The 134,762-nt window shown below is 58.1% G+C and overlaps 11 protein-coding genes and 2 non-coding genes across 32 annotated transcripts in view; 6 read left to right on the top strand and 7 right to left on the bottom strand.

Moving 5' to 3' along the window:
• LMF1 (lipase maturation factor 1) overlaps positions 1-20,706 on the top strand; it is a 90,972-nt gene extending 70,266 nt beyond the window's left edge. For 2 of the 8 annotated variants that reach the window (XM_029220293.1, XM_029220297.1), the window contains exons 4-10: positions 812-921; positions 3,715-3,882; positions 16,499-16,682; positions 17,003-17,156; positions 17,308-17,491; positions 18,147-18,259; positions 18,577-20,706. In XM_029220293.1, the coding sequence (XP_029076126.1) occupies positions 812-921; positions 3,715-3,882; positions 16,499-16,682; positions 17,003-17,156; positions 17,308-17,491; positions 18,147-18,259; positions 18,577-18,751 (1,088 nt within the window). In that variant the 3' untranslated portion in view covers positions 18,752-20,706. Of the gene's footprint in view, positions 1-782; positions 2,910-3,714; positions 3,883-16,498; positions 16,683-17,002; positions 17,157-17,307; positions 17,492-18,146; positions 18,260-18,576 lie in introns of those variants that run through there. The other 6 variants (XM_029220300.1, XM_029220299.1, XM_029220298.1 and 3 more) reach the window with 5 other exon arrangements.
• Positions 20,707-30,362: 9,656 nt separating this feature from the next.
• Positions 30,363-30,435, bottom strand: TRNAD-GUC. The gene has a single exon. It is a non-coding gene; the product is annotated as a tRNA-Asp (tRNA).
• Positions 30,436-48,928: 18,493 nt separating this feature from the next.
• LOC114895118 lies at positions 48,929-49,032 on the bottom strand. Its single transcript, XR_003793425.1, has one exon. It is a non-coding gene; the product is annotated as a U6 spliceosomal RNA (small nuclear RNA).
• Positions 49,033-63,819: 14,787 nt separating this feature from the next.
• GNG13 (G protein subunit gamma 13) lies at positions 63,820-64,268 on the top strand. Its single transcript, XM_029222360.1, has 2 exons — positions 63,820-63,944; positions 64,129-64,268. Exons 1-2 carry the CDS (start codon positions 63,847-63,849, stop codon positions 64,232-64,234), a joined length of 204 nt encoding a protein of 67 aa, XP_029078193.1. The 5' UTR covers positions 63,820-63,846; the 3' UTR covers positions 64,235-64,268.
• A 27-nt stretch (positions 64,269-64,295) lies between these two features.
• Positions 64,296-73,052, bottom strand: CHTF18 (chromosome transmission fidelity factor 18). Its single transcript, XM_029222129.1, has 23 exons — positions 72,903-73,052; positions 72,640-72,777; positions 72,229-72,423; positions 71,996-72,146; positions 71,662-71,830; positions 71,210-71,302; positions 71,063-71,115; positions 70,786-70,930; positions 70,255-70,464; positions 69,655-69,752; positions 69,254-69,377; positions 69,023-69,174; positions 68,801-68,894; positions 68,460-68,558; positions 68,195-68,325; positions 67,781-67,952; positions 66,726-66,950; positions 66,495-66,644; positions 66,272-66,402; positions 65,479-65,623; positions 65,262-65,375; positions 64,794-64,851; positions 64,296-64,718 (listed from the first exon to the last, which is right to left on the bottom strand). The coding sequence occupies exons 1-23, from the start codon at positions 72,937-72,939 to the stop codon at positions 64,582-64,584; spliced, it is 3,021 nt and encodes a 1,006-aa protein (XP_029077962.1). The 5' UTR covers positions 72,940-73,052; the 3' UTR covers positions 64,296-64,581.
• Positions 72,999-76,206, top strand: RPUSD1 (RNA pseudouridine synthase domain containing 1). Of its 2 annotated transcripts, XM_029222132.1 has the most exons (6): positions 72,999-73,148; positions 73,683-73,869; positions 73,943-74,066; positions 74,198-74,300; positions 74,454-74,555; positions 74,989-76,206. In XM_029222132.1, exons 2-6 carry the CDS (start codon positions 73,688-73,690, stop codon positions 75,414-75,416), a joined length of 939 nt encoding a protein of 312 aa, XP_029077965.1. In that variant the 5' UTR covers positions 72,999-73,148; positions 73,683-73,687; the 3' UTR covers positions 75,417-76,206. The 2 variants fall into 2 exon arrangements, with proteins under 2 accessions (XP_029077965.1, XP_029077964.1); XM_029222131.1 differs by lacking the exon at positions 72,999-73,148 and having other exon boundaries at positions 73,319-73,869.
• On the top strand, positions 75,438-88,067 carry LOC114894294 (mesothelin-like protein). The gene is given in 23 exon segments (XM_029220829.1): positions 75,438-75,473; positions 77,142-77,200; positions 77,759-77,775; positions 78,279-78,358; positions 78,531-78,645; positions 80,677-80,806; positions 81,004-81,064; positions 81,170-81,255; positions 82,017-82,136; positions 83,158-83,278; positions 84,259-84,344; positions 84,470-84,596; positions 84,680-84,858; positions 85,139-85,229; positions 85,438-85,472; positions 85,474-85,574; positions 85,908-86,095; positions 86,173-86,328; positions 86,401-86,528; positions 87,142-87,251; positions 87,328-87,452; positions 87,764-87,927; positions 88,010-88,067. Coding segments are annotated over 23 exon segments (2,373 nt in total).
• Positions 88,068-88,535: 468 nt separating this feature from the next.
• Positions 88,536-98,010, bottom strand: MSLN (mesothelin). The gene is made up of 11 exons (XM_029220828.1): positions 97,903-98,010; positions 91,666-91,750; positions 91,028-91,071; positions 90,824-90,923; positions 90,388-90,566; positions 90,141-90,296; positions 89,823-89,965; positions 89,617-89,744; positions 89,201-89,295; positions 88,817-89,003; positions 88,536-88,741 (listed from the first exon to the last, which is right to left on the bottom strand). The coding sequence occupies exons 1-11, from the start codon at positions 98,008-98,010 to the stop codon at positions 88,647-88,649; spliced, it is 1,320 nt and encodes a 439-aa protein (XP_029076661.1). The 3' UTR covers positions 88,536-88,646.
• Positions 98,011-101,158: 3,148 nt separating this feature from the next.
• Positions 101,159-108,583, top strand: CIAO3 (cytosolic iron-sulfur assembly component 3). 2 transcript variants are annotated; one of them, XM_029220191.1, is made up of 11 exons: positions 101,159-101,233; positions 102,241-102,336; positions 103,816-103,959; positions 104,256-104,388; positions 104,951-105,085; positions 105,356-105,474; positions 105,627-105,756; positions 106,192-106,264; positions 106,750-106,887; positions 107,316-107,409; positions 107,562-108,583. In XM_029220191.1, exons 1-11 carry the CDS (start codon positions 101,168-101,170, stop codon positions 107,568-107,570), a joined length of 1,137 nt encoding a protein of 378 aa, XP_029076024.1. In that variant the 5' UTR covers positions 101,159-101,167; the 3' UTR covers positions 107,571-108,583. The 2 variants fall into 2 exon arrangements, with proteins under 2 accessions (XP_029076024.1, XP_029076023.1); XM_029220190.1 differs by having other exon boundaries at positions 107,316-107,473.
• A 27-nt stretch (positions 108,584-108,610) lies between these two features.
• On the bottom strand, positions 108,611-112,911 carry HAGHL (hydroxyacylglutathione hydrolase like). Of its 10 annotated transcripts, none has more exons than XM_029220193.1 (9): positions 111,668-112,911; positions 111,052-111,235; positions 110,605-110,768; positions 110,399-110,516; positions 110,211-110,319; positions 110,031-110,134; positions 109,712-109,813; positions 109,336-109,415; positions 108,694-109,016 (listed from the first exon to the last, which is right to left on the bottom strand). In XM_029220193.1, exons 2-9 carry the CDS (start codon positions 111,154-111,156, stop codon positions 108,848-108,850), a joined length of 951 nt encoding a protein of 316 aa, XP_029076026.1. In that variant the 5' UTR covers positions 111,157-111,235; positions 111,668-112,911; the 3' UTR covers positions 108,694-108,847. The 10 variants fall into 10 exon arrangements, 8 of the variants coding, with proteins under 8 accessions (XP_029076029.1, XP_029076026.1, XP_029076028.1 ...); XM_029220195.1 differs by having other exon boundaries at positions 109,712-109,810; XR_003793090.1 differs by having other exon boundaries at positions 108,846-109,016; positions 109,336-109,506.
• Positions 112,067-116,503, top strand: CCDC78 (coiled-coil domain containing 78). Its single transcript, XM_029220204.1, has 13 exons — positions 112,067-112,350; positions 112,824-112,943; positions 113,031-113,117; positions 113,313-113,465; positions 113,546-113,602; positions 113,727-113,794; positions 113,920-113,998; positions 114,086-114,211; positions 114,426-114,613; positions 114,680-114,851; positions 114,973-115,016; positions 115,738-115,980; positions 116,089-116,503. The coding sequence occupies exons 1-13, from the start codon at positions 112,126-112,128 to the stop codon at positions 116,213-116,215; spliced, it is 1,689 nt and encodes a 562-aa protein (XP_029076037.1). The 5' UTR covers positions 112,067-112,125; the 3' UTR covers positions 116,216-116,503.
• Positions 116,504-116,531: 28 nt separating this feature from the next.
• On the bottom strand, positions 116,532-121,279 carry FAM173A (family with sequence similarity 173 member A). Of its 2 annotated transcripts, XM_029220202.1 has the most exons (6): positions 118,062-121,279; positions 117,748-117,911; positions 117,423-117,527; positions 117,183-117,323; positions 116,913-116,963; positions 116,532-116,783 (listed from the first exon to the last, which is right to left on the bottom strand). In XM_029220202.1, the coding sequence occupies exons 2-6, from the start codon at positions 117,907-117,909 to the stop codon at positions 116,562-116,564; spliced, it is 681 nt and encodes a 226-aa protein (XP_029076035.1). In that variant the 5' UTR covers positions 117,910-117,911; positions 118,062-121,279; the 3' UTR covers positions 116,532-116,561. The 2 variants fall into 2 exon arrangements, with proteins under 2 accessions (XP_029076035.1, XP_029076036.1); XM_029220203.1 differs by having other exon boundaries at positions 117,748-118,081.
• A 203-nt stretch (positions 121,280-121,482) lies between these two features.
• On the bottom strand, positions 121,483-124,861 carry METRN (meteorin, glial cell differentiation regulator). Its single transcript, XM_029220192.1, has 4 exons — positions 123,656-124,861; positions 122,965-123,365; positions 121,991-122,050; positions 121,483-121,914 (listed from the first exon to the last, which is right to left on the bottom strand). Exons 1-4 carry the CDS (start codon positions 124,252-124,254, stop codon positions 121,598-121,600), a joined length of 1,377 nt encoding a protein of 458 aa, XP_029076025.1. The 5' UTR covers positions 124,255-124,861; the 3' UTR covers positions 121,483-121,597.
• Positions 124,862-134,762: the final 9,901 nt, after the last annotated feature.

Below are 134,762 nucleotides of genomic sequence, written 5' to 3'. Positions count from 1 at the left end.
ACGTGCTGTGGCCTGAGCACAGGGTCTCCTGCATGCTGTGGCCTGAGTACCGGGTTCTCCCTTGTACTGTGGCCTACGCACAGGGTCTCCTGCATGCTGTGGTGGGTGGATATTCTCACCGAGGCCACCAGAGCTCCTGAATCGTCATCACCTTAGCAGTTGGGACATCGTCCCTCCCACGTCTTCCTTGGCGTCTAAGTCAGGTTATGCTCATATGCTTTGTGAATTTGCCCTTTTCTAAAGCCTCACAGGTGCATTACTATGGTGATGCTCAGAGTCTAAAAACTGGGTTTTAAAGAAACACAGGAGGAACTGATTTTATAAAAAGGAAAGAGTGGGATTTCCCTGGTGGCGCAGTGATTAAGAATCCGCCTGCCAATGCAGGGGGACACGGGTTCGAGCCCTGGTCCAGGAAGATCCCACATGCCACAGAGCAACTAAGCCCGTGCACCACAGCTACTGAGCCTGCGCTCTAGAGCCCGCAAGCCACAGCTACTGAGCCCACGTGCCACAACTACTGAAGCCCACGCACCTAGAGCCTGTTCTCCGCAACAAGAGAAGCCGCTACAATGAGAAGCCCGCGCACCACAATGAAGAGTAGCCCCTGCTCGCCACAACTAGAGAAAGCCCGCTCGCAGCAACAAAGGCCCAACACAGCCAAAAATAAATAATTTATTTTTAAAGCGTTTCTTTTTCCCTGTGTTTGCTACTTTTAGTCCTCAGAAGCCCTAAACATGTCTTTCCTGGACTTTGTTCAGATTTTCCCTTTCATGTCGCTTCAGGCATCACATGAGGTCCGTCACTCCCGCAGGTCCATCCGGAGGTGGCTCACATTCCTCTCTGTCTCCTCGGCAGGGCCTGATCAAGATCCGGGGGGACCAGTGCTGGCGGGACCTCACCTGCATGGACTTCCACTACGAGGTGAGCGGCGCGGCTGTGCGGCGATGTGGGGGCACAGGTGCAGGCTGGGATTGTTTCCCTGTGAATCACCCCGAGGGTGTTTGGCGGCGTGGTGTCAGCTCATCCACATTTGCCCCGCGTGCCTGTCACTACCTGTTTTCCTCACGTGGGGCCCTGCGTTCCTGCTGGGTCTGGGGCGCCACCTGTCAAGCAGGATGTCTTCCTCGTTTCCTTCCCCGGGGCAGCGGGCAGCAGTCTCCTCCCTCCTGGGATCCCACTTGGGCTCCTGGAGAGGCCCTGCGGGAAGGAGGGCCCCTTGCAGACACTTCTCTCCTGCCTGTGTCCTGAACCCACCGGGAGCCGGAGCGAGGAGGCCAACGCTGCACCCTGACAACTGCCTCAGCCGCCCCGTCAATCAGCACCAGGGAGCCCTGCCCCTTGCCTGCCTCATCCACTTGCCTGTGTCGGCCACTTCTGGGTCAAGGGTGGAGGTCTGGGGACTCAGCCCAGCAGAAATCCCAGGAGGGACAAAACAAGGGCCAAAGGTCTCATGGGCAGGAGACCCCACCCATCCCTGGCCACTGGGGTCCCAACCCACTGGTGCCTGGCTCTCCCGCCTGGGCGTCTCCAGGACTGGGGGTCGGTGGGGGGGCAGGGGGACGAACAGGAGAGCCTTCAGGAGTGCTTCAGCTCTGAGTCTGCGTTCCCTGCTGGCTGCCAGCCAGGCCCTCTCAGCCCCAGGGGAGCGAAGAAGGTCCCCTGGTGGGTGGGGAACCTCAGCTGGTCTGTGAAGGGGTGGGAACAGAGAAGGAAGGTCTAGCTGGCTCGCCTCCCACCTGGAACGGCTGGTGGGCATGCAGTGGATGCAGTGGGCACACATCCCGCCTGCCTCTGGGGAGCGGGCAGTGCAGGGGATCCCAGGCTCCCCTTTCCCTCTGTCTGGTGGGTGTAACCTGTGTTGATGAGAGGCAACGTCGGGGGCGGGCGGGGGTGGCTCCCCTTGAGGCCTCGCTCCCCCCAGCTGCCTGTGGCTGTGGGTAACGTGGGGCCTTCAGCCCTGAAGAGCGTGCAGGGTCACATGTCCCTCTGCTGCCCGAGGCTGGGCCGCCTCCTGAGCTGGGTCCTGAGATGTGGCAGAGGGGCTGCTCCTGTGCTCAGTCACTGTTCCCAGTGCTGCCCACGGTGTGGCCCGTGCACAGCACGCACCTGTCCAGGGGCCACGGCGCCTTCTGGCAGCCTCGCTCTCACGTGCACACATCCACATACACTCGCATACACATGCATGTACACACCGTATCCAGGAAACGCTCTGTTGTTTAAAAAAGCTGAAACATTTGGAACTGATTTGATGCTGCCTTTTTGTGTTGTTAGTGAAATTGCTGCTAACCACCAGAATATCTCCAGTTTTAGGACCATGGTGGTTTCATTCCACTCAGGCGTTAACCGTCATGTGGTGAATCTGGCGTCAGGAAACGCAGGCCTTTGAGCAGAAAGGGCCCCAACAGTTCTGCTCCCCCAACCCCGTGTCTCCCCAGGGTCCTGCCCACACTGAGCCCCCCACCCCCCAGCCCTGCACACCCTTCCCCAAAGGGGCTGCCTCTCTGTGTCTGATCCGCCCTCCACGTTTACAAGGTGGGAACCTCTGCAGCCAAGACAGAGTGAGAAAACAGTTAAACGCAGTTTTATGAGCCAGGCCAGCAGGGATGCGGGGCAGGGAGACAGCAATGCCCAGACCGGGTTTCTAACACCCGTCTCCACCTAGAGGGACCAGGCTCCTGGAGAAGCGGCTGCCCCCAGGCTGGAGCAGGAAGGGGCTCAGGTGACCCTGAGCATCTTTAGAGCCGGATAACAGGGAGACACTCAGGGTGGTTACAGCCCAGCGAGTACGACAGCCCACGTGTCCACACCTACGTGGGTGCGAGTGGAAAGGAGCGACCCTGTCCTCACAGCAGACGCGGCGCCCTTCACGGACTCACTCTCCACAGACGGCAGAGGCACAGTTAGCCTTATGGTGGGTGCTGCGGGTCCACCGGGTCTGGGGCTGCCGCGCCCTGGTGTCCCACCCCAGCCAGCTCAGCATGGAGGGCCACCTGCACACAGTACCCATCACCGATGCTGGATGTCCACACCGGGGCCACCCCAACCCCACACAGTGTCAGCACAGCTGGCCTTTTGAGCATGGACGGCCACATGAGCGGGGAGGACAGGGCCTGTGGTTGGAGGCGCAGGGCCCATCAGCTGGGCCCTAGGCGGCCAGCACCACGGCTGAGTCAACACGTGGGCCTCGGGGACCTGCTGTGCCCTCCCACCCCGCACACGTGTGGAGGCTGTTCCCAGGAACACACACGTGGGGCCAGGACCCGCTCCCCCAGCCTCCACTGTCCTCCAAGAGGAAATCCACCATGTGTGAGCGTCCCACGGTCCTGCCTCTGCACCTGTGCCCCGTCCCCTCGTGGGGGGCTTGCCGGTGCCCATGCTGCTCAGGGCTCTGACCACAGACTCTTCCCCAGCATCTGAGGTCCTGCGTTACCAGGGCCCTCAGGGTCCCCTTGAAGGGGTCAGTGTCAGAATTACAGGAAGCCAGGCGAATAGAGAAGGTCGGGACCCACGGCCCCCCACCATTGCCCATTCTGGTGACGTGTGAGCTGCTGGAGGGTGGGCCACGCCGCTGGTCTTCCCCGCACCTCTCCCGGCCAGGGCGGCCCCATGCACCCCCCTTCCCCAAAAGGCCACCAGCGGGCACCACAGAGCAGGGCCAGGGAGGGCAGGTCCCCACCTCCAGGCGCAGCTCATGGGCCTCCTTTCATCTCACAGACGCAGCCGGTGCCCAACCCCGTGGCCTACTTCTTGCACCACTCCCCATGGTGGTTCCACCGCTTCGAGACCCTCAGCAACCACTTCCTGGAGCTCGTGGTGCCCTTCTTCGTCTTCCTCGGACGGCAGATGTGCATCCTCCATGGGGCCCTACAGATCCTGTTCCAGGTGAGCAGCCGCTTGTCAGTTCCCAAGGAAAACCTGAAATTTTCACGTCCTGTTCACCTCGTTTATGGAGGTTTGACCTACAGCGTATTCGTTGCTCTGCTAGTTTTGCCTCCATCTTTCTGTTCCTCGGTGTCCGGGGGCCCGTGTGCTGTGCCGCCCCAGATGATGGGTGCGGCAGCAGCAGAAGTGGGGCATCCCACACCTGGGGGAGCCACCTGTGGCTTGCTTGGTTGGTCGTTTATTGTGGCCATATCTACCAAGTTCTCTTGTTTCTTCTTTACTAGGAAGTTCTATGGGTTTTGTTTGGGGTATTTTTAGTCATGAATGGGTGTTGAAGTTTAGCAAATGGTTTTTTCTCCACCAGTTGTGAGAAGATCACTTTTTTGCCCTTAATTTGTTAGCGTGAATTACATTACCACTGCTAAAATGGAACCAATTTTACCTTGCTAGGATAAATCAACTCAGTCGTGCTGTGTATATTGTAACATGTTAATGGGTGTAATTCGGTACCATTTCGTTTGGGTTTTTCGTGTTGTCAGTGAGTGAAGTTTGTGGTTTTCCATCCACACTGGCCTTGTCTGATTCTGCTCCAGGTTTTACTCTCACCCTCGTAGACAAGACAGGGTTGGTTCTCCTACATCACTGCCTGGCCCAGGGGGAGGGGGGGTGGTCTTTGTGGCCACTGACAACCCTTTTGTGGCTGCCAGACAGGCAGGGTCTCTGTTTTTTTCTGGAGGCAGTTGTGTTTTGTTTTGTTTAATATTTATTTATTTGTTTATTTTGGCTGTACCAGGTCTTAGTTGCAGCATGCGGGATCTTTTAGTTGTGGCATGCAGGCTTCTAAGTCGTGGCATGCGGACTTCTTAGTTGTGGCTTGTGGACTCTTAGTTGTGGCATGCGGACTCTTAATTGTGGCACGCGGACTTCTTAGTTGCGGCTTGCAGACTCTTAGTTGCGGCTTGTGGACTCTTAGTTGTGGCTTGCGGACTTAGTTGCGGCATGCATGCAGGATCTAGTTCCCCGACCAGGGATCGAACCTGGGCCCCATGCATTGGGAGTGCAGAGTCTTACCCACTGGACCACCAGAGAAGTCCCTGGAGGCAATTTTAATGGCAGACATTTTCCTGGGAATTTGTCCATTTCATCAGTTTTCAAATGTGTTGGCCAAGGATCAAGTCATAGTAATCTCCTGTTTTGCAGAGTCTGGATTTGTGTCCTGTTCTTCGGTGTTGCCTCTGTGACAGCACGGAGCAGGATTCTTTTTCCAAAGAGGCTCATGCTCTTTAAGTATCACGTATCTCAGCTGGTACATTTGCATTTTATTTCCACATCTTTGTGTATTCTTTTTGCCCTTTTTAAAAAGCTTTCTTTTGAGGTTTTTCTCGTTCCATTATTCCCCCTTTCCTAATTAGCAAGTTATACACTCTGTTTCTTTCAGGCAAGTACACAGTTAACTAACTGAAAGTCTAAATTTAATCCCCGTCCTTGCCGCCCCTATGGCCCTGTGGCCTCGAAATGCTTTGATTGTCTCCCCCTACCTGCTCACCTGCTTTTTTTCTTTTGCGGTACGCGGGCCTCACTGTTGTGGCCTCTCCCGTTGCGGAGCACAGGCTCTGGACGCGCAGGCTCAGCGGCCATGGCTCACGGGCCCAGCCGCTCCATGGCATGTGGGATCTTCCTGGACCGGGGCACGAACCCGTGTCTCCTGCAACGGCAGGCGGACTCTCAACCACTGCGCCACCAGGGAAGCCCTGCTCACCTGCTTTTGCCGCCAGTATTTTAAGTTGTATTTTGTTTTGTTTTTAATTAATAGATTTTTAAAGAACAATTTTAGATTCACAGAAAAACTGAGCAGAGAGAGTATAGAGTTCCCATATCCACCCACCCCCACAGTTTCCCCATCAGGAACATCTTGCATTAGTTCGTGTGATACATATCACAACTAAGGAACCAATATTGATACTTTATTGTTAACTAAAGTCCACAGCTTACACTGGGGTTCACTCTTGGTGTTGTGCATTCTATGGGTTTGGACAAATGTAAAATGACATGTATCCATCATAATATCATACAGATTCATTTCACTACTCTAAAAATCCTCTGTGCTCCCTGGATTCATCCTTTTCCCGCCCCTAACCCCTGGCAACCACTGATCCTTTCACTGTCTCCATAGTTTTGCCTTTTCCAGAACGTCATATAGTTGGAATCATCCAGGATATAGCCTTTTCAGACTGGCTTTTTTCCTTAGTAATATGCATTTGAGGTTCCTCGTGTCGTTCCGTGGGTTGAGAGCGCGTTTTTTATTGCTGAATGATATTCCACTGTCTGGATGCACCACAGTTTATCCGTAAACTATCCGGACTTGGCTGGAGGACAAAATCCTGGCTGGTGGGTGACCCTTGCTCCCAACAGTCTCCAGTGAGGGACACCCCCAGGAGGCCAGGAGTGCTCTGCACTGTCCCTTCCCTGTGCATACTTCAGCCCAGTGGCTCCATCATCCTGAGCTGCAGGAGGAGGCTCCAAAACAGAGGCTCAAGCATCCTTGTGAGTGTCCACCAGCATGGACACTGCCTCATGCTGGACCTTCCTCCGTTGTCAAAGGATGCCCAGCCATAGGCTCCCACCTTGCTCTGCTGATGGAGAACATGGGTCCAGTCCCCAAGGCAACTTGGAGGACCTGCCTGGCACACAGTCTCAGCAGGAATCTGGGTCTGCTTCGGCTGTGTGGTCACCACGGTGACCAAGAATCACTCTCAAGGCTGCAGTGTGTTAATTAGTTGCTGCTTCAGCCACTTTTACAAGCCTGGGACCACTGGGACCCTTTCAGGGCTGTAAACTCTACTGAGCCTATAGGGACCCTCCAGACATCCCTCAGGCTGTACTGACCACCTACCACTTTCTGTCCAAATAATCTGAAGCCCACCTTTGGCAAGCAGTGAAGAAAAGCAAATTGTCATATCACTTAAAAAACACATTTGAAGGAAGTTTGATTTACTAGTGCAGGTGAAAGGGTTCAGCTCCTTGAAAAGAGGATTTGGGAAGATACTTACATTGACCTTTGACCCAGCAGCGTCGAAATGTTCTTGTTTATTCACTTGGCATGAGTCTTGTGGTGCTTCAGGATGAGGACCCGCTAACTGGACCCAGCCCAGCTGAGTCTGTGTCCCAGCCTGGGGCACCAGCGCCTCCGCCATGGGGGACTGTGCAGACCGGGGGCGGGTGGGGGGGACTCAGGTATAGACGGCTCCCAGCAGCTCAGGCCACATGACTGAGTCTCCACCTGATTCTGGGTCTGGTGCCCGGGTGGACAGCGGTGGCACAGGGACACTGGGCGGGGTATGGCCAGAACAGGACCTTGAAAGGCCTTGCTGCCAACCTGCAGCCCTGGACGTTATTCCCAAAGGCAGGCCATGCACTCGCCTTCTGTCCCCCAAGGCCTTGGGAGCCTCAGTCCAGGTGTGTCCCGAGCATCATCCTCCCCCACCCACACCATGCCCAGGACAAGGTGGGACATGGCCCAGGGCTGTGGCTCTTCTCTGAGGCCTGGTCTGATGCCCCCCAGGGGCCGGGCCTCAGCTGTCCAGAGCAAAGAAGACAAATGGCCCCCTGGCCCAGCTGCACGTGTCCAGCCTCGCAGGCAGCGTGGGGTGTGCAGGGCAGTCTCATGGGGGCGCATGGCCCTCTGCAGGCCACAGCGCTGGCCACCCCTGGACTTGAACGTTGCTCCCGTCTCCGCGCCCGCGATCCCGAGGGTCCCTGGTTCTGTTTGTTTCCGTTCGTTCCCCGGGAGAGGGTTGAGGATGTGAGCACACACGCACCTCCTCCCACGCTCAGTTTGCACAGCTGTTCCGGAAGGTTCTGCAAGGCCTCCAGAGACAGCCTGTTGTCTACTTGGAGAGGCGCACCACCCCCGCCTCAGACCCCCACTCTAATGCCAAAGAGAGATGCTGGAGGGGCAGTGCTCGGCTTCCACTGTGGGCCAGGCTGGACCTCCCATCCTGGCGTGGAGCGGGCACTCACCAGGCTAGTGGCTCCTAGTCAGTGCAAAGACGCATCTCAGATCCCAGACTCTCCTCCCCAACCTCCCACCATGTCCTGCTCTTTCTAATCTCTGTAACGTCGGCCACAGACCAGGGGACATCACTGTGGGGACATCACTACGGCTTTGGGCGCAGAGAGCTGCCCCCACCGGCCCCTGAGTGACCCACCTGGAGCTGGGGTCACAGCATAACTGTCCCGGGGCTCCTGGCTGCAGAACATCATCTGCGAGCACACATGTCCTCTGCTAGGCCCTGGGACCCCAGAGCCCAACAGGGGAGTCCCAGACACCCGGCCCCTTCCTTCAGGGGCGTCTCCTGGGCCCGGGGTCCCACTTCCCAGCTCGTCTTCCCACCCGGCCCCCACCATGGGGTCACAGCCAGTGTGTGCCAGACAAGGGCACGAAGACGGCATTATGAATCCTCAGGCCTCCTGCTGCTTTATTAGAAACAGGGTTCCATCTCCAAAACTGCTCTGGTGAACCCTAGTCTCTGAGTCAGAGCCCCCTAGCTGGTCTCGGGGTGGAGTGACTGGGGAGGGGTGTCTTTGGGCCCCAATGGACCAGGGTGGTGGAGGGAAGCCGGGCATCACTCAGAGGTCATAAGGACCCCACGGCCACTTGGTGGCCTTTAGACAAAGGCTCCTGAGTTCTCACCGGGATAGAGAATCCTGTTGTACCAGAACATTCCGGGTCATGGCGTGTGGACCAGGCATCAGGGGCTTCAGCCCCATCCCAACGTGAGCTCTTCCTGCCACATGCAGGGGGTCAGGGCCGCTCGCGTGGCCGTGCCAGGAGGATGCGTCCTCAGCTCGAAAGTGGGGGAGCCCGAGCCAGGAGCTAGAGAACAGTGCCAAGGGCATCCTGGCTAGACGCTGACCCGCAGTGGGGGCAGCTCGTGAGCCTGGCCCTCCTGTAGCTGTTTGGAGAAATGATTTTCCCTGGGGCTGCTCCTGCACCTGAATCTGCAGCCAGGGCTGAAGGTCACTGGGGTCACTGGGCAGAAGGCTGAGGCCGCACCAGCACAGCCTCCTCAGGAAGCAGAACTCAAAGCCCCCGCCCGCCAAAGTCACTGTGCCAAGTGGACAGCATCGCACCCGACCTCAGAAGGTTGACTCAGGCTGTGCCGTGTCCTCGCTCACGTGGCCCCAGGGCTACAGGGTGATGGTCTCTCTCCGGTGCTCACACACGGGGGGGCGGGTGCTGCTTTTTCCAGTTTTCCTTTACAGAGGTGGGGACGCTGCCCTCTCAGGAAGGCACAGGTCCCTGAGCTGACTGCGCAGCCCTGACAGTGCCGAGCCGCTGGGCTCCTCCCCTGGGGCTCTTCCTCGGCCCCCAGTGGCCCCATCAGGTCTGCCGCCCCATTCGCTGTGGGTGGGTAGGCGGGATTGTGGTCCACCAGGGGTGGCCTGGGCATCTGTCCCTCCAGGAGGGCTTGGACTACAGCCAGCAGGACGACAGGGTCCCAAACCAATGCCAGGGGAAGCCTGTGCAGCATCACTGCCGTGGGAGCCATGCTGGCCGAGGCCTTGCACCCGCACCCCTGGGGTGTGGCCCTCACGGGTCCAGAGGCACCAAGAGTCCCCCCAATGGCACTCATTTTGAATGGAAAATAACTATGGTTTGGAACAGAAACAAGGGAAGGAAAGGACCCCCATGGGTCCCTGCTGGTCACATGTGGGGTCTTCCCTCCACAAGAGCGTGTGCCCAGCCACAACCACGTATTCTCACTCACTGTTAAATCTTTGCAGCCATCATTCCAACAATTGCAACCACGACGTGTGACTTTTCATTTCAACAGCTGGTTGTCTGTGTTTAACAATCGCCCACGGGCTTACAGTTTCCAGCCCCCTGCCCTCCTGTGTGTGCAACCCGGTCATTTTTCTTCTGCCTGAGGGATGTTTCATTTGGTTTTCTAACATTTCTTAGCAGAGGCTGCTGGTGGATGTCTTCCCTTCAGCTGTCCATGGTCTCTGCCCGCAGCGTCTCTGCTGGGGAGTCTGCGGGACCCTTAGCCCCACTCCTCTGTCTGCGACTTTTCCCCTCTGACTGCTTCTACGATTTTTCCCTTTTTCACAGTTTTTCAACAATTTGGTTTGATGTGCCTTAGGTGTGGCTTTCTTTGAGTTTATCCTCTTTGAGATTTCTTAGGCTTCTGTGACCTGTGCGTTTATAGTTCTCTTCAATGAGAATTTTCTTCATGTTGTGTCTGCCCCCTTCCCTTCCTGGGGCTTAAATCACACGTCTGTCAGGCCAGTGGGTGCTGTCCCCTAGGCCCTGAGGGGCTGCGCAGGCTCTGCTCAGCTTTGCTTCTCCTTGTGCTTCACTTTGCAAAGTTCCTGTTGTTCTGGGCTCATATTCACTGACTTTTTCCTTTACAGTGTCAGTTTTGTCAAAATCCTATCCAGTAAATTATCTGTTTTGTATTCAGTAAGTCCCCTACATACGAACAAGTTCCGTTTTAGGAGCACGTTCATAAGTCCAATTTGTAAGTCCAACAAAGTTAGCCTAGGTACCCAACTACCACAATCGGCTATATAGTACTGTACTCTAATAGGTTTATAATACTTTTCACACAAATAATACTTAAAAAACAAACACAAAAAATAAAACAATTTTAATCTTACGGTACCTTGAAAAGTACAGTAGTCCAGTACAACAGCTGGCACACAGGGGCTGGCATCGAGTGAACAGGCAAGAAGAGTTACTGACTGGAGGAGGGAGAGGGGGTGGGAGATGGTAGAGCTGAAGGATCATCAGCAATAGGAGACGAGGGCAAGCTGCAGTTTCACTCTCGCCTGACGTTGATGGCACAGGTTCTGGTTCCTGGCTGGATTCAATTCTATCTACCCTCTTGAAAAAACGATCCAGTGATGTCTGGGTAGTAGCTCTTTTTTTCTCATCATAGGTGACATGGTAGCACTGGATTGCATTCTGAACGGCTGCTGCAACCTTCATATACCATTCTACATTCAGGTCCTGTGCCTCAAAAACTAACAGTGCCTCCTCAAATAAAGAAAATCCCCTTGCCATTTTCTGCATCGTCCGTGAATCTCTTCGGTTCTTCAGTTACTTCTTCTTCCTCTTGTCTCTCTTCATCCTTTCTTGGCGCTTGGTGCTTCTTAGCAGTACCAGCTACATCAACACTTTTACGCTTGCTTCCAGACATCCTGGGCTTGAAATAAAGCTACTGTAATACTGTACTCTCTACAGCACTGTACAGTACACAGAAGCACACCACCTGTAGAGGATGCACGCACATGACAGTGTATGCCAGACACGTGAACTAACTTATGTGATTGGACTTGTGAATACATGTTCACATCTTTGAAAGTTCACAACTTGAACGTTCATATGTAGGGGACTGACTGTATTACCTTTTTTTTTTTTTTTTTAGCTGCGTTGGGTCTTCGTTGCTGCACGCGGGCTTTCTCTAGTTACAGTGAGCAGGGGCCATTCTTTGTTGCGGTGCACGGGCTTCTCATTGCAGTGGCTACTCGTTGCGAAGCATGGGCTCTACAGGCACGGGCTTCAGTAGTTGCAGCACATGGGCTCAGTAGTTGAGGCATATGAGCCCTAGAGTGCGCAGGCTCCAGTAGTTGTGGCTCTTGGGCTCTAAGAGTGCAGGCTCAGTAGTTGTGGCACACAGACTTAGTTGCTCCATGGCATGTGGGATCTTCCCAGACCCTGGATCGAACCTGTATCCCAGGCATTGGCAGGTGGATTCTTAACCACTGCACCACCAGGGAAGTCCCCGTATTACCTTTTAAACTCTCAAATTATCATCTGGTTATTCTTTGGCATTTTCATATTTCTCTTATGACTATGTTTTCTTTTAAACCCCTTAATTTTTGTTTTTTTTTTTGTTTTGCGGTATGCGGGCCTCTCACTGTTGTGGCCTCTCCCGTTGCGGAGCACAGGCTCCAGACGCGCAGGCTCAGCGGCCATGGCTCACGGGCCCAGCCGCTCTGCGGCATGTGGGATCTTCCCGGACCGGGGCACGAACCCGTGTCTCCTGCATCGGCAGGCGGACTCTCACCACTGCGCCACCAGGGAAGCCCTAAACCCCTTAATTTTTGACAGTAGCTGTTTTCACATTCTTATCTACTGGCTTCAGGCCATCTCTGGTTTCTGACTCTGCTCCCAGCCTGTTTTGTCTCTGCTAGTGCCTTGCAGGCTACTAACTACCAACTTGGAGTCTGTTAACTTTTGATTGGGTGCTGGACACTGGTGTTGATTCTCTCCTGACAGCAGCTAATTGACTTGCAAATCAGTTTCAGAGCCTCCTGGGCAAGTCTGAATGTGCCTTCCCTGTAGGGCCAGCCTAGTTCCGCAGGACAGGGCCTCGGCCTGGCTCTCCACGTCTCTCCACACGGGTTCGCAGGACTGGAAGGTCCTCTAGACCCACATGAGCTCAGTGATGGCAATAGCCTTGGTCGTGTGCTTCCCTTGTCCTCACGGAGTCTCCACCCTGCGAGCTCAGCAGCCGCGGGGACCCAGGCAGGACCCACAGCTCCTGGCTGCTGCGTCCATGTGGCATGTGGCAAGCCAGCCCCTCGAGCTCCCCCGGCTTCAGGCTCTGCCCCCTGCCCTGCCCTCCCTCAGTGCCCAGGCCTGCATCTCAGACAGTCGCTTTGAGGGTCCAGCACCGCTACCTCCCTTTTGGCCTGAAGCAGGAGTCGCTGGTGGAGTTTTAGCCTTGAAGTCAACATGAGGCCACTGAGCGATGAGGCAGGACGGACGTGGACCTGGGTTCCAAGGGGTAGCCCTGCTTCTCCAGGGTAAAGGAGGCGGCCGTGGGGGCAGCTTGGGCCTTGGGAAACTCAGCTCAGTGGAGCAAGAGGAAGTGCACGCCTGGGAGGGGGAGACGCAGGAGGAAATGGACGGCTGGCAGGTTGTCCTTGGGCCTCGTCCTCAGTCAGGGCAGTGGGTCCTAGCGTGACACCGGGCCTTGTGCTCAGCTCTCAGTTGGGGCCAGGCCCAGCAGCTGCATTCTGGTCGTCCTTTATGTTCCCACTGCTGCCCGCCTACTTCTCTTGTTCATGGAGGTGAGTGGTGACTACTTCAAGGGTCCCACCTCCTTGGGCCACCTTCCTCACTTTTCTTTCCTTTTCTTCTCATTGTTTATATTTTTCAGTCTAAATGCTTATACTGTTTCACTTATGATTCATCCTTGGAAACGAGAAATGGCCAGAATATGTGTGGGCCCAGGTCCTGCTCCGGTAACTGGTCCTGCACCCCTCATCCCCCGAGGCCCAGGCCTCCTTCCGCCTCGAGAGTGCCGAGTCTATTTTTACATCATTCTCATCCGGGAAAGTCAATTGTGTAGCCGTTGACTCTGCTGAATCTGTAGTTTCCCTCAAAGGTTCTCCCATTTCTGCACCACATTCTGGAAGGATTTCTCAAATTAATCTTCTAAATCACTAATTCAGACTTCAGCATCATTCATTCTGCTTTTCACCTGTTAGGGTTTTAACGTTGTGCGTGTTACACGTGAGGGTGTAGACGAATAGATGCCGTTTACTGATCGCGGTCCTTCAAATTAGCAGTGTCTTGTCTGGGTTTCTCTGGACGCCTCTGGGGTCTCGGGAGCCCCGAGTGGCCACAAAGCGAGGCTGTGCCTCAGCGAGGGTGTAGGCTGCACCAGCTACACCTGGAGAGGTTGGTGAGTAGGCCGTCTGGGGTGAACTCGGGCAGGTAGGCCCCCCAGGAAGCCCGCGGCTGCCCTGCTTTGCAGCGTTATGGTGGCCATGTTTCCCAGCAGTTTGAGTGTCAGTGGAGAGGTGGGTGCTGATGGCTTGGGCTGGTGGCTGCAGAGGACACAGCTGCCCATCAGTTGCCTGCCAGGTTTGAGTGTGGACCAGCCCTGAGGGGCGGTGTGATGGGCGAACAAGGCGGGCTGTTCCCCGCATGCCTTCCCAAGGGCCGTGGGACATAGGCAGGAGCCCCCAGGCCAGGTGCGGAGGTGTCTTCTAGCTGGAGGCTGCCACGCGCCGGGTGCTTCTCCCAGCTTTGGCCGCCGTCTCATCCGAGAATTAGGCAGTAGAGGGCTCGTCACCCATGTGGCCCCGACAGCTGCACCAGGATGGCAGGCCCTCGGGGAAGCGGCCTGTTCTCACCCTTGATCACCACTCCTGGTGGCCTTAGCTGCACAGCTGAGCCATGGAGAAAAGGGGACCCCCATGCAGCTGACCATCCCACCCCAAAGCAAAACGCATTTGTTAGGAGGTGTCAGGAGGGGCACAGGGACCGTTCCCCTTAAGCCCCTTGCTGACGCAGTGGAGGAGCTAGTGGAGCATCTGAGGTCTTGCTGGTCTGGGAGATGAGAATTGAAGGTCGGGCCCCCCCAGTGCTGTCCACGGGGAAGCTGGGCCCAGGCCACGGGACCCCCGCTGTCCCCCGCAGTGGAAGAGGGCCTGGCGGCACCACAAACCCAGACTGTCGGGAGCCAGCAGTTTTCAGGAAACTCCAGGGCGAAGCCCAGTCGGCCCGAAGCAGCTCGAGACCAGAGGCCCAGGGACCCCGACGGGCCAGGCAGGGCTGCAGGAGAGACCACCAGCCCAGGGCGGGCACATTTTGGGCACAGGGCTTTGTTAACATCCTAGACAGTGAAGAATAAGAAATAGTTTGGGCCTCAGAACCAGGAAAACTCGTTTTCCAAATTAATCCAGGAAGAGCTGTGAATCCACACCATCTCCTGCCACACACTGTAAGACCCTATCGTGATCCATAAAACTGACCTATTGAAAGCCTAGCTCTTCTCTCTCCAGACCCTTTTGAGGCCGGCATCTGTGACCTCACGTTCTCCCCAGTCACTAGGATCAAGACCCAGCTTTAATTACAAATCAGAAATTGAGGAGCTGGGTGTCAGCTGAGTCTCATCCGGCTGTGGGGCCCCTGGCCTGGGTCTTTGGTCTCACCTCCTTCCTCGATGCCCCCACGTGGCTCCGACCCGTCGGCTCCTGTGCAGGGAGGCCCGCAGGGCCCCAGCAGATGCGCGTGAGTGACCTGGACAGGGACATGGCCGTTCTGCTACTCAGGGGCTGTCTGCTCATTCAGGTCTTATTTTTTGCAGAAATGTGTCCATTTGGTTGGACAATTGAAAATCTCCTTATTTCTCTTGTCACTGTGGCGACTGTACCATTTTCATTGTGGGTTTATTTGCTGGTGGTGCTGGTCCCCATTTCCTTCTACTTTGCTGACCTGTGGCTCCTAGTGTCTTGTTTCCCCTTTTCTGAGGCACGTGCTTGAGGCAGTTTGTCTCCCTTTAGACACGTCCGCCGTGGACCCGTGTGCTCTCACCTCCCAGCACCTAACACCCCGGTCATCCCAGAGGCCCTGGTCCCTCCCAAGTCTTACCCTCCCCGCTCCCCAGCCAGGGGCAGAGCCTGGACCAGAGCAGAGCCGGCTGGTGTGAACCTTACATCACACCTTTCATAAAAAACTAATTCGAAATGGATCCGAGACCTAAACATAATAGCCAGACCTGTAAAACTTTTAGAAGATCTTTACATCTTTGAAGGAGGAAAAGATTTCTTAGATGGGACACAAAAAGCAGAATTGTAAAGTTTTTTTAAATTGATAACTTGGACTTCCTAAAAACGTAAACTTCGCCTCTTTGAAAACTGTGTAATGAAAAGGCCGCAGCTGGCCGTCATACATCTGATGGAGGACTGGCTCCGGGTTCTGCTAGGACTTCCAGCTTAGGGAGGCATGGGGGTGTCCTGGGCTGTGCCCCAGAAGCCCTCGGCTCTGCCTCTTTGCCCTCCCCAGCCTCCAGCCTACCCTCCCACTGTGGTCACCTGGAATCTCCTCACCCGCGTTTGTGCAGCCCACAGGAAGCTCTGCGTGCAGCTGGCACTGGGGTCCCTGGGGCTCCACAATCAGAGGCGTCTGCCTGGGGGGCTGCTCTGTTCCACCTTTGCTCTAGGAGAGCCTGGCACCTGGTAGGGAGGGTGGGATGTGAACCCTGCAGCCTCTCCTCCCCTCAACTGAAGACCACCCACTCCCTATTCCTGCCCGCATCCTTGACAACAGGGTCAAAATCAGGCAGGAAGGTGCCATTTTCAAGTCACTAAAACAACTTACAAGCCTGTCCTAAGCACCCCCCACCCCTGTGAGGGGCATGTACCACAGGTGCCGTGGGGCTGGTCCTGGCCCCGACACCTGGGTGGACCACTGAGCAGCCAGCTGGAGTCCTGGGGCTACCCAGGGCCTGTTGATTAACAGTCACGGTGACAGTTGCCACAAACACAAACTTGTCACCTCCCAGTTGTGTAACTTCAGTGGCCTCCAAGCAGGGTCAGAGGCCGGAATCACAGTGTTGACAGGTGGGGTCCTCCCCAGAGGCACTGGGTAGCGTCCGCCTCTGAGATCATTTAGGATGTAGACATTGTGGGGTTGGTCTGAGGGAGGCGGGGCAAGTGGCCTGTCGGGGGGCTTGGGGCCTGGGCCTCCGGGGGTCAGCACAGGCTGCTGGGAAGGATGGGACCCCCAGCCCCCATGCCTCTGGTGTGGACTCCATGCATCACCATGGAGCACATGAAATGCAGTGGCTGGAGGGATCTCTCCCCCCCGCAGATGGTCCTCATCATCAGTGGGAATCTGAGCTTCCTGAACTGGCTGACCATCGTGCCCAGCCTCGCCTGCTTCGATGATGCCACTCTGGGCTTCCTGTTTCCCTCGGGGCCCGGCTGCCTCAAGGACCAAGTCCTGAGGATGCAGGAGGAGGAAGCTCGAGGGGCCAGGGCCCCACGGACACACGGTGGGTGACACCTGAAGGCGGATGTGGCTGGGCAGCCCGGGTGGTCTCGAGTTGATGGCACCCAGCCCTGTGCCCACACCAGTGCCCTGGGAGACAGGGCAGCATCTCCATGCCTGGACAGGGTCACTCCTGTCTGCTTGGTATGGACAGTGTGTCCTGGTCCTCAGGAAGGGAGGCCCAGTGACCTCAGCTGGGGGGCCTAAGAGGGAGCTGCTGTGGTGGGGGCAGCAGCACCTCCCTCGGCTTCTGTGGGCCCAAGGGGCCGAACAGAGGCCAGGCCTGGGGGCAGGAGCCCCACCCACTATTCCCCCTCCCGGCAGGCAGCGTGGCACGGCACACAGTCAACCTGGCGCTGGGCGTCCTGGTCGCCTGGCTCAGCGTCCCTGTGGTCCTCAACTTGCTGAGCCCCCGGCAGGTCATGAACAGCTCCTTCAACCCTCTCCGGATCGTCAACACATATGGGGCCTTTGGCAGGTACCTCGGGGCCACCATGAGCCCAGGGGGGAGACGTGAGGGTGAGGCCAGCCCCGACCTGCAGCCCCCCAGCCTTGCCCTGGTCTGCTCAGGTCAGGGGTTGGGGTCAGGGTGGGGAGGTGCAGCCCTGACTGGTCTCCCCCCCACCCAGCATAACCAAGGAACGCACGGAGGTCATCCTGCAGGGCACCGCCAGCCCCAATGCCAGCGCGCCAGACGCCAAGTGGGAGGACTACGAGTTCAAGTGCAAGCCCGGTGACCTGAAGCGGCGGCCATGCCTCATCTCCCCGTACCACCACCGCCTGGACTGGCTTATGTGGTTCGCTGCCTTCCAGGTGAGGCCCTCGGTGGGGAGGCCCCGCCGACACGGCGAGGCCCGGGAATCCTGTGCTGGGGCACAGCCCGTGGGGAACCTTCCCAGGCTCCTGGCACGGCCCTTGCACGAGGATCTGTGGGTGCCCAGGACTGGGCCTCACAGCCGGCTTCTCAGAGCTCTTCCACCAGAGGGGCCGAGGCATGCGTGGCCAACGCTGGGGCAGCCAGTGTCCACAGAGGCTGCAGCACTGTTGCCATCCCTTCTTGCCCAGGAAGATAGCCTCCGGCGGGCTCGGTCACTTGCCCGAAATCCCTGGCCCGGCAGGTGACAAAGCTGACAGGTGAACTGGGAACAGCCCCGCTCCATCCAGGTCCCTGCGGACAGCACAGTGGCGGCGGCGCCCAGGAGAGCAAGCAGGACCGGGGGCCCTGCAAGAACAGGAACGAGGTGGTCCCAAACCAAGGAACTGCAGCATAGGCCCCCAGGGCAGCGCCCCCTCAAGAGAGGCTGGCCGCCAGCCACACTGGAATCAGGTGCCCCCAGGACAACAGACTGAAGGCCGGGTGACCGTCAAGAGGGAGGGGGTGGAAAGCACACATCCACGGGGCTCTCCAAGGGCCCGGTGGCAGTGCAGGCACCCAGCTATCTGCGCCCTGTCCTCTTCTCACCCCCAGACCTACGAGCACAACGAGTGGATCATCCACCTGGCAGGCAAGCTCCTGGCCAATGACGCCCAGGCCCTATCCCTGCTGGCCCTTAACCCCTTCGCAGGCAGGGCACCGCCCAGGTAAGATTCCCCTCCCAGACAGGAACACACACCCCACCCCACCCCTGCCAACTGCAGCTGCCTTTCAGGGCTTCTCCCCAAATGCAGGGGTCTGCTCCGGGGGCTGGGCCCACCTGCTGAAAGGATGCAGGGCTTGGCCCGATTGGCTCTGAGCACTCGGCCCTCCCGGTTCCAGAGCCCCGCCATCATCTGGTCAGGGGCCTGGTTGTGCCAGGGGCTCCTTGGGGCTCTCTGGCTTCCCCTGGGTGGCCTCTCCCTCTGAGGACTCCAGGCCTGTCTTGGGGGCGGAGGCTGACTGTGCTGCCCTTGCTCTGCAGGTGGGTCCGGGGAGAGCACTACAGGTACAAGTTCAGCCGCCCTGGGGGCACACACGCCGCTGAGGGCAAGTGGTGGATCCGGAAGAGGCTCGGCCCCTACTTCCCCCCGCTCAGCTTTCAGGACCTGAAGGGTTACTTCAGGTCACGGGAGTGGCCGTACCCCAAACCCGAATAGAGGTGGCCCAGGGCTTGTGCCCCAAGAAATAAAGTGGGAAGACCGCGGGCTGGCTGCTCTGAGTGGGGTCTCCACAAGGACATCCAGGGAAGCTGACCCGGAGAGGAGGGGCTGCCAGGGTGGTCGTCTGTGCTTTCCTATCTCCCCACAGTCAGTCCCTGTGGTTCCCAAGTCTCTTCACTTTGGGTTCGTCAGAGGAATCCCCAGAAAGCCCCCAGCCCCGCTCCACCCAGATCGCGCCCCTTGTCACCAGGCACCCCCCCTGCCCAGACACCAGCATCCCGATGTTGCACCCAGCTCTGGTCTGTCCCAGGACCACCTGCCCATGCGGCCAAGAAGAAAGCCTGCCTCTCCTCTCTGCTCCCCCAAGCGGGTCCCCACCACGTCCAGGAGGGTCTTGCACGAGGAAGTAGTCAGGGCTCCCTCTCAGAACCCACATGCGCCCACATATGCTCTTCTCCACAGTGACCAGCACCCGAAGGTGTGGACAGAGGGCCTCTGTCCTCCTTGGGTGGGCCACCCCCACCAGCCCTGAGTGAGGCGCCTCCTCCCCTCCTTTGTGACCACGTTGCCCAGTCTCACACCTGGAGCCTCCTGCTCCCTGACCTAGGGTGGGAGGACGGGACAGCAGGGTGGTCAGCCCCAGCCTGGGCGCTGGGGTCCCCAGGGCAGCGATTCTGAGGCCCAGTCACTGCAGGTTGAACTGGATTAATGGTGTGTTGCTTGGCAACCCTACTGGGCTGTGGCCCAGAACCTCTACAGCCTGATGTCAGCAGTGAGTGGACACCCACCTGCCCCCCACCATCCGGGGCGCCTGCCGCGCTGTGGAGGGTCCCAGCGGGAATGAGGTGGTTCAGGCTAGGAGGCCAGGCTGAGGTGGGCACAAGTGTGGATCTGTGTGGAGGCCTCCCGCCTGCCTGGGGGCCTGGCCGGCCCAGGTGCCAACAAGAGAGGCTGTGTTCCTGCTCGCAGGCAAACAGGCGCCCTGTGTCTATCGCAGGACAGACAGGGCCTCAGACAAGGAGCCTGGAGCCAGCGAGTCTGCCTGCAGCAGCCGCGTAAAACTACCACCAGCCTGCTGGAATGGGCAGCCCTTACCGGGGGGCTGTCCTTGGGACCCTGGCAATGGGTAGGAGCACCAGGGGTGCCCCTGTGGGGCCCGGGGTGGGTAGGGGGCCTGAGGAGATGCTGTGTCTTGGCTCGGGGTGGCCCTGCAGCCCCAGAACCACAGGTGGCCTCCCTGCCAGGAGCCATGGTGGGTGCCTGCTCTGCCAGCCCTTCCCACCACACTCTGGGCTCGCAGCCACCCAGGGCTCAGGCAGGGGAGGCCCCCAGCACTCCTTGGTGTGGGCTCCTCTCTGAGCCTTGGTCCAGCTGTGCCCCCCAAGGCTCCTGGGACAGCCCCCCAGACATACACAGGAGGCTGTGCTTAGACCTGTGGGCTGGGTGGGGCCGGGGCTGGAGCCGGTGGCAGGAGTGACACAGGAAGCCCTGAGCCCATCCGGGGGGCGGTGGGGGGGGTGGCAGGAACTAAGAGGCCCCACCCCTCCTGGGACAGGGCAGCATCCTCTCACCCCGGGGGACGTCCCAGGTGATCCCTGGTCAGGGTGGGCACATGGCCCTCTAACAAACCAAAGACTCTGCCAGACCTGCACACCCCTCCAGAGGCTCTGGTCCCCCAGGGCCCACCCATCTGCCAGAAAGGGTGCCAGCCCCACCTTCAGAGCCTGTCCTGAGACCACACCCTCCCATCAAGGACAGCCAGACTGCACCTCTCCTCCACTCAGAGCCCTCCCAGGGCCCCTACCTCACTGAGCATGAACCTGGGGTCCCTGCCTATCACCTCCGCCCACTCCCCTGCATCCTCTCCATCCCGCATGCCCACCAGCCGTGTTGGGCCCCAGGGCCTTTGCACTGGTAGCTCGTGGTGCTCACCTCTCCCAGGGCCTCCTCTCCTGCCTCTGCTGGACTCCAGGCTGCTCCTGGTCACACACGGGTTGGCGGGGGGCTCCTCCTGGCCCCCCAGTGCTGGATACACTGTTGACCTGGTGAAAGAGAAAGGCCCAGTCACTTAACGTCTGCTCCACCTGATGCTGCCTCAGTCCAGCTTCAGGACAGTCAGCTGTTTCGGGGACAGGGGGCGGGGGGGGGGTGGCGCAAGTGCAGGGCAGGGACACAAGGTGGGGCCTTGGCTCGCCCCTCCTGGCACCTGTGTCCCCATGAATCATCCACCTGGCAGCAGGGGATGCTTGCAGGTGAGGGTCCACCTTATTCAACAAGAGGCTCAGATGCATGTTGGAAACTGAATTTCACCTTCTAAAACCAGGAGTCAGCCTGAGGCTCCTGGGGAGGTGGCAGCAGAAGTCTTCTCAGACCACAGGAGGGGCGGCCTGCTTGCAGAAGGGGCTGCCCTGGAGAGGGGTGAGCAGGGCATGACCAGGGCACCCTGACTTCCAGAGGGACTGGGAATTTCAGATCTGTTCTTCCCACCTGCTCTCTTGAGCCGACGCCCCCTGGAAACCACTGCCTGACAAGCTGGCCCTCGCTGAGACCCCCACCCAATCTGAGGGTGTCTCCCCCTGCAGAGCACTCTGCCCCATGGCTCTCACATCTGAATGGGGTCTGTCCGGTGCTGGCAGCAACACCCAGGCCCAGCCGGGACCCCATAGGCTGCAGAGTGTGCCCAGCCCCCCACCCCCCACCCCCAGCTCTCCAACTGGAGGGCGCTGTGCTCAGCCCTCTTGCTCCAGGATGGGACGTGGGACTCAGGACTCCAGTCACAGGGCAGTGGCTGAGCTCAGGTGATCCACTGAACCTGGCTGTCGGCCCATCCAAAGCTGTGGGCTCAGCAAGTGGCCTGTCTCAGGGAGGACCCACTGTCTCCCTCTTGCTCCAGGACAGGGCGAGGGGTTCGGGTGCAGGCCCCGTCCCCACGAGGAGGGTGTGTACCAGCCTCCCTCTGTCAGAGGGCCTCTGGGCATCTTCCCCTTCACCAAGAGGTTTTCACTCAGAGGTGATCAGTGCATCTTGGGTGCCTGCTGAGGCCAAGCCCACCCTCTGTGCAGCCTAGTTCAGATCAGAGCCCTCCCATGGGGCGTCCCTGGTCAGGGTTCACAAGCCCTCCTCTCCCTGGGCTTCTGCATCTGCACGGGCATGGCCTGACACTTTGCGCTCTTAGGCCACCAGCTCTGCAGGGACAGGGTCAGCAAACTCCCAGCCTGGTGGCTTTGTGGGAGCAGGAAGATCTCCACATCAATGCGTGTTGAGTTCAAGCATGTTACCAGTTATTAGAACGGGCCCGTGAAGACGCAGAAAACCTGAGCTGTCGTGGAGCGCTTCGCTGCCTTCCTCCATTGTCCCCAGCGTCCCCCACCACCTCTGGGCCCCACCGTGGAGTGAGGCTTCTCCCTCCTGATGTTCATCCAGGGCTTCTCTCTTGTCTCCTCGTCATTCTCACAGCTCCAGCTTTGGCTTCTTCAGTCAACTGTCCTCTTCCACTTAATGTTTCACATACATACGTTGTTATTTCCTTCCACCTTTTTCAGGTTTGCCTTCCGTCGTCTCCTCGAGTTGCAGACTTTATTTCTTTCTGTCCCTCCTTCTGATTTCTAGGAAACACAGCTAAGGACCCCACACACACAAGTGGCTGCACCCACAGGCTCTGTTGACCACTGTGGGCTTTGTGAATTCTAGAGACTGTGATGTCCTCTTAACACATCAAATAATAGAGGTGGGGATTTAAATGTTCAAACGAATGGATTTGGGAGGCAGTCTTTTACCTTGGATTTTATCACCGTGTTTGCCACTCCCAGCACCCCTCACCCCCCCATGCCTCCAGCACCCTGGATTAATGCCCCTTTCACAAGTGAACAAATTCTGGTAGAAAGGATACCTCCAATTCTGAGACAGCTACTTGCATCCCTCTGCTGAGGGGTTCCCTAGTTCAGTTAGCATCATGACAACCTGTCCCCTGGATCCATCCCTGCCCTGTATCCCACAGCCTGAGGATACCATGGACCTTTGTCCCCAGGGATTCAGTTCCAAAGCCACTGGGTAAGGTGGAACTCACATGTCAGCAAACTGACCTTTAAAGCTCCTAAAGTAATCAGCAAAATTGACAGAACTGTAGCTTGACTGACAAAAAGAAGATACAAATAACTAAAATCAAAGTTAAGTGGGGACATTACTACCAACATTACAGACATAAAAAGGATTACAAGAGAACAGTATGAACAACTGTAGCCAACAAATCAGGTAACCTAGACAGTGGACAAATTTCTAAAGACACACAAAATGCTAGAAGTGACTCAGGAAGAAATAGGAAATTTGAAGAGATCTATAGCAAGTAAGGAGATTGAATCAGTAATCAAAACCTCCAGCAGAGAAAATTACTGCATCAGATGGCTTTGTTACTGAATTCTCCCAAGAATTAAAGAAAAATTAACACCAATCCTTCCAAAACTTTTTCCAAAGAATTAGAAAAGGAGGTAGGACTTCCCTGGTGGTGCAGTAGTTAAGAATCCACCTGCCAATGCAGGGGACACAGGTTTGAGCCCTGGTCCAGGAAGATCCACATGCCTCAGAGCAACTAAGCTTATGTGCCACAACTACTGAGCCTGCGCTTCAGAGCCCAGAAGCCACAACTACTGAAGCCCATGCTCCGCAACAAGAGAAGCCACCGCAACGAGAAGCCCATGCACTGCAGCAAAAGATAGACCCCGCTCGCCGCAACTAGAGAAAGCCCAGGCACAGCAACGAAGACCCAACACCACCAAAATTTAATTAATTAATTAATTTTAAAAGAGGCGGGAACACTTCCTAACATCCTGTAGAGGCCAGTATGACCCCGGTAACAAGGCCAGACAAAGACACCAGTATCCTTCGTGAATAGAGATACAAAAATGCTCAACAAAATACTAGCAAAACAAACCTATCAGCATATTAAGAGGATTATATGCCATGACCAAGTGGTATTTATCCTAGGAATGCCAGAGTGGTTCAACATAAGAAAATTAATCAAAGTAATACACCACATTAACAGAATACAGGGGCAGAAAGAAAAACATGATCATCTCAACTGATGCAGAAAAATCATTTGAAAAAAATCCAACACACTTTCATGATACAAACCACTCAGGGGCTTCCCTGGTGGCGCAGTGGTTGAGGGTCCGCCTGCCGATGCAGGGGACACAGGTTCGTGCCCCGGTCCGGGAAGATCCCACATGCCGCGAAGCAGCTGGGCCCATGAGCCATGGCCACTGAGCCTGCGCATCCGGAGCCTATGCTCCGCAACGGGAGAGGCCACAACAGTGAGAGGCCCGCGTACTGCAAGAAAAAAAAAAAAAAAGAAAACTAGGAATAGAAGGGAACTTCCTCAACGTAATAAAAGGCATGTATGAAAACTCCACAGCTAATATCATACTCAATGGTGAAAGACTGAAAACTTTCCCTCTATGACCAAGACCAAGACAAGGATGCCCCTTTTCACCACTATTCAACACTGTACTGGAGGTCTAGCCAGAGCAATTAGTCAAGAAAAATAATTAAAAGGCTTTGAATTGGAGAGGAAGAAGTAAAACTATATTAACAGATGATATAATCCTATAATATAGAAAATTCCAGCAATCCACAAAAATATTATGGGAGCTAATAAACTAATTCAGCAAAGTTGCAGGGTATAAGATCAACACACAAAAATCAGATGTGTTTCTATACCTGCAATGAACAGTCTGAAAAAGAAACTAAGGAAACAATACCACTTATAATAGCATCCAAAAGAATAAAATACCCAAGAATAAATTTAACCAAGGAGGTAAATGACTTGTACACTGAAAAGTACAAAACATTGCTGAAAGAAATCAAGGAAAACATAAATGCAGTGAAAGGCATCCATATCCATGGATTTGATGACCTAATATTGTTAAGATGACAATACTAACAAAGTGTCTACAGAGTTGAAAAAATTCCAATGGCCTTTTTTATAAAAATATAAAGACCAATCCTCGAATCCATATGGAATTGTAAGAGGCCCTAAATAATGAAAACAATCTTGAAAAAGAAGAATAAAGCTGACAAACTCACACTTCTGATTTTAAAACAGTACAAAGTAATCAAAACTGGTCATGGCACAAGGACAGACACACAGACCAACAGAATAGAATGCTGAGCCTAGAGAAAAACCCTTGTGTGTATGGCCAAACGGCCTTTGACAAGGGTGCCAAGACCATTCAATGGAAAAAGGATAGTCTTTTCAACTGATGCTGGGAAAAATGGATCTACATGCTAAAGAGTGAGCTTGCGTCCTTACCTCACACCATATTCAAAAATTAACTCAAAATGGATGAAATACCTAAATGTAAGAGCTAACACTATTACAACTCTTGAAAGAAAACATGGTTACTCTTCACGACCTTGGATTTGGCAGTGGATTCTTAGGTATGATGCCAAAAGCAAGAGCAACAATAACCCAAGATAAATTGGACTTCATCAAATTTAAAACTTTTATGCATCTAAAGACACTATCAAGATGTGGGACATATATACAATGGAATATTATTCAGCCATAAATAGAAACGAAATTGAGCTTTTGTAGTGAGGTAGGTGGACCTAGAGTCTGTCATACAGAGTAAAGTAAGTCAGAAAGAGAAAAACAAATACCGTATGCCACCAAATATATATGGAATCTTCTAAAAATAATGGTTATGAAGAACCTAGGGGCTGGACGGGAATAAAGACACAGACCTACTAGAGAATGGACTTGAGGACACAGGGAGGGGGAAGGGTAAGCTGGGACAAAGAGAGTGGCATGGACATATATACACTACCAAATGTAAAATAGATAGCTAGTGGGAAGCAGCCTCAGCACAGGGAGATCAGCTCGGTGCTCTGTGACCACCTAGAGGGGTGGGATAGGGAGGGTGGGAGGGAAGGAGACGCAAGAGGGAAGAGATCTGGGGATATATGTATATGTATAGCTGATTTGTTATAAAGCAGAAACCAACACACCATTGTAAAGCAATTATACTCCAATAAAGATATTTAAAAAATAAAGACACTATCAAGTTTGGGGTTAGCAGATGCAAACTATTACATATAGAATGGATAAACAATAAAGTCCTTCTGTATGGCACAGGGAACTATTTTCAATATCCTGAGATAAACCATAATGGAAAAGAATATAAAAAAAGAACATATGTATAAATGAATCACTTTGCTGTACAGCAGAAACACAGCATTGTAAATCAACTATACTTCAATTAAAAAAAATAAAAACAAAGACGCCATAGAGTGAAAAGATGACCCACAGAAAGAGAGAAAATATTTTCAAGTCGTATATCTCATAAGACTCTACTATCCAGAATATATAAATAACTCTTACAACTAAGCAACAAAAAGACAAATATCCCAATTCAAAATTATTTGAATGGACATTTCTCCAAGGAAGACATACAAATGGCCAACAAGCACATGAAAAGATGCTCAAAATCCTTAATCATAGAAATGCACATGAAAATGCACACAATGAGATACCACTTCACACCCATGAGGATGGCTATGATTTTTTTTAATGGAAAAAAACAAGTGTTGGCAAGGATGTAGAAAAATTGGAAACTTCGTACATTGCAATTGGTAATGCAAAATGGTGCAGCTGCTATGGAAAAATCTAACAGTTCCTCAAAAAGTTAAACGTTGGGTCAATTACCATACGAACCAGCAATTCTACTTCTAGGTATATATCCAAAAGAACTGAAATCAGGGACTCAAACAGATACTTGTATGCCAATGTTCACAGCATCATTATCCACAATAGCCAAAAGGTGGAAACAACACAAATGTCCACCAACAGATGAATGGATAAACAAAGCATACAAGGGAATACTATTCAGCCACAAAAAGGAATAAAGTATCAGCACACACTACAGTGTGGATAAATCTTGAAAACATTATGCCCAGTAAAATAAGCCAGACACAAAAGGTCACCTGTAATATGATTCCATTTATAGAAATATCTAAAACAGGTAAATCTATAAAAATAGAGAGCTGACTAGTGGTTGCCAGAGGCTGGGGGGAGGGGAGAATGGGGAGTGACTGCTAATGGTACAGGGTTTCCTTTTGAGATGATAAAATATTTTGGAACTAGATAGAGGTGATAATTGCACAACACTGATATATTACATGCCACTGACTGTTTACTGTAAAATGGTTAATGTCAATTTCTTCTCAGTTTTTAAAAATAAGCCTTCTGAGTGTCCTGAGACCCTGCCCCAGGGGGCTGGGAGACCTCACACTGCCAAGATCTAGTGAGAACAGTTGGGGTGGGGGAGGGGCGGTGAGACAGATAAAGTGCTTCATCCCTTTTTTGCTAAGCGCATAGGGCTGGATTCACTTAAGGCTAAAACATGAGGCTCTGATTAGCCAGTGGGATGGAAGGTGGGCTTCCAGAGCCAGCATGTGACACATGGGCACTCTTTTAACTGATGGTCTTGGAAAGACAGTCACACATGCAACTACCAATCAGACGAGGAAAACTCGAGCAAGTGAAAGGACAGCCGCGGCTACATGATGTGGGTGATTCTTTTTTTTTTTTTTTGCGGTACGCAGGCGTCTCACTGTTGTGGCCTCTCCTGTTGCGGAGCACAGGCTCTGGACGCGCAGGCTCAGCAGCCATGGCTCACGGGCCCAGCCGCTCCGCAGCACGTGGGATCTTCCCGGACCAGGGCACGAACCTGTGTCCCCTGCATCGACAGGCGGACTCTCAACCACTGTGCCAGCAGGGAAGCCCAATGTGGGTGATTCTTAAACCTACATCTGGAGGGCTTTCTGCTGAGGCTGCCTGCCCCACCCTCACCCAGATCAGCTTCTTAGCAAGGCCCTGGGACATAGCTGGGGTCCTGACCCCTCTCCCCACAGGTGTGCGACCACCTCATCCACCAGGACTGACCTCACTGGGTGGACAGCAGCTGACCCTGCCTCTGGGCAGTGTGGCTTACTGTTCTAGGGGTCATACCTGTCTAGCTGTTCCGCATGGTCCACACTGTTATAGCTTTATCATCGATCCCGGTACCTCACGGTCTCAGCCCCCACTTCTCTTAACTGCCTTGACTATCTCTGGCCCATTGCTCACAACAAGCTGAAGTTTCTTGTTAGTTCTAATACAGGCAGACCTCATTTTATTGCACTTCACAGAAATCAGTGTTTTTTACAAATTGAAGCAACCCTGCATCAAGTCTGTGGGTGCCATTTTTCAACAGCATTTTCTAACTTCAGGTCTCTGTGTCACATTTTAGTAATTCTCTTAAAAATAATGAAAATGTTTGAAATATTGCATTTGTGATGGTGCTATGTGATCAGTGATCTTTGATGCCACTATTGTAATTGTTTTGGGCACCATGAACTGTACCCATGTAAGACCATGAACTGAATGGATAAATGTGTATGTTCTGACTGCTCTACCAACCAGCCGTTCCCCCCATCTGTCTCCCTCTCCTCAGGCCTCCCTGTTCCCTAAGACACAGCAAGATTGAAATTAGGCCAATTAATAACCCTACAGTGGCCTCTAAGTGTTCAAGTGAAAGGAAGAGTTGCATGTCTCTCACTTTAAAAGCTGGAGATGATTAAATTTAGTGAGGAAGGCATGTCAAAAGTCAAGGTAGGCCAAAAGCCAGGCCTCTTGCACCAAACAGCCAAGCTGTGAATGCAAAGGAAAAGTTCTTGAAAGAAATTAAAAGTGCTACTCCAGTGAACACATGAATGATGAAGTGAAACAGCCTTATTGCTGATATGGAGAAAGTTTTAGTCTAGATTGAAGATCTAACTAGCCACAACATTCCCTTAAACCAAAGTCTAATTCAGAACAAGGCTAACTCTCTTTAATTCTGTGAAGGCTGAGAGAGACAAGGAAGCTGCAGAAGAAAAGCCTGAAGCTGGCAGAGGTTGGTTCGTGAGGCTGAAGGAAAGAAGCCATCTCCATAAAATAAAAGTTCAAGGTGAAGCAGCAAATGCTGATGTAGAAGCTGCAGCAAGTTATCCAGAAGATCTAGCTGAGATCATTAATGAAGATGGCTGCACCAAACAACATATTCAATGTAGACGAGACAGCCTTCTATCAGAACAAGAGGCCATCTAGCACTTTCAGAGCTAGAGAGGAGAAGTCAGTGCCTGGCTTCAAAGCATCAAAGGACAAGCTGACTCTTTTGTTAGGGGCTAATGCAGCTGGTGACTTTAAGTTGAAGCCAATGCTTATTTACCATTCTGAAAATCCTAGAGTCCTTAAGAATTATGTTAAATCTACTCTCCTATGCTCAATAAATGGAAACACAAAACCTGGATGACACATCTGTTTACAACGTGGTTTACTGAATATTATAAGCCCACTGTTGACACCTACTGCTCAGAAAAAAAAAAAGATTCAAAATATCACTACTCATTGACAATGCACCTGGTCACCCAAGAGGTCTGGTGGAGGTGTACAATGAGATTAATGCTATTTCCCTGTCTGCTAGCACAGCATCCATTCTGTAGCCCACGGATCAAAGAGTAATTTTTGATTTTGAAGCCTTATTATTTAAGAAATGCATATCATAAGGCTATGGCTGCCATAGATAGTGGTTCCTCTGATGGATCTGGGCGATGTCAACTGAAAATCTTCTGAAAAGGATTCACCATCCTAGATGCCATTATGAACTTTTATGATTCATGGGAAGAGGTCAAATTATCAACATTAACAGGAGTTTGGAAGAAGTTGACTCAAACCTTCATGGATGACTTTGAGGGGTTCAAGACTTCAGTGGAGGAAGTAATTGCAGATGTGGTAGAAATAGCAAGAGAACTAGAATTAGAAGTGAGCCTAAAGATGTAACTGAGTTGCTTCAATCTCATGACAAAACTTTTAATGAATGAGGAGTTGCCTCTCACGGATGAGCAATAAAGTGGTTTCTTGAGATGGAATCAACTCCAGTGAAGATGCTGTGAAGACTGTTGAAATGGCAACAAAGAATTTTAAATATTACATGAACTTAGTTGATAAAGCAGCAGCAGGTTTTGAGAGGATTGACTCCAATTTTGAAAGAAGTTCTACTATGGGTACAATGCTATCAAACAGCATTGCATGCTACAGAGAAATCATTCATGAAAGGAAGAGTCAATCAATGTGTCGAACTTCATTATCTTATTTTAAGAAATTGTCACAGCCACCTCAACCTTCAGTAACCACCACCCTGATCAGTTAGCAGATACCAACATCAAGGCAGGACTCTACCAGGAAAAGACTACAACTCACTAAGGCTCAGATGATGACTAGCATTTTTAAATTAAGGTAGGTGTGTAACATTACTCTTTTAGACATAATGCTATTGTGCACTTAATAGACAACACTACAGTGTAAAGGTAACTTTTATATGCTCTGGGAAACCAAAACATCATGTGATTTGCTTTATTGTGATGTTCTGGAACCAAAACCCATGGCATCTCCGAGTTGTGCCTGTAGTTTATGTGCAAATAGTGGACGGTATCGTTTCTCTTCTTCCTACCTGAGGCTCTCTGCCTTTTTGGTTTTTTGGGGGTTTGGGTTTTTTTTTTTTTCGGCCACACCACATGGCTTGCAGGATTTTAGTTCCCTGACCAGGGATCGAACCTGGGCCCTCAGCAGTGACAGCACGGAATCCTAACCACTGGACCACCAAGGAATTCCCTCTTTCTTGTCTTCTTGTGCTAGCTTCCAGGTTGAGGCCCACCATCTCTTACGACGTCTTGTCTTTTTTCTAACCTAGAAGTTGTCCCTTTAAAAAATCTCACCACAGTGAGCTAGTCTACTGCAAAAACCCTTTGGCTGAAACCATGTAAAAATGCTGGGGAAAAAAATAAATTTTGTTTCTGAACTCACAAAAAATATATAATGCAGTGCAAGAAGAGAAGCTGAAAGCCAGAACAGTGTACCGCAGCCTGCAGGGAAGAGGCACCTTGTCCTGATGACATGGGGACTCCCAACAAAGACCTTTCCATAAAACTAGAACCCTTTCAGGGCCAAAACATTAGACAACAAAATCAATGAAACCCAATTTGGTTCTTTGAAAATATCAGTAAAAGGGATAAACTTCTAGCTACAATGATCAAACAAAAAGGAGACAGAACACAAATTACAACATCAAGAAGGAAAAAGGGGACATCACTACAGATCCTATAGACATTGAAAGGACAATAAGAGAATATTGTGGACATTATTCTAATAGACTTGACATCCTAGTTGAAGTGAAAAAGAATTCCATGAAATATACACATTACTAAAAGTGACTCACAAAGAAAGAGAAAACCCAAACAGCCCCATCACAATTAAAGAAATTGAATTCATAATTTAAAATCTCACAAAGAAAACTTCAGACCGAGATGGCCTGATTGGTAAGTTCTATCAACATTTAATGAAGAAATGATGTCATTCTATACAAACTTTCAGAAAATAGAGGAGGAGGAAACGCACACTACTGATCAGAATATAAAAAGGTATGGGACTTCCCTGGTGGCTCAGTGGATAAGACTCCGTGCTCCCAATGCAAGGGGGCCAGGTTCAATCCCTGGTCAGGGGGCTAGATCCCACATGCATGCTGCAACTAAGAGTTCGCATGCCACAACTAAGGAGCCAGCGAGCTGCAACTAAGGAGCCCACGTCCCACAACTAAGGAACTAGCGCAACCAAAGAAAGAAAGACTATAAAAAGGTACAATCACATGAAAAACAGTTTGGCATTTTGAAAACATTAAACATGTACTACCATATGACCCAGCCATTCCTCTCCTAGGTATGAAAACACAGAGACCTTTAAGCACTGTTCTTAGCCGACTTATTCATAATAACCAAAGAGCTGGGAGCAGCCCAGGGGTCCATCAGTAGGCAAGTGGATGAACCCATTGTGTTGTAAACATGTATGTAAACATGCAAATATTTGCATGTAAACATGCAAATAATTCTTAGCAATAAACAGATCAAATTATTGCTACATATTTGAACCTCAAAAACATGCTGAGCTAACAAATCCAGGAACAAAAGAATATACACCATATGATTCCATTTATATAGGACTCTAGGGAGGAAAAAAGTCCCAGTCAATCCCTCCGCAACTCTGCCCCGGCTAACCATTGACCTGTTCTCTGTCCCTGGGAAGTGGAACAAGGGAATATCTGCGGGGGCTGGAAATGTTCCATATATTAATTGTGTGGTAGGTACCTCAGTGTACACATTTGTCAAAAACCATCAAGCTGTACACTTAAAATAGGTGCATTTTGTTTCATGTAAAGTACGACTGACTCTCTGCATAAAGCCCTGATTTGTAGTACTTTTTAATTTCCATGATCTAGACACTCCCACCACATCACTCAGCACAGAGCTGGGAAGGGGTGTGCATGGTCAGTCTTGTGCGGCAGTACAAGCCAGCTCTGGCACAATACCACTTGTCCCTCAGTCAAGTTGTTCTTGAAAAGAAAACAAAGAAACCCTGAAATATCATTACGGCAGGCTAAAATAAATAAGACTTTCAATGCCAAGTGTTGATGAAGACACAGAGCAGTGGAAATGCTGGTAAAAGCATAGAGTGGCGATATCTATTAAAAGTTGACGCTTGGGAAAAAAAAAAAAAAAAAAGTTGACGCTTGGGCTTCCCTGGTGGCGCAGTGGTTGAGAGTCCGCCTGCCGATGCAGGGGACACGGGTTCGTGCCCTGGTCTGGGAAGATCCCACATGCCGCGGAGCGGCTGGGCCCGTGAGCCATGGCCGCTGAGCCTGCGCGTCCGGAGCCTGTGCTCCGCAACGGGAGAGGCCCCAACAGTGAGAGGCCCACGTACAGAAAAAAAAAAAAAGTTGACGCTGTACATACCCAGGACCCAGCTGCGCCATGCCTGGGGCGTCCACAACAGAAGCGTGTACTACAGGTCACAGCAGCACTGTTCACTAAAGACCAAACACCCATCAGGAGTGAAGAGGCGGACGAGGGTCGTGCACTCACACAACGGGACACTTTACCGCACTCGGATACACGCCTCGTGACTTCACTGACAATACGACGCTCACAGGCAAGCGGTGCTAAGTGCAGGGTTGTGGTCACGTTGGGGGACACCGACCTTCAGCCTCTGAACATTTTCTGAGCTCACATTTTGTGGACTTTTGTATGTGTTCCAATCCACAATTAAAACATTTTTGACAGAAAAATCTGTTTACATCGTTGAGTGTCAGACCCTTTACACTGTATTTATTATATGAGCCCAGAGCTGGGTGTTTGTCTTTTCATAGACACACGTAAGAAGGTGCTGTGCCCACTTGACTCCGGGTGGGGTTCCTGCGCAGCTTGTCTTGCGCTGTGACTGACACACTTTCCCTTTGCTGGTTGCCCATCGTGGAAGGGCTTTCTGTTCCCTGAGTTTGTAAACCTGCTGGGTGAGACTCAAAAGACTCAGACAGCCCTCCCTCCCGCCCAGGGCAGTTTGGTTCTTTTCTAAAGTCAACGCTTGAACGCTGAGGGACCAGAGCAAGTTCACAAAGCCTCCCGAGATAGAGCTGGCGGCGCCCGGTTGGCCCACGTCTACCTGCAAGGACACCTTGCTCTGGGGCTGAAAGTCAGGAAAGCGGTGACGTGAAGCCGGCAGAACCAGATGACTCCTCTTACCTGCCTTTCCTCCTGCACGGGGTCCACGGTTCCATTTGTCCTGGGAGGGTCATCTGCGTCGCTGCCCCCGCTGGCGCTGGCTCGGTAGGGCTGCACCTGGGGCGAGGGCCTCAGCGCCAGCCAGCAGCTGCACTCCCCGCGGGCACACATTTGCATCTCAATAACCGGGGCTGAAGCTGAAGGAGCCAGCTGTCAGAGCCTCGGCAGAAACGCGCCTTGTTCCTTTAAGGGGTGGGCTCAAGGCTCTTCATCAAGTGGCCTCCATCTCCCCGCTGGTCTTCACACTCACACAATTCTTCTAGACGAAAAAAATATGAAGCACCATTAGCGAGCGCGTTATCAGGGGCCAACTGTGTCCCCATCAATGCCCCTCAGTCCATTGTGGCCATCGTGCAGCTGCAGGGCTGGCGCCGAGCAAGCCGCCGGCTGGGCTGTCCCTCCATCCCGTCTGACCATCCCCACTGGGCACTGAGGCCATCAAGCCCTTTCACTGTCGTGTCCAGTGGAAGTGGATGGCACGTTCAGAGCTCATGCACTGTCCTGGGGGGACCAGGCCCAGCCAACGCCCCCCAGACGATGGCTCAGCCCCAGTGGATCCCATCCTCCCCTCACCCGCCGACTGTTCTTGTCGACCCAGTGCCATGAGCCCACCCCTTGCTGACCAACGCCCCTGGCTGCCCACTGACCCAGGGTCTCGGCACACATGTCTGCCCCAGAGGCCTTCCCTGGCCCACCCCAACGCGTCCCTCACTAGGAGTCTCGGAACAGGTGTCCCTGGGCCTGGTGTTCCATACTCCTCAGTCCCCACACAAGGGCATCACCTCCACCAGTGAGAGCCTGCAGGTCAGCGGTGGTGGGTTGAATAGTGTCCCCCAAAGTTCACATCCACCCAGAACCGCAGAACATGACCTTAGAAATAGGGTCTTTACAGATGTGATCAGTTAAGAGGAGGTGATGCTGGGTTAGGCTGGGACTAAACCAATGTCCAGCGTCCTCACACCAGGAAGAGACACAGACACAGGGGAGGCCATGTGACCACAGAGGCAGAGACAGTGATGCGGCCACAACCCAGGGATGCCAGAGCCCCCAGAAGCAGGACGAGGCGGGAAGGATCTTCCCCTGGAGCCTCGGATTTCTGGCCTCAGACCGGGAGATGGGACATTCCTTTCTTCCTAAAGCCCCCAGGTTATGCCCCTGTGCTGCGAGGACCCCCAGAGACCCACACACTGGAGGAGGAGGCAGCGCCTCTGGACTGAGGAGAGCCTCGCATGCCCAGATCTGGCTGTGCAGAGCATGGGGCCCAGGGTGGCCCCCACAGCCACCCTCCTCGATGACCTGGGGGCAGGTGGGCAACCACCTCCCGGGGTAGCAGCCCCACCCAAAAGGGTCCGGGATGCAGGGCAGTGAGACGGACAGTTCTGCTCTGGGGACTGGCTCCACCCCATCAGCTCATGCAGGGGCCCCCACGCATCTGTGCCCTTGACCCCACCTGCCCCTCTGAGCCCTTCGCACCCAGCCAGGAGCCACTGGGACCCCTCGCCCCTGCCCAGGGGGCACACTGCCCTGGATACAGGCAAATTTTGGTATGAGTCCCTAGGGGAGCGGGACACTGGGCATTCACGGGCAACACCTAGGGAGGACAGGGGCCAAATTCCTCCCTAGATGGTGAGGCAGGTGCCCAGGTGGCCATGCTGGGAGGTACCAGCAGGCCCGCAGCCCAGGGCGGGGCTCTTTGAGCTCCTCCTGCCCAACGCAGAGGGGAGGCGCTGTGGGTGGCACCCACTTTCCATCACTAGCAGCTCCAGGCAGGAATACACTGGGAACTGACATAACAGGCACCATGGAACCACAGGCCCCTTGCTGGGAGGAAGAACCATAAGGACAGGCCAGGGGGAAACAGACCAATAGGCTCCCTTCTGCTCTGAAGGGGAAGAGCCCCAGCTGGGAGGGGACCCACCCCAACGCTCTGCCCTTCCCTAAGGGTGCCAACCTTGTCTGTCACCCTCCCCTGGGGTGCTGGATGGGCCAACCCCATGAGGAGCCGAGGACACGGGTCACCTGGTCCCTCATCTGTGACCCTCAGGGCCAGCTTGGGGGTTCAGAGGGAATCAGGTGCGGCCACAGGGCCTGAACAGTCTAGGCATCAACATCAACACTCCAGGTTTCCACAGGGACCGGGAGAACCAGACAGAAACAGGGCAGGCAGACCGACCGCAGGTTATTGCCAAACATCTAAGAGACATTTGGGGTTTGGAATCGCTGATCAGGGCTGTGGGCGGCATCCTATTCCATAGACTTTTCTGGGGAGGAGAGACTCGCACCCTAAGAGAGAAAGAGGGGCCAGCAGAGTCGGCAAGGCCTACCTCAGATGCTGGTGGAGCCCCCGCACACGTGTGCACACAGGCAGGACCACATATGTACACGTGCAGGCACACAGGCACAGGGGTGTATCTTAAGTACACAGTTGTGTATATGACATTTCATACTAATATCACAGTTACGTAAACTGTGTGACTAGCTAGATATTTTGGAAATAGGACCTGACCCTCCACCCAGTGGGCCACAGCGGAGGCGGCCACGCTGGGCCTGCCTGGACTGACCTCCAAGCAGGTGGAAATAAGCTCCTGGCAAGCGCAGAACACACGGGTTCAGATGCCTCTTCCAAAGGAAGGTCCAGCATCCCGGGGGTGGGGGCACCTCGGCTGTTTGGCGCCCACACGTGCGGTCTCGCTTGCCTGTCCCCACCCCCTCCCCGAGGACACCCAGCAGCACGGCTGCTCTGAGGAGCCAAGATGGCACCAGGAGGACACCATCTGGCTGCAGGACCCCCGGACCCCTGCCCAGAGCTGTGGCGGGTCCTGCCGGAGCCCCCAGCCCAGTCTGGGGCTGCACTGACTGACCCACCCAGGGTAGCTGTGGCAGCAATGAGCCAGGGTACGAGCCCCCAGTGCACACAGCCAACCAGCTCCTTCCACGTTTGCTGGTGTCACAGGGTCTTGGCTGGTGGGACACAGTTATCAAGGGGGTTCCCTTCTATCATCCCTGAGTGCTGGGGCAGGAATGGCTGCAAAGCCCGGGGGGGGGATTCCAGGTGGAGGCAGAAGCTAGAGGCCCTGACGCGGCTCTGCCCGCTGACCCCACCGAGACTCAGCACCTAATTACTCCTGCTCCCGTCCCAGGGCTGGCAGAGGATGCCCTGGAGGGGCTGCCAGCCAGGCCATGCCCTAAGGGTCAGGGGGACAGCTGCCCGGAGAGGAGGGGATGACACCTGAGACCACAGGCACCTCCTCTGCCTCAAAAAGGAAGACGCCAGGATCCCTGGACATAGAGGCATCTGTCTTCCCCGGGTCAGGTTAGCAGGGAGATGGCAGAGCCAGGAAAACCCGGCACGCAGCCGCCTCTCAGGGTGAGAGGGGCCATGCCCCACCCGAGGCTGGGGGGACAGCTGGCCCGCCACTGTTGGGGCTCAGGCACCACAGCTGCACAGGCAGCCGAACCCCACTCAGACCCAGGAAGCAGAGCGCACACTGCCCGGAACTTCTATCTGTGCCGCGCAGCTGGCAAGGGCCAGAGGCAGCTCACGGCGGGGGGGTTGGGGCTGGCATCGTCCACCCTTCGTCAGGGTGCCCACAGGTCCCTAAACAAGGTGGGGCGCTGAGCCCAGGTCCCTGCAAGCAGCACAGGGTACAGCGGCCCATCCCTTCCCGGACGGGCGCCCAGGGCCAGTGCTGAGCCATCCTTACCAGCCTGCAAGGTAGGAACCCACATGCACCTCACAGCTCAGGGACAGAAGCCGAAGGGCTTTGTGGAAAGACTTGCCCACCCTGATGATCCCGCAGCCCCAGCCTCTGAGCTGAAACCGGCGAGTCTCTCGCAGCCTTCTCAGGACCAGTGGGTCCAAGCTGGGGCCAGGAAAGGAAGGCACCCCTCCATCGACAGGAGCGGGGCACACCCCACACCTGGGGCCACACCAGAGAGCAGCCCACAGGGCCGGGCAGCAGGGGAGGCTGCTGCCAGGGCCCCATCATCCTGCCTTACCGGGATAGGCCCCAAATCCAATGACAGTGTCCTTACAGGAGACAGAAGAGGACAGACACAGACTGAGAAGAAGTCACGTGAAGATGGAGATGGGAGCCCCCAGAAGCTGGAAGAGGCTGGAAGGATCCTCCCATGGAGCCTCTGTCTTGGTCTGACTTCTGGCCTCCAGACTGTGAGAGGATGAGGGTCTGCTGTTCTCACCACCCAGGTTGTGGTGATCTGATCTGGCAGCCCCAGGACACTGGCACACCCACCATCCCGCTCTAGTGTGGGTGTGATGGGGGCGGCCCCCTCCCCAGGCTTCTTCCGACTTCTCTGGTCAGCCCTGGGGGCACACCCTTGGCCCTGGCTTCAATGGACACACCCAAGTCAGAAGCAGAAACACCCCTCCTTTGATAACTTAGATGAAATGGACCAATTCCCCCAAAATCACAAACAACCAAACTCACCCAAAATGTAATAGATACTGAATAGTACTATAATTGTCAAAGACGTTGAATTTTCAGTTAAAACTATGGAAGAGAAATGTCCAGAACCAGGTGGTTTTACTGGTGAATTCTACCAAACATTTAAAGAAAAAGTAACACCAATTCTACCCGATCCCTTCCAGAAAGTAGAAAAGGAGGGAACACTTCTGAGGTCAGCATTACCCAAATCAAAGCCAGAAAGGACAAACAAGAAAACCACAGACCAACATCACTCATGAAATAGAAAATGAGCCAGCAACCAAGTGGGCTCAGCTTCAAAATTTGAAAATCAAAAGACCAAATAAGAAACACCACATAATCATATCAACAGATGAAGAAAAAACATTAGACAAAATTCAATATCTATTCATGATAAACAACAACCACCACCTCTCAGCAAATCGGAACAAGAACTTCCTGAACCTGACAAAGGGCATCTACACACCCACAGCCGCCCCTCTCCCCCGTGCCCCCTCCTCAGTGGAGAAAACCATACAGCGGTCTGGCTGGGAACCGACCCCTCTGTTCTGAGGAGCTGGGCAAGAGCGGGGAGGGGGCAGACAGTCCAGAAAAGGCAGGACGGCCACCACTGTCAGATGGGAGAAGCTGGCAGACAAGCTCCATGTCCCAGCCAGAGCATCACAGAAAGGCCACCTCCCCCAGGGCAGGGGCCCCGGCCCAGGAGCCGCCCCTGTGTCCCAGGGTCTAGTGCTGAACCATGGTCAGGCCCAGGGTGGGCCTGCAGACGCCCCCGCCCCCTGGGGTCCTCAGAGGCTGGGTCTGAAGGGGCTGCACCCCTGGTGTGGTCGCCCTCAGGTCCAGGCTCAGCCCGCGTGTGCCCTCCCAGCGGCTCTCAGGTGGGGGACACTGAAGGGGCGTCAACACGTCAGCAGGACCCCTAGGGACTGTCATAGGCAACAGCTGGAGGTGAGAGGCTGGAGCTAGGCCTCGAACTTGCAGGTTCACAGCTCACAGCATCTAGGCCAGGCGGCCTCCCCACGCATCATTCCAACATGTCAATAACTTCATGGGGATTTTCATCCTCCTGAGGTGAGAGCTTGACAAGGCCTGTGTATCGGCCGCAGGGCATCCCCCAGAGCCAGCCCCTCCAAGAAGGGCCTTGACTGGCCTGTGGCTTCGGACCCTGGCCTCACTCAGACTGACGTCCAGTGCCCGCAGGCAGCGCTCAAGGACAGAGCTGGGCCGAGGGACGCCGGCCTCCCAGCTCACAGCCCAACGTAGTGTAAACATTTGGTAGAATCGCAGTGAAGCGGCCGGGGCGTTCCTCCAGGGAGGTTTTTAAACCACTAACCTAATCTATTTCTTACAGGTCTTAGCTTCTGACAGTGAGAAAAGGCAAAGGGAAAAATAACAAATAACGAAAAGCACACAGATGTGAGTCTCCTGGTCTTCCTCACACAGGAGAGAAGGAACCCGCCTCCTTCCTGGCTGTTTCCCGACCAAATGTGATTCAAACATCACCTCTCCTGATGACGCCGTTCCTGACAGATGTGGCAGCGGGGACCCTTGTCTCCAGGTCTCTGTCCCGTGGAGACACCTCCAAACAGGAAAGCGGCGAATCCCCTGACGGTCCCGGGGTCAGGATTCGGCCCCTGCAGGTGACCCGGCCTGCTCGGAGTCTGCACCTGGCCCCAGCCTGACCCCACACAAACGACCGAGAAGACCCCAGACACATCCAGGCCCCCTACCTGGGCACATCCAGCTGGCAGCGACCCCTGCACGCCACGTCCAACACCTGACCCTCACCCTGCTTCTCTGCCCCCTGCCCCCTATCCCAGCCCCAATCCTTCCCCCCACAGCCCCCCTCCCCGCCGTTGCCTCCACCCCACCCAAAGCGCGCCCCCCACCTCAGCTCCACCTGCCCAGCCTGAGCCCCTCCCCCATCCACTCACAAGCCCCCACCTCCCCATGGCCCCACATACGCTGCCATCCCCGGGGGACCAGCCCGACAGCGGGTCAGCACAGCGCAAATCAACCCGGACCCCGTCCCTTGAACGTACCCACCAGCTCATTCGATTTCTCTTCCCTCATCTCTGAACGGACGCTGGAGACCTCGTGCGCAATCAGCAGGAAAGCAAGCCCACCACCTGCGGACAATCATACTCAGGCCTCCGCCTCCGAACCGCTCACCTTTCTGCTCAGGGTGCACGCAGGTGGGGAGGGGGCGCAGGGTGGGGGTCCCACGGGAGAGAGGACGAGCCCCACTGACCACAGCCCAGGCCCAAGTGGGGCCCAGACCCTACTGTGACCAGGGCCCTGAATGCGGGTGGGGCCTGCCACAGGACTTGAAAAAGGTGCTGGGACTCCTGTGATTACCCTCGCCAAGGGCTTCACGCCACCCACCTGAGCCTCGTTGAGACGCCCACACACAACGACTGCAGCCTCCACCTGTACTGCCCTAGTGGGGCTAGCTGGGCGGGGCCTCACACCCACGGACCTGAGAGATGATGGTAAACAGGTGTGGCTCAAGCCGTGGAATTGTGGAAATCTGTTACACAGCCACAGAAATCTAATTCAGTCACAAAGGAAGCATCAGCGAGTTCCATGAAGTAGAAGTGTTATAGAACTGATCATAATGCAATAAGACCACAAGTTGTTAACAGTGTCAAAAAGCAGACAGAAAAAGACTTTCATGTGGAAAATTTTTTTTAAACTATTAACTCTTGGATGAGTGGGGAAATACAACCGAAAGTATAGAATTTCTAAAAAAAATAATGACGTGAAAACACTACACATCAGAATCTATGAAATACATTTAAAGCACTAATCATAGAGCAATTCACAATATTAAACATTTTTATTTAAAAAGATGAAAACAAGTTAAATTCCCAACCCAAACAAAGCTTAGAAAAAGAACTAAGTAAATCAATAGAGAGCATAAGAGAGGATATAATAAAAATGAGAAGAGGCATTACAGGGTAAAGAACAGAAAAAGCACAATTATGATTAGTAAACCAAAATCCTAATTTTTAAATTAACAGAATAGGTCATCCATTAGTTAACTTAATTGAGAAAATAGAAGAAAACCAAAAAAGAAATAATAAGAGGAGGACATCCTTGGTGGCGCAGTGGTTGAGAGTCCACCTGCCGATGCAGGGGACACAGGTTCGTGCCCCGGTCCGGGAAGATCCCACATGCCGCAGAGCGGCTGGGCCCGTGAGCCATGGCCGCTGAGCCTGCGTGTCCGGAGCCTGTGCTCCACAACAGGAGAGGCCGCAACAGTGAGAGGCCCGCGTACCGCAAAAACAAACAAACAAACAAAAAAAAAGAATCCACCTGCCAATGCAGGGGACACAGGTTCGAGCCCTGGTCCAGGAAGATCCCACCTGCCGTGGAGCAACTAAGCCTGTGTGCCACAACTACTGAGCCTGCACTCCAGAGCCCGCAAGCCACAACTACTGAGCCCACATGCCACAACTACTGAAGCCCACGCACCTAGAGCTCATGCTCCATAGCAAGAGAAGCCACCACAATGAAAAGCCTACACACCGCAATGAAGAGTAGCCCCCGCTCACCGCAACTAGAGAAAGCCTGCACACAGCAATGAAGACCCAACGCAGCCAAAAATAAAAATAAAAATTAATTAATTAATTTTAAAAACACTGGCCCTGTTAGAGATGGAAAACTTAGACCCACTTCCATGGAAGAAATAAAGTTACCAGGAAACACTCAGCCCCCTGTCCCCCCAAAAAGGCAATAGGCACAGGTAATTTCACAGATAAATTCTACCAAATCTTTAAGGACCAGATGGTCTTTTTTTATTTTTTGGAGTACAGTTGCTTTACAATGTTGTGTTAGTTTCTGCTGTACAGCAAAGTGAATCAGCTATACATATACATATATCCCCTTTTTTGGATTTCCTTCCTATTTAGGTCACCACAGAGCAAGGGACCAGATGGTCTTAAAGCTTTACAAATTATCCCACAGCATTGAAGATGAGGGGAAAACTTTTATATTCTTTTTCTAAAGCAAGAAGAACATTGGTAACCTAACTATAATAAAGACAGTATGAAAGAAGACATTTACAAGCCAATATCACTTATGAATATTGATGCAAAAGCACCAACTAAAACATTGCCCATCAGAATACAACCCCATACAAGGAAAATAAGACAACACAGCCAAGGGGAATTTATCCCAAGACTCCAAAGTTGCTTCACTATCAGACATTCCAGACATAAAATTCACTATATTGACAGATTTCAGGAGAAAAATCATGATTCTCTCCATAGGTGCAAAAAAAGCCCTGACAAAATTTAATGCCCATTCCTGATAAAAATATAAACAGTAAGGAAAATAGATATTGATAGATAGATACTTTCTTCACAAAACAAAATATATATACCATTTCCTAAACCCATCACCCCCCTGAACAAGAGATGCTACTGTCAGCACTGTACAAAGGCATTAGCCATTGTAATCAGACAAGAAAAATCAGTGAGGATCATAAGAACTGGAAAAGAAATGAAACTTTCTCTATTTGCAGAGGCTATGATCGTCTACCTGGAAAACCTTAGAGCAATGCTGTGCAATTAAACTTCTTGTGATGATGGAATGTTCCACATCCTCCATGTCCAAAACAGGACCCACCAGCCACATGCAGCTATTGAGCTTTGAAATAGGGCTCCTGTGACTGAGGAACCGAGTGTTTGGTTTCATTTCATTTTATGTGCGTACATACATTTATTTATTTATTTATTTATTTAATGTATTTATTTATTTTGGTTGCGTTGGGTCTTCGTTGCTGTTCGCGGGCTTCCTCTAGTTGCAGCGAGCGGGGGCTACTCTTCACTGTGGTGCGTGGGCTTCTCACTGCAGTGGTTTCTCTTGTTGTGGAGCATGGGCTCTAGGCGCGTGGGCTTCAGTAGTTGTGGTATGTGGGCTCAGTAGTTGTGGCTCACAGGCTCTAGAGCACAGGCTCAGTAGTTGTGGCGCATGGCCTTAGTTGCTCCACAGTATGTGGGATCTTCCCGGACCAGGGTTCAAACCCGTGTCCCCTGCATTGGCAGGTGGATTCTTAACCACTGTGCCACCAGGGAAGTCCCTGCACATATATTTTTATCAGCAATGGGCATTAAATTTTGTCAGGGCTTTTTTTGCACCTATGGAGAGAATCATGTGATTTTTCTCCTGAAATCTGTCTATATAGTGAATTTTATGTATAGAATTTCTGATAGTGAAGCAATTTTGGAGTCTTGGGATAAATCCCCCTTGGTTGTGGTGCTTTATTTTCCTTATATAGGGTTGTATTCTGATGGCCAATGTTTTGGTTAGTGCTTTTGCATCAGTATTCAACAGCTACAAGTGACTATCACATTGGACAGCAGGTCTGGCCATAGAGAATCAATGGGGAAAATTGACTCAAACAATAAGCGAGCTCACAAAGGCATGAAATTATCACACAGAAATCCAGAGCTTCACGTCCACACAAAATAACTCCCATCAACATCAGACACCAAGAAGATGAAACACTTTGGAATTAACCTAACAAGTGTGCAAAAGTCATTATTGGGACAATTAAAGAAATGTGAGTACAAATTGCAGATTAGAGAACACCTAGTATTGTATCGAGGTTAACATCCCGATTTTGACTTATGCTTCGGTCATAGGAGAATGAACGCCCATGTTTAGGAAACACACCCCTAGAATATTTAGGGTTGAGGGGGGCACCATTATGCAACTTAATCTCTGAAGACAAACATAGGAAACATTGACTTTTGGGTGATCTGGGAGAAAGGAATGCAGGATTCACTGACCTATTTCTGCAACTTTTCTCTAAATGTGAGATCATTTCACAATAAAAAGTTAAAGAATTGAATTATAAATGCCACGCTCTATGACCTGGCACTTCCTTGCAGGAACTTGGGTCACACTTGTGCCTGTGAGAACAGCTTCTACGAAGAGCTTCTCTGTTATGTCCATACTTTCTACTACCTTCTAACATCACTAAATTATGTGCGTCCTAACACGGCGGCTCCTTACATCCACCAAAGAAGGGCCGGGCAGATGGAGACAACCCCCCACACACAGACCACAGAAGGTGCAGAAGGGTGTGTATGTGGAGGGCTCTGTTCACACAGAATGTCCCCAGGACACCGAGAAACGCGGGGTGGCCATCTCTCGGGGAGGAACTCGGAGCACTGGGGTGGGGAAAAAATTCATGTTTCAGTACATATCCCTAAAAATTAAATATTTTAAAACTTAAATAATTTTGATACTGTCAAATACAAGATGGTACAGCCAGAACCCTGCTATGGGCTGAATTGTGTCCCCAAAAATAGATGTTGACATCCTGACCCACAACATCTCAGAATGGGACCTTGTCTGGAAACAGGGTCTTTGCAGATGTAGTTAGTTAAGATGAGGTCTTACTGGAGCAGGGCGGCCCTAATCCGCTAAGACTGGTGGCCTTCTAGGAGGAGGAGGCAAGACACAGCCGTATGAAGATGGAGACGGATGGGGGATACGTCCAAAGGCCAGGACGCCAAGGGTTGCAGGCAGCAATAGAAGCTGGAAGAGGCAGGAGAAGCCTCCCCTGGAGCCTCAGAGGGAGCGGCCTGATCTGACTTCTGGCCTCCAGACAGTTAGGGGACGCACTTCTGTGGTTTGAAGCCCCAAGCCTGTGTGTTAGGCAGCCCTGGGAAAAGTAACACAGACCCTGAAAGCAAACAGGCCTGAGCCCAAGGTGCAAACATCAGCCCATCAGCCAGCCTGCAAGCTCCGGCCCAGGAGCAAGGACACCCCCTCCCTGGTCGGTCCCTGTCACAGGATGTAGACTTGGCCCCACTGCTGTAGCCAGAAACCACCTCCGGTTTGTCAAGTCCAAACGTGGGCTCTTTCAAATGCTAATTGGGATGCATAGGGGGCCCCCCAAAGGAAAAGAAATAATGGGCAAAGCAGGGCCCTAAAGGAGATGTGAGGGGAGAGAAGGGACGGGAGGCAGACAGGAAGCAAGGACACGGCAGACAGGGGGTCTGCACACACTATGCCACGTCTGTGCGCTGCCCGAGGGGGTGGGGTCCAGACCAGAGAGCGGCGGGGACGGCGACAAAGAGCCCAGCAGAAAGTCTAGTGACGGCAGTGTCCGGCACAGGTAGGAACTCAGCCGCACCGACGTTTGCAGGGCGACCCCAGGTGACCAGCCCTGCTAAGCAGTTGTGTCCACCAAGAGAGGACTTTGTCAGCCCCAGGTGTCACTGGGGTCGTCCACTCACCGGAGGAGCCAGGCAGGGCGCCGCTTCACACGCAGATGCAGGAGCAGGTGCCGCAGCCAACACGCCTCACCCTGGTTCCACACATTAGTGTCTTAGCTGTGCCAACATGCTCACACACATACACACATGTGCACACGCACACCCCAGCTTTGAGGAGCCCTTCTGCCTCCTTATTCACTTACTCCCAGACCAGCTTTGCCCTTTCTAGATGGGTCGGAACAAGGCAGGCATCCTTACCAGGGACAGGAGCCACAGAGCAGGCGTCCACAGCCGCAGGGCTGGGAGTGGTTACGCCGGAGGACCGAGAACAGAGACAAGTGCTCTGACCAGCAGGACTGGGGTTCTGCTGTTGAGGTAGCGAGTCACTCACACACACAGGCAGAAATTCGAGGGAGGCTGTGGAGTTGGGTGGAATCGGGAGGCATATGGGTGTGAACTCAGTTTCAATCCAAGTGGCTACAGACCAAAGTGCACAAACGTGTGTGTGCACATTCACGTGTTCCTTAGCTCCATCCAAGAGCACCTAGAGTACTTTCCAAATCCTACCTCTCACTGAAGGCACCAGGCTCTGCAGAGTGGCCACGTCCAGGGCTGGGCGGGGACAGAAGAGCCTGAACACCTTCAGTCCAGAGAGTAAGGATAGACCCACAAAGAGGGGCTCCCACCGGCCAAGGCCCAGACTCTGGGGCAGGAGCATGAAATAGGACATTGAATGAATGAATGAATGGAGAGTCCAACAAGGAGCAAGACCTTTGGAGTTCTAAGGTTACGGCGGGGGAAAGAGGCATGGCGGACATGGTGCTGATGGACCATCACAGTGAACACTGCCAGAAACAAGCCACATGGAAATCACGCCCTCCCAATCCTGCTTAGGCGAACACGTGTGAAACCCCTGTCCTGAAGCAACATCAGACACACCCAAACTGAGGTCCCCACGAGGCCATGGTCCCCGCTCTTCAAAAGCTGAAGGTCACCAAGTCCAGACAGAGGGGACGGAGATGTTTGCATGCTGGCCTGTCCTCCAGGCCCACCATGCATCAAGACTGACACAGGGTCCACCCAGGTGGGCTTGGGGCGTGCTGACTTGTCATAGCGTCTTCCCTTCCCAAAAGACCCTACAGCACAGATTAGCTTTTATGTTGAATTTGCTTTGGCTTTTCCCTAAGAACTTGGTGACCCTCCCTCAGCACAGAGACCTCCCAGAATCCAGGGGGCAGGACCCAGAGGGAAGACCTCAAGGACTTTTTGCTCCAGGCAAGACCTCTGCTCTCAGAGGGCGGGCGTGGGAGGTCTGCCTTCGGAGCAAGTTCCTCCCTCCCAGGGGTGCAGGCAGAGCCACAGCTCTGGGCCAGGGCCAGGGTCAGCTCTGGGCCAGGGCCAGGGTCAGCTCTCAGAGGGAAGGCCCTTCCTTTCTTCCCAGCCATCTGACCTACCCCAAATGGGCACCCCTCACAGTGTTTTCTAGGAAGCCATTTCTCCATCTTCCGGTCCCCTGCGGCATCGAATGGGACCCCTGAGGCACTGTCACCCTCACTATGGCCAGGGCGGGGGCGGGGGGGGGACAAGGAACCTGGTGTGCTTTCCGGGCCGGTGACAATGAAAGCAGACCTCCCCTAAACCCAACAGCCCGCTCGGCCCCTCTGCCTGTGGGGACTCACCCCACGTGGCCCAGGCTGGGGCTCCAGGCAGCAGCGCCAGCTGCTCCAGGCCCATCCTGCCTGCTCCCCACAGCTGCCTGGGGCAAGCTCGCTGCTTCTCTTCTCTGTGTGTATTTTCTCTGGAGCCTGACCCATGGGCTTTTCTGCATTCTCTTTGAGATAAAAATCAAAAACAAATCTTTAAAGACCATCTCCAAAAACCACAGAATGGCTGGAATTAAATAAAAATAAAGCTTGTGGTTTTCCTTTCAGGAACTTCCTGCTTATCTGAAATGCACAGAGTCAGCAGCACCTCGGAGCCCGGATGGAGGTTCCCGGGGCCTCAGCCTTGGGATGGGGTCATCCCAGCAGGTGACTGGCCACCCTGTCCCGGTGTGCATCACGGGAGGGGGACAGTGGCCAGACCTGCTGGCCTAACGCCAATATACACGTGTGTGCAGTCCACGTGGGGGCTGACGAGTGTCCCCAAATATCCACATCCACCCTGATCTGTGCCCAGACTGTTCTGTGTTCTCTTACGAGACGGTCGGACACGTGTGGGCACAGAAGAATAGCTCGGGAAGACAAAGTTTATTAGACTTAGGGGTCCTAGAGATGAGGCCACACATGCAGGGCCATGGGGAAGCACCCGAGTGGAAGCAGGAGTCAGGGGGAGGCCTAGGAGAGCCTTTATCGGTTCCGGGGGTGCTGGGGTTGTCCCCAGCTGTCTGGTCCCTCTTCCTGGGTGATTAAGGGCAAGGGGGAATATTGGCACCGTGTGTGAGAGGTGAATAAAGAGGTGGTGTGGGGTCTGGAAGCAAAAGGTTTCTTAAGAAGTCAAGACATCACAAGGTACAGAAAATGGTAAAACATGATGAATACAACCTGAATATCAGGTTATGACATTATTTGGAAACGGGGTCCTTGCAGACGTAATAAAGTGAAGAATCTTTAAGATGAGATCATCCTGGATCAGGGCGGCCCTCAATCCAACGACTGGAGTCCTGACAGAGGAGAAACCACGCAAAGATGGAGGCAGAGGCTGGAGTGACGCGGCCACAGCCCAGGGACACCTGGTGCCCCAGAGGCTGGACAAGCCCGGAAGGACCCTCCCCCTTCCAGCCCCCGAGAGCCTCCACAGGCAGCACAGCCTTGAGACACCTGAATCTCTGATTCAGGCTCCAGACTGCAAGAGAACCAGTGTTGTCTCGGGCCCCCAGTTGGTGGTAATTTGTTGTTCCCTGAATCCGCGGTCCCAGAAACATTCCAAGGGATTTCGGCATCATCTTGAAACAGCGTTGAGAAACCAATAAAACTGTCCATTAAACTTTCCTTTCAGCTGCCATGAGAGCACCTTTGGGACGACATTAAAATTTGGGGGCAGGAGGACAGAAAGGATGCTTTTTGGTGGGTGCTGTTAGTCTGCCAAAACTGGCACCACAGAAGGATAATCGGGAGGTTTTCACCTGGAAAGCCTGTCGTTTATGACCAGGTCCTTCTGACCACGTCCCGGACCACAGGTTCCTCCCAGGCGCCACGTAACACATACTGGGATCCGCCCACGTCTGAATACAGCATAAAAATCTCCCTTGTTGCAAGTGGAGAGCTTTCCCACACGATTAATTTAAGATGCCGGGACACACGGGGGCGAGGCATCTGAAACCTGCTCAAGATCTCTGCTGAATTCCACGTGGAATTTATGCGTATCTACGGATTGCCAGGAATAGATCTATCATACTAACGACTGCAGGCCTTAACAGCACTCACACACATCTAGTGGCAAGTAACAGAACTGCAGGAACACAGGTGAAAAGGAGAATCTGGCAGCTTTAGAAGCAGTCTTGTGCTCATCACAAAATTCCCACCTGTACTTGTCTCTCCCTACCCTGAAGATCACTCTCTTAGAATGTATATTCCACGCAGCCTTATCAGCCAGGAAGACTCTGTCATACTTTCTGATCCACGTTAGTACTGTAAAATAAAAATGAGTTTTATTTTTAGAAAATTTTCCAAATGCAAACCATAACATAAAATTTAATGTGATTTTTCTTTCAGGCCATATTGTCTCAAAATCCTGACAGAGCCTCCTAGAGGTGGGGGCTGGGTACCCATCTGAAAATCACTCTTCTGGGAAAACTGACTTAATGATCATGAAAAGATATGGACTGCTTCACACACTTGCATGTCATCCTTGCACAGGGGCCGTGCTAATCTCTGTATCGTTCCAGTTTTAGTGCATGTGGTGCTGAAGCCAACACCATGTGGAATTTAAACCGACACTCGCATGAATAACGCCGATGTCCGCGCCCCCTGTAACCAACAACCGCCTTAGGGGGCTTCCCCAATGTGTTTCATCAGCTCCTCCAGACCAATCTAAGTCTTAGTTTTTGTGCAGAATAATCTTTCTTCCTTGTATTGATGCGGGAAGAAATAATAGTTGTTTTCACAATTCACCATCCATACACGGTAACAGAAGACAGTCGCCTATCAGAACACAGCTTTGCTAAAAGTGGCTGGTTGGGAGGCAAATTCCTAATTGTACTTGGATGGGACAGTGGGTTAACTTTGCCAAGAAGGAGAGTTTGGAAGAGAAAAGAAGATATAGACAAGGAATTAGATTAATTTCTTTTGTGCAGCAAAATATTCTATCAGCTTACGGCTATAAAGTTCTAACAACTAACAAGCTTTACTGAAGAGAAGAAAGAAACCACACACTGGCCAACATGGAGCCCAAGGCCCAAAGCTGTCTTCGACTTGAAGAGATTGGAGCAAAAGCAAAGTCACTCGTGAAACAAAAGCAGAGAGGCTCGAAGGGAGCTGCACACATCAGTATTTTCAACGAATAAACATCCGCAGGCACCTGTTTGCTGGGAACCAAGAGAGAAGAGCAAAGACTTCAGAAAAAAGCAGGGAGTGAGGCGCGGGCCATGGGGACTAAAAGTCATCTAATTTTATCTGGCTTCTTTCCAACGGTAAAATCTAATCCATCATTTTCTCTGGGTGAAAGCTCTTAATGAAAATTTAGAGAGTGCAACTGAAATTTAGAATTCTCTGGGGATTCTGCTGGGAAGATATCTAACAGCCACACAAAACTCACCGCAGCCAAACCTGTCAAGAGAACAGACCACGTGGGAAGCCGTGGGGCTGTACCGTGGCTCCCAGACCTCCGTGCCCCTCGCCACCACAGGAAACATCCTCCTCCTGCCGGGGAGGAGGGGGTGGCTCCTCCAAGACCCCAGCTTACAGCTCTCAGCTCGTGAAACCCTGTGGGAAGGGCCGGATGGAGAGAGGCGGCCTCTCAGCACCACACACTTGCACCCTTGACACCATCCCCTGTCCTCACTCGGACGCACGGGGAAGGAGTCTCGCTGGTCTCCCTCGTGCAACCATCACACCTGTCTAGTTCCGGACTTTTCCATCACTCAAAATGAAACCCCACACCCATTAGCAGTCACTCCCCACCCCCTCCCCCAGCCCCTGGCACCCGCTGATCTGTTTTCTGTCTCTCAATTTACCTGTTCTGGATGTTTCACACACAAGTGAACTCATGTCATGTATGTGGCCCTTTCTGTCTGGGCTCTTTCACTTAGAATAATGGTTTCAAGGTTCATCCACATTGTAGTGTGTCAGCACTTCATTCCTTTTTACAGCAGGATGATGCCCCCTTGTACGGATGACCACGTTCTGTTTATCCATCATTCGTCAATGGACACGGGCTCTTTCCACCTTACGGCTGCAGTGACTGTGCAGGAATGACCGTGGGCAGGCAGGTATGTGCTCAGGTGCCTCTTTTCAATTCTCTTGGGTGTGCACCCAGGAGTGGAGTTGCTGGGTCACCTGGTAACTCTGTGCTTAACCTTCTGAGGAACCTCCAGACTGTTTCCCACAGCGGCTACACTGTTTTACATCCCCACCAGCCATGCACGAGGGTTCCAATTTCTCCACATCTACGCCAGCACTTGTCATTTTGCATTTTTATTATAACCACCAGAGAGGGGGCAAATGGTATCTCGTGGTGGTTCTGATTTGCATTTTGCCAAGTATCTTTTCAGGTGCTTGTTGGCCATCTACCTATCTTCTCTGGGGAAGTGCATTTGAATAGTCTTTCTCCTGTTTCCACTCGCCTTTCTGTAGCCCTGTATGCAGGAGGCTTGGGCGTGCAGGGTCCCGATGCTCACGTGAGGCTCGCAGGGTCGTCCAGCATGCCCTCCAGTACACAGGCTGTGACCTTTGGTCAATGTTTGGAAACAGGGGGAGGGGTGATCTCAGCCTTTCAATGATCTCCTGGGTGTTCCCTTGTTAAGGATCTTTGATCAAAGGACATTATCATCCAGTATATTTTATATTTTATTTTCTCCTGGGAAGAAATGGACCCCAGTTATCCCAGAGCATAAGGAATGACCCAGAGGTCAGGTTGACACCTCAAGCCGAGTAATGTAAGACAGCAGCCAGGGCTTCCACACCATTGAAACCTGAGCCCACTGCCACCTCCAATCCCGGAGAGGGTTTGAAGAACCAAAATTCAACTGAAAAAGCCAGAAAACACGTAGTGATACCAGATGTCACCATTAAGTTTACAATAGTGACAAATAATTTTTCTACCACTTCAAAGTTGTGTCACCATGTCCATTCCCTGCACCACGAGCTCGGAATCCCCTTAATTTTCTGCCTTTGATAAACAGGCAATTCGGATTTGTTTCCACAAAAGCAGAGCCCACGCAAAATTCTCAACAGATGTACTCCAAGCACACACGATGCTAGAGAGCCGTGTTAAAGCATTTTGCATCTTAACTCTCTTACGTTCTGGAGTGTCTCGCCCTGAAAAACCAGCATGATTTAAGGGAGCTCCCCAAAATTCAGAAAATATGTTCTTCTGTATCTACGTGAAAATACAGGTATGACCTCTCACACTTGCAACCTGAACATTAGGTTGCCAATGATAAACATTCTAAATCATCTCAGCAAACCTCCGCCCAGCACATCTGCACCTGGTTAGGGTGTGGCTTCCAGAAGGAGGGGCAGACGTCCTGCACGCAGGTTGCTCCCAGCTCCTCCTGAGGGCAGAGGTCACCAGAGCTGGCTGAGGCCCAGTGGCTCCTGTTGGCTCAGGTGATGGAGCCAATGGACTCGCTGTTCTCTCTGAGCGCCAAGGAGATGACAAGTTCAGGGTATGGTGGGAGCACACAGCAAATCCCCCTTTTGTTTCCTATGTGGGACATTTTGAACCGAATTTAAACCAAACACAGGAAAAAGCTAAAATTTTTTTCAGTTTTCTGACACGTGTAGCCCCCAAGACGATGACGCATCGCCCGCCCTGTAGAAGGCATGCCCCTCCCTTCTCTACAACCCTTGCCTGCCTTCCTGGGACCTTCTCACTCACCTTCCTGCCTGACAATGTTTTGTTTCTGATGAAAAGCCATCTTTTGTCTGCCTAGGGGATCAATCTCCATCTTCCCACTCATTCTGGTGAGTTTTTGAGCGTGATGTCACACATAAGGGGAGGAGGGGCAGTCCCGGCTCCTGCCCTCACATCCCCATGCCCCCTCCACCCGCATCGCCTCACCCCACCTCCATGTCTGGCCAAGTTACGGAGCCTCTGTGGTGAAGGAAGCTGTAGGGTAGGAAATACCTTTTCCTTTACCCTCTCACGTTCAGTAACTGACGTGTGTGGACTAAACTGACAACAGATTTAACAGAAGAAAAAAGTTCATTCGTATGCACATGGGAGCCAAGAAAAGTAGCTGGCTCAGTAAATGGTTTCAATTAGATGCTTATATACCTAATTTAATGGGGGAAAGGGAGCCGGGAGAAAAGCCTTCCTACAGGAAAAACAAGTCTCTTTAGGAAAGACAAACAAGTTTTAAGAGAACAATTGAAACATAAGAAGGTATGTGATAATGTCCCCGAGAAGGAACTTGGGATAGGATTTATTCACAGTATCCCCCCTGGAAGCAGACAGACCCGACAGAAGGAATTTACGGCAGCCTTATTTCCCAGAAGTTGCTCTTATTCAGATGAGGGACGCTCCAAAAAGGCCTCTTTCTGCATCTATTGATTCTCGAATGCCTTCAGCTCAAAATAAACCTCACGCCAAGGTGCTATATTTTGGCTCGGCATATCCTGATCCCCTTCACGGCCCTTGGCCACACGTTTGCCCTGTCACCCAGCGCTGGCCAAGTCCCCGGGGTCTGCGGGACTCGCTGCTGCACAGGCTCCATCTGCTCTTCCTCCAAGACCAGGCCCAGCAGGTCTTTTAAGGGCCACTCAATCTCCCACATGAGGGTGATTAGAGCACCCAGTGAAGAAGGAATCAACAAGGGAGTGAGAGGCCCACGTACCGCAAAAAAAAAAAAAAAATCACCTTGGGGTGACACTTACACAGCACTGACCATTAGCCCCTTCCATGATTTAATTTATCTAATCCTCACACCCTGTGGGGTTAACCCCAGTTCACAAGTGAGGAAACGAGGGCACAGAGAAGTTGAAGCCACACAGCCAGGAGGGGACAACACCAGAATGTGAACCCCAGCAGTCTGGCTCCAAAGTAAGGCCCATCCCTGAAACACCAGACCATTTGTGAGCCCAGCTCCCAGGGCACAGAAGGCTCCTGGGAGCATGGTCAGCAGGGGCCATCCTGCTTTCCTTTCTCTTACCTCCCTCTGTTTCTTACACAGCGAGCTCTGAGCTCTCCAGCAGTGAAATGGGGTAGCCTGTGTCATGCACAACCAAAGCACCTCCGACCCTCACTAGGGAGGGAGAAATGAGGCGTGTGGATATTGAAATGGGAAGGTCTGGCTGTTCACCCATGGCTGAAGCAATCCAGATGAGCCCATCTCAACACCTGGTTTGCTTTTCTGAAGACAAACAACAAAAAGTTCAATTTCTGGGGGGCAGGGCTGGTTCTGTTTCTGCTTTAAATGCTAAGCAGATTCCTCGGCTGGGGAGGCCACGGGGCGAAGAGATGCACACAGGTGGAGGGTCTGGAAGAAGCCGTGAGCCAACAGAAAAGAAGGGTCTGGAGACCGTCTCTCAAAGGCAGCAAGAACCTCTGCGACCACATCCTGCTGCCCAGGGTGTGGGGGGGCTGCCTCGGCGGGTCCTGCAGATGGGAAGACTGCCCATCAGCTGTGCCTGAGAGACAACAAGAAACAGAGGCTCATTAAGAACATTTATGAAAAGCCAGGAGCCTCGATCCTCGCTCAGCATCCTCACTCATTAAGGACATGTCAGTGGAGAGTGGAGCCAAACATTCTTTTTCTAGGAAGGAAACAGGCTTTTCCACAAACCAGTTGTCACCAGGACAATGAGGGGTAAGGCCCAGACTGCCATACAGTTCCAGGCTGCTCCCACCCCAAGTGCTGGGAAGGTGACAGGGACAGCCTGGAGTGGGGCCCCCACCTCCCAATCCAGCCCAATCCACTCAGCCCAGAGTATCCACCAGCCCCTACAGTCACCACCTCGTCAGTGCACACACCCATGCTCCCCATCACCCCTCCTGCCTGCTCCCTGTGGAGCCTGGCCCTCAGCAGGAGCTGGTCACCCATGACTAACACCATCGGGGGCCTCAGAGCCTCATGGGGATCCTGAGGGGCAAAGCAGGTGAAAGCAGTGGCTCAAGGCCCTGAGGCCAGAGTGAGGCCTCCCAGAAAAGCCAAAGGGGGAGTCTGAGGAGACGACAGCCTGAACTCACAATCCCATTAGCTCACCTGAGAGCAAGCCCAGCGGGGAGACAGCAGGCTGGTTACCCACTGGATCCAGGGAACATGGGCTGAGCTGGGAGGACATGTGCTCCCCGGACAGAGCTCAGCCACCAGGACCAAGGAGTCCCTCACCAAAGCAGAGCCTCGGCTCCCCCTGAGATGAGGCCCCAGACCGGAGGGGCTGCAGGGCTCCTCACCAGGTGCTCCCACCAGATGCTCAAGGGTATTGGGCCTCCATCTCCCTCAGCCCTGTTTTGCTGTTGCTGCTTCTATGACACCACATGCTCTCCTGGCCCCGGGCTGCCGTCCCCTCAGGCTCTCGCCCCTTCCCTCTCTCTTTCTCCCTTTGAGGAGGACAGGAAGGACCCTGTTCAGTGCCTCTAGCCCCTCTCAGTCTTAGGGGAGGGAAGCAGGACATACAGAAAGGTCGTGGTCCGAGAAGCAGTCACCATCTCTCTGCCTAACCATGAGAAAAACATCTGACAAACCCCAGTTGAGGGGCACCCTACGAAATTCCTGACCAGCACACCTCAGAATGGTCAAGGCCATCAAAACTAAGCCAGAGACCCTATCCCAGAGGAGCCCAGGAGGTGTGAGGACCACACATCACGGGGGCCTAGCACAGGAAGAGAATGCTACTTAACACTGTGCTGGCGTTGGTTCATAACCGTGATGAGCGCGCCTCACAAGCGCAGAGGTTAGTGACGGGGGGTGCGCAGGGCAGGGGACACACAGGGACTCTGTCCTTCCTGCTCAGTTTTTCTGTAAACCTAAATCTGCTCTAAAAAAGTTTTAATTAAGTCTATACTTAATTTTTTTAAGTAGCAAGATGTCCCCACAATCACAGCAGCCCAGTCTCTCCATAGACCCCAAAAGGTGAAAGGACCAGGACCCTCACAATCACCCAGTCTCTGACACAGACGGTGTCCTCTGGGAATCTCAAATATCTGGGCCTCAGCAAGACCAACAGGCAGAGTAACCTTGATTACAAATCAGACTTCCACAAGCTCATTTCTCCTCATAAAACTATACTAAATATTTTATGACTGACCCTCCTTATCTTCAACAAAAGGAATCAAAAAGCAGCAAATCAATGGGGACAGAACACCAGAAAGGGCGTGAGTCAACGATACGTGGTTCACGAGGTGGGTCCAGGGTCATAGGGCTGCGAAGAACTATATGTTCTCAGCCCTGACCTCTTGAAAGGGTACAGTGGGATATTCCAGAGGCTATATACCTGACAGGCAAAGTCGGAACCGACTCAGCAGAAGCAGAGCCAAGAATGCAGCTCCTTTAAGAGATCTGCACAAACATAAAACGATGGGAAAATAATGCTGTTTTTCTTTAAAACGTGATGTTTACATGTAGTGAATTTATTAAGGAGAGTTAAGGGGTCCTGAGACCGAATTTGAAAGCTAGGTCCAGCGTTTGCAACGTAGGGAGGTGATTGCATGGGCCTGTGGCTCCACCTAGTGCCAGGCAGGGGACACGGGTGGCCCAGCCAGCCGAGGATGGAGCCGCCTGACACCACCATACAAAGTCGTGGAGATTCAGGAGGTATGTTTTTGGGATTCGGGTGAATGTAACATGAAACTCTGTCCTGGCAGGGCTGCTGGGACCCTCCTCCGAGATGCAGCTCCACAGACCTCGGCACAAGACCGGCTCAGAGCCTCCAGACACCACGGGGAGCACTCTCACCATGCCATCGACGCATTTGCCCGTTAGACATGGGCCCCCCAGAAGGTGGGACTTGGCTACCTGCACAACCCAGGCCCTGCCCAGGACCAGGCCAGGGGGCTTAAGGAGGGAGGGGCTGTGGAGGAACAAGGAGAGGCGGCCTCCAAGTTAGAACTCAGGGACTCACCAAGATAGGGTGGCAGTGGGGCCCCCTGTGGGTGTTGAGCAGCACCCCTAGCCTCCACCCCCCAGACGCCACAACTACTCCCAGTGGGAGCCGCCATCTACACCCTAGCAGACGGTGGTGGGACAAGATTGGATGTGGATCCCAGGAGACCAGCTTCACAGGTGTGCAAAAGGTCACGGCTCCTTTGCTGTGCCTTGATTCACCAAATTTTGTCTCCAACACGTCCCTCCCCCTCCCTGCAAGCCTGCTGTACTTGCTGTCCAAGCCACAGGCCACCGGGACAGCGCCCCAGGTCCTTAACTGACTCATGCTGGAATACAAGCTTTGTCCACTGTCACCTATCTGCCCAGCCTGTAAGTTTTACACAAAACTGCCTGGTGTCCACTCCATGACACACCTCAAAACGCACCAGGAACAATAATTAAGTGGCTAGCTCAGGTTTCCAGAACAGCCCTTTAGGAGGGAGGGAGGGTGTCCCTCGAAAGGGGCAACGTGGGGAGGGGAGACTTGAGAGGGAGGACCTGAGGAAGGGTCCTGAGAGGGGGGGATCTGCGAGGGGGACATGGGTGGGGCGACCTGAGAGGGAGGACCTGAGACAGGGGACCTGAGAGGGGGGACATGGGTCAGGCAGAGGCACCCTGCCGGCTCTGTCGCCTGACTCTAACATCGCCCCTTTTTTCACGGAGTCCCGCGGCCGGTCACGCTCACCAATACCGCCGTGCGGGTGTCCGGCCCCCTCAAAGGTCACCTACCATAACTTGACAGGAGCCTGGGAAGCCAGATCAAGGGAACACCTGAGAGCCACAGACGTGACAACACCTGCTCCCTCCACGCCACACTTCCGCCCTGAGGACGCCATCGCCCGGCTCCAAGATGGCTGCGCCACGCACGACGGCGTACCACAGAGGCCCCGCCCCTCAGCCGGAGGGCGGGCCCTCTGAGCGCTCCGCCCCCTCCGCGCTTCGACCCGGAAGGGATCTCCCAAGCTGGCAGCGAGCTTCCAGTGCCACAGGCAGTTGAAAAAAGGGCAGCGGCGGGGATCGTGGACCTGCCCAGGGTTTGGCGGCCCGGAACCTCCTGCAGGGCCTTCCCTCGCGGAGCCGTACAGTACTTTCTTCATGATAAACACCCCACGTTAACACCAGTAAGACCGCCGGAAACGTTTGTTTGGCTCAAGCTTTCTAGATAAATGGGCCGTCAGCCTCCGTGCTAGGAGTCCTCGTCCAGTAAGGACTTTTGATAACGACATCTGTCGCGCGGGGTTTCCTGCCGAAATCCTGGCCTTGAGTGGAAGCCCACTGACCCTGTTCTACGGTCCCGGCGGCCGAGCGGTCAGGGCCCCGCGGTGCGTGGGCTCCTCCCGAAGCCGAGTCCCAAGAGCAGATTTGTCCTGGGTGAACCCGAGCAGCGAGCCTGGCACATCCTGGGGCCGTGAGCGTGGGGAGGGCCCGGCGGGTGTGCCCTCGGTGCCGCTCCCGCCCGTCTCCACCCCGCGAGCTCCGCTGCCCAGGGCGCGCTCCTTGCGTGGACTCCCGTTGGCTTCGTCCTCTCCCGTGTCACATGACAGACGCTCCGCCCCCCCTCCCCGGGAGATTTAATTCCGGGGGTAGGAGGGGTGTCTAGATCCCTGTAACTCTAGTGTCTGCCTCTGAGGCTTCAAGTTCTGCACCCCATCTGGCCAGAGCAGTCTGCACAGACTGCATCTCCAGGTGGCAGACACGGCCCAGGGGAGGGAGCCCCACGCTGGACCTGGGAGGGGTGAACGTCCACAGTCCCCATGGAGACCTCAGCCCCTGGCACAGGACGGGGGTCCTTTCTGGGAAGAGAGCTTTGTGATAGTTGAGGGTGCCCATTCAGTCACTTGCACTGTGCAGTCACCAGAGCTTCTGTAGCTTCTGATGAAATAAGCAGATGGCCAGGGATTCCAGGTGTTTGAGGGAAGTCACTAAATGAAGGACACAACACCCACAGAAGAGGGTGGGACCTGGGCAAGCCCCAGAGCCTCAGTTTCCTGCTCAGCACAGGGGCCAGTTCATCAGACTACCCTAGACGGCGAGTACTGCTGGACATTGTCCTTGCCTTGGGAGGCGGCCCCTGCCTGACAGAGGTGTCTCCTCCCTTTGCTTTTGTGGAAAACCTCTGGGCACTGAAATTGTTTCTAGGAGGCCTCTTTCATCCACTCCCACGTGGTGGTCGTATTGCTTGGGACTAGAAGCACACGTGCTGAAGGTGCAAGTCCCACTGTGCTTGGCCACTGGCCCAAGGGCAGCGGGGGGGCGGGGGAGGGTGGCTGATAGGCTGGTCTGCACCCGTTTCCTCTGTGAGGCAGCAGAGGTGAAGTGCTCCTGGAAGTGGCCCACTGCGCTGGGCCAGCCTTGCTCCACCTCGTCAGGGGGTGCATGTGTGGGGTCAGCTGTGAGACAGAGTGTGGGGGGCCCTCCACACGCCCCCAGCCCCACTCGTGTAGCTGCACGCTGCCGCTGCCCCATGCTCAGGTAGAATTCTCTGCAGTGCTGCACAGACCTGGGGGGTGCAAGTCAAGAGGGAAGGCTGAGAGCCACGCCCAGGCCTTTGTAAGGACGCACTGGTGGCCCGATGTGTGCGTCTGCCCCACTCACCCACCTTCGTGGTGCATGGCCCTTTGGGGGTGCAGACCGGTAGACTCACCAGCAATGCACAGGACCACTGAGTGGCATCGGCCTCATCAGGAGGGGACCCCCATGGCCTGTGGGCACTGGAGTGTTCGGTGCTTAGGTGGGTGCAGGCCCTGGGCCTGTTCCTGAGCCTCGGAGTCCCGAGATACAGACCATGTGCGTCTTCCTGTTCCACATGCTGGCAGGAGCCAGCATCACAGGAGGACTGGAGCGGGCGAGGAAGGAGATGGAGTCACCTGTGGACCGCAGAGCCGTTAGAATAAACCACTTAACCAGAGTCACTTCCCTGAGACTTTATGATTCAGAGCTTGTGCCGACTAGAGCCCATGGTTCCCTGGAATCATTTGTTGTATATTTTGCACACATGAGTCTAACAGCTTAAATTATTTTTGAAAATCGTTTTCAAACATTCAAAGATTATCCAAGAACTACCTAGTTTTTTGTGAGCTCTGTTTAACTGGGTGAAATAAAGCTTCTTTGCTATCTTCCAGTCCCCGTGTTCGCCTCTGCTGGTTTTGTTTCCAGGGACAGGAAACAAGTAGGCACATCCCCCGGGGCCACTGTCACTGTGCCTCAGGAGCGTGTCAGCCTGTTGTAACACCAAGGGCTCCACGCCCACCCTGGGACGGAGTGCTGTCAGGCTGGGCGCCCGCCAGGCCTGGGCCTGCAGCATGGAACACTGTCTTTTAGTTTCCTCACCGGAGGCCGGTTGTATGTAGGGTCTGACCTCCCCAAGGTCTGAAGCGAAGCTGCAGACACGGGGGAGGCGGTCTCACTCAGGCCTCATCACACCTGCATGTGGGGCTGGATCTGCCCAGGCAGGGCACTCCATTGCTGGGGCACCATGTGGAAGAGAGCCCTGGTCTCAGGAGGACCCTGAGCAGGGAGCTGACAACAGCCTGGGTGGCACTGGGTCGCCAGCATGCCCAGAAGGGACCAGGTGAGAGGCCGGCCTCAGCTCTGGCCCCATCCAGCAAGGCCACGGGTTGGAGTGGCATTGGGACAGCACCAGGCTGCAGGTCCCATCTGGTGGGGGCGTTTCCTGCCCCTGCTCCCTGAGCCCTCCTTGGGGACCCTGCCCAGAATGGGTCAGAGCACCCCATACACACCACTGTCTGATTCTTCCTGAGCACTAAACCTAGCACAAGGGGGACCCTGCCTCAGGGTCTCACTGCACCTCCCCCCATGCCCACCCTGTCCCCAGGAGCCCAGCCCACACCCCCGCCCCAGACAGGAGCCCTGCAGGTGTGGGGCCTGGAGCAGCCGTTTCTAGGCCAGTCAGGAGCCCTGTTGGTTCTCACCAGCAGCCCAGTTAGTGGAGATAATTTCAGAAAGGCTGCTGGTCTCCCGGGATCTGCTCTGGGCAACTGTAAGGTGGCGTCAGCTGGAGCACAAGCCGTCACTGCTTCTGGAGCGTCCTCCTCCCACCGCAAATCACTGGGCCTTTGCTCATTCCAGACCCACCCGGTACCCCTGGGGTGTCTAGGGTTCACAAGTCCAGCCTCCCAGGAAAGTGAGAAATAGGAGTTGCTGGGTCCCCCAACTCTCACCAAGGACGGGAGCTTCACAGGCTCACATGAGCAGGCATGCGTCAGCTCGACCACCGCATGGAGTTTTGGCCTCTGCCACATGGGGCCACCAGGGTCAGCACAGGGACCACTTCTGAACCCTGAGGGTCCACAGGGCAGCGGGTGTGACCAGCACTCATAGACAGGAAACAGTACCTCAGAGCAGGAGTGCAGACCCTGCGCCCCACACAGCTCCCTCCTGCAGGCCAAGCTCCCGCCATCCTGATGACGTGACGATGCCCAGGTATGTTCAAGTGTCATCACTAAGGCCTGTGTGCAGCTCTAAGGCTGATTTCAGCTGTGGTTACAGTGGAGCTCTCTGATCCGCGGAGGAGAGATCAAACAGCGCCTGCAATGCAGGCCCCGGAGCAGACCACAGGGGCCATGCCCTGCCGGGTCACACCAGGGCATCTTCCAGAGGACTCTCAGGACACTGTTGTACCAGAACCTGGTCCTGGGTTCCCTGTCCTGCCCACACCCTCAAGGGAAAGGCGTGGGTGGTGGCAGGCCCTGGCTGGCCTGGGTCTCAGTCTAAATCTTGAGCCAGTTCTGGGGGTTGACTCGACACCCTGCCCCGAGCCCCCACCCCTCGTGAGCTGGGCCCACAGCCACAGGAGAGCCACAGGAGAGCCCCAGGTAGCCCAAGCAACACAGTGCATGTCCAGTCACAGGGCACCCAAGGGGCCAGGCAGGGGGGTGGAGTGAGGCCAGCATTGCCAGCCATCTGCCCTGAGGAGGATGCTGGCACCCTTGGCTCTAAGCTCCCCAACCCCCATAAATCCATAATAAAAATAATCCCTACTTTTCCTAACATGGCCCAGTTCCCGAAGTGCCTCCTGATCCGCCATCACACTGATGTGCCAGAGGGGCCAGGGAGGCGCAGCTGACCTTGTTTTATGCGGTCACAACAGGGAGGGCCCAGGAGCCCAAGGCAGGCAGGGAACACCCCCTACCCTGTCCTGCCTTCTGAGTGGGCGCAGAGTCAGCCAGGGGAGGCTGCAGGAGCACCTGCCGGGGGTCTGGCCCCGGCTGCCCTGGGGAGCTGTGGGGTCTGGCCTCTGAAGGGATTGGTTGGTGAGCTGGGCCCTGCCACCCACCATAGCTGCCCAGTCTGCCTGCCTCTGGCCTGGGAATGCAGGGCAGGGGCCGGAGCAGGAAGCAACTCCACCCAGGCCCAGGTGGCCTGGCCAGAACAGGCTCACACTGTGGTGGGTCAGCTCTGGGCCTATCAGTGGACACTGCTGAAGCCCCAGGGGGATGTAGCATCTTGACCCCATCCTTGCTATTCCCACCTGGCGTGGTGGCTCCAGCCCATGAAAGGCAGCAGCGGCTGAGATACAACCTAACAGCTGATAGTCTTTGGGGCTGCACAACGTGACAGCCCAGCCCATCCAGCCCAGTGGGAGGACACATCACCCAGGGCCAGAGCTGACCCCACACTGCTCCCGGATGCATCTGCCACCCCCAGCTGGTGCCCCAGCAATGGAGTGCCCTGCCTGGGGCTAGCAGAGTGTGCCTGATGAAGCCAGATTCCCAGGGGCAACCCAGCCCTGAGGAAGGAGGGCAGAGAGTGGGGGCGGTGCTAGGGCCTGGCCCAGGTGGCAGGAGTGGGCGGGGCACCTGCCTGGGCTCTGCCTGCCTGTGTGCCCGGCTCACTCGTCCATCATTTCGCCCTCGCCATCACTTGGCCCTTGTCATCTTTGCCCTAGCGGTCACCGTCCAAGGTAGGTCTGGTGAACTGGCTCCTTGCGCTGAGCAGGAAACCGAGGCCTGGGGCTCTGGGGCTTGCCCAGGTCCCATTGGGCTGACCTGGACCACCCTAACCCCCGAGGCACCCTTGCCTGTCCGTCTGCGGGCGAGGGCAGCCGCCCTGCGTGTCGCAACGGGCCGGCCTGACCGGTGGAGAGGACCCCTCCGTCCGCGGGCTGGCTGCGTGGGGAGCCTCGTCCGTGCGCCGTGCGCGCCGCCCGCAGTGCCCGCCGAGCCAGCGCCGTGCGCCGAAGCCGGGGGCGCGCAGGGCGGGCGGCGGCGGCTGCGGCTGCGGCGGCTGCGGCGACTGCGCGCAGGTAAGGCTGGCGGAGACGGGGGAGGGGGCTGCGGACCGGGCTGCCACCGCCCCCAGCCTGGGAAGCCCCCGCCCACGTGACTCTCTGAGAACCTGAGCCGCCGGGTGGGGTGCTGGAACTCGGGGTCTCTAGGAGGGAGCCCCTGCTCGCCCCCCTGGCTGCCCCTGAAAAGTCCCCCTACTCCCCCGGCTCTCACCCTCGCTCCTGGCTGACCCTCCCAGGAGCTCCCTCCACGGCCTGAGGCAGGCTAGGTCACACTCCTGGCAGGACCTGCCCACACTTCCCAGGTCAAGGAAGTCGGTTCTCTGGCTCCCAGCCTCAGTGATGCGGGCAGGGGATGGAGGACAGCAAGGGGCTCCCTGGACCCCTTGAGTGGGCTGCAGCAAGGGAGACAGGAGCGACCTGCCCTCACTTGGCCGCAGCTGGCCGGGTTTCCTGAGAGGTCTGAACCTGTGGCTGTGACGGGCAGGCCCACCCTCAGAGACGGGGCCACGGGCTTGTAGGCAGGTCAGAGGAGACATTGGGCAGTGGGAGGCTGCAGGGGTTCCAAGTCTTGGACCAGCTGCTCAGCCTGGGACCCCAAAATCCCCAGCATTTGCCCCCAGCCCCCTGGCCAGAGATGCAAATAGCAGCCCCACTCTCCTGGCCCTGGATTAACCTGCCCTCGGGGTGGGCTTTGCCCATGCAAAGCAGGGGGAGGCGCGTGTGGGTATGGGTATGGGTGTGTGCGTCAGGGTCCCACCCCTGACACGATAGGTTTCTGCTACCGGGAGTGGAAAGTGGGTCTTGCAGGTGGAGGGTCAGGGGACCTGTCCTGTTCTGCTATCCCCCAGCACCGGGACATTACCCCACCTTCTCCAACCCACAGGCCCAGCCTTGGTGAGGCTTTGCTGGTGGGTAGGGGTAGAAAGTTTTCTCTGCAGTTAATTAGCCCCATGGGAGGTGGGGGGCAGGCACACAGGGCCTCATTAGTGGGGCCTCAGCTCCAGCCCTGTACCCTGGTGAGTAGCATGGGCTGTGGGGGCCTCCCTAGGCAGTGAGCTGGTGTCAGTGTGATAGGGTGGGGGCTCCCTCCCTCCCTTTGTTGGGGGGGTGGGAAGGGGCTCACCAGTGGGGATGGAGCATCTGGAGGGTGATCGTAGGCTGGCAGCCCCCTGGCTCTGTTGATTCCTCCCATACCTTCTAGCCCCAGGCTGGCCACTTCCGAAGCCCCGGATGCCATGGAGGAGTGGGACGTGCCCCAGATGAAGAAAGAGGTGGAGAGCCTCAAGTACCAGCTGGCCTTCAAGAGGGAGATGTCATCCAAGACTATCCCTGAGTGAGTCCCCAGGACCCCATGGAGCCCCGGCCACACCCCACCCAAGGCCAGCCATGATCTGCGTCTGTTTCCCTGCTCTGTGCTCATTTGTATGAGCCAAGACCACACCCCCACACACTGCCATCAGGCAGCACTTGAGGGACGGCAGGTGCCCTCGTGCTCACCCTACCCTCCCCACCCACAGGCTCCTCAAGTGGATTGAGGACGGGATCCCCAAGGACCCCTTCCTGAACCCCGACCTGATGAAGAACAACCCGTGGGTGGAGAAGGGCAAGTGTGCCATCCTGTGAGGCCCCCACACCCCAGACTCACGCCTCCCTGTGAAGAGAACGACTCTGTAAAAGTGTGACTTTTATAAAGAGTTTTCAAGCATGTACATGCTTTTGTACATTTTCTAGGGGAGAGAAAGCAACACCCAGGCACCCAGTGTGTATCTGGGGACATCTCGTGTGGCTCCAGGGTGTCCGGTGTGGATCCAGGGTGTCTGGCACAACCCCAGAGTGTCCGGCATGGACAGGGGGGTCTGGCACGGCCCCCACAGTGTCCAGCATAGATCCTGGGGACGTCAAGTGTGGGTCAGAGTATCTAGCACAGTCAAGGTGGCAGCATGGATCCTGGGGGCTTGGTGTGGCCCAGGCTACAGCAGGTCCCTGATGTACAGGCTGCGCCGCACGGCGTTGGAGACGCCCTCCTTGAAGCGGAACCAGACGTCGCTCCTGCCCACCGCGGTGCCCATGCGCTGCTCGGCCGTGTCAGTCTCAGGGGCTGCGTGCTCTGCAGGGGCCACACAGTCGTTCCTCCACCCGACCCTGACCCCAGTCCCTCAACCGCCCCCACCTCCCCACACACCTGTGCTCGGGGCTGCCGCTCTCTTGACAACCACACGACCGAAGAAGTCCCTTTCGGGCTAAAGGAGATAGGCCGGTCAGGTTCACGGGGGCTGACCCACAGCAGACAGTCCCCTACCTGGTGGGAGGGCCCAGAGGCCATCTCCCAGGGAGGAGGGGTCTCGTGGCACCTCTGGGCAATGGCCCCCTACCCTCACCCCAGCGCGGACCCTCTCTGCAAGTGTTCCCTCCACCCGTCACCACCCTCACAGTCGCCTGCTCCCTGCCAAGGTCAGGTCCAGGGTGGGAGGTGCCAGCATCCTGCCCAGATGAGAAACTGAAGCCAGGTGGAACCATCGTGCTGAACAGCAGGGAGCTGGACCTCCAGGACTTAGAACCATAGCACTCCAAGGTCACCCACCCAGGCCCACGTGGCCCCACCCTCTGGCCACCTAGCCCCGCCCCCCCATTAGGGTTAGGGTTACCACACCTGCTCCTCCAGGGCAGCTCTCTTCAGGATGCACTCCAGCCGCTGCTCGTGGCTGCATGGGGCAGATGGCTGCGCCCCTTTCTCCCCAGTGCCCCCCAGGGGACCCCCGTCCACCTACAGGAAGTCACGTACAGTGAGAGCTGATTGGGCAGGATCATACCAGGGACGGTGTCCACTCTGAGGGCCCTGCTCTGCTCAGAGCCCGGGGTGGGCTCACCTGGGGGCCGACCCTAGCCCGGGCCAAGGCCTCCACCCGCCGCATCTTCTCCACTTCAATCTCACGGGCAATGAGCTGCTTGGCCTGGTAGGTGAGGGGCTTGCGGGTGGGCAGCTCGGGAAAGCGGCAGACATCCTCCACGTTCCTGCTCTCGGGGTGAGCAGGGCAGGGCAGGACACCAGGGCACTCAGTCAGCAGAGACGGGGCAGGAGCTACTCACTAGCACCGACCCCAACTGCTGGAATGCGACAATGCAGGACCGGGTCCAGTCCTGTCCCTGCCGCACCCAGCTCTGTGGCAGCAGGGCTGTTATCCACTCTGAGCCTCTGTTTCCCCAGCTGTATGTGGGCTTGAAGAGGGCTGCAAGGGAGGAACTGACACAACGTGGCATGGCCTGGATTCAGGCCTGGGGCTGGGTGCTTGGGAACCAGCATCATTACTGCCTCAAGGATCTGCATCTGGACACCACTGCTGCCGGTCCTCCATCCCCACGACCCTCTCAGGACAGAGAAACGGGGCCCTGGGGAGCTCAAGGGCCCTCTGGGGGTAGCTCCTGGGGGCACTGAGAGGCTCTGCAGTAAACCTCAGGTCCCAGGGCTGTGCCCACCCCCCAGTCACATCTGGGCAAGGAATGAGCTAGGACTGACTCTCCCACCCTCCAATGGGGAAACAGACTCACACCTCCAAAGCCATGCATTTAGACTCGCGCCGAGCAATCACCATGGCACTTGGAGCCCAGCCCCCCAGCCTCCTGCCCCCAGGCACCCCCACCCCAGGTGCTGCACAGACTCACGGCTCCAGCCTGTAGACATACTGCCCATCGGGCGTGCGCTCCTGGCAGTAGGTGAGGCTATAGGCGAGCATGGTGCCCACGAGGCTGGCCAGCTGCTGTTTCTCTCGGGCGCTGTACAGCTGTGTGCTCACCTGGGGGATGGTGGGCAGCAGGCAGGGGTGCTAAGCGTGGCCAGGGGCCTGCCCCCACCAGGAGCCACAGCCCTTCCAGGCAAGGCACTCACAGGGCGCAGCTTGGGTGCGAGGATGTCCAGGAGCAGGCAGAGGGTGTCCAGGATGAGCGCCTGCGGTGCAGCCCGGCTGCGGGTGGCTGGCGTGATGCCCGACACCAGCGTCTGCATCAGGTTGTGTGTCCGGCTCATCCGATTCTGGGCCTGGGGTGGAGGGCAGACGAGGACCAAGTCACCCAGGGCCCCGGTGTTAGACCCTGGGTGTGGGCAGGGTGTGGGGCGCACCTCCTGCTGGCTGCTGGGAAAGGTGATCCTCGGCACGTGGCTGGAGGCAAAGAGCAGGTGGAACGCCGGGGGCAGGAAGGGCAGGTAGCGCAGCAGCTGGAAGCTCTGGCCGTGGTGGGCGGCCCGGCTCAGCAGGTCGTCGAAGGCCAGCCAGTCAAGTGCTATGCACACGGCTGCCAAGCTGGAGTCCCGCAGCCTCAGCCGCAAGAAGTTGTCGAATAGGCCCTGCGGGCAGGTGGACGGGCCAGTTCCCCGAGCCCCTCCAGCCTCATGCCCCCCCAGCCCACAGCACAAGCACCACCCAGTGGGACCCTTCCCCCTCCCACCTGCTTGCAAGGCCCAGGGTCTCAGGCACAGCTGCAGACACCAGCAAGTAGCCACAGGGCCCTGGGGATGGGGGTGGCCAGGAAGGCCCACCCTGCCACCCCAACTCTGGTTTGACCAAGACCCTGAGACATGTGAGAAAGAAGCCCCCAAGCCCTCCCTAAAGGAAGTTCTGTTCACCAGAATCAAGGACACAGAGCCCCCACTCTTGTTCCATGTAGGAATCCCTCACCTCCAGCCACCACACTGCCCTCCACACAGTGGATTTCCAGATTTGCAAGGATCCCCAGCTGCTAATCCAAAGCTGCTTAGCCAGGGAGGCAACTTACACCAGGCTTCCCAGGGGATGGGGGGCATCCACCACCTGCTCTCCACCCCACGTGCACCCACATCCCTGTTCCCACAGCTCACATCCAGAATCCAGCTACTGCCGGGGCCCTTCAGATAGTTCCCCAAGAGCAGCCAGAGTGACCCCATCATATGACCCCACGCTGGCCATCCCCCTCCTGCCAGGGTCAGTCCTTCCTCCCAGCCTGTCCCTGCTCCCACCCCTTCTCAGAAGCCTCCCGATGCCCCGTGTCCACTCCCCGCCCTCCCACCCGCCTGTTTCTCCTCGGGCTCAGCACCATCTGAAGCGTGTCCCACTCACTGTCTGGGGATGAGAAACACTGCCAGATGCTGGCCTCCTGCCCCTCAGCCCCCCGCAAAGGTTTGAGGTAGAGCATGGTTACCTGGACCACCTTTTCGTGCTCACCCGCAGAAGCGGCCACATGCAAGATGTGGTAGAACCGCTGAGAGGCCGCGGTCAGGGGCACCTTGGTAGCGAGGGGCCCTGAACCCACGTGTCCATCACTGAGCAGGAGTGTGTGGGTGGGCAGGGTCGGGTCCTGACCCACGCGGTGCCTGCAGAGAGGGCCCTGAGGCTGGAGTGGAGCCCCCGCCCCATCACCCTGGACCCAGCCCTGCCCACCCTTTCCCTCCCGGCGGCACCAGCTTGTATACATTTACGATACCCTGAGGTCCCCGAGAATAGACAGTGAGGGAGGCCGAGGCAGAGCCAAGCAGCCCCCAGGGCCGTGCAGCCTCACACCCCGTCAGCAAAGGCAGAGCTGGCTGGCATCCCAGACTGGGGCTGGCCTACCTACCTCCGGGCCTGGGGCAGCTGGAAGACCTCCTGCCACACGGAGAAAAGCCCCTTGCGCTGGTCCTTGAGGCCAATGTGTGTGGTCTGCACAGCCTGAACGCTCAGCTCCCGCTGGCCCCGCCCATGCAGGAACTGGACATGGGGTGGGGGGTGGGGCGGTGAGGGTGGCTGACCCCCACCCGTGTAGAAACTAGACACGGTGGTGGTGCGGGGATGGGGGAGTGCTGGCTACCCCTGCCCCACCCCCGCCACGGCCACCTGCCCACCTGTAGGGCATTGATGCAGGCGCGGATGTCGTTGTCTGTCTTCTCGCAGAGGGCCGCCAGCGCGCCAGGGTCAGGCCGCATGCCCCGCCGCAGGGAGATCTGCAGGGAAGTGAGAGGGTGAGTGTCCCCCCGACCCCCACCCTAAAGCCACCTCCTCCCTAGAAACAGGGGTCAGCTTCTGTCCTATGGGGAGCAAAGGCCAAAAATCCCTGAGGAAGGACCTCGGTCGCTGCTTGGAACCACCCACCACCAGAGACCAAACTGTCCCAGCACCTCCACCCCATATCCTGGGACCAGCTGGGAGGCTGGGGGCCTGACGGCAGAGGGCAGCCCTCACGGACCTCCTGGAGCCGCTGTGTGAGCCTGGAGGGCAGCGTGGGCGGGAAGTGGAGCAGGAGTGCCTGCTGCTTCAGCTGCCGAAGGGAGGGCACGAACCTGTGGGATGAGCGGTTTGCACAGCGAGCCCACCTGGCCAGGGCCGTGCGTGCCACAGCCCAGCAGGCGTGGGGCACGCCCACCCAGCGGAGACCCCGCCCCGCCCCGCCCCGCCCCGCCCCGCTCACTGGTCATTGCAGATGCAGATGATGGGCCTCATCAGGATCCCCCCTCCCGCCCGGCGCCGCCGCCCCCCGCCCGTGGGCACAGCGGGGCCCCCTGGCTCTGCCTCCTGTCGGCCCTGGCGGTCCAAGACGCTCAGGAGAACATTGATGGCGGCCTGGGGGGACATGCAGACGGAGGTGAGTCACAGCCCCCACTGCCTGCCCACCCGGCCGCAGCACACCCAGGAGGCCCACCGTGGGGGCCCCGTCGATCTCATCGATAACCAGGCAGTTGGGCCTCCCACCAGTGCCCAACACCGACTCCATCTGCGTGGCTGCCTCGATGCGCGTTCGGAAGGCCTCAGGGCTGCGGTCATCACTGGAACCAAGAGGCCAGGGAGGGGCTGTCAGGGCAGCCATGGCCTCAGCCAGGGCAGCAACCAGTGTCCCCAGCAGGACAATTTCCCAGGGCAGAGCCACCACGTGTACAACTCACAGATACTACACAAGGCCACCCCATGACACTGCGGCCAAATCCCAGTAAGCCCTGAGGATGGACTATTCCACAGCCCACCACCCCCAGGCTTTCAGGGTTGTATCCCAGGCTCGACCAGACACATCAGGACAAAAGGAGACCTGGCCCTCCCCCAACTCACCTCGCGTTCATTTCCACCACAGAGTACCCAGCGTGCCGCGCAATCACATGGGCCAGGGTAGTCTTGCCCAGCCCTGGGGGCCCACACAGCAGCGCCACCTGCAGCCGAGGCAGGAGAAAACGTGCTGTAACCCACACCACCTCACGGACTCTGGGAGACCCTGGCCCAACCGCCAGAGACTGAAAATCCTATCCCATGAAGCTCAGTGCTAAGAGATGTTCTCCTGCCCTGCCCCAGTCACCAAAGGAGAACAAGCCCCTGCCTGCTGGTCGTGCAGAGCGAGAATAAAGCCTTGCCTGAAGTGAGTGACATTTGTACCTGACAAAGACACAGCTGTTACTGACGTGACTAACACCCAGAACCCACCCACAGTCCAGCATAATCACTGTGGGGAGGTGCAGGGCCCTGCAAGGAGTGCTAGTTTTATCTAAGTCATTAGAAGAAAGGACTCAAATCTCAGCTCACGTTGCTGACACTTCTCACCTAGACTCTGACATCATTCCACCTACACCCTTGGGGGCAGTAAATGTGCCTCATGGCCCCTAGAGGCTGCAAAGGTGCCAGCCATCCAGAGAACAGCCCACAGCCAGGTGGGCTCACCTTCTGCCGGGGCCGCCCGCTTGGATCCAGCTCAGCCTCCAGCATCTCCTCTAGCACCTGTCCGTGGCTTTTCCACTTGCTGGAGGCTGTGGCCTCCTTGCCACCAAGGGCCGGTTCCACACTGGGTCTGGGCTTCCGGGTGGGCCGCTCTCGGCCAAATACCACCAAGTCCCACAGCTTCAGCCACTTGAGGAGGCAGCGGTTGGTGAACTGCAAGAAGAGAGGCCCGGCCTGGGGGGGCGGCCACCAGCACCAAGGACTCCTAGTGCCTGCCCCTCATGTCACCCTACTGTCATGAGCCCAAAGACACACACAGTGATGCTGAGGCTGAATGACAAGTGATGACCGGTAAAAGGCTCTGTACTGGCCTCAGTTTCCCCACCTACAATTCAACGAGGCTGGTCAAATCCCTTCTCCAAATCCTGACACCTCTGTGGGCTGGCAAAATGAAGACCTGCTAGGCCCTAAGTACTTTTCTCTTGGCAACAAAGAAGACAGTCACACTTCACTTAAGCAAAAACAGGACCTCACATCGTCACTGAGCAGCTCCGTATAGCGTTGCGGTGCGAACTCATCCACCCAGAGGCAATGCTGGGAAGCATCTTGGCTGTCAGCCGGCTTCTCCTCAGAGGCCCCCGAGGGCTGGGGCCCCTCCTCCACCTCCTCTGACCTAAGACTGGAGAGCATTGTGCCCTGAGCCACTGGGCCTTAACCCCATGCAGGGATCACATCCCCCAGAATACATGCTGGTGGTCAGCAGTCCAAGGACCGGTGAGGACCTCAGAGGTGGAGGGGCCCACTGTGTCACCTGCACAGTGTGTCCGAGAGCCGCTGGGCCTCTTCCAGCAGTCGCTGCCGCCGCTGTGCAGACAATGGGGTTGGAATCAGGATGGCTCAGCCAGCCAGTCACCCCTGAGCTACCTCTCCCTTCCCAGCAAACCCCAGCAGACCCTACCTCGCTGTCGATCTTCTCCTTCAGGGAGGCAAAGGACACACCCAGCAGGTCCAGCTGGCCACGGCCACGCCACCGGATGTCAAGAAGAGGGCTCTGCAGGGAAGGGAGAGCATCAGTCACCCTCCTCTAGGTTATGGGATTTCTACAACCCTCCTCCCAACAGTGCTCAGGGACCGAGATGGCATTTCCTAGCATCAACGGGCCACAAGGAGCCCCTTCTCACCAGGGACCCCAAGGGATCATTGGAATGGCAGCAGATCTAAGGTGGAGAAGAGAAAAGAAGTAAAGAGGAGGAGGAGAAGAAAAAAGAAAAGAAAGAGGAGGAAAGTGAAGGAGAAAGATGGCTCTCCCGAGTGGAAGACTAGAGGCCAGATGGACCTCTAGAGGGGTTCCCAGGGTCAGGGTAGGGGATGTGATGTCCAGGCCCCCGCTCGTGTCTGCACAGCACCCACCTGGACCCCAGTGCCCACTGGGTCAGCCCGAAGCACTAGAAAGGCCCGGTCGCCGCCCGTGGAGGTCACATTGATGTAGTCCTCCAAGACAGGGGGCCGCCTCAGGACAGGATTGCGGGCGGCTGGCGAGGCCTTAGTGAGACCCACATCAGCCCCGGTGTCCAAGGGCCTGGGAAGGGACCATGACCATCTTGGGGATTCCTGGGGAAGGGACTTGGATCCACTGCTGGCTACCCAGCCCTCCCACAGGCCCCCAATCCCCAGCCCTCAAGACGTGGTTGAAGAAACCAGATCCTTCCAAGATACTGAGATACCTGTACCCCAAGCTACACACCCCTTGCCCCATAGTTCAGCAGGGACCTCAGGACTCGGTGGGGGGGTGATGTCCTGAGTCGGGGAGTCAGGAGGCAGCGGCTCTTCCATCTCATCAGATCTGAAGTTCAGTCTCCTGGCAGCCTCCAGCCTGGACCGTTTGACTTTGGGGGCTGGGGAGACACATGGAAGGAACAGAGGTCCTTCTCCAGCCTCGAACCCCACCCCTATGCTCTGGGCCCCCGGAAAACATACTAGGGGGCAGGGGTCTGTCCCCGTGGATGTCAGCGGCCAGCTGCCTCTTCCTGGCACCGCCCTTGCTGTTCCTTGGAGGTCCGCCTGGAGAGCAGTGAGTGGCAGCGTTCCCTCCAGCAATGGTCTCCTCGAACGTCAGGCGGGGCCGGCCCACGGTGGGCCAGGGGTCTCTGGAAGGTGACACGGCGGTTGTCCCTGCGAAGAGAAAACTCACAGCAGTCATGGAGAGCAGCTCGTCTGCACACAGTCACAGCCCCCGAGGTCGGCGGCGCTGCAGGGCCCTGCTCTCTCAGGTTGTTGCTGCCTCCCGGCCTTCGCGCCTCCCCTCCGAGCAGCCCTCCTGGAATCCCCGGGTGGGCCAGACCCCTGTCGAGCTACGGGGGACGAGGCCACGGCAGTGCCCACGCCTACCTTCCAGCTCGGCCAGCACCTCGAGCTCGGCCGCGAACTGGCTGTGGAAGTCATCCTCGACGCCGTACAGCTCCCGCTCGTAGTCCTCCATGGCCGCCCGCCGCCGGCTGCGAACCTCCCGCGCCCAGCGCGCAGCTCCTGCCCAAAGCGACCCGGCGCCGCCAATCAACGGCCGGCGTATCCGGACGCTCGCCATTGGTCAGCGGGAGGGGCGGGGCGTGGGCGGGGCTGCGCGCGCAGGCTGGGCGGGGCCGAGTCCGTACGTTGGAGCTGGAGCGGCGGGATCCGGGCGCTCTCCATTGGTCAGCACGGCCGCCCGTCTGCGCCGTGGGCGGGACGTGGGCGGGACGTGGGCGGGACTGAGCGCCCAGGCTGGGCCCGGCGAGGCGCACCTCAGTGGTCCAAGTGACTGCTCCGTGGCTGCTGGGCCACGAGGCAGGGAGACGCGAGGGCAGGAGCCAGGGCCGGGCAGCAGCACCGGGGGCCCAGACGGCGCAGCTCAGCTGCAGGTCGATCTCGGAATGGGCAGGGGCGCGGGAAGTGTTCGCAGTGGAGTCCGCCGGGCACCTCTCCGCCTGTGCCCATCAGACGCGGGAGGCGAGGGTTCCTCGGAGGGGAGGCAGGGCAGGGGACGTCTACGTGGGAGAGGGAGAGCCCCATCCCCTGCCCTGCACCCCACTCCACTCAGGAAAAGGCCCCTATCGCGCGTCCGTGGCCCGTCCGGGAAGGGTCCGTGGGAGCAGGCTGGAGGGCAAGACTGCTTCTCCCCAGGCCCAGGTCTGGCAGGACTGCCCCACAGCCAGAGCCTAGGGCAACACTAGCTCCCCTGATATTGGCCAGACCCCTGCTACTTGACACCCTGCTACTTGACTCAGAGGTGGGAGTGCAGGCACACAGTAGGTCTGCAAGCTTGCCTGACACAGCCTCGGTGGCTTCAGACCCAGGGCCCTGGGGAGCAGGAGTGTTCCACGCCAGGTGGGCAGGACCCTGATGTGGGCTGGGCACCCCATGACCCCGCTCCATGTACTTGCCCTGCATTGCAGCCACCATGGAGCCAGGCAGCGTGGAGAACCTGTGTGTCGTGTACCGGAGCCGTGACTTCCTGGTGGTGAACAAGCACTGGGATGTGCGCATCGACAGCAAGTCCTGGTGGGAGACGCTGACCCTCCAGAAGCAGCTGCGGCACCGCTTCCCAGAGCTGGCCGACCCTGACACCTGCTACGGGTTCAGGTACCCACAGCAGCCTCCGTCGGTGGGAAGCGGCCCACAGCCCAGCCACCACTGATCCTCTGCCCCATGCCAGGTTCTGCCACCAACTGGACTTCTCCACCAGCGGGGCACTCTGTGTGGCCCTGAACAAGGCAGCCGCAGGCAGTGCCTACAGGTGCTTCAAGGACCGGAGAGTCACCAAGGCTTATCTGGCTCTGGTAAGGCCCAGCTGGTCCTTGGAGCAGGAGACTCCAACTCTCAATCCACTTTGATAGCCTCTGGCTGTCAGATGGGTTTCCCAGCAGTGGTGGGTGACCCCGTGAGCAGCGTGTGACCCCCTTCCTGGCAGGTGCGGGGGCACGTCCAGGAGAGCCGAATGACCATCAGCTATGCTATTGGCAAGAACAGCACAGAAGGCCGGACCCACACCATGTGCATTGAGGGCACACAGGGTACGGAGGGCAGGGGGTGGGGGCCAGGGGCACAGTCGTCCAGTGGGGACCCTGGGTAGGCTGGGGCAACCCGGGCAGGCGACCTGGGATTGGGGTGGACTCAGCCATGGAGCTGGCCCAGCCAATTCTCTGGGCTTTCCTTGCTCCCTTCAGGCTGTGAGAACCCAAAACCAAGCCTCACTGAGCTGGTGGTCCTGGAACACGGACTGTATGCAGGTGATCCTGTCTCCAAAGTGCTGCTGCAGCCTCTCACGGGTGTGTCCAGGGCGCGTGTGCCCAGGTCTCCTTGCTATCTGCTGATGGTGTCCTGCCTTGGGCATCTCCTGGCACAGGGCACCGAAGTGTCCCCATCACACAGGAAAGGAACCTGCCCAGGGTCTCCCAGCATTGCTGGCCAGGCTGACTCCTCCCCCACACTCAGCCTCACAGGCTGCAGCCTCTTGCCCTGTACAAGGTCGTTCTGGCCTGGGTTCTCTAGTTGATCGAGCATCGCCCTGGCCTCACCAGGGGCAACCCCAGAAGTCGCTTCTGTTCTGAGTTCTGACGTCTTCGTGGCATGAAACAGGGAGGTCTGCTGCCCCCAGGGGTTGTGTGAGGCTTCAAGGACGGTGCTGGGCATGACGTGAATGGGTAGGGGGTGGGCATGGGGTGGTGCCCCCGCCTGACTGGCCCCCTCTCCTCCCCAAAGGACGGACGCACCAGCTGCGCGTGCACTGCAGCACCCTGGGCCACCCCATCGTGGGGGACCAGACCTATGGCCAGGCCTCGAACCAGGAGGACCAGCCCTTCCGCATGATGCTCCACGCCTTCTACCTGCGCATCCCCACATGCACCGAGTGCGTGGAGGCCTGCACGCCCGACCCCTTCGTGCCCACCCTCGATGCCTGCTGGAGCCCCCACACGCTGGTGCAGCCACTGGACGAGCTCGTCCAGGTCCTGCGGGCTGCCCCAGACCCTGACCCCACAGAAGGGGGCCCCAGGCCCTGCAGCCCCTCCACGCCCCTGCCCGGGCCAGGCCGGCCCCCACCGCCCCCTGCCAAGCTCCCTGAGACAGAAGCACAGCGGGCCTCCTGCCTGAAGTGGCTGTCGGAGTGGACGCTGGAGCCGGACAACTGAGAGCATCGTGCTGGGGTGGGGATGGCAGGCTGGGACTCCAAGGGCTGGGGGCTGCAGGTCAGAGTCCTGGACACATCCCTGCAATGGCCAGGCCTGGAGCGGGGCCGGCAGGGCCAGCAGGGGGAGCCAGGCAGCTGCAATTCCAGAGGATTAAGCTCTTGGGCTGTGGGACCCACATGGGCCTCCCTCCCAACACCCCAACACCCACAAACTGCCCCAGAGCACCTCCCTGGTTCTAGAGCCTCAACCCCAGGAACTTATTTGTAGACTTGATCGGGGTCACCCTGGAAGAGGCAGAGCCAGGACCTGGGCCACCCTCAAGGTGGGCTCCTCCTGGGCCCCCAGACAACACCCCAGAGCACCGTGCTCCACGCTGCTTTGCTCGGACCCTCTGTGGCCATCACCCCAGCCTGGCTGGGTTCTCCATCTGCAGACCTCAACCCTCCTTGCTAGGCCCGTCTGACCTTGTGCCTTTGCTTCTGCTAGACTCTGCCCCCTCCACCTGCATCCTGAGTGTCTCACGTGGAGGTGGGTGTGGGCCACACGCCTCAGCCCCCACCTCACGTGCCATCCCTCCAGGCCTGCCCTGAGCGCTGCTCCATGGGGTCTTCCGGGCCCCTAATTGCGGCTGCTGCCTCCATCACCTGCCTGGCAATTTCCAGGCAGGCAGGACCTCAGCCTGGGAGCAAGGGCAGCCCGCCAGCCCCCGCCTCCTCCATCCCCACAACACGGCCACGCCTCCCCAGCCATAGCTGAACTCTGAGAACTGGGAATAAACGCTCAATGACTGACCCTGCAAGTGACCATGAATGTGCCTGATGTGGGGATTTCAGGGGGGCTCAGACCCCCACCCCATCCCTTCACTGGACAGACCTTTGCCCTAGACCCCAACAGGAGCCAGGACGGACCTTATAATCCTAGCTGCTGACCTGCCCACCCCCCATACAGTGAACACCCTGCAGCCCTGGTGTGGGGGCTGGGCTCTGAGTAGGGGACAGAGCTGGGTCAGCTGCATCCCTGGAGGACCCCAAGACCCACAGCCAAAACCATCAGAGCATCCACCTGGTCCCACCAGGGTTCTCCGTAGAGCTGCTGCCCTCACAGTGCAAACCTTGGGGCCCTCCAACACCTCAGAATGCCACGGGAGGGCTGGCGCCTAGGTCTCCAGCCAGTTTGAGGTCACACACCATGTCCCTGTGCCCAACTAGGCCAGGCCCCTCCTCTTGGCCGGCCAAGGCAGACAAGCCCTATTGTGGGGCTCCTGGGCTCACCCCACCTGTAACCACAGCAAGCTCTCAGCCCGGGTGGAGCCAGAGGCAGCCCCCCCACCCCACCCCCACCCCGCATGGGGCCTCTGCAGAGACCCAGGTCCCAGCCTCTGCTCCCCCGTCTCCTCATCTGTAACAGGATCGGAGGGACCCACGGGGCAGCAGCCCGGACAGATGGATGGCTACTGTGATGTGCCCAGCACAACCCTTTCTCGTCAGATGGGGGCGGGGTGGGAGAGCATCACCTTCCTGGCACTCCCAGCACCTCACCTCCTTGCTGAGGACTGCCCCACCTCTCCCCCCACCACGCTCTGCTCCACCTCCTTCCCACTACCTTCACCCTCTGCCCTCCTCTCCCCGCCACCATCTGCCCCCCCACACCCTAATGCCCTCCTCTGCCATCAACTCTTACCTGTTTCGCCCCCTTCTCAGCATTTCACCACTGTGTCCTCCTTAGGTCCCTGCGGAGCATCAGCCCCTCACCCCCAGCGTGGCCCGGCCCACAGACCCTGCTCAGTGAGTGTGTATAGAGAATGAAAGAATGGTCCCCAAAGGACTCAGGGCCGTGAGCCCACTTTGTGCAGGCTTCCCACCTCTCCCCACGCCCCCTCCTCACGGCCCCACTCCCTACACCTCTGGGCGGTGCTCAGCCACTGTCATGCCTGCTGTTGCCACACGGGGTCACTGCTGACCCCGGCCCCTCATAGCCCTGTCCTCTTGAGACTGCGGTGACCTTTGGAAGTTCCATTTCCCATGGACACACCCAGGTGCTTCCCAACTGCTGGCACCTGCCAGAGGGTCTGGACCTACAGGGGCTGTGGCCAAGCCAGGACCACCCTGACAGCCCTTCCTTCCAGGTGCCCCCAGGGGCCCCTCCCCACCCAGCTCAGGCAGGGATACCCCACAACACCCCAAAGGGTGGCCAGGTCTTCCTCCCTGTGCCCCAGCGACTGGCCACATGTTGGGGCCCTCCCTGGGGCACAGGTCCTGAACTCTGGAGGGCGTTTCTCATGCCAGGACAGAGAGAATCATTTTTCTTCAGCTGGCTGGCATCATTGCTGTCCCCCCGCTCAGGTCCCAGGAAGCTGCTGGTGAGGCCAGGGAGCCAAGGGTCACCCCCATCCCCACCCTTCTGTAGCCAGGAGTCTCGGCTGGGCCAGGACCCAGCCTCCAGGGCCCCCACCCCCGACCCCAGCCACAGGGACAGGAGCACACAGCTGCCGCCACCACGTGGCCCTGGGGCTCCAGCCCCTGCTTACTGCCAAATGGCCTGAGGAGGTCAGCCAGGTTGGGGCCTTGGGACGACCCTGACTGATGGTCTGCAGGGTAGGACCAGTTGGCTGAGGAGGGGCCTGGGAGAGAGCGGAGGGCAGGCGTGACCTGCCGCAGAGCACTGACCTGGGTATGACAGCCTGGCTCAGGGCCCATGGGCTGAGGCTGCAGAGCAAGCGACAAGACAGACAGGAAGAGGGGTAGACTGGACAGACAGACAGGCAGCCACGGAGGGAGGGAAGGCAGGATGGAAGGGCAACAGGGGCCCATGGGTAGGAACTGGCCTGGGGATGTTCCATGTATATTTCCCCTCTCCCCACAGCCTGGCTCCTCCCCCTGAAGAGCCCTGTCAGCCCCTCTGAGAACCCCCAGGACCACAGATCCCGACCTTGCTCCCTACAGGTATGCTGCCTCTCCCGTTGGCCCCAGGACATGGGGTCCACCCAGTCCATCTACCCCCCACAGCCTACTGTGGGGCAGCCCGTGAGCGGTCATGCTCCAGGGGGCACAATGTCGGCAGGTCAGGAGCACACCCAAGTGCCCACCCCTGCCCCTGCTCACTCTGTGTGGACAGGGACAAGCCGTCAGCCAGCGTGGGCCTCAGTCTCCTCGTGTGTACGGCGAGCATTGTGCCATGCTGCTGGCGGGGGCCGGATTCCAAGAGCAGTACGGGACAGAGCTGGGGATGGGTGTGACTCTCTACAGCCTAGCACTTGCTCTGTTGCTGTGGTCATTTGTCCACCCGGGGCCTTGGGCTTCCCTAGAGGCCAAACCCAAAAGGGGCAGCCAGCATCTGGCCTCCTGCACTCACTGGCCTATGGGGAGTGTCCTTCAGCCAGGCCTGGACCCTGGGGTGGGTGGAGACCCCACCACCAAGTGACATCCCACCCCCACAGACCCCTCAGCACCCAGAGCTCCAGCAAGCCCTCAGCCAAAACTGACTGCTCCAGAGCTGACCAGCCAGCCTCAGGGGGTCAGTGCTAGAGCCCAGGGTGAGCCTGCCCACCTCCAGTGGGACCTGCTCCCTGGACCCCGCCCCCCTCCAGACCCTGGGGGTCACTGGCCTCACTGCCACACACCCTGCCAGATGGAGCTGAGCTGGTCCTCCTGGTGGCCAAGGGGCCCTTGGAAGCCCATCCTGGGCCAGCTGGACGGGGAGTCACTGGACAGTTTTCAGGGGAGAGGGGCTGTCACCACAAGCTCTGGGTGCCCTCCAGCTCTAGATGCTGCAGCTGGACTCCCATGGGGCCTATCCAGGGGCCGGGGAGCGATCCTCAGCTGGTCCCTCCAGCTGTTGGTCCCTCCAGCTGTCGGTCCCCCAGGGTCAGCACCTCTGCTTGTCTGCGGGGTTGGCTCAATGGGCATGTGTGGCCCTTGATGCAGGTGGTAGTTGTTCAGTGGCTGAACCCATGTCATGGGGGCTCAAGGCCCCAGAGCCCTCTTGGCCCTGCCAAGCAGGGGCAGATGTGGTGAAAGCTGGGGCCAAGGGCCAGCCTGGGGCACCCAGCCTGCCCCACCTCAGCTGAGGAAGAAGTGTCTGTGGGCACCTTCATTCCCAACCCTCCCGCAGCCACACCTCCTGCTCTGCCTTGGAGACCTGCCCTGTGGAGCCGTCCCTGTCCTGGGCCCCAGGGTGCTGGGCACCAGGGCCACATGTGTGGCAGGCACAGCTCTCCCATTGAGGCTGCCTGCACACCCTCCCTGCCCCACAGTGCACACACGTGTGGACATGCATAGCCGGCTCTGCTCCAGTATCCACAGTACAGAAACACGCCACATGTCACTCAACCCAGGCCCCACAGTGGGGCCACGTGTGCCTAAGATCCCTGCAGGGGACACATGAACCACATGCACCACGTGTGCACATAGATGTATGTGCTCCTCGGTGCACATGGATGTGCATGTGTGCTCACACACGGATGCCAGCACACATGTCAAGTGCAGGTGTACACGTGTACAAACGCAGGTGCGACCCTCAGGGCAAGGTCATGGCTGAGCCAGGCTCCCCAGGGGAGGGGTGTGTGCTGGGCAGCCGCCAACTGGGAGCTAAGCCTCCCGCTCCTGTGAGGCTGGGGAGCAGGTGCCCACTGCTCTTGGGGCCTCCAGGGGCTGACAAGGCTGCATCACCTGGTATAGCCCCAGCCCCTCCCCTACACGTCTGCCTGGCAGGCATCACTGCAGGAGTGGGTGGCTGGCAGGGCAGGGTGCTGAGCGAGCCATGGAGGTGAGCGGAGACCGTGGTGCCCCCACCCTGCACCATCCCTGTGCCCCGAAGCTCAGTTGCAGGGGCTGACACACAGCGGGGTGGGACCACTGGTGTCTGGAGCTCCTGGCGCCACGTCTACAATATCCCCGCTTCTGATATCTGCTGCCTGGACCTGGAGCAGCCTCCTTCTAGGACAGACAGAGTTCTTGGTGCTCAGGTGAGGGGCGGGGGTGGGACGGGAGCCATGACCAACTGGACGCACAGGGCCCCAGCTGTGAGTCTGGCCTCTGTGTGGCCCTGGGCAGGTAGCTGAGCCCCTCTGAGCCTCCGTCTTGGCCCCCACTTGGGGCGGTTACCTCCCCATCTTCCTCCTGGGCCATGCAGAGTCCAGAGGCCCACAGGTGCCCCAAGCCAGCAGCCTGTGCAAGGCCATGGTCCAGGAGCCAGCAGTGTGGACCAGGCTCCCTGGCACAACCCCTCCCCAGGCCTCAGTTTCGGTCTCCACCATGGCCAGAGCTGCCAGCAGGCTGCAACATGGGCTGTGCCCGGGGCCAGGTCTCACTGGGCATCCGAGGCCCTGAGAAGGGAAGGGGGCTGCCTGGGCCGCCTGGTGTGGGGGTGAAGCTGGGGCTGCACCAGGGCAGGTTGGGGGCCAGCAGGCCTCTCACCCCAGCTGCTGCAGGGACTCACTGGGACCGCCGCTCACCCCCACCTCCGAGCTGTTGAGAGAGCTGTCCACTGGAGACACAGCAGCCCAGCTGCAGATCCCCTGAGCCCTGACCTGTGATAAGAAAGCTGGGATTTGGCCTGGCTCCCCCTCTGCTGCTCCCTTTTGTTCCAGAGACACATTGCTTGTGGGTTGTGCCCTCCTGAAAGACGAAGAGACACGGCTGCAGCCCAAGGTTCGGGGTCACCTGCCCTGCATGGCACCTGTCCTGTGTGATCCTGGGTGGTGACCTCCCCTCTGTACCCTGCCCCGGCCTCACCACCTCCTGTCTCCTCTCCAGCTTGACCCAGACCCGCTGCCTGTGACCCCGGTGCCTTCCTGCCAGGATGACCACTGGGCACCACACAGCCATGGGCCCCAGAGCAGGTGAGATGACTCTCCCTCCCCCTCTTGGGGGGCAGCTCCCATGGCCGGCTCCTCGGGGTGGCAGGATCACCCTCTTTCCTCCTGAGCCTCTACTGGGGGTCCGGGAAGGGAAAGGGGTGGCACAGATGGGGCACTGCGGGTGGGGGTCCTGTTGGGGACAAGGCAGGGACAAAGCGGGCCATGGCTAGAAGGGACTGAGCAACCGGGGAGCAGGAGAAGGTGGTAGCTGACCCCTGTCCCTCTGCTCGGGGGTTTCAGGGCTCAGACTGTGAAGACAGAGCCACAGGGGGTGGAGGGAGAAGGTGCACACACGTGAACACTGGTAGGCATGCATGCAGGCCATCACATAGGTGTGTACATGCTTCCAGACACACAGTCACATGCCACCAGCTACACATCGTCACAGAATGTATACACTGCCACACCAGCAGGCACACAGGTCTACTGTGTGGTCACGCATGCCACCCCACACATGTGCACCCCACCATACTTGTGTATACACCACCAACACTGTACATACCATTAGGGGCGCAGGCATACAGCATCAGACAGTCGTGTATACAGGCAGACACACTGCCACACATGTTCACCTGGTCACACGGCACGCTCAGACCCAGGCTGGCACACAGGTGACCAGCACCGTGGAGCTCCCAAGGACTCCGTATTGGGGCTGTCACAGGCCCACCAGGGACACAGGGAGCCCTGGGGAGACCGACCCTGGACGCTCCCACACAGACGCTTATGGCCTGCTCTGTTCCAAGTGCCCTGGTGAGCCCAGGCCTCGCCTTCCTGGTGTCACTCACTGCCCACTGCTGTCATCCCCAGGCCGAGGGTGCCACCCAGGGAGGGCTGGGTGTCAGCAGGGCCAACCTGTGGGCCAGGTGAGTGCAGGTTCGGAGTCACAATCAAGTTTCCCCAGCAGATTCCTTGGCAGGCCTGGGTGGGGGTGAGAAGGAGGGACCATCTCCAGGGTCTGCATTTGACGGCCCAGGCATGGCCGGGGCAGGACTGACTCCCGGCTCCTATATGGGGGGCCTGGCCCTGCCTGCCCAGGTCACTCGCTGGAGATGGCTCAGGGCAGCTGGTGTCCTTCATCAGAGTCACACCCACATGGCTGGGACAGGACCCCAGGCCATCGCGGCTGGCTGGGGCCCGGGTCCCCCACCTCGGCCCGGCAGACAATCACTTTTTTTTTTCTGGGGGGTGCCGCGTCATGCGGCATGTGGGATCTTAGTTCCCCGACCAGGGATCAAACCCACACCCCTTGCACTGGAAGCACGGAGTCTTAACCACTGGACTGCCAGGGAAGTCCCGACAATCACTTCTTGTCCTGAGGCCTCTCAGCTTTCTTCTTTCCGCCCCAAGTTTTGCTGCCCTCTCAGGTCCCAAACTGAGACTCTGTCCTGGTGGGGGTTGGAGGCCACTGATCTGCCATCAATCAACTGATCAGTCAGTTGACTGATCAGGCAGGGCTGGAGGCCAAGCTGGACCAGCCGGGCCCAGGCTAAGGTCTCATGAGACCTGACCCTCCCCTGTGCACGGATCTTACTAGATTCACATCACGAGGAAGGCCTGGCTGCAGTCACCCAACAGGTGCCCTTCAAAACCTCAGCCATCGCTGGGACCTCAGTGCCCCAAGCTCTGGAACTGGGCCTCAACCAGACCCTGAGTCTGGACAGGGGCCACTTTTAAGCCCTGCTCATAGCTCAGAGTCCAGCACCAACAGGGCGCCCTCGGGGGAAATGTGTGGTATGCATATGCTGACAGCCAGAGCCTTGCTGTCCACACCTCCTGGGTCTCTCACCCCGACCCTGTGTTGAGGAGTCTGACCTCCACCCCAAATGCTGCAGTCTGGGGCCCCTACTCCCTCTGCCCCTCACTGTCTATCTCCTTTCTGCCCAGTGCCAACACCTCCCTCCTGCAAGGCTTCTGGTGCCAGCCGGCCAGTCAGCTAGCCCGGGACCAGCTTGCCGCTCTGATCAGGAGGATGGAGACGCACCTTGTCCTCCTCGGAGCCTGGCAGGTCAGCGGCGGCCCCTGCCGAGACTGCCTGGGTGTCGAGGGCAAGGGCAGACTCCCTGGAGAAGGGCCCCGGGGACAGGCAGGAAGGGAGGCATCCCTGGCAGAGGACCCAGGCAGCAAGGGCCAGGAATGTGGTGCCAGGACACGGAGTAGCTCTCCTGAGCACAAGGGCCCTGTGCTGGAGAGCTGCACGATTGTCTCTAGCTGACACAAGATGCGCCCCTCAGGTCACCCAGCAGACAGGAAGTTAGCCTCTGAGGTGGGCTTCTCCCTCCCCTGGATGATGTTCCAGTGTGGCCCACTTTGGACTGTTTCCAGGACTTCTCACCAATCACCCACAGACTCCTGCCTCTTGTTCTTGGTTTGGTGAGGGCTTGCCTACCTGGCCTCCATCTGGCACCTGTGGCAGGTCCTCCGGGCTCCCCGAGGGCGAGGAATCTTCCAGCCTGCTGGCCCCTCCTCCACCTGGGCTGTGAGAGGGGCCAGCTGAGCTCACCTGGACCCACAGCTGACCCAAGCGTCACCAGTCCCGAGTTTAATAAAAGGAAGGAAGGAAAGAAAGCTATTATTTTGTCTTATTATAAAATTAATATAAAATTAGTAATAAATCTGAAACAACCCCAAAGTAGGCCAAGTAAGTGGGACAAGACGTCCAGACAGGGGCGCATTGGATAAGCAGATCCTCAGTGAGCCAATGTGGTGCAGTGGGGGCTGGGGTGGGCAAGGGCCTGATGCCAGAGGGGAGGGGGCTCTCAAGCTGGGTTTGACCCGTTCTGAGGCCGGTTCTCGTTGTGGAGGTTGAGGCAGGAAGAGGAAAACATGAAGTCCAGGGACAGAGAGCCAGCAGGCAGAAGGAGGGGACGGGTGGACGTGGGGACGGGGGCTGAGAGGTAGGTGGGGGGCCCTAAGATGGGCAGAGGGAAAGGGGCTGGGCAAGCCCCCGGCCGGGCAAGGAAGTGACACGCTGCCTGCCCTGCCCAGCTCAGCTGTCTGGCCAACCTGGCCGCCCGGCAAGGCCTCCAGGGCGACTTCGAGCTCCACCCCACCAACCTGCTGCTCCTCTACGAATGAGTGCCCCTCCCCGCCCAGCGCCCAGCCGCGTGGGCTGAGCATGCTCCCCAGGGACACCTCAGTCACTCGGAGGCCCCCCAGTTGCCCCCCCTCCTGACAGCCCCCCAACCTTCCCACAGACTGACACACAGGTGAGGGAAGCCGACTGCCAGGCCTTCGTCCGCCGCACAGCCCAGGGCAACACAGGGCTGCTGGCCAACCTGCCCGACCAGAGGGCCACCCTGCGGCACAGGGCCCTGGCCTGCCTGGTAGGCACCGTGGGCCGGCCAGGCCAGGACAGGACAGGTGACGGGCAGTGGGACCAGGCTCATGCTGGCCTGCTGGCCTGCAGGGAGGGCCCCGCCCGAGCCTCAGCACCTCCGACCTGCTGCTCCTCGGGGTCCTGGTGTGTGACACAGATGCATCCAGCATCATGGCTGCAGACCCCCATGTGCTGCAGAACCTGCGGCGCTGTCCCCAGCTGATGGCCGCCCTCAACAGGCTGCTGGCCAGCGGCAGGACCAGGCTCGGGTGAGTGGGGGCCCATGCCATCTGCCCAGGCTTCCCCTCCTCCACCTGATAGAGGAGGCAGCCTGGAGATCAATGTCCACAGCCCCACTGACCTCTAACCTCTGACCCAGCTCCCACTCTGACCCTGCAGCCTATGGGGTATGGGTTAGAGGTGCCCAGAGGCCTGGGGTGGGAGAGTCTCTGCTGGGCAGGCCCTGGGAATGGCACTCAGGGAGGGTAGGCGGTCTGAGGGGTCTGGGTGCTGCTCAGGGCCCGACACAGAGCCCCCTTCGCACACCAGGCCCTCTGGCTCCTGGAACCTGGAGGGGCTGCAGGCTCTGGGACCCCTAGCCACCGACATCAGCCCCAGCCTGTGGATGCAGCTACAGGAGGTAGGGCAGCACCCCGGGGCGGGTGGGGATCCAGCCAACCTTCCACCAGCCTGCCCAGGCCTGATGGTCGGCCGGCAGCCACTCTGATGCCCAACTGCTGTCCCCAGTCGCTCCCCGTCACAGAGTTTCTGTCTGTGGGGAGGAAGGAGGGAACAGGTAGCCCTGGTGGCCCTCCCCAGGGTGTGGACTCTCCAGGCCCACCCGCCAGGCCGTGGGCCTAGACTTCTTTGGCAGCATAGTGGCCACGGGCAGGGCAGCTCAGCCAGCGTGATGCCAGGCGCTTTGGCACTGGCTTCCTCGAGGCCAAGGCCAAGTTGGTACCCTCACGGCCCAAGCGGGACACAGGTCAGTGTGGCCACCATGGCCTGGGGATTTTGCATCTCCCCCTGCTCGGGCTCCTCATCCCGGAGTGGGGGCACTAGAGGCATGGCACCCTCTGCCTGGACCTCCTGAGCTTGGCCCAGGGTCTCTGTCCAGGTTGAGGGGAGTGGTCAGAGTCTGGTGGGGCTGGACTGGGAGTTGAGACCAAGGTCAGGGTTGAGTCAGTCTGGTCCAGGCCAAGTTTTTGGCTAGGAGTCAAGCTTGGGAAGGGTCAAGGTCAGGAGTGAGGTGGGGCCCAAAGTCAGCAGCAGTGCTGACCAGCTGGGTCCTCAACACCCGTACTCCACCTTGCCACAGGGAGACCCTGTATCCCTGGCAACATCACTGCAGCCACACTGCACGATGGCCTCTTCCTGGTGCGCTACGACTGCGTGCAGCTCGAGTCCTGCCTGGGCAGCCGTGTGCTCAAGGCCAACCTGGACCCCCTGCTGCAGCACCCACTGCCCATCCAGTGCCAGAAAGTCGTCAAGGCCAAGCTGGCTTAGGTGCGCCAGCGACCGGCAGTGGGAGGCAGGTGGTGGGCCGGCCGTGTGGCCTGACCACCACCTGCCTCCCACTGCAGGTCTACCCTGGCAGCGTCCCCGAGGAGCAGCTGCAGCTCATCCCCTCGCTGGCCTACCTCTACTCCCATGCGGAGATTGGCCAGTGGCACGTCACGTCCAAGGACACGGTCATGGCCCTCCTGGCCCCAGACGGGGCCCTGGAGAACCAGACAGAGGTGAGGGTGGGGGTGGGGGTGGGCAGGGGACCCCGCTGACCCTGGCCTTGCAGACCCGAACCCTGCCCACAGGTCATCCTGCAGAAGTTCCTGGACCACAACGGCACCATCACCAGTGCCCTGCTTGTGGCCAACGGGGGCTCCCGCCTCTGTTGGATGAGCCCCCGCCAGATTCAGGCCATCCGGCCCTTGGAGTTTTGGTGAGCCCACCCAGCAACCCACCCCCCACACCTCGGAGCCACCTCCACTCCTCGGCCAAGGAAGGATCTGGTGGGGGCCCAGGCCAGGCGATCGTAGGTGATTAGCTTCCTTCCTATGGCCTCCGTAACAAAAGATTACAAACAGAGTGGCTAAAAACAACAGAAATGTGTCCTCTCACAGTCTGGAGGCCAGAAGTCTGAAGTTAAGGTGTCAGCAGGACTGGCCTCCCTCTGAAACCTGTAGGGGAGCCTCCTTCCTGCCTCTTCCAGCTTCGGGGCTGCATCACCCCCATCTCTGCCTCTGTCACAGCTGGCTTCCCACTGTGTCCGTGTCCAAGTTTCCTTCTTCTTATGACACCAGTCGTTAGATTCAAGGCCCACCCTAAATCAGTATGACCACATCTTAATTTGATTACAGCTACAATTAGGAAAGACCCTATTTCCAGATAAGCTCACATTCTGAGGTTCTGAGTGGACGTGAACTTGGAGGAGACACTACTGAGCCTAGCACGGAGAGCAAAAGGAAAGCTGTGGTTCAGAAAGCGGGAGCCAGGCCCAGCGTCCAGAGGAGGAGGGGCCTCTGGCCTGCCCATCAGCCTCACCCCCCACCCAGGCTGGCCGGAGCCCTGGACATCTCCTCCTGCCCTCAGAGCCGCAAGAACGTGCTCTACGACAAGGCCCGAGAGGCCTTCGGCACCGCCAGAACCGTAGACGCCTACTACAGCTTCACGCCTCCCTCCACCTCGGTGAGACCTCGCCCTGCGTAGGGCACGCCTCCCGGAAGCCCCGCCCCAGGAAGCCTCGCCCCTCATCGCTGCCCCGCCCCTAGGCGGTGCCCCCGTGGAGGAGCTGCGGCACCTGCCCCAGGCTAACGTCTCCGTGGACATTGACACTTTCACCAGTCTGAACACACGAGTGCTGCAGGTGCGCCGGGGGCTACCCGTCAGGGGGTGGGGCTGGCCTAGACGAGGATGCCTAGGTTACGGTCTGCAGGCCCCAACACCCACCCCAAAGTCGGAGGTGTGCAGGCAGTGTGGGCCCCAGGTCACTTCTCCAGGTGCGTTCTGCTGGGTCTCACCCCTGCGCTCCGGCCAAGCATTGACCCCGCCCACGACCCCTCGCTCCCTTCGCAGAGCCTGAGCCCGGCGCAGGGGCCGCCCAGGCCTGGGAGAGGCAGGACAGCCTGGGGGCTCCCAGCTGGACTGAAGGGTGCTCCTTCCATGTTCCACCTACAGGCAGCCCCCCTGGGGTATCTGCCACTTGCTGTAGCCCTGCCGTCGGGCCTCCTGTGGCTGCTGTATTGGAGCACCCTGGGGCCCAGCTGGAACCACTCACAGGGCACCTGCCCCATGGCCTCCAAAGACAGCGCTGCCCCAGCACCACTTGCAGGAAAACCGGGGTTGGTAGGTGGAGCTGGATGCCTGCCTAGACCAAGATGCCTGCCCCATGCCCAGGGGACCTGGCCACGTCCCGCATCCCAGGAGCCTGCAGGGCCAGTCCCTGGCCACACCCAGCTCCCAGGACCTGGAGCCAGACTGAGGACCTGGGCCCAAGGTCACTGCCCCAGCCAGTGAGGGAGATGCTGCCCCTGCCCTCTGGCTTCTTCCAGATGAAGAACTGGGGTTGGGGAGGGGTTTCCGCGGACTGACTTCGCTGATTGATTTGAAAAAGGACAAGGTGATCTTCCTGCCTGTGTCCCTTTGCTCTGGGCCTGAGGAGGGACAGAGACTCTCTTAACTAGGATCAGGACTCCAGCCTGCCATCTCCTGGGGCAGCAGTGTCACCAGAAGCCACCCTGAGTGTTGGCCTGGCCTGGGGGGAGACCCAACAATGGAAACAGCATCAGGAAGGCCCTGAGGGCGCCCCTGCCTGGAGTCCCTCCCCTTTCCAAGTGCAAAGAGGAGGGCTGAAACCCAGGGAACCCTGTCAACTGGGCCACAGCCATCAGGGCCCTCCCACCCAGTTCTCAGAACACCACAGGGCACCTCTTCAAGGGGGGATGGGGCTTCTTTTATTGAGCTCTGGTGCCCTCGGGGTCAGACAGAGACCACCCAGGCCTACTCCCAGCCAGGTGGTGTCTCCATGGCAGGGCCCAGTTCCCAGAGCATAGCAGTGGGCTCAGTTCAGGATCAAGGCCAGGAGCCGACTTGGGGTCACAGTGAGCACAGGTCCAGGTCCTAGTCTGAGGAGGTGAGGGCCTCCGGAGGAGTCCTCTACACAGAGAAGAGGTGACTCAGACCCTGCCCCTCACTCTGCCCGACACCACCCAGCTGGCCACCCCAGCCCACCTCGGACGTTGAAGTCCAGGACCAGGTAGCCGTTGGGGGTGCTGCCATGGAGCCCCAGCCCCAGACTGTCCAGGTCCTCCTGCGACTGCCGGGAGATCCAGTCCCGCAGTGGGCTGTTCCCCTCCTTAGCCTTCAGGCCCACCACGTTTGCACCCAAAAGTTTCTGCACCTCAGCAATGGTCAGCGGCTGCCAAAGCCCCCAGACAGGGCTCAGGGTCTGCCTGCCTTTCCCCAGAAGGCTGCTGTCCTCTACTGTGTCCAAACCATCCCATGCTGCCCCACCCACAGACCCTGCCTTGGCCCTTCCAGACTTTGGAGGGGGCTTTGGCTGCCTCTCCTGAGACCCCGCCACACCAGAGGCCCTGCCCTTCTCCATGGCCCTACCAGCACAGCCTCTCTCTGCAGCTTCTTGAATGTGGCCACATCCATGTTTATGTTCTGCTGACTGAGAACCCGCAGGTCCTCCATGGGGGCCCCACCTGCCCACGGGGAGAGGGGCCCCCAAGTGTGAGACCTTGCAGCAACCCCCAGTCTCACCCTCTGACAACAGGCTACCAGAAGCCAATTCCTTTACCAAGAGTCCCTTTTCCTAAGAAATTCCTGGGACCCTGGTTTGCCTGGTGACCACCTGACCCTCTGGGTTGGAAGATAGGCTGGGGGTGCCCAGAACTCACAGGGTCTCAGCCTACACACACTTGGAGGGATGGAGGGCACATTGACCACCAGTCACACCACCAGCGGGCTGCCCAATGAGAGGGGGAGCCTCAGGGATCACGCCCCCCATGTCCTCCCAGGCTCACCCAGGTAGGGCTTGATCCTTGTGAAGTATTCAGACCCGCTCACGTTCTGGAAGGCGATGCGGGCCTTGGGGTAGAGGACAGCCATCTGCCATGGGCTGCATGTGTCCAGGTCCTGGGGCCTGGTCACCCTGAGGAGGCAGCATAAGGCCGGGCAGTGAGCTCAGAGCACAGCACACCCACCACACCTGACAGACCCCAGGACTCACCAAACAACCTTGAGCTGCATGAAGCCCAGCTGCTCAGGGCTGAGGAGGCACAGGTAGGTAGCGGGGAAGGTGGCCAGGGTGTCCAGTGTGGCCTTGTCCAGCTGGCCCCCTCCCCCTACATAGCGGGCAATGAGGGCGGCCACCTGTGGGAGGAGGCCACTCAGTGGTGTGGAGCAGGGAGAGACATATCCCCTGGGGCCTGCACAACCTCACACCCTGTGCAACCCCCAGGCCTGTACCACCTCACACTCTGTGCCCCCCAGGCCTGCCCAACCTCAAACCCTGTGCCTTCCCCTCCCCACCTCCGCAGCCAGTCACCTGAGCATCCATCCCATGCCCTTTGCTGACTTTGAGCAGAGATTTCACGGTCTCCAGGGAAGTCACATTCCACTTGTGGATGTCCTCGGGGGTCACCCAAAGGAAGAAGTACCTCAGGTGCTGGATCAGGGACTCAGGGTACCCCTGTGGGTAGAACTTCCGGGTGAAGGGACTGTGACGGCCGCCGCCACTCCCCGGGCAGCTGGGAAAACTGTGCTACAGCAGGCAGGCGGGAGTCCTGAACTACCTCATCCAATTTGCGCTTGAAAATGTGCAGCTGCTGGTAGGTGAAGGGCACCAGGTTCACCTGGTCCATCTGAGCGGCCAGCAGGGCTCTGTCCACACAAGCCTCCAGCTCCCACTCCTCGTAGAAGACAAGGTTTTCGTCCAACACTTGGGCCTTCCGCCCCGGGGGGCAGGCCTTCTCTGCAGGGGCAGGCAGTGGGTTGGGGACTGGACATCTCCTGTCAACCTCCTCTTCCTTCTGCACCCACGCTGAGACCCTGGGCACCACATGACTCTCCAGGCCTCAGTTTACCCATCAGCAAAATGGAGCAATTTTGTTCACTCTCCTGCATTGTCATGATTGAATGAGTTGAGTGGCTAGGAAGGGCTGCAGGTGTGGACAGGTGAGACCTCACAATGCTAGCTCCCCATCCCAGTCTCCCCACGCAGCTGGGCACCGTGCTCAGTCTCTGTGCACCGCTGGGCCCTCAGAAGGATGACGGTCACCTCAGGCCGCTGCCAGGACAGGTCCCGTTGCAGCCATGGGGTCATGACACCCTGAGAACAGAGCAGGGCTGGGACTGAGCCGCGAGTGTCCTGGCTTCCAAGGACCCCCACCCAGGGCCAGAAAACCCTCCCCTGATTCCCCAGAGGGGCCTTACCAGTTCCGTGTCTGCAGCCTGGGCCCTGGAAAGTAGCACCCACCCTGCAGGGGAAGGGACACCAGGCTCGAAGGGATGGCAGGGGCTCCACCCAGGGTAGGAAGGAGGCAAAGCCGGCCCCTTCCAGCCCCGTGCACACTCCATGGGTGTGGAAGCAGAGGGTTAGGCCCCTCACCCTATGGTGTCACGGCCCACGACACCGAAGCAGGGAGCACAGGCCTCCCACATCCTCCTCCTGGGGCCCCTCGGCTCAGGGCAGGCAGAAACCTGTCCCATGGGCACCCTCAGTTTGGCCTGTGCCCCCATCACCACCCTGCCTCTGCCTCCAACCCCATAGGGCACTGTGGTGCAGCGGGGGTGCCAGACACAGTCATCTCTGGGGGCAGAGACAAGGCTAACAGCCTGCCTGGGACTCAAGGCACCTGCCGAGATTCAGGACACTTCTCTGGAATCAGGGGCACCTGCCCAGGACTCGGGACACCTGCCCGGGAAGGGGCTGGGGGGCACTGCCCACAGCCGGAGAGGATGTGTAGAGCAGGTAGAGCCTTTCCTAAGGCCCCGACCCCCTGAGGACCCTTGGCTGCCCTCTGTGCTCTCTGCACACCAGCGTTTTGCGGCAACCCGCCCTCATGACTCACCGAGGCGGAGAAGAAGCAAGAGGCTGCCGTGGGTGGGAGTCCCACAGGACCCCAAGCGGGGTTGAGCAGTCTGCAAGGCCACAGTCTGTGGAGGACAGTCACTCTGATGTCCCCCCTGCTTCCCCGCCCCCACCATGTCCCCCTACCCATGACTGCCCCGGGCCAGTGCGGGGCCTCGGGGGGGGCTGCAGGGGCCTCAGGCCCCAGAGGGCTCCCAGGTCGAACCTTCACAGGCCTCCACAGCAGTGTCTGTGCTGCCGCTGGCCCTTCTCTCAGAACCAAAAAGCAAGCCTGCCCCGCCCCCTCTGGGAAACTGGCCCCTCAGCCAGGGGTGTCAGGTCTGAGTCAGCCTGGCCCCCAGCTGTGAGGGCCCCAGTGGGCAGCCAGCAGCTGGCGCCTGTCTTCTCTCCCTGCAGGGCAGGGCAGTGCAGGGCAGGGCAGGAGAGTTTCGTGCGAGGAGGCAGGACCGCCTCTGGCTCTGGCTGGCCTGTTTCCCCCACTCAAAACAGGGGAGCTGGGCTTCCCTGGTGGCGCAGTGGTTGAGAGTCCGCCTGCCGATGCAGGGGACACGGGTTCGTGCCCCGGTCTGGGAAGATCCCACATGCCGCAGAGCGGCTGGGCCTGTGAGCCATGGCCGCTGAGCCTGCGCGTCCAGAGCCTGTGCTCCGCAACAGGAGAGGCCACAACAGTGAGAGGCCCGCGTACCGGGAAAAAAACCCAAAAAAACAGGGGAGCTGAGCAGTTCTGGGCTGGGGGTCAGGCTGAGTGACCCCTCACCCTGCAGCGTGGCCATCCTCCCCTCCCACCCACAGCCGCAGGTGCTGGGCTTTGTGCAAACCCAGGGCCCTGCGCAAACCCAGGGCCCTGCCAGTTGGACAAGGCTGGCAGGGCCCACCAGCCCACTGCTTTCCCTTCTGAGGTCGCTCCCAAAGCAGAGGCCTGGGCAGTACCAGAGGGAGTTCCCTGGTAGCCTAGCAGTTAGGACTGCAGGCTCTCACTACCGTGGCCCGGGTTCAATCCCTGGTCAGGGAACTGAGATCCCATATGCCGTGTGGCATGGCCAAAAAAAAAACAACAACAAAGGGTGATACCCTTTCCCACCTGCCAGCTCTTAGGGTGGGGCAGTGGGTGGGCATTCTGGGAAGACCCCCGTGTGCTCTCTGAAGTGGGGTTTGGGGCCTGTGGACAAGTGTGGGTGGCAGGTGGGTGGGGAGCCGCTCCCCACAGAATATTGTTCCCGAGTAGATAGGGGCCTGCAGGAGACCAAACTGCCTTCCACACCTGCCCCTCCCAAGGAGGCCTGGAGCCAGAGGCCACCTAGGGCTGGTGGAATGGAACCATCCCCTCCCCCAAACCTCCACCCAGGCCTGTGTCGGCCCCACCCCTGGCTCAGAAATTGGCGGGGGGGGGGGGGGGGGCACAGAAATTGGCGGGGGCGGGGGGGCACGCTTATGCTTCAGCAACCCCTTTCAGCAGGGCAAAGAGCCCAGCCTGCGGGGAGTGTCCTGGGGAGCTCCCCTCCCCTACCAGGCCCCCAGAACAGAAAAGAGGCAGTTGAGTGGGGCCCCTGCCCGCGGGGTGGGTAAGGCCAAGCAGGAGCTATGCCTCCCCCTGCTGTCTCCTCTCAGCCCCCACCCCAGCCCCGTGTAACCAGGGACCCCTTGCACACCAGGTAGGGGCTCCCTCAGAACCCCTGCAGCCCACCGTGGGCCCTAGAATCTGCAACCTTCCCACCTCCTACCCCCAGATAGGCCAGGTTGGGGTCACAAAGGCACCTCAGCTGTCTTAGGGCTGCAGCTTCCAGAGTGGCCCAAGTGTGACCTGCCAGAGTCACGTCTGTTTCAGGCAGTCCAGGGCACGCATATTTGTGTGACAAGGAAACAGTCCCCTCACCATGCTCTGTCTCCCTATCCAAGGCTGCTCGGATGCTTCCCTTTCTGGTACCTGGGATGGTCCCATCTCCAACCCTGAGTCCTTCAAGACCAATGTCCACCTGGTCATCTGTCACTCATTAACCACCTGCACACTCCCTGAGTGCCTACTGCATGCTGGGCCCTGCAGAGATGCTGGCACATGCTGGAGCAGGTGATTCGAGCCCTGCCCAGGACATGGGGGTGGGCCTGCCTGCTAGCATGTGGGGTCTGGGGTCTGAGTGGACCACAAGCTCATCAGAGTGGCATGTGAGGTAGAGGCAGCTGTGTCAGTGACAGAGGAATGGCCAGCTCCAACCCTGAGCCTAAGAACCATGAGCTCACAGCCTTCAGCAGGTGTGCAGCTGCAGGACACTGGCTGAAGCTCTCTCCTGCCCCATCTGTCTCACCCACCCCAGCCCAACTTTGGTCCCCAAGGTCTGGCCCTCAAGTGGTGGCAAATGAAGTCAGACCACATTCCCTGCCAGCCTCAGGCCTGTCTGGTGAGAGCGGGAAGGGGCACGGATCACAGGTTTAGGGTCTTCGATGCAGGGTCATTTAGTCTTCCCCAAGCACAGAGATGCTGTGTGGCTAGCCTGGGGTCACACAGCATGTCAGGAGCAGCTGGGGCAAGGGTAAAGCTGACCGAGGGCACAGCCCTCTGAGGCCAGGGGAGCTTGTCCTCGCTGCTCCCCAAGTGCAGTGAGGACTAGGGTGGAGGAATCCATATGGTGGGCAGGGATGGGGGCTGCCCTACCTCCCCCAGCCTGCTTGTTTGGGTCCCAGTACCAGCCTCCGCCTAATCCCTGCTCCCACCCAGAGCCGCTTGGCTGGAGGTACTGAAGGAGGTGTCCCCTCCCTCACCTCCCCCAGCATGCCCTCCATCATGACCCCACCCCACACAGATGAGGCCAAGGTTCTGCGCGTCTTCTGATTCGGTTTCCTCAACTGGGAAGCAGGAGGGCAAGAGGTGGGAGCCTCTGGGGTCTGTCAAGGGAAACAAACAAGGCTCGGGCCAGCAGTACTCAGGCCATAGGAATGTGTGGGTGGAGGCCTGGGGAGGGGCTGCAGGAGGTGGGGTGGGGGGTGGGGGGGAGCCACCTCTGCCTCTCCCTCCCTGGGCAGTCATGGGAGCTCCGGGCGGGCTGACCGTCAGGTACCAGGCATGTGTGTGGAGCCAAGGCCTCACCTCGTGGGGTCTTACTCTCCCTTCTCAGGTGGTACAACAGAGGTTCAGTGCCAAAGAGAGGCCACAATTGCAGGGCAAGGCAAGGGCGTGGTCCCCGTCTCCACCCACCCACGGCTGGTGCCCTGAGGGTCTCCACCCCAGTCAGCAGGATGTGACTTCCTGACTCCCGGGGGTGAGTTCCAGGCTCAGGTTGGCGTGGTGGTGCAGTGGTCAGGTGGAGGGCTGCGGGAGCTCACCTGCCCAGGCACTGGCCGTCTCCCGGATGGGAGGTGGAGGCTACCTTTGTGCTGGCCAGACGCCAGTGTCCGCATGCGGATCCTGGCACCACAGCCTTTGTGTGCGCCCCTGGAGCCAGGGTCCCTGGTGGCTCCCTCGATCCCCCCACCCCGCCCCCCCTGCCCTCCTATACTTTTGTGAATAGGAATTCCCTGTGTGGAATCTGTCCAGTCTCTGACCTCTCTCCGTGGGCTGGGTTTTCTATTATGTACAGTCGAGCCAAATGCTAATTAGTACAGAATTCAGGAAGGCTGCCAGGTACAAGAACCAACTCACAGAAAGAGTAAGTGCCTTTAAAAAAAAAAAGTCCTGTCCATAGATAACAACTGAAAAATTCTGGACAAAATATAAAAAAAACAGTTCCCTGAGGGCTCTGGGGAGTGAAGGAAAGAAGCCAGATTTTGGACAGGAATTGATACTTGATGGAAAATGCCAGAGTGGATTTCCCTTTGTGGGTGTGGCTTTGTGGCGTGCGGTGCTCAGACACCAGCAGAAACCCCACCATCTTTCTGGCCGAAAGAGCCAAAGGAAGGAGCCCAGAATAACCAGACAGCAGAGAGCGGTGGAGAACTCTGAAAAGGAGAGAGCCAGAGGAGGGGACCCCAAATTCTGTGTACCAACTCTACCCAGGCCTCTTGCCGACCCCTGAATCATGTGTGTGCAAGGTAGACAGCTCAAATGACAAACTGGCCAAGACTGAGCTCTGCACTCTTTGGGAGTGGCAGAGGTCACAGTTCAAGTATGACCAAGTTCATTGCCTGCCCAAACAGAAGCAGCAACAGTCTTTGTAGGAATATAACAGAATGCAGTGTCTACACAACAAAACAGTCACAATGTTCGTGATGAAATCAAAAACTGCTCGGCACAGGGAGAGCTGGGAGACTGTGACCCATTCTCCAGGGAAAAGAATCTGCTGAGGCCACGGTAAGACAGTATTAGTATTACCAGACAATGAGGTCATGGAAAAATGGGTTCTCATGAATGCAGAGGTAGGAAAAAAATGAAAATATTTTTAAAAGAACTAAATAGTAAATTTTAGAAATGAAAAATACAAAATCTGGAATTTAAAAATTCACTAGATGGACTGGACACACCTGGCAGGTGTGTCCAGGATCAATCACTTCCAACTGAGGGTTAGGTGGGGCCCCCCAATTGCACAGTTAAATGAATTTTGAGATGTGGATGGAAGGTTCCTCTGTGCCCACTTGCAGGAACTGCAGTTTGAGCCCAAAAGACACAGCGGCTGCAATGTGGGTGGGAATGAACAGTTCGCGTCCTGTTTTAACTCTGACGGCACAGGAGGCGTATGAAACACGTTACTTTTGTTGCTAAAATGATGGTCACGCAGTACGTGTTTTGCGTGTAAGCTCTGTTTTCCCTTGTAATTTTAGGTTGCCTTCGTTAAGAAACACTATCAGGGGACTTCCCTGGTGGTACAGTGGCTAAGAATCTGCCTGCCAATGAAGGGCACACAGGTTTGATCCCTGGTCCAGGAAGGTCCCACATGCCGCGGAGCAACTAAACTTGTGCACCACAACTACTGAGCCTGCGCGCCTACAGCCCGTGCTCCACAGCAAGAGAAGCCACCGCAATGAGAAGCCTGTGCACCACAACGAAGAATAACCCCCGCTCGCCGCAACTAGAGAAAGCCGTGCACAGCAACAAAGACCCAACACAGCCAAATAAATAAATAAATTTATTTTAAAAAAAGGAACACTATCAGGTCAGAAGCAAAAGCTAAATTCCAAAGCCATTTGGTGTTCAATAATTCAGGTTAAAGGAACAACGTTGAATTGTATGCTTTAAGTGGGTAAGTTGCATGGTGTGGGAATTCTTTCTCAGGAAAGCTGTTTTGTTTTGTTTTTTGTAGTACGTGGGCCTCTCACTGCTGCGGCCTCTCCCGCTGCGGAGCACAGGCTCCGGACGCACAGGCTCAGCGGCCATGGCTCACGGGCCCAGCCGCTCCGCAGCATGTGGAATCCTTCCGGACCGGGGCACGAATCCGCATCCCCTACATCGGCAGGCGGACTCTCAACCACTGCGCCACCAGGGAAGCCCCAGGAAAGCTGTTTTTAAAAGACAGGCCAAAGATCTGAACAGACAATTCATAAAAGAAGACGTGTGAATGGCCGATAAGCACATGAAAAGATGCCCAACTCACTGGGGAGATGCAGATCAAACCCCACACAAGACACACCCGCCAGAACGAGGACACTTAAAGGGTCTGACAAGGAAAGTGTGTCTTGGGTGTGAGGCAGTGGGACTCACACCTGGTGGTGGGAGCACAAGGTAGTGCGGGCATTTCTGCTGCACATTTTTTGTTTTTGTTTGGCCACGCCATGCAGCTTGTGGGGTCTAAGTCCCCCGACCAGGGATCGAACCCAGGCCCCTGGCAATGGAAGCGCAGAGTCCTAACCACTGGACCGCCAGGGAAGTCCCTTGACTAAGTTATTTATTAAAGCCATCTCCTGCCATAAGTAAAGGGACAGAAGATCAGTATAATGGTCATCACTGGATACAAGAAGGTGAGCTTAAGGTCCTATACACTTTTCTGGTCCATGTGTGCAGAGTAATGGTCCAAACCAGTGCTGTGGTCCCCACTGGGTAGTGGTCCAGGTTCTCTTTATTCATCTTCATGGCCAATTGGAAGTGAATTCACATGAGGATTATGGAATAGGGTATGGTTACCATCTCCCCAGGGAAAGGGCTTAGACCTGATGCGGAGATGCGGGTAGGTGATGAACTCAGGTCTCTCCTCCTCTCCGTGGTGCTTCAGGAAGACGTTCAGCGTGCTCACTCCCACCCCGGGAAGCGCCACAAAGTAGGTGAGGGTCTTCCACATGCGAGCTGAGCCCTCCTCACCATGGCGCCACTCGACACAGGCTGCTCCAGCTGCAGCCGGGAACAAACCTCGCAGCCCAGAAACCCAGGATCCAGCTGCTGCCACCATTTTCCACCTGGATCCGGCATTTTCTTAAGAAGTTAGGTATACTCCTAACCATACAACTTAGCCATTCCCCTCCTTAGTAATCCCTCCAGAGAAATAAACCTGGATGTGCACACAAAGTCTCATACGTGAATATTCATAGCAACTCTATTCACAATAGCCAAAAATGGGGAAAAACAAATTTCCATCAGTAGACCAATGGACAAATGAAATATGGTATTATTCATATGCTCACCTACTGGTCAGCAATAAGAGGGAACAGACTACTCATACTTGGGGGAAAAGGATGAACTTCAACATCATTATGCTGAGCGAAAGGGGCAGATATCAAAGGGTACATAATGTATGATTCTGTTTATATAAAAATGTTAAATTGCAAACGAATCCCTCATGACAGAAAGCACATCACTGGTTGCCGGGGCCAGAAAACTTCACTAAAACTCAGGATTCCTGTTCGCAGGAGTAACAGTGAGGAATCTTTTGGGGCTGATGGAAATGTTCTGTCTTGACTGAGGTGGAGATTTCACGGATGTGTGTAACTACCAAAGCTCTTTGGACTGTACCCTTTAAATGGATGCCTTTATTGTGCATAAACTGTACCACAATAAGATTGATTTAAAAATCAATAGCAAGGGCTTCCCTGGTGTCGCAGTGGTTGAGAGTCCGCCTGCCGATGCAGGGGACACAGGTTCGAGCCCTGGTCCGGGAAGATCCCACATGCTGCGGAGCAGCTGGGCCCGTGAGCCATGGCCGCTGAGCCTGCGTGTCCGTAGCTTGTGCTCCGCAACAGAAGAGGCCACAACAGTGAGAGGCCCGCGTACCGCAAAAAAACAAAAACAAAAACGAAAACAAAGAATCCGCCTGCCAATGTAGGGGACACGGGTTCAAGCCCTGCTCCGGGAAGATCCCACATGCCGCGGAGCAACTAAGCCTGTGTGCCACAACTACTGAGCCCGCGTGCCACAACTAGAAGCCACCGCTGTGAGAAGCCCGCACACCGCGCAGCAACGAAGACCCAATGCAACCAAAAATAAATAAGTAAAAAAAAAAAAAATCAATAGCAGGGACTTCCCTGGTGGCGCAGTGGTTAAGAATCCACCTGCCAATTCAGGAGACACGGGTTTGAGCCCTGGTCCGGGAAGATCCCACACGCCGCAGAGCAACTAAGCCCGTGCGCCACAACTACTGAGCCTGCGCTCTAGAGCCCGAGAGCCACAACTACTGAAGCCCGCGCACCTAGAGCCTGTGCTCTGCAACAAGAGAAGCCACCCCAATGAGAAACCCGCACACGGCAACGAAGAGTAGCCCCCACTCGCCACAACTAGAGAAAGCCCGCAGGCAGCAGTGAAAACCCAAAGCAGCCATAAATAAATAAAATTATTAAATAAATAAAGTGTGCGATTCAATGGTTTTTAACATATTACATTATTAATTTTAAAACTGTGTTAAAATATATATAACAAAATTGGGCATTGTAACCATTTTTAAGTGTACAATTCGGTGGCGAGAGTTACATTCACAATGTTGTGCAATCATCGCCACTATCTATTTCCAAACCTTTTTCATCATCTCAAACTGAAGCCCCTTCCCAGGGCCTTGGTAACTCTAATCTACTTCCTGGATCTATGGACCTGCCTGTTCTGCACATTTCACATAAGTGGAATCACACAGTAGTGGCATCTGTGTCTGGCTCTCTCACTAGACACAGTGTTTTCAGGGTTCGTCTACATTACAGTGTGTCAGTGCTTCATCCTTCTATAGCTGAATGACAGTCCACGATGTGGATGGACCACATTCCTTTATCCGCATCTGCCGATGGTCATTTGGGCAGCTTCCATCTTTTGACTAGCCCCCACCTTTGCTCCACTGGTTCTGGGGGAGAGAGATGGAAACCGCCCTGCATATCTACATGCAAACTGTCCCCCTCCAGCATTAGAAGAGCCCTCCTTTGTCCCCCAGCCTCAGCCAGAGCCCCCTATGCTATAAACCCTCTCCATCGCCCCAGCCTAACTGACCCTCATCCTGGCCCCATCCCAACAGCACTTATTATCCTCACACATTTTTTGTAAACGTTCTCTGGGGCACTGCACTGAAACTAAGTTTATTTTGTATTTGTCTGGTTCTAATAATGAGTGAGAATGTTGAGATTTCAGGCATCGAACCCAGACTTTAGTCAGATATTGCCAGGATGGTGGGTGCTGGGGCCTGGAAGCCCACCAGGTACAGCCCCTGGTGAAAGTCCCTCTCACTGCTGAGAAGGAAGTTCCCATCCTGGGAGCCAAGAGGAGAGGCAGCAGGTGCTGGAGGAGGCAGCAGCAACACCTGGGCCTCAGGCACCTGGACGTCACAGTTAACCCGCAGGTAGATGAGGTATCACCCGGTAGAGACCACATCAGAACAAGAACCCCAGGAAGAGCACAGGCTGGAATGGGCCCCCAGCATGTGAGATCATGCCGTGCCCGCGGGGTATTCTGGGGCTGATCCTGCCAAGACACCTTCAGGGCTGGGCCCACGTGGGTCCCGGGGATGTGCCAGACTCCATCACTGGCGTTTTCTGGAAAGCCCCATAAAAAGTGGTCATTACCTGTACATGACGACTCAAGAACTGAGTCCAGCCAGCAACGGTTCTGTCTCAGGTAATAAAATCTCACAGGGAAATGGAGTTTTCTCAGGCTGGTCTTTGAAATAACCGCGGACTCTCTCCGAGAACCCCAGGGCTCTGCACTGAGCCGCAGCCTCGGGAGGAACGGCTCCCCATCCCCGTCACTCTCATTTTCTTCTCTTTTCAACAGACACTGGGCGTCTCTGCGTAACCGGCGCCCTTCTGGGCTCTTGGGCTGCGTCCGGAGCCAAGTAAAGAAAGTCGGCTGCATCTCTCCCGGGGAGGAGACGGCGGGGGCCGCACACCTGGCTGGCAGGTGAGCCCGGGACCGCGAGCGAGGCGCCCTCGCCTCCCCGCCGCCCCGCCGCCCCTCTGCCTCCCGGCCGGCGCCCAGGCAGGGTGGAGAGTGAGAGGTGCCCGGGGCCGCCAGCAGGGGGCGCGCGCCTCCCAGACACCCGGCCGTTTAGCCAGTCGCGCATGAGCCATGCGGACGCTTTCCGGCAGCGTGGCGGAACCGCTTCGCCGTTTCGCGGCATTTGGCGACACCTGCGCTCGGCGGCGGGCGGCAGTGTGGCACCATGGCGTCGCTCTTCAGCGGGGCCTTGCAGCTGACGGACCTGGACGACTTCATCGCGCCGTCTCAGGTGGGCGGGCAGGGCGGCGGCCGTGCGCGGGGAGCCCCCTCCGGCGCAGTCTCTCCCCTGAGAGAGGGGCTCAGAAGCGGGGCTGCTGGGTTGCACAGCCCCGTAGCTTCCGCGTCCCCTTCCCGGGCGGCCATTGCAGCCGGACTCACCTAGCTTGGGGCCCGGGAGACCCTGCCGAGCTTCCCTGGCCAATTCCTTGCGTGTGAACAGAGTGGGACGGCCCCACCCCGCTGCGAGGGCTTGGGAGGTGCTCCGCTGGAGTCACCGCGGTGGTCGTCGTAGGTGTCGCCCCCGGGGGAGAAGACAGAGCTTGCCCCCAAAGGGGACAGGACAGCTGCACTTGAGAGCCGGCCGCCCTTATCTGGTGTCCCCGCTTATCGGTTGCCACCAGCCGTGCAGGACCAGGGCTCGGAGGTCCATAGCTAAGCCGTCCCAGGAGGAGGAACGGGTGGGGCTGGTCCCGGCACAGCGGCAGGAGGAGCTCGGACAGGCCTCCCACCAAGGCTTTCTGGGGCTAGTTCCCTTTGGGAATGCGATGGCCAGTGAGGTGCTCCTGTTGAGAGAGACCGCGAGAACTCCAGGAGTTGGGCAAAGAAAGGAACTTTCTTCCAGGAACTGGGCGGGGCCAAGCGTTCCTAGCGACCCCTTGGCTTCTTCCCAGCAGTCAATGAAAAATTGGCCACGGTGCCCTGCCAGACGTTTACGCTGAGGAAGGTGAGGGTGGGGGTTGGTGCTGTCTGCAGACAGGTTAGCGTGCAGGCCCAGTCAGCACCGCCTCCATCTGACTGTGACCTGCAGAGCGACTCTTGGTCGGATAGAGTGTCTGGCCAAGCGTGAGTGAGTAGGGAAAGTAGTGACAAGATCCATAGCGCTACGAGTGCTTCTGGTGCAGGAAGACCGGAATCAGGGCACAGTTTTCATCCCAGGTGGTGGTGTGGCCATCAGGCTGCCCCTCTTCTTCCGCCTCTGTGCACTCAGGTGCCCGTTGGGGTTTCTTACTGGTACAGGATTGCATCAAGCCCATGAGGGTGGATAAGAGGCCGGGAAGTGGCGTGGCCAAGATCCACGTCGAAGATGACGGGAGTTACTTCCAAGTCAGTCAGGTAAGTGCCAGCTTGGTTGGCCTGAAGCACGTTTCACTGCTCCGTCGAGTGACAAATGCAGGGGCCACAGGACCTTGCACGTCTCACCAATCCTTTCTCAGATATGTTCTGCAGAGAGCTCTTTGCAGAGATGGCAGTTCCCGCATCCCCTCCCTCTCTCCTTCTCTCTCTGAGTTGTAATTGTGTAAGATTTTCTAGTCCAGACCACTTGTTCTTAGGGAACACCTACTTCCTGTGTAATTTAGCAATGACGAGATCCTAATCCAATGGCCTTAAAATTTACCCGGACTGTTTGCCATTTGGACTCTCAAGAACATCTGTGCTGTCCCAGGGACCGCAGGCACCACCAGGCACGCTGGCCCGGGAATCCTGCCCAAGCAGGGGAGGAGCCACAGGATGGTTCACGGTAGGGCCAGACAACAGGATCCAGAGTTCACAAGGAGAGAGCCACTGTTCACTCAGCCCAGGAGGGTAACGCAGCAGCACACCACGGGTCCCGCCTAAGCCCAGCACAGCACGGAAGACTGGGTCCTTTTTAGGGACCAAGTGGGCGCTGCTCCAGAGCAGCAGTGGTTGATCTGGAGGGAAGTCGGAAGCACATCAGCCCCCTGCTCAGCACAGTATCACAGCCTGGCCTTGAGACCAGTCCAATCTGGGAAAATGCACTGAGCTCAAATTGTGGCTTTGGTGCTAAGTAAGGCCTAGTGATCTGGGCTGGAAGGGAGTTCCTGTCTTATCAGCCCCCTGGTCACACTCTGGGCCCCTGAAGCTCGCCTGGCCCTGGCTCAGACCACTCCTGTGTGTGCAGAGGGAGTGAAGGGGCTCTACTGGGATCATTTGCAGCTAAGAAGAGTTGCCCAGCCTGGAGACTGGCTTGAACACCAAGTTCTGCAACTGTCTGGCCGAGTCTGACAGTGTGACTGCCCCTTGTGTCCCTCACCCACTCTTCCATGTGTTGGCACTGGGCAGGCACAGCCCAGGTGGGCACAGGCTCCTGCCATCTCCTCCCTCTGCCCCTTTCCTTGTCCCTCTGTCCTTTCTTCCTTAATCTTTGCCCTTGCCTTTCTCTTCCTCCTCCATTTAGAGCCTGGCCTTGGGCATTTTCCTGTCCCCACAGCCCCGTGAGGGCAGCCTGGGGACCAATGACTGTCCAGGGCCTCTGTGATGAGTCAGCTGCTCCTTTGCAGATTTAATGCCCGTCTCCCACCCCTGGCGGGCAGCAAGCCTCTTCAATATGATCTGACGTGCCAGCCAAGTTTGTACCAAAGTTAGAATTTGGTGCCACTATGAAAATCTAGAACGTGTATACGTGTTTCTGCAATAAATATTTAATTTCTAAGAACTTACAGCACATAAAGCCAGTAGTTGGTTGTCAGTGTTGTGAGACGGAGAATGAAGGTTTCCTGTGGGTCCCATCATCTGAGAGCTCCACGTCCTCATGCGGAGGGCCCTTGGGGTACCAGGTTCTTGTGCTTCCAGGATGGAGGGACAAAGAAGCTGGAGAGGGCCAAGATCTCGCTGGACGACTGCCTGGCGTGCAGTGGCTGCGTCACTTCGGCAGAGACCGTGCTCATCACTCAGCAGAGCCACGAGGAGCTGCGGAAGGTTCTAGGTGCTAATAAGGTGAGCGGTGGGACAGTCTTTGGGATGTCACTCTAACCCGACATCAACCCCAGCATCCCTCACTCGTGTTGTCAGGGCAGCTGATCTTCTGGTGCCCTTTGTCCTATGTCTCCTAGTGACTCCTGCCGTTTTTAGGTCTCATCGGTGGGATCTCAGTCAGTTACTTGTATTTTGACATTGAAGTGTTAACCCTAAACTTTAGGTTCTACGTGTTTGCAAAAATGACACGCCCTGATGGAGTTAGGCTTGGAATCTGTTAAACACACAGAGTGAGCGGCAGGTGCCTTGCTTTGCAGATGGTGGCGCCTGATCAGCAGAGGCTGGTGGTCATCTCGGTCTCTCCCCAGTCCAGAGCATCGCTGGCTGTGAGATTTCAGCTGAATCCTACAGACACCGCCAGGAAATTAACTGCGTTCTTTAAAAAAATAGGTAGGTGCTGAACCTTGGGTGAGCTCCAGCTTGGACACGAGAGCTGGCGGGGGGCTCGTCATGCCCCACTATGACTGGGCTTAAACACATCAGGAACTCTATCTGAGGTTGACTTCAACTTGAAGTTCTGTTTTGATACAGAGAGCAGTGCCTTTTAATAGAAAACTGTCTGAATTCTGATGTTGCACTTCCCCGAGTCTGGAATTTACCCACTCCTAATACTGTTTTTAGACTATCACCATCAAGGCACATCTCCCAGGTCTGAGTTGGGTTCTGGCTCAGATCAGCTGGTCGACCTCTGCGTGCTGGGAGTAGGGCTGGGAGGACGTGGGGTGAGCCCCGGTGCCGGCGGCTGCCCTAGGCAGCATGCAGGGTTTGGCCTGGTCCCTGGCAGCCACCGAGCTCAAAGGAAGGAAGGCCCAAGGACACCGGGCTGTCTGCATGCACACCAGCGTGTCATGTGACGCCCCACGGGAAGGCAGAGCCCTGCTCCCGGGGCGAGGTGGGCAGCGCCTGGGGCTGTGGCCATCCTTCTTGGGGTGAGGTGGGTGCTCCCTTGCAGGGGCACACTACGTGTTTGATACCACCTTCTCGAGGAACTTCAGCCTCCTCGAGAGCCAGCGGGAGTTCGTGCGGCGATTCCGAGCACAAGCCGATTCCAAGCAGGCCTTGCCTATGCTGACTTCCGCCTGCCCAGGTATGCTGATGCTGCAGACCGATGTCAACAGCTGGACATGGGTGACGGGAGTGCTGGGGGAGGGGCTCGTCAGCAGGCTCTGCCTGAGGGTCACCTGTAGTCGCTTCAGTTCCCAGAGGGGTGATCATAGGGACACCTGAGATACGTATCGGCGACAGCACAGTGGGGGCTTAGTGGGCTCCTAACTCCTATACAAGTCGGTCCACCCCAGAAAGTCACACCCCTGCCCTGCTCGCTTCCCCCACCACCCCCACCCTGTGTCGGCCTCAGGCTGGATCTGCTACGCCGAGAAGACCCACGGGAACGTCCTCCTCCCCCACATCAGCACCGCCCGGTCCCCGCAGCAGGTGATGGGCTCCCTGGTCAAGGACTTCTTCTCCCAGCAACAGGTAACAGGGACATCTTACAAAATGAGCCAAGACTGCAGTGGTCAGGACCCACACGCAGAACTGCGCTCCCAGCCGTGCCTGTGCTGTCACCCCCGCCTCAGCCTTTGCTGCTGGGGCCAGGCAGCTGCACCACTGCCGTGTTCTCCACGCAGCATTTGACCCCCGACAAGATCTACCACGTCACGGTGATGCCCTGCTACGACAAAAAGCTGGAAGCCTCCAGACCCGACTTCTTCAGCCAAGAGCACCAGACACGTGATGTGGATTGTGTCATCACAACAGGTGCGGGGCCCCGAGCCTGCTGGCGCTGTGTCCCCAGCATAAGGCCCAGCACAATCCCCCTGGCTCATGTTGGTCACCCCGTCTGTGAGTGGAGCAGCCTTGCAGAGGCTCCCAAATGCTTAAAAGAGAAATGAATGCCCACCCGGGAGGCAGACGATCCAGGAAGGGTCACTGTCCAGGGACGCAGTGCCCTGCCCACTCCAGGTGCATTGTGAGGCACCCCAGGGTCAGGCGCGTCTGCCCCACCGCAGCACCGGGAGGCCCTTCAGAAGTGGAGTTGCCTCTGGCTGGGTTCATCCCCCACTCACGAGCAGGGGCTGGACGTCTGGCCACTCACAGATTGCTAGGGATGCAGGTGGTGGGGACCTTTCATGGTCTCTGTTTTTGTTGAGATTCAGCTGAAGAGCGTCTATCTGTGCTGTGGTTTCATCGTAGGAGAAGTCTTCAAGCTGCTGGAAGAAGAAGGGGTCTCGCTGTCAGAGCTGGAGTCGGCTCCCCTGGACAGTCTGTACGTCGCGCCTGCCATGTCAGGGGCAGTAAGCTTGTCCAGCATTGGGGTGCTCTTGACCTTGGGGTCAGAGGTGTCCTGGTGGGCAGCAGAAGGGACGAGGCGGGGACAGGCACTGTCCTCGCCCCTCTTCTCTGCCTCAGCTTCCTTCTGATTGGTTTTGCATCTGCCCCGTGGTATGTGTTGGTGTCCAGAGGTGGTTGAGTTCACGAGACAGCCTGTGGACAATTGGCTGATGGTTATCAGAGCTGACCCCAACTTCATACAGGTCTGAGCTCCCCAGAACAGGTGACATGACGGAGGGGACAGTCCTTTTCCCCCAGAGCCTCCTCCTGACACACCCACAAAGCCCTGTGATGAGTCTGTGACTCATCTTCCACTTAGAAAGCAAGTGCTCTCAAACATGACTGAAGTTACAGAGGTTACCCAGAAGCCTTGGTGGACAGCAGCCCCACTACCACCTGAGGCCATGCCCTCCTCCCCAGGTGCAGCAGTGTATCTGCCCAGGAGCCTACCAGCCATCAGGGTGGGGGCTCGGGGGGCTACCTGGAGCACGTGTTCCGGCATGCAGCCCAGGAGCTCTTTGGAATCCACGTCACTGAAGTCACCTACAGACCCCTGAGGTCAGTGGGAAGGGCTGGAGCTTGGGGCAGGGCAGCCTCTCAGGGCACCAGGCAGGAGCTGGGCCCTCCCCTCTGGCTCATGTGAAGGGGCCAGAGCTCTCCAGCCCTTGGTCTCCTCATCATAGGGCTCAGTGTCCCCTACCCACAGCACGGTGACCCAGGGCCCCAGAGGCCCATGGTGGCAGGACGGATTTCCTGGCACAGGGTGTGTCCCAACGTGAGTCCCCATTCCAGGGAGGGCAGGCTGGGGCCTTTGTCAGACCTTGGGAAGGTGGGGTTCCCATTCTACAGACCAGGAAACCAAGGCTGGGGCTGAGGCCACCTGCCCCACTCATTGAAGGGAGCTTTCTACCCTCCCCTATCACTGTCCCCCACCCGGGAGGAAGCCTGGGCGTGCCGTGTGGACAGCCTGGTCTGTGTCCCCTTAGGAACAAGGACCTCCAAGAGGTGACTCTGGAGAGGGAGGGCCGGGTCCTGCTGCACTTCGCCGCGGCCTACGGCTTCCGCAACATCCAGAACCTGGTACAAAAGCTCAAGCGAGGGCGCTGCCCATACCACTATGTGGAGGTCATGGCCTGCCCTGCAGGTAGCTGCAGACAGAGTGGGCCCTCTGGGACCCCGTGCGCTGACACCCTCCCCTTGACCACACTTCTGCCCGTCCTTCTCTGCCACAGGTTGCTTGAATGGTGGAGGCCAGCTCAAGGCCCCCGACATGCCTGGCAAGGAGCTTCTGCAGCAGGTTGAGAGGCTATACAGCATGGTCAGGACCGAGGCACCAGAGGATGCGCCTGGAGTCCAGGAGCTGTATGGGCACTGGCTGCAGGGCGAGGGCTCAGAGCAGGCCAGCCGCCTGCTGCACACAAGCTACCACGCGGTGGAAAAGGCTGGCTCCAGCCTCAGCATCAGGTGGTAGGAGGCCTCAAGGATCCACCCGGCCCAACACAGCCAGCACCGGGACTCCCAGGAAGGCATGTGGAGTCTCCAGCAGGGAAGTCACCCGAGACCCCAGGGCACACCCCCAAAATGCTGGATGAGATGTGGGGACATTGGGACCCACATAGAGATGGGACTCGGGACCCCCAGCCAGTAAAGGTGACTTCAAGCCTGTGCTCACCTGGACTCCCCGCTGCAGGGGGCCAGAGGTTCCACCACCTGCTGGAACCTCTCCATGGGCCCAGAGCCCTAGAGGTGCCCTGACTCCTCCTGGTTGTGGTGGCCTAAGCTGTGAGGGTTTCAGCTCATCCTGTGGGGAACTTAAGGGAGAGAAAAGGGGGGGTTCCTCATCCCCCATTTCTAGAGTCACCTGAAGCTGCGATGTGGAGGGTGGTGATAGGCTGGACCTGCCAGGCTGGTCAAGCTCGCAGCAGAGCTCGGGGAACCCTGCCACGCTGGGCAGCAGAGGACACCGGCAGGAGACAGGCACCTGGTCCATGACCCCAGCTGGGGATGGGTGCTCCCTCCACCTAGAACCAGGTGTTCGACGAAGCTGCGGTCTCTGGGGCTTGAGAACCTGTGTCTTGGGGGCTGAGTCCAGGTGGGAAGGACTCTTGCTATCAGGCCTCAGTGGTCTCTCTGGCTGAGTCCTGTGTCCACAGCTGGACCCCCACTTAAGGGGCAGGGGGAGGGCAGATTGCATTCAGCCCACCAGGCCTGGCCCCGAAAAGCTCACTTTTAGTAAAGGGGACTCTCTCTGAAACCGGCTTCTCTTCAAGAATGTTTACCAGCATCAAAAAAGAGGCCTTTCAAAGCTTTATTCAAGTTTAGGAGCCCTGTGCACCCCACTAGGCTGCTTTGCAAACACCCAGGTCTCGGGACTCACTGTGGCCCAGAGAGGGGCCCCGGGTGTCCAACACCAGGAAAGGCCAGGGCGCCCACCCTCTAAGGCTGGGCAGGGCTGAGGAAGGCTCGATCCTCCTGTGGGTCAAGGGAGGAGGGGTGTGTGGCCCAGCCCACGTAGGGCTCACTTCGGCTGGGGCATGCTCAGGAGCCCCCACTGCAGCGCGAGGAGTGCCTGGGCCTGTGGCTGCAGCGGCTCAGCTGCCCGCTCAAAGCTCGCTCGCTCCCTGCAGAGCACTTCCAGGACTTCAGCTGGGGCGACCTTCCCTGTGAACTTGCGCACAGGCTCCTCTCTGCGGGGAGAGGGGGTTCGATGGGAACCGCTGGGCAAGCTGGACGTGGCGGTGGAAATGAAGCCACTGTTGGAGGGCATTTAAAGAGCAGCCTCTCCCTGGTGCCAGACAGTCCAATAACCAGTCCCCCAACACCTCCCTCAGCATCCAAATGACTGCCAGGGAGGCCCAAAGGACAACAGTCCGGCCCCATGCCAGCCTGTTCAGCAGCATGGCCCCTGGGGAGGACACAGGTCCTCCCGACATGCGCTGGCTCAGGCCCTGCCATGTGCTCCCCAGCCTGCCCCACAAGAGGGCCCACACGCTGGCCAATACTCACGCCACCCTCAGGAAGGGGTTGTAAAGGAGCTCCTCGCCCAGGGTTGAGGGCACCATGGGCACATCATCCTCATCCCTCTTCTGGAATGACCACAGGCCTTTGTCACAGCCTTGTCTGGCAGCTCCAGGCAGCTTGGCTCAGCTCACCAGTCTGGGGGCGTGAGCCTAGACCCTGAGGGCAGGCACTCATGGGCCAGACCTGCAGGCTGCTCAGCTCCCCTCCCTCACCAGTGGGAGCCTTGGCTGGCAGAATGCCCTGGGCCAAGCCATGTCTGGTCACCTGGGTCGGTCATGGTGGACTCCCCTGCAGTTCCTCCCTGGTTCCAGTCCTACCCCACCCTCCAACCTTGCCACTGAGAGGGGAGGAGTGGTCACACCTTGGCCCACGATAGCTTGGCCTTCACTTGGTTGTTGCAAGGCTCCACTTTTTGTGCAAACTCGAGGTTGCCCAGTGTGTGCTCGTGACCACAGAACACCTTCTGGAGAAAGAAGGCACTTGGGGTGCACAGCACCACCATAGGCAGAGATGGGCAGAGACACTCACCCCAGTGGCCCAGCCCCTCCCCCCTCGCCTGGTCCACCTGTCCCCACGGCTGGCAAGCAGTCATCCTGAACGCTGGCATAAGGCAGGTGCAGAGTGCACCGGTTATGTAGGGAGGCTGGGCCCCATGAGAGGGTAAGGGGCAGGCTGCTCACTGTCTCAGGGGGCAGGGTGCCCAGGGTCTCCACCAAGCTGTGGTACATCTGCTGAGCTGTGGTCTCCAGGCGTGAGCCGCAGCCGGCCACAGACAATGCGTCCCCTGGGGAGTTGGGTGGGTCAGAGAAGGTGGATGGGGCAGAGGGAGGTGGGGTGGGTAGGCGCAGGGCAGCCAGTACCCGAGAACACAGCAGGTGGGTCCAGACACTCATCTTCCCACAGGAAGTAGCTCATGTGGCCCGAGGTGTGGCCGGGCGTCAGGAGGCAGCGCACGTGGATGGCCCCAAACTATGGCAGAGGAGCAGGTGGGCCTGTAAGGTGGTTGGGCCCAGGGCGCTCTCCCCACCCCTCCTGAGTGCACGCTCACCCGCAGCTCCTCGCCATGTACCAGCCTGCGGGTCAGGGCACAGATGCGCTCATCTGCACCCAGCACCACCAGGCCAGGCAGCAGCCTCGCCAGCTCCATGTTGCCCCAGGCGTGGTCCCTGCGGGTGGGGGAAAGCAGGATCACATGCGGTCAGGGTAGGGTAGGGGTGACACCCTCCTGCCTCAGCCCACCCTGATGGCACTCACCAGTGGTGATGGGTGGTCAGCACAGTTGTCAGTGATACCCCCTCCCGGCCCACGATCTCCAGCAGCTGAAAGGGATGGGAGTTAGGGAGATGCAGGTGGTCCAGGTGGCTGCCTGTGTTGGGGTGCCAGGCCCGGGTGCACAGTGCCCCAGGCAGGGGACGGGCCTGGGGGTAGGGGAGATCCAGCAGACAATTAGCGCCCAGCACACACAGTACACTTAGGCACCATATGCAGGGAAAAGGGGAGACCCGAGACGGCTCTAACCTCAGAGGAGACCCAAGATAATCAAGAAACCCTAAACGCCAAATAACCAGAGATGAGACAATAGGGGAAGGATCTGGCCCCAGCAGCGTAGTCTGGAAAGCCTCTCGGAATGCGGGCTGACGGTCTCGGCCTACGATGCCTGGGCCCACAGCTGTGCTCCCGCCGCCCGAAAGCTGCCCTCACCCTTTTGGGCACGGCCACGTCCACGGCCACAGCCTCCCGCGTGTGCTCCTCGATGACCAGGTACATATAGTTGTCCTCAAGCACAGGGATGACTTTGACCTTCATGGTCGCAGAGCTCAGCCACCCCGCGCCTCCTGAGCCCCTTCCTCAGGGTGGGACTACCCTCTCCAGACCCTAGGCAGAGCTGTGCGTGGGAGGGGTCAGCTCCACAGACACGCTGGGGGCCAGGAAAGGAACCGCACTCCCTGCTCCCGGACTTTCCCGAGGGCCCTTGAGGAATCCCAAGCTCCTGGCTTAAGTTGACCTGAGGCTGCGGGGACCAGTCTCTCGCCAAGACTCAGCCCGCCGCAGGCCCCGCCCCCGCGCAGCAGGCCACACCCCCGATTAACCGCGCCCTCTTCCGGCTCCGCCCCCAGCCACGCCGCTGCCCCGGTAGGCCCCGCCTGCCTCCCAGGCTCCGCCCCCTCCCCAGGTGCCCTCCCGCCGCAGCGCGACCCTGGACCAGCCCCTCTCCAGGCCCCGCCCCTCAACGTCCTTCCGCAGGCCCCGCCCTCCCCGGGACCCCTCCCTCCGAAGTACGACCCCGGCCCGCCCCCCTTTCCGGTCGTCCACTCACCCCAGCTGGGCTGCGCCAGCTGGTCTCAAGGACTGCCTAAAGGACAGCCGGACAGAGGTGGGCTTCGGGCGCCTGTCACGGGGCCTGGACGGAGCGCGCCGCTCACCCGGGCCGCCACCAACGGCCCGCGCCCCTGAGGCCCGCTGGGCCCGCCTGGAACCTGCGCGCGCGGGAACCGGCGCACAGTGCACAGAGCACACGCGTGCGCGGGAGGGAGCGCGCGCGTGCGCGGGAGGGAGCGCGTGCGTGCCCGAAGGGAGCTGCGCGCACGTCTGGCCAGTCGCGCCTGGCGCTGCGGCGCCTCCTCCGCGAAGCCCTCCTGGCACCGGGCTGAGACAGCCCTCCTGAGTACCCCGGACCCGGACTGGGACGTCTGAGCCCGCTTCCGTCAGGCTGAGCTCTGCAGGGATCTGTCCAGTTTGTTTGCCTGCCCGTCCAGTGCTCAGCGTAGGGGCCTAATGAGTGTGCGAACCCACATGGTAGAGCAAAGCGCGCTGTGTGAGGACAACAGTAACAGCAGCGGCATCTCCATACCATGCGCGTTGTCCCACACCTCCCCAGGCTGGGCCCTTGTATGCACTCGTGGTTCCATCCGCGTCCCTGATAAATGCTGGGGTGCCGATCTGCGTTTCCCAGATGAGGAAAAGGAAACCGGAAAGAATGGATCGCCAAATACGGAAGAAGTTGAGAGTTTGCACCCACCTCCCCAACCACTGAACTGTCCTGCCTGCCCTCGTGGGCGGGGCCCCGGGAGTCTCCTGGGGACAACAGAGGCCTTGGCAACACAAACCACCGTGTTGCAGCAACAGGCCAGTAGTCGAGGTGGCACCAGGCTTGGGGCAGCCCAGAGTCCCTTTTGCCTATGGAGTATGTGGCAGCCCCAGGCCCCAGGCCAGGGGCCCCACCTCGGGCCACCAAGAATGTGAGTCCTCCCAGGACGCTGCGTTTCTGGGCTCGGGGGTTCTCCCTGTTCCCTCAGAGACCAGGAGGGGTGTAGATCCTCCCAGGACCTGGGCCTGGTCCTGGCTGTGGGAGGGCCTGCCCCAGCTCTGCCAGGCTGAGGGTGTGGGGGTGGATGGCTGGTGGCTTCATGAGAGTGGAGGCCACAGCCCAGGTCTGAGACACACCTGGGGTATGAGTGGTGGTGCCTCCCTAGGTTCTGCCGCGGGCCGAGACCTGGCTGCCAGGAGTCCCTGGGGGTACCCCAACCTGCGCCACCAACCTTGAGACAGAGGTTCCCTCAGATCTAGAGCTGAGTGAGGAGCAGCGGCTGCAGGTGGGTGTGGGGGCCTTCAGGCACTGGCAGGAGGGAGGGCATCCCCAGGGCCCCACAGGCCCCACCTCTCATCCTGGCCATTCACAGGTCTGCAAGGAGCTGGTAGACCTGCAGATCAAAACCCATCGCCTGAAGGAGCAACACGAAGCTGAAATCTTCGAGCTGAAGAGTGAGGTGGGCACTGATGTGTGCCTATGTGTGCCAGCCTGAGGGCATGGGGGGAGGGTGCACACTTAGTGCCAGAACTGTGAGGGGTGCAGGTGTGCCCCATGTGACTGTGCACACGCAGTGTCTGCAAGTCCCCACCTGTCCTGTGTGTGCTGTGTCCCTGTGGATGCCCAGATGGATGATGACCTGGTCACCCTGCAGGTCCTGTGGCTGGAGAGCCGGGTGCTGGAGCTAGAACTGCACGGAGAGCAGGCAGCCCTAGCAGAAGCTAATCCGGGGCACCGCCAGGCACTGGCACAGGAGCTTGGGCACAAGGCCTGGGGGCAGGGACACTCCGACCACCACAGACTCCAGGTAACCATGAGCGCATGGGTGGAAGCTAAACAGGGGTCCAGCAGGGGAACAGTGAGGCTGAGACCGGCTTTTCTGTGCAGGCACAGCCCAAGGACTTCCTGACAGCTGAGAACGAGCAGCAGAAGCTGGGGCATGGTGTGAGTGTGCAGCCACCTAGCCTGGGAATCTGTTGAAGTTTCTCCCAGCCCAGGGTGGAGGTGGGGCAGTGCAGGGGACCCAGAGCTTGGGCTCTCACCCAGCCAGCCCTTGTGTACCCCGCAGCCGCAGGGAGAAGTAAGTCGGGCGCCAGAGCAGCACAGGGCTCGGCAGCAGGCACTGGAGACGCGTGTGTGAGTGACTGCCTCACCTGGGACAGGAGGGCCCAGCAGGGCACAGTGAGCAAAGGAGCTGTTCCTAAGGGGCAAAAGGAGTCACCTGCCCTAGGCCCGGCTAAGCCTCATACCCATGTCTGCAGGGCAGCCCTGGGCTGGCAGCTGCAAGGAGCCCAGGAGGCGGCCAGGACAGCTGGGCAGCAACTGGCTGCACAAGCCTTGGTGAGGCCCACCCCTACCTGCTTTGAGGTCTGGCTCAGCAAAGGTCCACCTTGCAGGACATAAATTCAGGGCCATCTCCACCCCCAGGTATTGTCTGCCTGCCGGGGCCAGCTCCACCAGGCTGAAGCAGAGAACGCCCAGCTGCAGCTGCAACTCAAGAAGCTGAACGAGGAGTACACCATCCGACTGCAGCACTGCGCCCGAGCCGTGGCTGTGAGCACTGGGCCGGCTAGCCCTGTGTTGAGTGGGAGGCCTCTGGGTCCTGGGGAGCCCGAGTCTGGCCTGGGTGTGCTAGACCACTTCAGAGAGACTCTGACCTTGTGGGAGACTTCAGGCCCACCCAGCACACTGTCGTCAGACCAGCTCCATGGAGGGAATTGGGGGGGCAAGGTGTGGACCCGCCCCAGCCCAGCCCTATCTCCTCCAGGAGTATGCAGATGGTGCAGGCCCAAAGCCTGCATCGACAGCCCTTCGGACATTCCTGGAAACCACTCTGGAGGACATTCGGGGGGCACATCACAGCCGTGAGCAACAGCTGGCCCGGGCTGCTCGCACCTACCGCAAGCGCCTGACAGATCTGAGTCGGAGGCACGAGGAGCTGCTGGCTGCCCACAGGTGGGCCCCTCCCTGAGCTGGGCACCTGGGGTGGGATGGCCCTAGGTGACCTGGTGCGGGGTTTAGTGTGCAACAGGTGCTGGTGGATCCCAACGGGGCACCCAGGATCCCCAAGGCTACCTCTGGTGCAGCCACCTCAGACATGGAGCCGCCGCCCCTGCACATGGTCACCAAATTCGGCCACCTGAGGGAGGACCAGGCTAGGCTGGAGAAGCAGCTCCAGAAGCTCCAGGCCCAGGTGACCCCTCCCTGCTGCCCCACAACTCGCCCCAGGACCCATCCCAGGCTCAGCAAAGCCCCAAGCCCAGGGCCTCTGAGCAGCCTGCCTCATTCAGCAACTGCTGTTCTTGTTCCTACAGAAAGAACCCAGTGAAGCCTCTCAGGGGGGCCCATTAGAGCCACAGTGAGTACCTGGTGTGGGTGCTGGGGAGACCCATTTATTCATCCTATGAATTAAGTGCTTAGAGGGGTTCTGGTTGCTGCAGTGGACAAGGTGGCCCATCTGTATTCTCCAGTCTCGGTCTGCTTATGAGACACTAATAATCACAGAAAAACCAACTGCCTGGAGAGAGGAGGGACTACCCTCCTGGATGGGAGGGGGCTACCCTTGAATGGGAGGGTCAGGGAGAGACCCCTAAGAAAGGGCACTTCAGCTGAGACTCGGAGGACCCATAGCTGAAGACCTGTGGTGACACGGACGATATAAGTCTTGACCCCAGGACAAGGCAGGAGCAGGCTACCTGGTGACCTTCACAGCCTTTGCCTCTGCACCTTCATGTTCTCAACTGTGCAGTGGGCAGAAGCTAGGACAAGTCGCCTGCCTGGGGTTTTGGGAAACCCCCCAGCATGGGGGGAGGCCCCCCATAAGCATCCTTACAGACACTGGGGTCACTGTCCCAGCTGGCCTTGTGGCTTAGCTTTCCCTGAGTGGCCAGTGGCTGCCCCCATGCACAGATGGCTCCAAGCCTCACAGCGCCCACAGTGGAAAGGCAGCCCTATACTGTCCCAAACTCGCTCCCAGCAGGCACCTCAAGGACCTAGGGGCCCTGACTTGAGCAGGGTCATTGGTCATAAACCTGGGTCCATGCCAGCTTTCACGCCCACCCCTCCTCCTCCCCTCACAGGGGCCTGGAAGCTGCATCCTGGGCCCAGATCCGCCAGAAGCTACAGGACTTCTCCCGTGGCACCCAGGTAGTGGGCAAAACCTGGCCAGAGGCCCTTCCTCACACTGTGCCCGCGCTCATGGCTTATGTTCCCCCATTCCAGGCAGAGCTGGAAAGGGAGAGAGCACAGCTGCTAGTCCGAGCCACGATGGCTGAGGAGCAACTTTCTGAGCTACAAGAGTACGTGGACCAGCACCTGGGCAGGTGGGCTCTAGAGGTGGGCTGGGTAAGACCCAAGGACCTCAGTCCCAGGCACTAGCAGCAGGGCTTGTCCACAGCCAGGTGGTGACTATGCCTAGTTTCTCTGAGCAGGTACAAGCAGGAGATCCTGAGGCTGAGGAAGCTGGTGGGTACAGGGAACCCCTGGAAAGCGGGGGCTACACCTCCAGCCAAGCCGCAGCACCCAAGGACTCGCAGTCGTTACCTGGTCAACAGATAAACTTGGAGCAGAACTCTTCACAGCCAGCATGGAGCCCTCCCCACAGCACCCCCTTGGGAGATCATTCCACCCAGCTCAACACCCAACAAAAATCAGGCTGGGGGCTTCCCTGGTGGCGCAGTGGTTGAGAGTCCGCCTGCCAATGCGGGGGGACACAGGTTCGTGCCCTGGTCCAGGAAGATCCCACATACTGCAGAGCGGCTGGGCCCGTGAGCCATGGCCGCTGAGCCTGCGCGTCCGGAGCCTGTGCTCCGCAACGGGAGAGGCCACAACAGTGAGAGGCCCACATACCGCAAAAAAAAAAAAAAAATCAGGCTGGAACCCACTGAGTCTTTATTGTGTCCACTCAGCCAACCTGAGAACTGGGGGCTCCAGGTATGGAGGCAGAACTAGGCCCTGGGACAGCCTGCCCAGCTGGCCCACCACTGTGGACATCATAGGCCCAGACGCGGTCCAGGCCCTCACCCAGTACAGCCACAGGTTGCCAGGTGGGGAGGGGGAAGCGCCCAGACACCACTCGGGCTCCTGCAGGCAACTCTGCCTGTAGCTTGTCCTCCAGCAGTGGGAGCTATGGGGGAGAGGGGAGGTTGGGGTGGGCAAGGTGGAACACAGCTCCCCCTACCCAGCTCCTCCAGGCCCACCACCTACACTGGGGATGGCTTGGGCCTCCCATGGGTTCAGCAAACCCCAGACCTACCACGCTAGGAGCCAGGAACACAGACACATTGTGGCAGTCCCTCAGGCTCACCTGCAGGAAGAGGAAATTACCCCAGCAGGGATTGGGGCCCCAGCAGGGAGGGAGGTTTGGTGGGCATTGGGTAACTGCAGCTTCCAAGTCCCAGCTCCAGCCTGCCCAGGTGGCAGAGGTACCTGGCACTGTCAGCAGGGTGGCCAAGCTACCAAGCTAGAACTGGAAGCATGAAGATCAAGGGTGGGGTCTGAGAGGGTCCAGGACTCCCTGGATTACCTTCCAGAGGTTCTCACGGCGGTAGCTGACATTGCCCGCACATCCTGCCCTCCAGGCATGCAGCCACGCCAGCCCCACCAGCCACGGGTTTAGCTCATAGCCCACAGCTGGGCGGAGACCGCACTTGTGGGCAGCCAGCACCTGTGGGCACAACGAGCGTCAGGACCAACAGATGGGGCGGTGCGCTCAGGGGAGGGGTCAACAAAGACGCTCCCCAACACACACGAACACGGTCCTTACAATCCTGCCGTCGCCAGAGCCCAGATCCACCATCTTTCCTGGACGGCCTCGCAGCAACGACAACACGTGCTCCACCTGCCTGGCACTCGCGCCAACATAAGGCACCTGTACAAGGAAGCAGGCGGGAGTGTGAGGGTGGGGGGCCTGCCTCCTGGGCTTCCATTCTTAGAGTGGCCTGTCCGGTCCTACCTGAAGGAGGTCCCAACCCACAGCCGAATCGGCCTGGAGTAGCTGCACCCTCCGCCTTAGCGACACACTCCAGGCCCCGCCCCCAGCCCGGACCCGCCCGGCCGGCAGCTGGTCCTCACAAGCCTTGGCCCAGCACCTGCAGCCGCAGCGGCACGCGGCGGAAGCCCGGCTGCAGCAGCAGCGCCCACACGGCGTAGGCGACCAGGCCCGAGCCCGCCGCCACCTGCAGCAGCTCCAACGCGCCTAGCCGCCGCTCGCGCAGCTCCGTCAACGCCTCGGCCGGGTCGTCCTGCTCCATGGCTGCGGGAGAGCGGCTCAGTATTTCCCCACCTCAAGTCCCCTCCCCGGCTCAGGTCCGAGACCCTCATGCCCCGGCCCGGACCTGGAGAGGGCCGTCCTCCCCACCGCCCCCGACCTGCGCGGCACCCCTACTCCCCGCTCCGCGCCTACCAGACCCGCGGCGCCGCGCCGGAAGAGGCGGACGCGGCGAGACACCGGAAGCGGCCGGGAGAGCCTGAGCAGCCGGTCCGCTCGCGTTCCGCTCCGTCCGGGTCCAGGGACCCTCCCGCGGGTTCCGGACCGCGGAGCCCTGGGGTCCGGGGCTACCCTCGCGGGTTCTGGCCGCACAACATCCTGCCTGTAGCCCGCGTCGCTCAGCCTCGTTGGCCCATGCCGCAGATGGTGGCTGCGGGCCTGTCCTGGGCGCTGCGGACCCCTGGGGCTGCACATCCCAGCGCGGGGAGACGCCCGAGGGAAGCGGTGCCGTGGATCCAGTTGACTGGCAGCGGAGGTCCGTGCGGTGTGGCTGGAGGCCAGGGGCGGCGGTCAGCCCGGGGGAAAGGGCTCACCGGGGAGACGCCGCCCCGCACACCCCGATAGCCAGCCAAGACCAGGAGCAGTCGCGGGGAGGCCACCCGGGCCCCTCCCACGGCTGAAGGCAGTTAGCCCGAGTGCGCAGGAAACGCAGGATGCGCAGGCTTCGGCGGGGGCGGGGGGAGTTTGAGCTTGGCTGAAGGGCAGGGCGGAGGGGGTTGATAAGGAGAAATTTAGCAGAACCGAGAAGACAGATGTTGGCTCTCTCTGAGCGTCATGGGAGGGGAGCCGGATGTGAGGTGCTGGGCGCTCTGGCAGCTGGCCCAGTCAGGTGGATGGGAGGAAGAGCCCCAGGAACTGGGGAGACCACCTTCCTTCTCCAGAAAATGTAACACACACGAAGAAAGATTGAGTTCCCGGAAGTGACCTGATGAAGCCTGGGAATGAGAGAGGCAAGTGCGGGGACAGAGCCAGGACCCCCTCCTCACCCCACCCTGAGGCCAGACGTCCTTGAGTGGCAGAGACTTGTCTGCACACAGGCCCTGGCCTGGCTTCTCATCCATCCACTGCATCGGTCAGGAGGGACGGAGGCTGCTTCAGGCAATGCAGGCATGCTGGAGACCACTGACCCCATCCCCAAGTGCAGACTGCCGCACACTTGGCCCCAGCTGCCTCCACTTGGGAAAGACAGGTGTTCCTGTGGTAGGAAACCCCGGTGCCATGCTCCCAAGACCTGAGCACTGGAGCGGAGGAGGGCTGCTCCCCACCCCCATCTCAGAACCTTCTGTCTTCTTCCTGGCTGTCACCTGGCCCTCCCCATAAAAGGAGGATGTGCACTGGGCTTACACAGCATCCCATTCTTGTCTCTTTTGTTCCTTGTATTATTCCTGGTGCTAGAGCAGCACCTGGTACCTAGAAGAAACTCAATAGAAGCGGGTCGACTGAATGAAGGCACCTACCCCGACTCCCCAGTGTGCACACCCAAAAGTCCCTCACCTTCACACCTGCACCCTGCTCCTCACCTTTGGGTACTGGGCACTCGAGTGCATACCTGTGTGAATGCACATGCCCAGAGGTGCCCCAGAGGCACCTGCTCCCATAGCCCCAGCCCTCATGCTCACCCACACCGTTTCCCCTTGGCCACTCCCCTGTGGGCAGGCATGAAGCCCCTGGCCCAAGCCTTCCAGGCTCCTCCCAGAGCACCCTGGGGCTCCTCTGACCCTGTCAGCCACATCCACTTCTGCCCTTTCTGCTCCTTTTGCTGGTTGCAAAGCCAACACTTTCTCTGGAGGAGGGTGTGTGCATAGGAGGCGCTTCCTGGGGCAGGTGGGCAGAGGCCAATGTCCAGCCTAGGCCCCAGCCCAGAGAAGATGCCCTACATTTTTCTGGACAGATGGTCCCAGAGGTAGTCCACAGTGACCACACTGGGTGTGGCCATGGGCCTCTGTCCAAACAAGGCTGTGGGGAGCTGGCCAGAGAATTAGGGCAAGAGCCAAGGGTGAGGTGCTTCTCAGCGCTGGAGGCGAAACCCTCCTCAGGTCGGGGTCTGCATGGGCAGTGCAAAAGCCTCCCAAGATGAACAGGAGGATGACAGGAGAGCACACTCACCTCCTCCTCCTCTGGTCTTTACTGAGATACTCCCTGGTGGTGGGAGGGGGAAACAGGGATACAAGGGTCTGCAGTCCAGGAGAGAGGTCCAGGCTGGAGATCCAAATGTGGGGTCATCAGCACGTTGATTGTATTTAAAGCCAGAAGGCTGGCCCAGTTCTCTAATGAGGGAATGTCGGAATGTGCGTGGAGAGGAGAGGTCTGGTGCCTGAGCTCTGAACAATCCATGGGTGCCGGTTTGAGTTTGGGGACGCGAAAGGGCACAGCAAGGAGCCTCAGGAACAGCAGAAGGTGGGAGGAGCCCAGGGGAGCCTACCATCCAGGATGACTGTGCTCCCACCCACAATTCTCACCAGTCCCCACAGCAAATGGCCCGTCCAAGTGAAAGGAGTGCATACCCGACACGAGTGTAGCCTTAGACAGCCTGCCCCACGGAAACTCCAGGGCAGCCACTGGAGTGATGCAGTGTTCACACAGGGCGTGGCAACATGAGGTACCTATATCAGCCGAATCTGGCAGAAGTGGCCCTGTGTATCCTTGTTCCTCTCCCAGCCTCAGTTCCTGCCTGCAGGATGGCAGGGCCCCTTCTCCAGTGAGGGCTGCCAGGCAGAGATGGGAAGTTGTTTCTGGGGCTCAGCCCAGGCACCCCCACCAGACCTGAGCTGTGGCCCTCTTTCCCAGGAGCTGTGGGGCTGGGTCAGCAGAGTCAGCTCCCTCTGGGCTCAGTAGTCCCACGTGCACCCCCATCCTGGGGCCTTTCAGCCTCAGGGCCGTCAGCTTTGTCCAGACCGCGCTGGCCCTTTATGTGGCTGAGGCTGGAGAGGAAGGCGGGGGCAGCGACAATGAGGCCAGTGGCGGGAAACGGTCCTTAGAGACCCCATTGTGTGCCCCCGCCCACTAGAAATGGGCAACAAGCAGGACCCTGCAGAAGAGACCCCACAGCCGTCAGGATGCTGGGCACGTTGCAGGGGCCTGTGGACAGAGGGGCCCATTCTTCCCCAGGGGCAGAGTGGGGCCAGGATGACTCTGCTGGGCTTGCAGCGAACCACGGGGGAAGTCGGTGGCCCGCCAGATTGCAGCCCCTTCCCTCAGGTTGGGAGTGGTGTCGCCTGCCTCCCCCTACAAGGGCCTCCACCCACCTCAGACCTTGGGTGTTATGGCCCCTTTTCCACTCCCACTCTGAGAAGTGGAATCACCTGGCATTGGGGGCAGCAGAGCTGAGGGTGACATGAGTGGGGGTCCCTGCATGCCCCCACCCAGCAGCAGCCCCTCTCCAGGGCGTGGGCTGGGTGGCCCTAGACATGGCACCACTGCCCCAGAGCCTCAGTCTCTGGCTCTGTGAAGCGGTAACTGGGCAGTGCCGGGGGCTGTGGGAGAATAAAATGAAGTGAGGCAGGCCCAGGGCTGGGCTCAGGCACGAGCACCCGATGCACATTGGTAAATGCAAGCTGCGTTCTTATTGGTTATTGCTATTACCTCGGAAGCAGTTGGTACTGTGATGCCATCTGGAGGTCACCCCCCCACCCTCCTACCCACCCCTCCCCAGCGCCCTGCTCCCAGGCCCCTCAGTCCAGCACCACCTCACAGGGGTGGAGGTGGTCAGCATGGGCAGCTGTGTAGGCACGGCTGAATTCCTGGAAGCGGGGTGCACAGCCCAGCCAGGCCTCACCGAAGCGGCTCCAGCCCATGAAGAGGAAGGTGCCAGGGCCAGGGTGGACACCACAGTGCAGTGGGGTGCGAATGGAGGCCTGCGCCTGGCCCCCAGGACCCCCCACCCGGAAGAGTGGCAATGTCTGGCGGAGGACACGGGCGGCGGCCACGGTGATAACAGACTCCTGCAGCTCTGTGTCGTGGGCAACCCCGTGGATGGTTCCATGGATCACTGTGGGGACACATGTTGGACAGTGGCATTCAGGGGAAGGCAGGCCCCTGGCTCGCCCCACAGCAGGGACACTCACCAAAGTCACTGGTGCACACGGCCAAGAGGAGCTCGGCATCACTGCAGGGTCTGCAGGCACCTGGCATGCAGGGGAGGTCATGAGTGGCAGCCCTGACCTCTCCAGGACTACCCGAGCCCTTCCCCAGCTGGACACAGGATAGAGAGGGCAAGCTACCAGACCCCCCTAAGGGCCTGATGGCAACTGGGGGTCTCAGGGACCATGTGTACACACCCTGAAGACACCCTGTACTTGGGGTGACACTGCAGGCTCGTGCATGCATCACACACACGCACAGACATGGGCCTGGGGGCTGTGCCCAACATGCAGGCACAAAGACCCACCGAGCTGGAGCTCAAGGGTCTGGGTGCACGAGGCACATGCTCTTGCACACCCATCTCACAGGCAGCACCAGCAGGCGGTATCCCCTTGGTCTCCCAGAGCTGCTTCCTGGGGCCCAAAGTCACCGGCCCAGCCCACGTGGCAGGAGGTTATGGTGGATTCGAGGGTCAGGAGACAGAGCAGAGACCCCCATCCCCTGTGAGGTTAGGCTCCAAGCTCCAGGAGAGCAAAAAGCTGGGCCTGGTGCCCTGCAGGTAGGCGGGGCTGCATCTCCATGGTGACCGGGCTCACAGTGGACTTCTGTTGTATTGGGCTGGGGGAGGGGAGGGAGGTCACCGCTGGGCCAGGGAGCCCTGGACAGCTTTGGCCGTCATCCCCTCCCCCAACCCTTCAGGGACCAGGGGCCCGGGTTGCCCTGCCCGGCCTCCCCTTCCGGGATTCTGCCCTCGGTCAGCAATTTCCCTAACCCGCAAGGTGAGGGATTGCCCCTCCCCCCCACCTGTCCTGGCGCTGCTACTCACTAGCTGTGTGCCTTTGACAGGCTGCCTCGGTTTCTCCCTCTATGCAGTGGGGAGGACAGGCAGGTTCCCACCCAGCGAGGCCAGGAAGCGACTCCCCGACTCCCACGTGTCCCCACCCAGGCCTGCACTCACCATCCGCACTGAGGCCGTGGGCCTGCGGAGGCAGCTCTGGACGCCCGTCCTCCCGCAGTTCGAAACGGAAGGAGGCCACGCGACGGCTGATGTCGGGATGCGGGGTGGCCTGCAGGAAAAGGGCCCGGCGCTCGCGGGGACCCCAGCGCACGCATCGGCCCCCGGCCGGGCCTGGGCCCTCGGCCAGCAGCAGCTCCAGCACGCCGCCCGCCCGCTCCGCGAAGACTTGGGCGCCTGCGAAGGGCCGCGCCGGCCGCAGGCAGGCGATGCCGGGCCGCACGCCGGGGTCGGAGCTGCCCAGGGTGAGGCGCAGCGCCCCGGCCGGGTACAGCCACTCGATCCCGCCCTCCGCACAGGCCAGGGCAAGCTGTCCCACGCTGCCGGGCTCCTGGGTCAGGCCGCTGCGGACCGGAGGGGCGGTGCTGAGGCGGGCGGCCGGCGTCCACACCCGGCCAGCCCGCTTCCGCTGCACCCTCTCCCCGCAGCCATCAACAGCTGCGTCCACTTTGTGGAGAAGGAAACTGAGGCCCAGCGTTCTGGGACTCGGCGGGGGGCGGGGAGGGCAAGGCTTCGGTGCCGGGACGGAGCGCCCCCATCCCAAAGGGCTGGCGACACATCTTCCAGCCCTCTCCTAAGGGGTGCGCAGAGTCCCAGGGGGTTGGCCCGCGCGGGGGTCCAGTGGGGCTCGTACCTGCCCCTCCAGCTGCAGCGGTCCTCCGAGTAGCCGGCGCGGGCGGCCGTGGCCAAGAGGCCGAAGCAAAGTGCGCAGAACAGCGCCGGGGTCGGCATGGCGCGCGGGGACGCGCGGGGGCGCGGCGGGAGCAGCCGGGGCGTTGGCCCCGGCCCCGCGCAGCCCCCACCGCCCGCGCCTGCCGGCCGCCCACCCGGCCGGGAGCCTGGAAGCTGCCGGGAGGCAGTGGGCGGGCCGAGCAGCCAATCGCGCCGCGGTGCCCGAACTTTCCACCAATTGCAGCGGCGCTCTCGGGGGTGGGAGGACCAGCCCGTGGCCCAGGAGGCGCTGGGGAGGGGGCTCCACGGCCGGACGTGTTCAGTGTCACCTCCTCGAGGTACCCCGCTACTTCCCCCGCCAACCCCCGCCTCCAGCCTCGCCTTGCTTGCAGTCCTGGTCGGGCCACTGTCCTCCAAGCCCTTGGCCGGGGGGGGGGGGGGGGCCCCCGGACCCCCCGGGGGGGGGGGGGGGGGGGGGGGGTGCCCACTGGAACCTCTGGGGGAGGGGAGTTCATCTGGGTGGCTCTCTCCAAGACTGGTACCTAGGCTTCCATCCCCCATCTCTCCCTAACCTGGCCCTGGTGACTTCCCACAGGCCACGCGGTAACCCAGCGATGAGAGTCCAGGCACTGGGGCTGCAGGCACCGTGGAAAAGCAGGAACAAGGACAGCCCTGAGCCCCAGAATCAAGCCCCTAGTAGGTCGGGACAAGCTGAAACGGGGCCCACTCTCATAGAGGAAACCCCGCCCCCAATGCCAATGTGTAGGCTAGGGAGGAGGTGGGGAGTAGGTTGTCAGATGGGGACTGGAGAGAATGCCAGACAATGGGGAGGAGCAGACAGCCTTGGCCAAGGCCCTGAGGTGTGGACCTGGTGGATGGGACCCAAGAGCCTGGTGAAACCGTGGGGTCAGATTACAGAGGCCTTAGGCACAAACCCAGGACTCCAACCTCACACTGGAACCCTTGAGATCACTGAAAGCTTTAGCTGACATAGATTCTCTGCCGCCTGTGGGTGTGAAGGGTTTTTTTCGTGTTTTTTTTTTTTTTTGGCTGTATTTGGGTCTTTGTTGCTGTGCGCGGGTTTTCTCTAGTTGCAGCGAGCGGGAGCTACTTTTCATTGTGGTGGCGGGCTTCTCTTGTTGCAGAACACAGGCTCTAGGCACGTGGGTTTCAGTTGTGGCACACGAGCTCAGTAGTTGTGGCTCGCGGGCTCTAGAGTGCAGGCTCAGTAGTTGTGGCGCACAGGCTTAGTTGCTCCATGGCACGTGGGATCTTCCCTAACCAGGGCTTAAACCCGTGTCCCCTGCATTGGTAGGCGGATTCTTAACCACTGCGCCACCAGGGAAGCCTGGGTGTGAAGTCTTTACCCCACTGTCCCCCCACCCCAGCCCTCCTGCTGCCCTGGGCCAGAAGTGCAGGCTGACAGATGAAGGCAGATGGCGCCAAGGGGAAGGGGGGCATTGGAGCTGCTGCCAGACTGAGCATACCACTGCCCCCTCCCCTGGCTCCAGGGCCCTTCAGGGCCAAAGAGGGGCAAGGCATCCTCAGGGCTCAGCTGGCCCCTTGCCCTGGGCAAGGTGCGGTGGCAACCAGCCATCAATCACGATAGCCCAAAGGTGGACACAAGCCAAGTATCCACTGACAGATGATGGGTAGACAAAATGGGGTCTATCCATACCGTGGAATATTATTCTGGTTAAAAAGGAAGGAAATTCTGCCACATGCTACAACGTGGATGAACCTAGAAGACATTACGTTCAGTGAAATAAGCCAATCACAAAAGGACAAATATAAGTCTATTCTTTTGAAGTACCTAAAATAGCCAAATTCATAGAGAAAAATTAGAATGAAGGTTGCAGGGGCAGGGGGACGGGGAGTTGGTGTTTAATGGGGACCGAGTCTTCAGTCTGGGAGGCTGAAAACGTTCTGAGGATGGTGGTGACATCTGCACAACACTGTGGCTGTACTCGACACTCCTGCACACTTAGACATGGTTAAGGTGGTAAGGTTTATGTGTATTTTACCCAATTACAAATTTAAAAAGGGGTACACAGGGCCTGGCACTGGGCACATAGAAGGCAAAAGAGGCCCCACTAGAAGGAAGGGAGCGGGCACCCCTGTCAGCTGCCCTTGCTGAGACAGTGGCTCCACTTCTGGCGGGTCACTGGGGCCCTGACTGCCCTTGCACAGGCCTGGGAGGAGGACAGTGGGCTCCAGGCGCCCTCTGGTGGCAGTGTGAGGAGTCAGCCTCAGACCCACCTCCCACCAGTCTGGGGCCCCTGGCTCCCCACCCTCCTCCTCCCCCGGAAAATGGGCTAGTGTCCGTGGGTGCCTGGAAGGGGTTCCTAAAGGGTGACCTAGTCTGGAAAGGACTGAGCTCTGGCCCCTCAACACCAGGCTCCCCCTGCCTTCTGCTGCAGCTGGTTCTTCAAGGGGCCCAGTGGTGATGCTGTCACCCACAGAAGACCACAGAAGGCTGCCTCTCCTCACAGCTCCTGGCCCCACGCCCTGTGGGTGCTTACCTGAAGCACCCAGTGTCATAAGCCATCGGAGGTCTGCCACCCACAAGACAGGGCGCCCAGAAGGCCACACCTGGCCTTGCTTGCTGCTGGTGCAGGAGCAGACATGCTCAGTAAATAACCTGGAGAGTGAGTGCACGGATCGATTAATGATACCCCAAATCTCAGGTAACTCCCTCAACATCTGTGCTCGGTTTGGAGGCTCCTTCATGTGCCCCCAGCTCCAGACCCTTCAGTGCCCTGACCCTCCAAAATGGGCCTCTCTGCATTTCCACTCAAAACCCAAGTCCTGGCAGAGGACTGGAGCGGATGCTGGGACAAGGAGCAGTCCAAGTGAGCCCTGCCCTCCAGCAGGGGAGGCAACCCCACAGGGTAAGGGGCACAGGTGAGGAGCACATGTGACCGAGGGGGGCGCTGGGCTGGTCCCGGGCCTGTGGGAGCAACACAAAGGCCAGACAGAGGCAATGGGGGTGGAGGGATGGGAAAAGTGCCCCAGGTCTGGATGGAGCTTAGGGCCAACCAGGGACAGGAAGCTGGCCAGTGGGAAGTGGAACTTGGCTTCGAGGGGACAGTGAGCCTAGCTCTTGAGGAAATGGTGAGAAAGCCCAAAAGGGTCAAGTTCTCCCAATTGCCCAAGACTTCCCACTTGGGCTCCATTTCAGCAGAAGTGGGGGAGAGGGAGAGATGGGGGCTAAGCAGAGGCCAGCTCAGCCTTGCCCCGAGCTGAGTCTGTGGCCGCTCAGACCCCTGCAGCCAGGACCTCTTGAATGTGTGCTCTAGTTGGCCCAGGGCAGGGCGCTGCACCCCTTGAGGGGGCTGGGAGCATGGGAGCAAAGGACAACGGGGACAGTTCCCACAACTGAGAGCCAAGGGGTGCCAGGAAGCTGCCACCAAGTGACACGCTCCAGTGGTGCCCACCATGAACACTGGCCTGGAATGCTCCTGACCAGCCTGACCTAGGGAGCCCCAGGGTGCTGGAGTGACCAGCCCTCCCAGAGACCCCATCAGGGAGACAGTCATATCTGCCAACTCTTCCGGGCAGCCTGAGCTAGTTCCGCTTCACCTGCACACACCCCCACCTCCACTCCCAGGTGGAATCGGGCCTTGCCCACCTATGAGCCTGTACCTTGGGACACATGACAAGTTTCCTCCCTTGATGAGAAATCCACCCCCCTCCCCGCCCCACATACACCTTGCATCTTCTCTAGGAGCCAAAAACGCAGCTGCAGACTGATTTGCAGCTGAGCTAAAAATAACTGCCAGGCTCCAGCCAGGGCCCGGGGAAAATATCCCATTGCTAGGAGACGTTACTGGGAGACCGCCATTGCTAGGCAACAGGGTTGCCATGGTGACAGCTGGGCCCTGAGTCATCCTCAGCCCCGGCTGCTCCACCCCCCTGCCCCTGGTGAGTCGGGCCTGCGTCCCAGGAGGAGGGAAGGCAGGAAGCAGAAGCTAGAAGCAGCAGAGAGGCCTGCTGCCCACCGCCCGCCACCCACAGCTGCCAGGGCCACCCCACGCTGCGAGGTTCTCACTTCTGTGGGTGCCCATCTGGCTTCGGTGGTGAGGACTGGCAAACACACTTGTGGCCTTCCCACCCCACATGGTTCCCTCCCCAGGCACTCTCGGGGCTCCTGCCTCTGGGTGGGGAGCAGAGGCAGTGAGGGGCCCAGTGTCCATGTGGCCCCACAGCTTCAGAGCAGGAAGCTTCAGAGCCGGCCTAATCACTAGGGAGCACGAGGCTCTCACCACCTGTGCTGCACTAGGATCTTCAGGGCAACCCCTTGGACCCCAGACTCATTTTCCAGGCGGGGAACTACTTGTCTGAGGCCCCATCCACAGAGGGAAGATTTGGGCCCAGGCATGTGGTTCCAGGGCACACATATCACCCCAGAACTCCCAAGGAAAGGCCTGAGGACCTCCTGTGAGGAGCTTCAGGGAGTTTTAGAGCCACTGCCCCAGGCCTCCAGAGCCATGAGGGTGACCTCCATGGTAAGAAGCCCCATTCCCTGATGTGACAGTGGCTCCCTCTCTCATAGCCTTCCAAGGTCTCAGATCCTCACCCCCTCATGCTCCAGAGCTGGAAAGCCCCAGCTGCCTGGACTGGGGAGACTCCTCCATGCCTAGGCATCAAGACAAGGGGTGCTCCAGTTGAGGGGTGAAGGTACTCCAAGTGAGGGGATGCTCCAGATGAGGGGTGCTCCAGGTGAGGGGATGATCTAGGTGAGGGACATGGTGCCCTCCTGGCCCTGGAGGGAGGCCAGTGTAGCTGAGGCTCCAAGAGCAAGGGGCCAGGTACAGGGCAAGGCTGTGGGCTGGCAGTGCCAGAGACTCAGGGCTTTGCAGGCTTCAGCAAAGAGCAGAGGGAGCCCTGGGAGCATGGAGACTGCATCTGCACTGTAAAGTGACCCCCCTGCACCTGGGAGAACAGGTGGGGGCAGAGGTGAGCAGGGCACAGGTGTTCAGGAGGCCCCCACAGAGTATGCATGTCCCTCTGAGCAAGAGCTCTTCGCTCAGATTCTCCCAAGGCAGGTGGCCTCTCGGGCCCCTTTGAGGGCATAACTTGCTCTCTGCCTGGGACCCTGGCACTGCTGAGGGGCAAGAGCCCCTCAAAGTGCAAAGTGAAGTCCTGCCTACCAGTCAGGGCACTGTCCACATCGGGGTCCATGCCGACCCACGCATGCTCTCATGGGGTGGAGGCTGAGCACACACTGGACGTTACCCGATGGGCCAGACAGCACTCTCCCGGTCACCCCGAAGTCTTCACGCACCCCCTGCCTGTCCCACCAAGCCTCCCCCTTTGATCAGTGTCAGCAGGATGGTGACTCTTCAGTCCCTGCCACACAGAAGAGCTGCCTTCACCCCCACCAGCGTCCCACACACAGCCAGAGTGGCACCCCCCAAACCAGCCAGGGACGGGCCAGGCTGCTCCCCCTCCACTGCCCTCACCTCACACCAGCCCCACTGGTCCCGCTTCCTGTCAAAATGTTGCAAACAACAGCTAGTTTCATTTTCTGTTAAGGCTCTGGGGGGGGGGGTGCTGCCTCTCTGCCCTGAGGCTCTTTCCCTGGTGTGAAAACCCAGCTTTGCTCTCCCTGCACCTGGTCCTTCTGCCTTCTCCACTCCCAGGAGGTCCCAGGATGGGCAATATTAGCCTCTGTCCTCTGCCCTGAGCCTGCTGGGAGGCCTGGCATCCCCAGTGGCCCAGACAGAGCCCTCCACACCCTCCCGCCAGACCCCACTGCCCCCCACCCAGCCTGCCCTATAAAGCTGCCACCACCGAGGCCTCCAACCCATTCCAGAGGGAACTTGCCTGGCTCCTTAGGCCTCAGGACCTTTGCACATCCCTTCCTGAACAACTTCGTCTGCCCTCTCACCCTTGGGGCACTCAGTTTAAGCGTCTTGTTCTCAGGAGCCCCACTCCCACCACCAACCTCGCGCGGTCACCATCACGTGACCCTCTTGAACGTTCACCGCACTCGTCACTCTCGGAAATGATCTACTGGTCTCTTGTTTCTCGGCTCTGCGGGTGTGCAACTGCGCTCCTCACTGAGGGAGGTTCCTGGGCCTGGCACCCCGCAGGTGCGCGGGAGATGCGAGGGCCGCTCAGGGGGCCTGGCCACCGGCTCCGCAAGAGGGGCCAGGAGGGGGAGGGTCGGACAGCCGGCGCCCAAGAGCTCGAGTCCTCTCCGCCCCTCAGGATTCGGGGTCCCCACAGCTCCGCAAAAGGCAGGGCTCGCTCCACCCGGCTCTCCCTTTGCGCGCCCAGCCCTTCCTTCGCCTTCCTCCCTCTCCCGCCCTCCCCTGCCCTCCTCTCCCCTCCCCGACCCGCCGTGCGCCAGGGTTTGTTATTGTGCGGGCGCCCGTGGCGAGGGGAAGCGGGGGTGAGGTCCGGACTGGCGCGTGCCCGTGCGCGCCGCCGCGGGAGCGCGCTGTGCGCGCGGTAGGGCGCGGCGGGGCTCAGCATCCTCAGCGCCCCCGCCCGGGCTCGCCAACCCGGATTGGCTACCGGCGCCGGGGGCGCGCGAGGGAGCGGCGCGTAAGGCCGGGCGGGGGGCGGGCGCGGCGCCGCCGGCGGCCGGGGAGGAGCGCGGGGAGGAGGGCAGAGGAGGAGGGCGGGGAGGAGGAGGGCGAGGGGAGGGAGGAGGCGCCCGCCCGGCTCCCTGCAAAGCGGCCTTATTTATCTGGGCACAGCCTCAGCCTCCCTGGTGGGAGGCTCGGGGCGGCCGATCCTCTCCCACCCGGGAGCTCTTCTTCGAGGCGCAGCAGAGGGGGCCCGGCCAGGCCGGGCGCGGGGCGCGGCCGGGCCCTGCCTGGCAGACCAGCACCTCGGCCGCCTCCCCGCTTCGCCGGTGCCCATGCCGGGCTCCCCATGACGGGAGGACGCCCGGTGGACAGCGTGGCATGAGCCAGGAGCCCGGGCCCAGGTAAGGTGTGTGTGCCGGGCCAGGCTTACAGGGCTGGTAGGGGGCCAGGCCACAACACCGCGGAGGCCACAATGAGGACGACGCGGGGAGGGGGCTTGGGACAGCGTCGCCGCCACCCCCGGAGGGCTTACGTAACCGCAGCCCCTTCCCTGGCTGCTGCAGCTGGGCCTCCAGCCCTGCCAGGCCTTCCCGCAGCCCTTCACCCCAGTGGCTGGCCTGGTCGAGGCCCGATCCCCATGGCAACTGGACCAAGGCTGGGGGTCGGTGCCACTGTGCTGTGCCCCTGTGGAAGCCGAATTGCAGGACCCCAGTTGGGTTGGCTGGGTGAGGTCCTGGACCCCACTGCACTCTGGGCTCCCCACCTCAGCACCATTAGCCCCTGCCCCTGTGAGACAGGTGTTATATACAATTACACTCCAGGAGGAGCTTGTGAACGTGTGGCCCGGTGGCTGATCTGCCTCTGGACACCTGAACCTGGCCCTGTTTGGAGCTGCCACAGTGGGAAGATGAGGCGAAGGGAGGGGGCTGGCCACGTGCCTGGCTCTGGAGGAGGGGTTGGGCGATGTCCAAGGCTGAAGGGCCCCAGAAGGAGAACTGGGCACCCTGAGACTGCTGGGGGAGGGTCTTGTTCTTCTGGGAGTTTGAGTGGGTGGGGAGAGTCCCCACCCATGACCCCAGAAGGAGAGAAGGCCTGGTTGTTGGAGCCCAGTGGCCACTCCTCCAGCCCCTCCCAGCCTCTGCACAGGAAGCCTTCCCTCCACGGAGAGGGCAGATGGCGGATGCTGCTTCACCTGCCGCCTCCGAGGGCCCACTGACCAGGGTCAGCTCAGGCCTCCCTGGGGCCACGTGGGGCATGGGGCCCTTTCTTCCAGCAGACTCCTTTGAGAGATACTGGACAGCAGCCTTGGAGCAGAAGGCCTGAGCTAGCTCAGGACCCTGAGAGGTTTGGGGTCCCCCAGGCCAGGGCAGAGGCCTGATGGAGACCCACTGGCTTGGCAGAAGGTGGCCATAGGGCTGGACCGAGTGCTATCTGGGGAGGAGGGAAATTCAAGCCCCAGTCATAAACACTGGCAGAGCAGGGAGAGCTGTTCAGCCCTCAGGGACCCCAGGATTCATCTGGCCCAGTGCCTGCCGCGTCCACAGCCTGGCCTGGCTCCCCCACCTCTACCACCCCTCGCCTTGGGAGGCCTATGGGCACCTCTGACGCTGGGGAGGTTCATGGGACAGATGCCACCCTGCAGCTCACACCCGCTTCCAGGGCACTTGCATGAGTCCTGTTGCCCACTGCTCAAAAGGAAACAAGTGGCCCCGAGGTCAGGGCACCTGGGACACTCAAGACAGCTGGGCCTCAGGCAGGCCTTCTCAGCTAGGGAGACACCTCACCTAAGGGTCGGGGAAGGGGTTCCTTGGCTGGCACTGTCAGCTCTCCACAGCCCCCATCTTGTCACATGTGGGAGCTTGCTGCTGTGTCTCAGAGGGCTGGCTCAGGGGAAGAGCGACGGTGGCAGCAAAGGAAGCACTATGGGGTAAGTGGGTGGCCCAGAACCTTCCTTACCAGTGGCCCGGGAGGGGCCTTAGCCAGACCAGCTGCAGAGGGTGGGCTCAGGCCACATTCCTTCCCTTGGCAGTGTTTGAGGCACTAGATGCCCCAGGCCTAGGCCCTGTGGGGCTCAGGTCCTTCAGAGCAGAGAGGCCAAGATGAGGACTGAAGCCCAACACCCACCCCCGAGGCACCCGGCCCCACATGGCTGAGCTGCCCTGAGTTTGGCCTCAGGACTTGGTCTGCTGAGCACCGACTCAGGTCTCTCCTGAGGCCCACGTGCTCCCTTCCCAGAGCCCCCAATGCATGGGTGGGGCAGCCCGCACCCCAGAAGCATCTCCGAGCTGGGGGCGGGAGGGGAGCGCTGCTGCTAGGACGTGTGCAAAGTGGCAGGGATGTGAATGTGCCTGAGTCACAGGGCTTGTCATGGAATTTGTCAGCCTGCGCTGTGTCCCCAATCCCAAACTATCCTAGTTGTCACCCCAGCCCCTGCGGCCAGCACTGCAGATCGACCTGATATGAATTTTTCTGGCTACCAATGCCCTGCCCAGCTCCATGGTCTTCAGCTAGCAGGGAGAACTGGTCAGTGCAGGTTCTACTGGGGCCGGGCCCCCCAGCATCCAGGGCACACTACATTACATGGGGGCATCAGGGATGGAGGAAGAGACCTCTGAGCTTAGGGCCATGAGGAGTGGGGGGGTTTCCTGGGCATGAGCAGTCTAAAAGAAGAGTGTCCCAGGGGTTGACATCAGCTTGCAGCCTCTGGAAGGAGCACAGGGGCATGACAGGGGCACGCTGGGAGAGACCCCAGCGGAGGGACCCAGGCTGGGAGGGCACAGGGACTGAAGCAGAACAGAGCAGAGAAAGGAGGCAGCAGCAGGCTGGTGGGGGCCCGGGACTGCCCTCTGGACCACCATGCCTGGCCTGAGTCTTGGGGTCAAATCCCAGCTTTGTACAACTTCTGAAAATTCACTCTCTGAGCCTCTCTCTCCCCACTTGTGGTCAGGCAGTGTTTGATGGGCTCAGACCAGCAGTGGGCGGGAGGGGGGGCACGCGGTGCTGGGAAGAGCAGAGCAGGACCAGGCTTCCCTCCCTTCTGGTGCTTCCTGTCCCCTGCCCCCTGGGTCTGGCCAGATTATGGGGAACAGGCAGCCAGCTTCCTTAACTCTGCAGCTCTCAAGGGGGGGGGGGGGACTCAGTCAAAAAGGAAACATGAGCCGTCCTCTTCCCAAAGGTCTGAATAACGGCAAGGCCCACCCCAAGCCCCAGGGTCTTGGGAGCCTTCTCAGGGACTCTGGCACCAACCCCTCCCTCCCCTATGGACACTGGCCTCTGTCACCAGGACTGACAAGCTGAGCTACAGCTTTTCCACTGACTGCCTTCCGTCCCGCCTCCTGGGCCTCTGTCAGCTGCACCCCTTTCTGCATGACCCTGATAAATGGACTGCCATTCTTTTCATTCAGCAAGCACTCAGAGGCCACTCAGTAGTCATGCTGTCTGTCCTCAAGGAGTCCCCAGCCAAGGAGAGGCAGACAGGTAGACAGTGATGATAATCCATGTGATGGCGGAGACTCTGGTTATGCTTTCTCAGTGCTGGGGGTCCCCCAGGGAGAGGCAGGGGCAGTGCTCACACTGAAGGATGGAAGAGAAGGAGCTGGCAGGGTTACGGAGCAGGGAGGCCTACTGAGCAAGCAGGGGGACCAGCATGTGCCCAGGCAAAGAGGGGAGGGGAGGAGGAATGCAGGACAGAGGGTCTGGCTGAACTGTAGGGTCAGGACGAAAAGGGGCTAGAAGTGAGGCTGTGAGGTGGACTTGCTGAGTCTCAGGGCCCAGTGACCTGACTTGCAGGAGAGGCAGCTCCTTATGAAGCACCAGCATGGGAATCTGCAGACCCTTAGCCTGGAAGCCACCAAGGTCTGGAGTCCTCCCGTGAGCCCCTGGGACCCCCCATGCTTCACATTCGTCTGCTGGGGAAACACAGAGGCATGGTTAGCTCTCCCAAGTGGCACCCTGATCCAGCTCTGGCTCAGGCTGATGAGGACAAGACAACTAAAGTAGTGACCATCACCTCCCTCCTTCTGGGGTGAGCCCAGGACCCTCGAGCCCCTGCAGCCTATCCCAGGAGGAGGCCTCCCCCAGAACTCCACTCCACAGAGACACAGCACGCCAGGGGCTGGGGCTAAGAATAGTGCAGGCCTGACCACCTTATTTTAAAGCCTCTTTTCCTGGCGTTAGCTTCTGGTGCTTATCCCTAAAGGGGAAGTAGTCCCCAGCGGACTGGCAGCTGCCCCTGCCCCATCCTGGCAGGAAAATCCAAGCAGGTCCTCCTAGCCCCACTGGGGGCAGCGGGGGCAGGTACCAAGAAGGTGGGAGGCTCTGCAACCCGTCTGGCTGGGGGGGTGGGGCCAGGGTCAGGGCCAGGCAGAGGGGCCCTCATCCCAGCCCCCCAGGGACCTCTTGCCTAACTGGCAGGCAGACCCATTTCCAAAGTGAACAGTGAGCATTCTCCCAAAGCCCTGACCCCTGGGCTAATGTGTGGCTGTTTCTACTTTTGAGCTAAAGAGCCAGGGCTCAGGCTGGGTGAGA

This window comes from Monodon monoceros, unplaced genomic scaffold (assembly GCF_005190385.1).
Source record: "Monodon monoceros isolate NGI ecotype Baffin Bay Population unplaced genomic scaffold, NGI_Narwhal_1 Super_Scaffold_13, whole genome shotgun sequence".
Taxonomy (NCBI): Eukaryota; Metazoa; Chordata; class Mammalia; order Artiodactyla; family Monodontidae; genus Monodon; species Monodon monoceros.
Note: the sequence above shows the minus strand (reverse complement) of the source record. Positions and strands in the feature narration are given on the sequence as shown.

Coding starts and splice junctions, on each gene's coding strand:
- MSLN (XM_029220828.1), bottom strand. CDS start 98,010: ATGCCGGATCCAGGTGGAAAATGGTGGCAGCAGCTGGATCCTGGGTTT. Junction 91,072..91,665: donor CTTGCTTCTTCTCCGCCTCG/GTGAGTCATGAG, acceptor CTTCCCCTGCAG/GGTGGGTGCTACTTTCCAGG. Junction 89,966..90,140: donor GGCATGGGATGGATGCTCAG/GTGACTGGCTGC, acceptor CTCCTCCCACAG/GTGGCCGCCCTCATTGCCCG.
- CHTF18 (XM_029222129.1), bottom strand. CDS start 72,939: ATGGAGAGCGCCCGGATCCCGCCGCTCCAGCTCCAAC. Junction 71,116..71,209: donor AGGAGAAGATCGACAGCGAG/GTAGGGTCTGCT, acceptor TTGTCTGCACAG/CGGCGGCAGCGACTGCTGGA. Junction 66,403..66,494: donor TCGCACCCAAGCTGCGCCCT/GTGAGTGCCTTG, acceptor ACCATCCCCCAG/GTGAGCACACAGCTGTACAG.
- CIAO3 (XM_029220190.1), top strand. CDS start 101,168: ATGGCGTCGCTCTTCAGCGGGGCCTTGCAGCTGACGGACCTGGACGAC. Junction 105,475..105,626: donor ACTTCTTCTCCCAGCAACAG/GTAACAGGGACA, acceptor TTCTCCACGCAG/CATTTGACCCCCGACAAGAT. Junction 106,265..106,749: donor TCGGCTCCCCTGGACAGTCT/GTACGTCGCGCC, acceptor CCTCCTCCCCAG/GTGCAGCAGTGTATCTGCCC.
- HAGHL (XM_029220193.1), bottom strand. CDS start 111,156: ATGAAGGTCAAAGTCATCCCTGTGCTTGAGGACAACTATATGTACCTG. Junction 110,517..110,604: donor CTGACCACCCATCACCACTG/GTGAGTGCCATC, acceptor CCCCACCCGCAG/GGACCACGCCTGGGGCAACA. Junction 109,814..110,030: donor GCACCCTGCCCCCTGAGACA/GTGAGCAGCCTG, acceptor TTCTTTCTCCAG/AAGGTGTTCTGTGGTCACGA.
- CCDC78 (XM_029220204.1), top strand. CDS start 112,126: ATGAGTGTGCGAACCCACATGGTAGAGCAAAGCGCGCTGTGTGAGGAC. Junction 112,944..113,030: donor GTGAGGAGCAGCGGCTGCAG/GTGGGTGTGGGG, acceptor GGCCATTCACAG/GTCTGCAAGGAGCTGGTAGA. Junction 115,017..115,737: donor GGGGGCCCATTAGAGCCACA/GTGAGTACCTGG, acceptor CTCCCCTCACAG/GGGCCTGGAAGCTGCATCCT.
- METRN (XM_029220192.1), bottom strand. CDS start 124,254: ATGGGGGATGGAAGCCTAGGTACCAGTCTTGGAGAGAGCCACCCAGAT. Junction 123,366..123,655: donor CGCTGCAGCTGGAGGGGCAG/GTACGAGCCCCA, acceptor TCCGGTCCGCAG/CGGCCTGACCCAGGAGCCCG. Junction 121,915..121,990: donor CGTGTGCACCAGTGACTTTG/GTGAGTGTCCCT, acceptor GTGTCCCCACAG/TGATCCATGGAACCATCCAC.
- FAM173A (XM_029220202.1), bottom strand. CDS start 117,909: ATGGAGCAGGACGACCCGGCCGAGGCGTTGACGGAGCTGCGCGAGCGG. Junction 117,528..117,747: donor GCGTGCCGCTGCGGCTGCAG/GTGCTGGGCCAA, acceptor TTCCTTGTACAG/GTGCCTTATGTTGGCGCGAG. Junction 116,964..117,182: donor GCCGTGAGAACCTCTGGAAG/GTAATCCAGGGA, acceptor CTCTTCCTGCAG/GTGAGCCTGAGGGACTGCCA.
- RPUSD1 (XM_029222131.1), top strand. CDS start 73,661: ATGTACTTGCCCTGCATTGCAGCCACCATGGAGCCAGGCAGCGTGGAG. Junction 73,870..73,942: donor GACACCTGCTACGGGTTCAG/GTACCCACAGCA, acceptor GCCCCATGCCAG/GTTCTGCCACCAACTGGACT. Junction 74,067..74,197: donor CCAAGGCTTATCTGGCTCTG/GTAAGGCCCAGC, acceptor CCTTCCTGGCAG/GTGCGGGGGCACGTCCAGGA.
- GNG13 (XM_029222360.1), top strand. CDS start 63,847: ATGGAGGAGTGGGACGTGCCCCAGATGAAGAAAGAGGTGGAGAGCCTC. Junction 63,945..64,128: donor TCATCCAAGACTATCCCTGA/GTGAGTCCCCAG, acceptor CCCCACCCACAG/GCTCCTCAAGTGGATTGAGG.